At 37.2% G+C, this 138538-nt stretch overlaps 15 protein-coding genes and 3 long non-coding RNA genes across 27 annotated transcripts; 7 read left to right on the top strand and 11 right to left on the bottom strand.

Moving 5' to 3' along the window:
• Window positions 1–22658: 22658 nt before the first annotated feature.
• Window positions 22659–23481, bottom strand: LOC103446956 (citrate-binding protein-like). The gene is made up of 2 exons (XM_008386125.2): window positions 23197–23481; window positions 22659–23051 (listed from the first exon to the last, which is right to left on the bottom strand). Exons 1-2 carry the CDS (start codon window positions 23479–23481, stop codon window positions 22659–22661), a joined length of 678 nt encoding a protein of 225 aa, XP_008384347.1.
• A 1368-nt stretch (window positions 23482–24849) lies between these two features.
• On the bottom strand, window positions 24850–30894 carry LOC103446957 (probable cinnamyl alcohol dehydrogenase 9). The gene is made up of 5 exons (XM_029105849.2): window positions 30540–30894; window positions 27755–27868; window positions 26240–26759; window positions 25694–25847; window positions 24850–25298 (listed from the first exon to the last, which is right to left on the bottom strand). Exons 1-5 carry the CDS (start codon window positions 30635–30637, stop codon window positions 25102–25104), a joined length of 1083 nt encoding a protein of 360 aa, XP_028961682.1. The 5' UTR covers window positions 30638–30894; the 3' UTR covers window positions 24850–25101.
• A 10541-nt stretch (window positions 30895–41435) lies between these two features.
• Window positions 41436–45813, bottom strand: LOC103446936 (protein MAEA homolog). The gene is made up of 7 exons (XM_008386092.4): window positions 45311–45813; window positions 44796–44990; window positions 44013–44135; window positions 43221–43406; window positions 42507–42640; window positions 41850–42036; window positions 41436–41761 (listed from the first exon to the last, which is right to left on the bottom strand). Exons 1-7 carry the CDS (start codon window positions 45629–45631, stop codon window positions 41660–41662), a joined length of 1248 nt encoding a protein of 415 aa, XP_008384314.1. The 5' UTR covers window positions 45632–45813; the 3' UTR covers window positions 41436–41659.
• Window positions 45814–49509: 3696 nt separating this feature from the next.
• On the top strand, window positions 49510–54924 carry LOC103446937 (MAR-binding filament-like protein 1). 7 transcript variants are annotated; one of them, XM_070825257.1, is made up of 7 exons: window positions 49510–49910; window positions 50187–50239; window positions 50956–51039; window positions 51448–51775; window positions 51910–53800; window positions 53938–54144; window positions 54341–54924. In XM_070825257.1, the coding sequence occupies exons 4-7, from the start codon at window positions 51516–51518 to the stop codon at window positions 54653–54655; spliced, it is 2673 nt and encodes an 890-aa protein (XP_070681358.1). In that variant the 5' UTR covers window positions 49510–49910; window positions 50187–50239; window positions 50956–51039; window positions 51448–51515; the 3' UTR covers window positions 54656–54924. The 7 variants fall into 7 exon arrangements, with proteins under 7 accessions (XP_070681358.1, XP_070681356.1, XP_008384317.1 ...); XM_070825255.1 differs by having other exon boundaries at window positions 50187–50295; XM_070825256.1 differs by having other exon boundaries at window positions 49516–49788; window positions 50187–50295.
• Window positions 54925–55058: 134 nt separating this feature from the next.
• Window positions 55059–55583, bottom strand: LOC103446938 (embryo-specific protein ATS3A-like). Its single transcript, XM_008386096.4, has one exon. It carries the CDS (start codon window positions 55581–55583, stop codon window positions 55059–55061), a length of 525 nt encoding a protein of 174 aa, XP_008384318.1.
• Window positions 55584–56016: 433 nt separating this feature from the next.
• LOC103446940 (deaminated glutathione amidase, chloroplastic/cytosolic) lies at window positions 56017–58425 on the bottom strand. The gene is made up of 9 exons (XM_008386097.4): window positions 58107–58425; window positions 57849–57985; window positions 57630–57758; window positions 57476–57534; window positions 57229–57341; window positions 57050–57142; window positions 56835–56937; window positions 56617–56699; window positions 56017–56307 (listed from the first exon to the last, which is right to left on the bottom strand). The coding sequence occupies exons 1-9, from the start codon at window positions 58305–58307 to the stop codon at window positions 56266–56268; spliced, it is 960 nt and encodes a 319-aa protein (XP_008384319.1). The 5' UTR covers window positions 58308–58425; the 3' UTR covers window positions 56017–56265.
• Window positions 58426–60425: 2000 nt separating this feature from the next.
• Window positions 60426–64504, top strand: LOC103446941 (probable protein phosphatase 2C 38). Of its 2 annotated transcripts, none has more exons than XM_008386098.4 (5): window positions 60426–60941; window positions 61368–61784; window positions 62455–62837; window positions 63617–63853; window positions 64031–64504. In XM_008386098.4, exons 2-5 carry the CDS (start codon window positions 61463–61465, stop codon window positions 64253–64255), a joined length of 1167 nt encoding a protein of 388 aa, XP_008384320.3. In that variant the 5' UTR covers window positions 60426–60941; window positions 61368–61462; the 3' UTR covers window positions 64256–64504. The 2 variants fall into 2 exon arrangements, with proteins under 2 accessions (XP_008384320.3, XP_008384321.3); XM_008386099.4 differs by having other exon boundaries at window positions 60432–60941; window positions 62470–62837.
• A 650-nt stretch (window positions 64505–65154) lies between these two features.
• Window positions 65155–66142, top strand: LOC139197568 (uncharacterized). The gene is made up of 3 exons (XM_070825254.1): window positions 65155–65424; window positions 65604–65675; window positions 65995–66142. Exons 1-3 carry the CDS (start codon window positions 65183–65185, stop codon window positions 66017–66019), a joined length of 339 nt encoding a protein of 112 aa, XP_070681355.1. The 5' UTR covers window positions 65155–65182; the 3' UTR covers window positions 66020–66142.
• A 433-nt stretch (window positions 66143–66575) lies between these two features.
• On the top strand, window positions 66576–67610 carry LOC103446942 (uncharacterized). The gene is made up of 4 exons (XR_003774943.2): window positions 66576–66796; window positions 66918–67027; window positions 67098–67179; window positions 67417–67610. It is a non-coding gene; the product is annotated as an uncharacterized lncRNA (long non-coding RNA).
• A 1228-nt stretch (window positions 67611–68838) lies between these two features.
• On the bottom strand, window positions 68839–72275 carry LOC103446943 (CDP-diacylglycerol--glycerol-3-phosphate 3-phosphatidyltransferase 2-like). Its single transcript, XM_008386101.4, has 7 exons — window positions 71396–72275; window positions 70894–70991; window positions 70735–70785; window positions 70496–70609; window positions 69842–69898; window positions 69635–69720; window positions 68839–69512 (listed from the first exon to the last, which is right to left on the bottom strand). Exons 1-7 carry the CDS (start codon window positions 71991–71993, stop codon window positions 69392–69394), a joined length of 1125 nt encoding a protein of 374 aa, XP_008384323.3. The 5' UTR covers window positions 71994–72275; the 3' UTR covers window positions 68839–69391.
• A 5479-nt stretch (window positions 72276–77754) lies between these two features.
• On the top strand, window positions 77755–85690 carry LOC103446933 (uncharacterized). Its single transcript, XM_008386090.4, has 18 exons — window positions 77755–78079; window positions 78638–78707; window positions 79014–79634; window positions 79723–79908; window positions 80017–80130; window positions 80792–80850; window positions 81088–81154; window positions 81246–81297; window positions 81390–81482; window positions 81582–81665; window positions 81801–82219; window positions 82546–82607; window positions 83536–83605; window positions 84222–84302; window positions 84401–84502; window positions 84700–84821; window positions 85000–85111; window positions 85250–85690. The coding sequence occupies exons 1-18, from the start codon at window positions 78024–78026 to the stop codon at window positions 85367–85369; spliced, it is 2490 nt and encodes an 829-aa protein (XP_008384312.1). The 5' UTR covers window positions 77755–78023; the 3' UTR covers window positions 85370–85690.
• Window positions 85691–86024: 334 nt separating this feature from the next.
• Window positions 86025–89300, bottom strand: LOC103446934 (probable serine/threonine-protein kinase PBL7). Its single transcript, XM_029105845.2, has 5 exons — window positions 89099–89300; window positions 88338–88528; window positions 87678–87867; window positions 86930–87321; window positions 86025–86699 (listed from the first exon to the last, which is right to left on the bottom strand). Exons 1-5 carry the CDS (start codon window positions 89196–89198, stop codon window positions 86427–86429), a joined length of 1146 nt encoding a protein of 381 aa, XP_028961678.1. The 5' UTR covers window positions 89199–89300; the 3' UTR covers window positions 86025–86426.
• A 1457-nt stretch (window positions 89301–90757) lies between these two features.
• LOC103446935 (elongator complex protein 6) lies at window positions 90758–92962 on the top strand. Its single transcript, XM_008386091.4, has 5 exons — window positions 90758–91090; window positions 91294–91363; window positions 91761–91957; window positions 92054–92200; window positions 92632–92962. The coding sequence occupies exons 1-5, from the start codon at window positions 90875–90877 to the stop codon at window positions 92752–92754; spliced, it is 753 nt and encodes a 250-aa protein (XP_008384313.1). The 5' UTR covers window positions 90758–90874; the 3' UTR covers window positions 92755–92962.
• Window positions 92963–100535: 7573 nt separating this feature from the next.
• On the top strand, window positions 100536–101585 carry LOC139197567 (uncharacterized). Its single transcript, XR_011583052.1, has 2 exons — window positions 100536–100788; window positions 100897–101585. It is a non-coding gene; the product is annotated as an uncharacterized lncRNA (long non-coding RNA).
• A 1734-nt stretch (window positions 101586–103319) lies between these two features.
• On the bottom strand, window positions 103320–123172 carry LOC103446932 (two-component response regulator-like PRR37). The gene is made up of 9 exons (XM_008386088.4): window positions 122978–123172; window positions 122106–122485; window positions 121255–121416; window positions 121014–121147; window positions 120686–120856; window positions 105154–105250; window positions 104612–105068; window positions 103732–104518; window positions 103320–103628 (listed from the first exon to the last, which is right to left on the bottom strand). The coding sequence occupies exons 2-9, from the start codon at window positions 122410–122412 to the stop codon at window positions 103521–103523; spliced, it is 2223 nt and encodes a 740-aa protein (XP_008384310.2). The 5' UTR covers window positions 122413–122485; window positions 122978–123172; the 3' UTR covers window positions 103320–103520.
• On the bottom strand, window positions 113651–116500 carry LOC139197566 (uncharacterized). Its single transcript, XR_011583051.1, has 3 exons — window positions 116330–116500; window positions 115867–116239; window positions 113651–115770 (listed from the first exon to the last, which is right to left on the bottom strand). It is a non-coding gene; the product is annotated as an uncharacterized lncRNA (long non-coding RNA).
• Window positions 123173–124685: 1513 nt separating the features above from the next.
• Window positions 124686–127288, bottom strand: LOC103446931 (probable adenylate kinase 6, chloroplastic). 3 transcript variants are annotated; one of them, XR_530963.4, is made up of 5 exons: window positions 126814–127278; window positions 126589–126729; window positions 125938–126210; window positions 125291–125571; window positions 124686–124952 (listed from the first exon to the last, which is right to left on the bottom strand). XR_530963.4 is itself a non-coding variant. In XM_008386087.4 (4 exons), the coding sequence occupies exons 1-4, from the start codon at window positions 127120–127122 to the stop codon at window positions 125428–125430; spliced, it is 867 nt and encodes a 288-aa protein (XP_008384309.1). In that variant the 5' UTR covers window positions 127123–127288; the 3' UTR covers window positions 125055–125427. The 3 variants fall into 3 exon arrangements, 1 of the variants encoding a protein (XP_008384309.1); XR_530964.4 differs by having other exon boundaries at window positions 124686–124949; XM_008386087.4 differs by lacking the exon at window positions 124686–124952 and having other exon boundaries at window positions 125055–125571; window positions 126814–127288.
• A 3077-nt stretch (window positions 127289–130365) lies between these two features.
• On the bottom strand, window positions 130366–133172 carry LOC103446929 (protein TONNEAU 1a-like). The gene is made up of 8 exons (XM_008386085.4): window positions 132883–133172; window positions 132419–132551; window positions 132248–132336; window positions 132010–132132; window positions 131452–131585; window positions 131322–131347; window positions 131081–131237; window positions 130366–130605 (listed from the first exon to the last, which is right to left on the bottom strand). The coding sequence occupies exons 1-8, from the start codon at window positions 132967–132969 to the stop codon at window positions 130554–130556; spliced, it is 801 nt and encodes a 266-aa protein (XP_008384307.1). The 5' UTR covers window positions 132970–133172; the 3' UTR covers window positions 130366–130553.
• Window positions 133173–138538: the final 5366 nt, after the last annotated feature.

Raw genomic sequence — 138538 nt, 5'->3', positions numbered from 1 at the left:
TCAAAGATATCCACCTGATAATCCCCAAATATCAAGAAGTACCCATGTTCAACCATTTGGCCTACACTTAAGAGGTTTTCATCTAGTCATGGCACTAGCATGACCTCTTTTATGTATCTTTTTCCTTGTATGGTGTCAATAACTAATGTTCCCTTTCCAACAGCTTGAACTAGGTCACCAGTACCCATCTTAACTTTGGCTGTCACATTTCTGTTCACTTCAATAAAGAGGGATTCATTGACAGTCATATGATTGCTACATGCACTGTCCACATACAATACACTAGAATTTTTCACCACAGAGGCTGAGTGACAAGCGTAAAACATAGTTCCCTCTTCCTTTACTTCATTTGCATAATTTGCTGTAGGTACAATTTTGCTTCTGCAGTCCTTTGCCAAGTGACCAAATTTGTCACATTTATGGCACTTGGGTTTTCCCTTAAACCAACAGGTTCCGTAATGCAGTTTGTTGCAGTGAACACATGAAGTCTTTGTTCCTTCACCTTGATTCTCCTTCTTTGTGACATTTACAGGTTTTACATGCACTTTCTTGCCTTTATTCTTCCAGTTGTTCTTGAATTTTGAGCTACCCCCATATGAGGAACTTAGTCCTTCTCTGGGATTGATAATCAAGGATGAAAAAGCTTTCTCTGAACCATAGTCAGCATGCCTTTATAGTCTTTGTTCATATGACTTCAAGGAACCCACAACTTCTTGCACAGTATTTATATCTGTGTCTTTGGTTTCCTCTATAAGTTCTGCAATCGAAGTTGAGGGCAGCCATCACAAGCTCTCGATCCAAGTTCATCTCGACAATCGAGAGTTTGATGGCATAAAAAATGCCAAGAAATCTCCACTCATCACCAAAGTATGGCTCCATTCGAGTGACCTAGGTAGCCCATGTTACAGTGGTCGAAGGTCAGACACCTTGGGGTTTGGTCGATTCCCATTTCGACCAATCATACCCTTGGAACAAAGGTTTCAAGCAGTGAATCTTCAGCATTTTAGTGATGGCTTCTGGGATGTCATCCTTGAAAAGTGGGCCAAAGGTTTAGTGGGAAGCATTTGGCTCATCCTTGAATCGGATGGTTTTGATAGTATTCCGATCAGTGATGTTGCGACACTTATCGCACTCCTTGGTAAATTTGGAAATAAAAGTATTGGCAGCCATTGATGATGATGAAGGTTTTCTGGGTTTCAAAGTATGGCTTTTTTTCTGGGTTTAAGAGCAAATGGCAAGATATTTGAGAGCGTGAAAATCTGAATAAAGGAGAGCTGGGTATTTATAGGCATTTAGGAAGAAGATCAACAGTTTAATTTTAAAAGAATAAGGGATATATTCAACCACAATATTATGTAATCACGATGGATATTCAGAGAATCTAGATGAAGAGGCTGAAAAACTCACGAATTGAGGATGCATGATTACATGTGATGACGAGTTTTATGACGAAGGGACATTTCAGTGCTTGCACGACTCAGGGATGCAAAAAATGCTCGTGAATCAAGGCTGCACAATTGCATATGATGGCGAGTTTATGGCGAAACAACGTTTTAGTGTCTGCACGCCTTATGAGTCATTATTAGGGGACAAACATGCTAAGAAGATGCCATGTGGCAGGGAATCTAACATGACTGAGATCGTGCAATCATGCTCCATAAATGCGCTTGAGTGGTTGGGGGATTTGAGGTTTCTTGGCGTTCGTTAGGAATATGTTAAGGATTTGATTTCGCTTTTTCAAGGTCGAAGTTCGGCCAAGATTTGTTGGCTGAAGACTTCAGAAGCGAGGGGGCAATGTTTGGGCCCAAAATATTATTTTGGGCCGAGCTAGGAGTTGTTCTCGGCCCAGTAATCTTCTTCTAGAATTATCATAGGCCGTCTAGTCATTGTGAGTCATCCAGTCAGGATTGGCCGAATCCTATTGCAAGAAGGATTGGTTTAGATAAGGATAGAGTAGTCAAGACTTAGTGCAATGAGGAGTCTTAAGAGGCTAAGGATGTTGAGACTTAGGAGATGAATCTGGTTTGATGATTAGCTTGGTTCAAAGTTCTTTTGGAGTTAGGATTGGCCGAAACCTAATCAGATTAGGTTGTGAAGTTCTAATCCGAGTATGATTTTAACCCCACTATGAAGGGTTTCGCTACTATAAATAGAGGAGGGAGCATACATTCAAAGCCCCTTCAATTGAATACACAAACTGCCCTGCGTGAGAACATCGAGAAAAATGCTCTTCTCCCATCATAACTTATTTTAAGTTTGTCAAAAATTGTTGGATTAGGAATTTTTGACGGATTATCCCGTTCACTATTCCAAGCATCTAGCCCTCACTTAAACAATGCCGACCCCAAAGTTTCAAGAGCTAATGGAAGGCCTCCAGAATGATTAATGAAATACTTGGAAAGTTCCAAAAAATCTTCCTCAGGTTGGTCTTTTTGAAAGGCATGTTGGCTAAAGAGCTCAAGTCCTTCGACATCATTCAACCCCTGCACCTTATATGATGTTGCTATACCATGTTGGACTAGCAAACGCTGATTCCTAATTGTAATGATAATTCTACTCCCCATACCAACTAACCTTGATTTCTAGCCAATACTTGGAGTTGCTTTAATTCATCCACGTCATCAAGTACGAGAAGAACCTTTTTATTCTGCAAGAACTTCTCAGTGAGAATGTTTACATGCTCTTCATCCCAAATTTCTGCGATCCTGTAGAATTTTTTATGTGTATTTCATATCAAAACAATTACAAGATGAAACATTATATAGGAAAAGAAAGAGAACATAAGCCTAACTTGCCTAACTTGCCTAATTTCCTAACTTGCCTAACTTGCCTAATTTACACAAAGAAGGTTGACTAGCCTAACTTCACTAGTCATCCAACATGTTTATTTCATGCATGCATTTTAACAAAAGATATGACTTGCATGCATTCCAACACTCCCCCTCAAGCTGGATCGAGGGGATTCCTTGAGCCAAGCTTGGACAGAATGCGCATGAACTGAACCGTAGGAAGAGGTTTAGTAAAAATAACGCTTTGCTTCTTGCTGCGCCATGTTACCAAATTCCCACTTGAAATGGCTTCGTGCCGCAAACAAACAGTAATGGCTTCGTGCCGCAAACAAACAAACTTGAAATGGCTTCGTGCCGCAAACAAAGAATAATGGCTGGCTTCGTGCCGCAAACAAAGAATAATGGCTTCTTGCCACAAACTTGAACAACGTTAGGTAGAGCTAAAGCATCCATCGAGCTCTCAGCTTCATAATGTTCTCCAGCCATCTTGGCTTAGAGTAAATGTTCTCCAGCCATCTTGGCTTAGAGTAAATGTTCTCCAGCCATCTTGGCTTAGAGTAAAAGAAACTTAGCGGAAACGATCAACAGAGCCAGGAATTTCGAGTTCCTGCTCTGATACCATGTAGAATTTTTTATGTGTATTTCATATCAAAACAATTACAAGATGAAACATTATATAGGAAAAGAAAGAGAACATAAGCCTAACTTGCCTAACTTGCCTAACTTGCCTAATTTCCTAACTTGCCTAATTTACACAAAGAAGGTTGACTAGCCTAACTTCACTAGTCATCCAACATGTTTATTTCATGCATGCATTTTAACAAAAGATATGACTTGCATGCATTCCAACATATCCTTTCCTTCAAGAGCGGGAAAAGAAGTCTTTTTGCAAGATCAACTATACCATTTTTTTTGCTAAAACCTCTCTAACATTGGCAAGAAAACAATGAACTTCAAAATGATGGCAGATTTTACCATAAACCAGCTTAGCAAGGGTTGTCTTGCCTATTCCACCCATCCCTGTTATCCAAATAAAGCGAACATCATTGGCATCATGAGGTAATAGCAAACTTAGTTGCTCAAGTGCATAATCAATTCAGACTAACTTCCGAGAGGAATCAGATAGCGTGAATGTAGCTTGCACTTTCCTCCGCACGCATTTGACGATGTCATCAATCAATTCTCTTTCAGATCTACAAGGAAGAAAAGTAAAACACCCGATCAATGGAAGATAAACAAAGCATTCTCGTTTGATTCCATTAAGAGATATAGGAAATTAATTGTCCATGATGCTTACTTAAAAATTTTCAAATGCCACCCATAAATTTTAGATATATACTTTTTTCAAATCAGCTCTCCACTGGGTCACCTTTGTTTTGTCTTCAGTAGTGATGAACTTTTCTTCATGCTCCGCGAAGGCTTTAGCAAAACATCGCCGTTGGTTTCCAACGTTAGATGGATTTATCTCATAAAAGACTGGCAGAACTGAGTTCTTGCCTTCCATGGATTGTAGAATGGTCGTGAGTTAGTTCAACCACCATTTGGAAGAAGCATAATTTGGCGAGAGAACAATGATTGCAATATGCGATTCTTTGATCGCACTTGGAAGCTCAAGAGGAATACTTGTTCCTCCTTCAAGCTCTCGATCATCGAAGAAAGTCGTAATTCCTTGGCACTCCCATAATTCATGGTATAAATGGGATACAAAACCCTTGCGAGTGTATACACCTCTGAAACTCAAAAACACATCAAACTTCCATAGAGGAGCTGGTTCATTCGAAAGAAAAGATGCAGAGGCTCTTTGGGTGCTCAAAGTCAATGCCATTGGAAAACACAGTTGCTGTAAATCGGGAACGGCAATGAGTAACTGAATGAACAGGTAAAAAGATAGAAGATCAATGTTTTAAAATTTAGAAAAGAATTTGAAACTTTAAACCTTCTTTTGGTAATTACAAGATACAATTTTTATTCGTATCCACAGTAGGGATGGGCAAATACCCATTGGTTATGGGTAACCGTGGTTACCCGTCCATTTAAATTAAACGGTTACAGTTATGGGTAACCGTTTAGATAAATAAATGGTTATGGATATAACTGTTTACCCGTGAAATTTAAATGGGCGGTTATGGGTATTAACCGCGGTTATAAACGGGTAACCATTTACCCATTTACCCATTTATTTTATATATGTAAAACTAACACAAACCATGTTCTTGATCCAATAATACTTAGCACGCAATAAATTAGCAAGGAATTCATTGGTCATTCTCTCAATAACACTGCTACAGGAATGATGATTCTCATCATCAAGGAATTCGCCAAATTAATTTAAATTCTTTGCGTGTAACCGTGAAATTAACAGAAATGTCTTATAGACAATTTTTGTAACCCAATAATACTTAGCAAATATTATATTTATCTTCATTGGTAACAGTTAAAAATATCATCCGTAAACTATTATTTCAATTATTGGAATGGTATAAGAACTTAAAAAATTAAAATACGGAAATGTATAATGAATGTACCTATAACGGTGTTTAATAGTAAAAAAAAAAAAGAAAATTATGACAATTTTTTTTTTTAATTTTCAAGGTGTTAAAAAACATGTAGAGGGTGAAAATGGGGTAATGGTAAAAAAAAGAAAAGAAAACAAGATAAATGGGTTAAAAAAGGTAAATGGGTAAACGGGTATTAAACGGTTACGGTTAAATCGGTATGCAGTTATGGGTATGGTTAACCGTTTATAAACGGTTATAGGTACGGGTATAACCGTTTAGGCAATTATCCAATGGTTATGCGGGTATGACTATAAATGGTTATGGGTAAATAACCGTGATTATCCGCCCGCCATAACCATTGCTCATCCCTAATCCACAGGGACCCACTGTGGTCAGATAATTGGCTAAGTGCCAACATATATTTGACAAACCGATTTGATCCTACAATCTTTTATAACACAATTTAAGCCGTCAAATCATATTCAGTTACCGAAAAATGGGTTCTGTAAACAAAAACAGTAGTCAATGAACAAGTAAAACAAAAATGAGCAGAGAAAAGAAAATAGAAACTTTAAATTGTTTTGGTAATTGAAAATTTATATTAAGCAAAACAAAACACAAGATCAGCACAAACTTACACAGACAGAGAGAAGTGACAAATGGCTAGGAAAGAACAGAACAATCACACTGAAAATTCTCACAAAAAAGTTGTAGCAAGAGAGGAAATTGAGAGAGGAGGAAAGAATATAAATCGGAGAGAAATGGATAGCCGAGTACTTCTATTGATAGTGATGTTGGTGGGGACCCCACGATTTAGCGTCAATGATAGTGTCAAAACTTTTATTTGAAAGAAAAGTTAGTACAACTGTTTTATCGATTTTGCCGATGCTTATTGATGAAGGACATGGATCTCCTCCGGATCCATTGGTCCTAATCCATCAAATTCAGTAATCCGGATTATTTAAATTTGATCAAACGGTTACAAATATGGGTTCATTTTAAAAATTATAATAACTTTAACCGTTGGATCAAATTTCAATGGTCGGGATTACAAGATGTGATGGATTAAGACCAATGTATCTGAAAAGGATCCATGCCCATTAAGGAATTTAGGTTATCTCCAATCGAAGAGTCTAAAGGGCCAAAGGGCCGAAAATAGCTCGAAAACCATCTCTAACCGAGGGCAAGGCTAGAGGGCTGTGGAATCTGAGAAGGTTCTAGGGAATCGGAAAGTGCCAAAGGGCTAGAAGGCTGGCCACTTCCAGTCAGCCAGCCCCGGGCTGGCCATAATTTTTTTAAATGTGTCGGCTTTCTTGTCGGTTATAACCGACAAGAATACATTCTATTACTTAATATAAATATATTACTATCGGTTATAAATTCCTGTCAGTTTCTTAAGAAAAAATTCAAATGCAATTGCTACCTGACTAGCTGTTGCATTTGAATATTTTTTTTTTACAGTTTCATTATTATTTTTTATTTACAAAAAAATTCATATAACTTCTATTTTTTCCTATAACTTTTATTTTACAAAATTTGTTTCATATTTTTTTTTTAAATTCCGTTTTTTCCTATAACTTCTATTTCACAAAATTTGTTTCATTTTATTTTAAATTCTATTTTTTTCCTATAACTTCTATTTCACAAAATTTGTTTCATATTTTTTTTTAATTTATATTTTTTTCCTATAACTTTCTAAGCCATTATACAACATTAAATTAAATTAAGTAACATGAAACAACATTAAACAATATGAAACAACATTAAATAACATTAACCAACATACAAATTATACAACATTTAACAACATGAAACTTAAACACCATTTATTGTTGCGCCTTACTTGAATTTCTTCATCAGACTCCTCATCTTCTCGTCTCATTTGCACCCATTTTGCTTCTCTTTTGGAATTGAATGAGGACCCCCAGTTGGAATTTGAAGAGGATCCAAAGTTGGAATTCATTGCAAACTTGAATTGAAAGAGATTGAATTGAAATAGATTGAATTCAAAGTTACGTGAATTATATCCCAATATCCACCCAATTTATAGCAAAAAAAATAAAAAATAAAAAATAAAATCCAATGGCTAGCTGATGTCAGCATGATGTCAGCTACCAATGGCTAGCTGACGTCACTTAGCCGTTGGATTTGAATTTAAGATGTAGTTTTTAAATAATAAATTATGTTTGGCCTTATGGCCCTTTAGCCCTCGGTTGGAGACGGTTTTTTGTGACAGGGCTAATACGAGCCTTCTGGCCCTTTGGCTCTTGGTGGGAGATGGAGGCAAATATGGTCATGTATTATTTATTAAAATATTAATATCTTGAAGGATCTTGGAGGGCCAGAGGGCTAAAACGAGCCATCTGGCCAGCCATCGGTTGGAGATGGCCTTAGTGGATCATTCCAACTTAGCCGTTTATTTCCACTCAAACCAATTGATTGGCTGTTTTCATAGCTCTATGTGAGGCCACGTGATGGCTATGTTTTAGGCAGCAAGCAACCAATATTATAAATTTGCGTAAATTACATAAAACTACCTCAACTATTGGGTCATTAACAGTTTCACACCTTGTCTTTAAAAAGTTTCAATGTCATACCTTATCTTCGAATTTGTTGCAATGTCATACCTTTCGTCAGTTGTCTATCAATTCCTCTATTAAATGTTGACGTGGCATGAGGCAAGGCCCACTTTTTATTTAAAAAATTAACTAAAAATTAAAAAAATTAAAAAAAAAAGGAAAAACCAAACCCATATCCCATCACCCCACTCGCCCTCCGCCCCCTAAAACCTTCCTTCCAAACCCAGAACCCCACCGCCACCTCCCTTGCAACCCCTCATTTCTCCCTCCCGAGCCTCCTAACCACCACATTCTCCTCCACTATCTTCACCTCCCCTCCCATTCAAAACTTAAAATAAAAAAATAAAATAAAAACACCAGTTGAGGTGGTCTGACTTCGATGGGAAGGATGAGGTGGTCTAACTTTGACGGGAAGGAAGGGTACAATATGGGTTCTGAAATTTTTTTTTTTTAAGTTTTGAATAAGGTGAAGAGAGTGGAGGCTCGGGAGGTGGTTGGGAGGCTTGGGAGGCTCGGGAGGGAGAAAGGGGGGTCGCGGGGGAGGTGGGGGTGAAGGGGGACGGATGGGGAAGATGGGAAGGGGATCGAATCTGTTTCTGCTTTTATTTATTAATTTATTTTTATTTTTTTAAAAGTTTTGAACGAAATGAAAAGAGTGGAGGAGAGGGAGGGAGGGAGGGAGGGAGAAAAGGGGGTAGCAAGGGAGTTGGGGGTGGGGTTCTGGGTTTGGAAGTGGGGACGGATGGGAAAGATGGGAAGGGGATCGGTTTCGGTGCTGGGGGGGGGGGCGAGGAATGGGATCTAGGTTTGGGTTTCTTTTTTTATTTTATTTAATTTGTTTAATTTTTTTAATATTTAGTTAATATTTTTTAAATATTTTAATAAAAAGTGGGTCCTGCCTCATGGCACATTAGTATTTAACAGAGGAATTGACAGACAACTGACAGAAGATATGATATTGCAACAAATTCGAAGATAAAGTATGACATTAAAACTTTTTAAAGCCGAGGTATGAAACTGTTAATAACCTAATAGTTAAAGTAATTTTATGTAATTTACCCTATAAATTTATAAAGCATTTGATGTTTTTGTGCCCGATCCGTCTTTTGCGGATCCTGTCGGGAAGCAGGATTGTTTAATCTGGCCTTACATCATTTCAAATTCTTTATTCTTCTTTTTTTTTGTTTTTTAGTGAGAAGAATGATTTTTTTATTATTTTTCCAAGCTATCTTGTGATTGGTGTGAACTTCCCTTCCGTTCTTCCAGGGTTCGATGGCTCTTTCCAACCATCTTGTAACTCATCGAGTGATGCTTTGGTCCGCGCTCCGGAGGCTGGATTTTGAGCTTGGTGGTCCCGGATTTCTTCACGAGGTTCTGCTCCAGGACGAGAAGTGGTCGAAGAGCCCCTTTGGACCGGAGGAGAGTGCTGCTGGTTATGAGAGAGGTCTGCCGCTGGAACTGGTTGAAGCTCGGTAGAGTCAACTCGCCGGGATCTGGGATCAACCCCATGATCGTCGTAGGGGATAATTGTTATATTTTGATATTTAAGTTACCTATTAATAGAACTTTGTTTATCGATTAAAATTTCGTGAAATTACTATTTTAATTTTGTCATTAAAACCAAACAAATTAAGGGATATGACAATTTAGTAATTACATATCATGTTGTAAAATCGACGGTGTGTGCAATGGAATAAATAAACAAGATAAAAAATTTACGAGGTTCCTCTACAGTCAGTGTGACTGAAGTACATCATCGAGATAGCAGTGATGCTTTCATTATAATATAAAATAATAAGAGTATAAATATAACTTTTTTACTCTCCCCCTCTTCTTCCTCTCTTTTCTCTCTTCCTTTTCTTTCCTCTTTCTTCTATCACAATCTCTTCCGTGAACTTCTCACATATTTGGATTTGTGTGGGGTTTGTATTTATATAGAAAATATGTGTCGTATGAAGGAAGCTTCAGCTTACAGTGGAATGACCCATTATTTAATTCTTTGAGTGGACATCCACTGTTCTACAACACTCTCACTTGGATGGTCATAAGTCTTCGATTGACTCATTAAAATCTTGATCTGTTTTTTTATGTTCCCCCTAATAAGTATCTTCCCCTGATTTCAAATCATTTAGGCTGATCGTTGATCATTTTGCTTTAGTTTCTTAGTAAGAAGAGTTGCCGAAAAATGGTGCTTTATTTGTTAACTTTTCACATACTATTTCTTGAACTGGGATTGAGGGCTTTCTGCTAGACTTGCAGCAAAGGTCTGAATTTACTCATTTTATCTGGAGCGAAATTTGATTCAAGGGTGGTGGACACTTGATCTTGAATCGGACTTGTGATTTCTTCAAGGACCTTCGAGGCTTGATCTTAAATGAAATTGGACCATGAAGAGCTTCACGTGGCAAGTGATCTTCGGCATTGTCGGGGATGAATCAGCACGTGTTTGTTGCGCTTGTCTTCACATGCTTCAATGTATCATTTTCACTTGCCTTATTTGTTCCCCTTGCAGAAGTGGTATTTTCCTTGGTTTTTCCCCATGCATGTATGTCATCTTCTCTTCTAGGATTTGTCCACTAATGCAGGAGTGGAATGCAACCCTTGCATTTGAATGGTTCATCACTTCTTGGTGACTCGTCAATGTGTGGCAGCTTCAGTGTAAATAGCCAACATCATATCAACAGTTGAAGATGAGTACTCGAGAGCAATGCAAGGTAAGTAACCATGTAAAGGTTCCAAGCAGTCAGTTTTTTACCGGGAGTTTGAGTGGAGGTTCCGACATATTACTTTCTTTATCTTTGTCTTTGCAGGTAAGAACAAGGACAAAGGAAATAACAGGGAGAAAACATGATATGAGATACTTTTGCTTTCGATCCTGATGATATGAGATAATCTTGCTCTGGTGTGACTTGTTTTGAAGAGGTATTCTCGGAGAGGAAGAAAATTGAGTATTTCGAGATGCTTTGTTGAAGATGCATTCTTGAAGATGAGGAAGAGTTAGGTATTCTTGCAGGTTTGCCTTGTTATGGGGAACGAAGGTTGACATATATAGAGATTTCCCAATAGCAAGTAGTGATGTTGTGTCTTTACTCTTGTTAACAACTGTGGTGTAATTAGAACAGTAAGATTTACACGTTTTCAACTTTGTCAGAGATCTTTGACAAAGTTGCACGTGATTTCAAAAAAAGCTGAGATTACGTCTGAAAAATACCAACGAACTTTATTCAGAAAAATCATGCTTTTGAAATTCGGAGAGCAGTGCCTCTTCAATCTCTGAACGAGTGGTTCTGTTGCATTTTCTTTTATAGAGACATCAATTGTGTTCAAGAGTATGCTTAGAAAGTTGCTGCCTGTAGAAATTTTCCCCTCTTGCACTTCTCAAATTTTATTTGACCTCTTTTTTCCTTTATCATTTCTGAAAATAGCTTGCCCATCTAACATTTGCTTAGTTTTGAGTCTTAGAAGTGATATAGACGAGCAGCGTTAGGATAATATATGGCGCTCGTCCTTTTTATATTCTAATGGTCCTTTTACGGTTAGGGACTTTATGATGAAGAATAACATAACCACTACTGTGATAGCTAGGAGCCTTCTCACTCCAAAAGATAACAGAATCCTTTCAAAACGGTCTGATGAGTCGGCCGTTCAAAACTCTTTGGCTCTCAGTGTTCAGTGTGCTGGCTCTATTTCCAATATAGGCCAACGCCTACTTACTCAAACTCACCAAGTTGAATCATTGATAGCTGAGGTGGCAAGTATCAAACAAGATATCAGAGGGCTCAAGCACGAGAATAGAGTGTTACACGTGCTTGCAAATAATTACTCTACAAGCATGAAAATAAAGCTTGACTAGCTACAAGAATCCGAAAGTTAGATTCAAAGTGATCACAAGAGGTTCGTTGCTAGATTTCGAAAACAACTGATGTCTTCCCCTTCTGGTGTTTTGTCAAGTACTGGGGTGCCACATGATCAATCTCCAGTGCCTCCTCATTCTGGGGTACTTCCGATTACTGATGCTTCACATGAGCAGCCTTTGTGAAGGCTCCATCCTGTTTGTTTGTTTTAACTCATGTGTATGTATATATCTGTAATTTCTCGGAGATATTAATAGATAAGCTTTATTTCATTCAATATATTATGCTAAATACAATAAAACATATACTTCACTAAGATGTGGTGCTTCTGGACCAAATATTAATTTATCTTTACCCTCACAAAGATAAATGATCATTCTTAGTGTCGACATCATTTGAGTATTTAACTCATAATCTTCAATCCATATGGTTCTTTAATATCATAAACATCATGGATAAGATTCGTGTTGGCGTATTGTTCAATCTGCAGTTCAAGACAATATTTCTCTCAACACTTTATAATCTTTCTAGACTCTTCGGGAGTTTCAATTTAATATCATCAACTCTTCAAGAGTTTTAATTTAATATCATCAACTTCTTGCAAGAGATTTTAGTATGTTGTAACAATATCATAATGATAGTACTTACTAAGGTAATTTATACCATTCATTGGTATTGAGTACATAATTTATGCTTTATCTTTCGGGGGCTTACTTCAAGCAATTTGAATCCTTCAGGGATTTTCTAAACTTCATGACACGTTTTCCTTTGGAATTTATACATAGCAACTTACTCCCATGTATAATTGAGGGATTTACTTATGGAGATATGATGTGGAGGACTCACAACCCTTCGTATATAATTCTCCATTCATATGAACTTGTTTACAAGAGTATAATTTCAGGTTTCAATACCTTGTGTCATATCATGTGAGTGTATTTCACTGTATTACAAATGCTCAATGTAACCTCCTGGTTCAATATCTTTTGGCTATTTGTATTATATTCAAATATATAGGTCCATTTTCCACGTTCTTACAAAATTGTAATGGAATTGCCTTTTTCATTTTGGCCGATAATTCTTCTTGACGGAAAAAGAATGGGACTCAATATCAACACAGCTCATTGATGAATTTAGTAGCTACTTATAAAATAACCAAAATTACCATTGGTTATCATCAATCTATGATCCCATATTCTCATGTGCATGCGCATGCATAAAAACTTTTCATTTCTTTTTGGATATCCATTGTCTCTTCAAGGGCATTAAACTATCTCTTCTAGGATAATCATAATTTAGAGAATGCGGATCATAACCTCTTCTTGAGCGTTATAGAGCTTAGATTTTAATCTCCACTTCCGGGAGTTGAGTCATTGGAACCTATATGTCTATCATGCTTCATGCATGAGACATGAACATTCCCATGTCTGCGGATTGTCCTTTTTTGGACGTGTATCCATGCAGTGATTGTCATGGTTCTGGCATGCAACAGTTATGCTTCGGGAATGCAATAGTTCAGTAGTGTCATATTCTTCTTCTTTCGGAAGATTGAATCTTTTTTTAGTCTGAGGGTCTGCCACGCTTCAGGCGTGCAACAGATAAATCATTTGTTGCCTAATTATTTTTTTTTTTGTCCAACAAGGACATCAATTCTTGTAGGCACATTTGCAGCAAATATATGTGATTTCATAATGTTGATGCACAAAACCGGAGGTTTTGGAACAACATAAATCCGGCCGTGAATCTGCAATGAAATGTAAATAACACAAGATGTATCGTGGTTCACCCCCAAGGTTTGGGCTACGTCCACACTGAATATGTATTTATTTGAGAGAGAGAGAGAGAGAGAGAGAGAGAGAGAGAGAGATAGAGAGAAGAAGCTCTGTAATGTGAGAGCTTTGAGATGGGCTGAGAGGCTTAGGGTTTGTGAGGGTGAGGATGCCCTTTTATAAAATAAGGGCTCATCCTCTAATTACATATTTGCCCTTTCCTTTATTACATAATTACATTTAAGTCCCCCTACGAGGTCTAAATACGAGACCCTAAATATGGTATAAACAGTAGTCCCCCAAGTTTTCAGTAAAGAGAGTCTTTTGGATGGAAACTTGAAATTCAGTCCATGTGTGGGCCGAAGTAACTAGATGTTGTCTTGAACTGATACTCGATATGAGGCAATGCTCAATCTGAAATGACGCTTAACTAGAAGTAGCATACGCTGCGAGGTTGCTCGGCTCGTGGCTTATGTTGCCTTGGTTGGCTCGGCTTGTGGTGTTTGAAGGTGAGGGAGTCCCTTTTATAGAATAAGAGCTCGCTCCTCAATACATGGATGATGGGCTAGAGTCCCCCAAGTATTTTTCATGAGGCTCACTTGAAGCCCAATATATGGTACATAATGTAGTCCTCCAAGTCTTCGGTTAATAGAGTATGTTGGCTGGAGACTTCAAATTGAATCCATGTATGGGCCGAAGTGGCAGTTGTTCGGAGGCGGTATTTGTATACCCTGCACTGAAGCTTTGTAGGTAAAGTGTTGCAAGTGAAGCTTTGAAGTTTGAGCTCTAGAAATGAAGCTTTTGAAGCTAGAGCTTTTGTAAAGGAAGCTTTTGAAGCTGGAGTTCTATAAATGAAGCTTTTGAAGCTAAAGCTTTTGTAAGTGAAGCTTTTGAAGCTGATTGACATGATTGATGCCTATGAATGTTTATGTTGATTGACATGAGTGATGCTCATGGATGTTTATATGAGTGATGCTCATGACTGTTGACATGAGTGATGCTCATAAATGTTTATGTATGATTGATATGAGTGATGCTCATAAATGTTTATGTATGATTGACATGAGTAATGCTCACGTATGTTTATGTATGATTGACATGAGTAATGCTTATGTATAATTTGAAGTATTGGATGTACTTTTGATCATCTGGTTGGTGGCATGAATGGCTAGTTGCCAATTTAGAGTACGGGTCGTACATCTCATCACCTAGTTGGTGGCAATAGCGGCGGGTTGTCGAATAATTTTGGAGTACTGGGCGTACTTTTGGTCACCTGGTTGGTGGTAATAGCGGCGGGTTGCCAAATAATTGGGGAGTACTAGGTGTACTTTTGATGGCATAGTTGGTGCTATTTTGGGCTTATGGGCATTCGCTCTCCACAACATGCCAGCCCATTTATTTTGGGCTTTGCCGTTTTTTTTTAATTACCCTCTGATGGGGTTTATACAGATGTCTGCGAAAGATAAGTAAAATAAATTACATCATTCAAAATAAAAGGTTTCGATACAAAAGCTTCGACAGTTGCAGATTGTTGGTGCGTTGCTTTTGCTTTTAATTTTGTTTTCTGCTTTGCTTTTGCTTTCGTTTCTGCTTTGCTTTTGTCTCTCCCACTCCATTTCTTTGCCCACCCATGTTCCTTTCACTCTTCCCCAATACATAAAAGATTCCACATTGATAAAAAAATATTTGGAAAGCACTTTGGCATCAATTGAAAGCAGGACCGATGTGGATCATCATTGTTCCCTCATCTTTTAGAAAAAGTTTAGCTCGGTGAATATGGAAGAAGCTCGGATCCAAACCTGAAAACAGGCCATCTGACCTGAAACCCAAGAATGCCGGCGGTTCCCTGCAGTTGGAGGGTGGTGGGTTTGGCAGAGATATGAAGCTCAAGTTCCCTCACTAGCTTGTCATGCAGGATTTTTTGGTTGATGGGTATTTCAAAGATACCAACAGTGATGATCTAGTGCTTAAGCAGAAACTGGCTCGACTTTTGCGATACCGATGAATCTGCTGTGGACGACTTCATCTCCCAAGCCCAAGACTTTTGCGTTCTCGAGCAAGTTTTCGCCATCAGCTACTCCGACTTCATCGACTCTCTCCTCCCCACTGAACTTGAATCCCACTTCCGCAAACTCAAATCCTTCCTAGAGAGCTATGCATCCCGCTAGGCCGAGGCATCATCATAGTAACTCCATGGACGCGTCTTTGGATAGCATAAAGGCTAAAAAGGCCATGGATCCCGATAAGCTGGCTGAGTTCTGGACCGTCGATCCCAAACAAGCTAAGAGATAAATCTTTCAAGACTCATTTATGGCCTTTATGGATGCGGCAGCGAGCTTAACTGGTAGAATTGCCCTCCTCCATTAAGCCAGAAAACAACAGGCTTGGAGTGAGGGTCATCGGCAGCCTCGACAAACCAGTAGGAGAAAGCTTTCCCGGAATCTTCATTGACAAGGACGTACCCAGAAGGTTGAAGCTCTGCCCCAGGAGCTCGGCAACTCTGTCCAGGCTTTGCTGGGTGATTGTGTCGGCGGAATGAGCTGAAAAAACATTGCCAGCTCCGACGTCCAGGCTCACTCATTGCATAAAAGATCTGCCAGCGTCAGCGCCGTTTCGGGTACGGGTCATCTATTTTAACCTGGGTAGCTCATTTGGATCTGATTAGGGCGATTCTAAAAGAAAGTACGGGAGAAGCGGAGAAGCGATTTGGTGCCGGAGAGAGTGTACAGGTCGGTGGAGGTGCGGGAGAAAGTGTACAGGTCGATGGAGGTGCCGGAGGTTGCGGTCGGATTAGCTTCCATCGAGAGAGACAGAGAGACTATGAATCTACAAGGAGTCTGTTTTTTTTTTTTGCGAGTCGGTATTGGCGGTAGTGTTGACGATGTTGTTCTGGTGAGTCCTCAGATCTGTTTGGGCTTGATGCATTTTTAACTCCCAAAACCCAAAAAGCAACGATCTTTATCTTCCCTGTGGGCTTGTGTTTGAGATTTGGATCTTTTCTGGGTTTTTGAAAGTTTTACAGATTCACGACAGAGATGAAAAATTGAGAGAGAACCGACATAACGTTTCGTGTCTATTCCCACAGACGGCGCCAAATGTTGATGCACAAAACCGGAGGTCTTGGAACAACGTAAATCAGGCCGTGAATCTGCAATGAAATGTAAATAACACAAAATGTATCGTGGTTCACCCCAAGGTTTGGGCTATGTCCACACTAAATATGTATTTATCTGAGGGAGAGAGAGAGAGAGAGAGAGAGAGAGAGAGAGAGAATGAGCTCTGTAATGTGAGAGCTTTGAAAGGGGGTGAGAGGCTTAGAGTTTGTGAGGGTGAGGAGGCCCTTTTATAGAATAAAGGCCCCTCCCCTAATTACATATTTGCCCCTTCCTTTATTACATAATTACATTTAAGTCCCCCGAGTATTTATACGAGGTCTAAATACGAGGCCCTAAATATGGTATAAACACATCACTTTCTTACATCATTAAATGCATCTAGCATTTGATTGAAATATCATTACATCATTCAATTATTTTGTCTTCATTTTGTTGATTGCTTCGTGAATCAAAATAAGACAAATTCTCTTCGTTCTTCTGGAACGGTATTTTCTCATCATTCTTCTGGAATGATATTTCCTCATCATTCTTCTGGAATGATGTTATTTTCTCCCCCTAATAGCGGGAAAATTGTCTTATCAAAATGACAGTCCGCAAACCACGCGGTAAACATATCCCCAGTCAAGGGTTCCAAATATTGAATAATAAATGGTGTTCAACATCAATGCCTAATCCGCGATGATGCCTCATTTCAGTACGTTGTGACAGTGCAATAGGCACATAGATAGCACAACCAAAAACTCGTAAAAGTATAATGTTTGGTTGATTCTCAAACACGAGTTGTAGTGAAAAGTATTGATGGTTGGTAACATGTCTCAACCGAATTAATAATGCATCATGCAAAATAGCATGTACCCGTGTAAAAACTGGCAATTTTGTTTTCATGAGCAGAGCGCGGGTAATCAATTTCATCCACATAATAAATGCTTCTGCTAAACCATTTTGCCATTGAGAAAGTACTATTCTCTTTTTGTCATCAAGAAGTATGATTTTCTTTTTTTAATCACTCGATTTCGTTGAGTATTGAAGAAGTTATGAACGTTTAAAGTTTACCCAATTTACGGTGAGTTTTCTAGTTTTCCCACAGACCAGTCACATTTCAGGCTATTTTCCAGCCATCTCCGACATCCATTGGGCTTCTAAATAGATATAATCTTGTTCTACACTTTCTTATCTTCATTTTGATATATTATGTGTCAAATTTGGTTAAGAATCGATTGAGTTACGAAGCTTTTAAAATTTCCCAAATAGTTTTTAACGGAAAGACCAAAATCATGGATGGTGGACAATTGCAGGGACTAGTTCTATTGATTTTCAATCTCAGGGATCATTTTGGCTATTTAGCCAAAAAATATTAACAACACACAATATGTTATCTCAATTATATATCTGGTTGGTTGTAATTGGTGATGCAACAAAGAACAAGTCAAAGAGATTAACTTACTTAAACATCTAGCCATGTGCATGTTGCATGATTGGATCATCCCTATACTTGCAATCTTCCTCTTCATGATTGACCATGTGAAGTTCCCCAAGTGTTGAGCCTCTAAGAGTATCCACACTTATAAATGTAGCAACGGATAATGAAGTGATTGATTTAAATGTACTAGCAATATCTTTCACTTGGATCAATACAGAATGGACGACACAAGGTGTATTTGGCTTAGGTTTTTTCTTTCTTTTCTCTGAGGGCTAAAACTAGATACTCTTAGGGTTTGAAAGAAAACACAAGGAGTATTTATAGACGCATTGCCCCTTTCTACCACACCCCTCATAAGGTTTTGATGTCATGGGCTTGACCTTGATTATAGAAGTATACATGAACTAATCATGATACTCTCTCGAACCTTGATTGTAGCTAAAATGAAATTCAGTTCTTCTATCATTCATATCCTAATCAAGATTAATGTGATCTGAATATGTCAAATCACATGTAGTCATGTATGATCGTCATGGTGCATCTCATGTTGAAGCAATTCATACAAACATAGCTTGATCAACAAGTACTTTGGGCAAAGATTTCTGAGATAAATCTTCAAGTGGCTTTGAAGGATTTTCATTCTATTAAACAATTACCAGATGGTGGTAGATTCTTTATTGCGCATTCATATATCTTCATACTCATACATATAAGCCTGAGTATCACACCATCCAAGTTCACTTATGAACTTCTTTATCCAAAACAACCTCTTAAATGGCATTTGAAGCATAATCGTATTTTGTTTCTCATGTGGATAGTATTATGCACTTCAACATATTGTTTTTCCAACTCACAGCTCTTTCATTCAAAATAAAGACACATCTTTATGCTGACATACACTTTGTAAATTCTATGTATACTTACTACAAATGCACCTGCAACGATTGACATACCAAGAGTACATTGTAACATTGCCCTAGAAGGACAAGCCATCCCCAAATGAAGGTCGGCCGCACCTTCCACGTGGTCTGGTACATTAGCGGCTAGCCAATCATCTAGTCCTACCTTGATGTGTGGAAAACTCATTGGTTCAAAAGGATTCACAACCCCAAAAGAGGAAAATGGCACAAACTAATGAACCTAGGATGTATCCGACCATCACTTACTCATCTGTTCTAATGCATGAGGTTATTCTAGATTACGATGATGTCTTAAACAAAACAAACTGCCCTCCCGAGAATCACAAGATTTCAATCTGTTACATAATATTGGATGAGGTTTAGAATCGGAATGAGATGATCGTCAACGATGCATTTACGTACACAGTAGCTACCGACATCATGCTTAGCGAAGACATTGAACCACCTTCTGCTGATGAATGTTGACATAGAACTGACTGGTCAAACTGGAAACAAGCAATACAAGTCGAACTCGATTCGTTTGCGAAACATAAGATGTTTGGACCAGTAGCTTCTACTCCACCACATATGAAGCTCGTGGGCTACAAGTAGGTTTTTCGTAAGGAAGCGTAATGAGAAGAATGAAATAGTGCAATACAAAGCACGTCTTGTAGTGGAAGGCTTTTCTTAATGCTCTAGATTGATTACGAGGAGACATATTCCCTTGTAATGGACATCATAACGTTCTGCTACCTTATTAGTTTGGTAGCTTCCGAAAAATTGAATATGCAACATATGGACGTGGTAACTACTTATCTTTATGGAGATCTAGATATGGAAATCTATATGAAAGTTTCCGAATGACTTCCATTGACTAGTTCAAATAGTTTTAGACCATGGAACACCCTTTTGATTTGACTGAATAGATCACTATACGGATTGAAACAATATAGGCGGATGTGGTATATAACCGTCTGAGTGAATATTTAGCAAATCAGGGTTATGTGAACAATGATCTATGCCCATGTATGTTCATCAAGAAGTCACATTTCAGATTTTCAATTGTTGCAATTTATGTCGATGACATGAACCTCATCGGAACTCCCGAAGAGCTTGAGGAAACTGTCGCTTACTTGAAATTAGAATTTAAGATGAAGGATCTTAGGAAAACTCGATATTATCTCGGCCTAGAGATCGAGCACTGTTTGGATGGAATACTAGTACATCAATCGAACTACACCTAGAAAGTGTTGCAACATTTTAATGAGGATAAAGCAAAGCCTTCGAGTACTCCTATGGTCGTTCATACTCTAGATGTTAAATGAGATCCCTTTTGTCCCAAGAAGGATAAGGAAGAGATTTTGGAGCCTGAAGTTCCATACCTAAGTGTAATTGGTCATTTATTGTACTTAGCTCAATGCATTAGACCCAACATCTTCTTCGCTGTTAATCTTTTGGCAAGATACAACAATGCGTTACACGCAGACATTTGAATGGTATTAAAGATATTTTCCGCTACCTCAAGGGTAACACTAGTTGCGACTTCTTTGAACCATGCTGAGATTCTCGCCTTGCATGAATTCTTTTGGTTGAGAACAATCATGGAACACATTCGAAGCACTAGCGGTTTTTCTACCGTCGTTGACCTTCCTACGACGATATTTAAAGACAATGTAGCATGTATCGAGCAACTGAAGAAGGGATACATTAAGGGAGACAACACCAAACACATTGCATCGAAATTCTTTTACTATCATCAGCAACAACAGCATCAAAACATTGAAATCAAACAAATCCGTTCCCAAGCTAACCTGGCTGATCTCTTCACGAAATCATTGCCCAAGTCTTCTTTTCAGAAGCTCGTCCAAGGAATCAGTATGCGTAAAATATCAGAGTTAAATTACTTATAGTTCTCCTATTTGGAAGTTATGTCTAACTCAAGGGGAGTATCCCGTAGTATACTCACTTTATCTTAATGTACTCTTTTTCCTACAATTAGGAGCATTTTTTCCATAGGGTTTTTGCTACCTAACGAGGTTTTGATGAGGCACTCACCCTGGGATGATCATGCTCTTTAAGGTTCATTACTTTCGTCCTGTATGACGTTTGTTTTAGATATTTTGCATACTTCTCACTCTTCTCCTTAGTCTAACGGTTTTGTACCTGCCTTAGGTTTTACCATAGCAAGATTTTATGAGTTTTACTACCAATGCATACTTTCTTTAATTTGAGACTCGCATTCGCTCATTGTGTCGGCGACTTCATCAACTGATCTACTTCATTTGCTGAAGACCCGATGCATGTTTTGTTTGAGTATTTATGCACTCAATGGGGAGTGTTGCACTCATATTTAATATAGGAATGTGATTGTGTATATCCTAATGTATTTGGGATATCTTTAGAAGATTCTCTAAGGTTAGATACTATCTAATTAGAGTTGTAATCCTATTAGGGTAAGGAATTAACCTTCCCTACTATTATAAATAAAGGCATAATGAGATGGAATATAACACACCTCACAATTAAATCTCTTTACTCTTTCTCTCCTTACCGTCAGCCCCCTCTCCTTATTTCCCCTAGAATAGTATAGTAAAATAGGCTTACAGAAAAATATTATTAAAATAAAGGGTACAAATATTTTTTTAATAGGGACCGTAAAATTTTCCACAAAAAATAAATAATTGTAAGTGTCATATTATTATTTTTTTTCTTTGGTCCATGGAATAGTGAGGTTCACGGGCTTCTAATTTGAATAATACTTAGTTACTTAAAGATGAGTAGGAACTTCTACTCAAAACTTCTCAAAATTGTTCGTTGTCAATTAATAGAACTTCGTGTTCATAATCAGAACTGTTCATATTATAAATCATCCTATAAAGATCTCCTCTAAAAAAAATTCAATTAAAACTAAGGTTGTTTAGTCATCAAACTGTTTAAAACAAAATAAACGGTATTGGTAAAAACATATGAACCGTCTATGTATTTGCTATAATAGGTTGACTAAACGACCTTAGTTTTAATTTATTTTTTGCAGAGATAATCTTTACAATGTGATTTATAGTATGAACGGTTTTTATCATAATCTCAAAGCTTCGTGATTAAAACTCTAAGAATTTTGAGTAGGAGTTCCTACTCATCTTTGAATAGTCAAGTATTGTTCTTCTAATTTAACACGGTAATGATGACAATATCAAATATATTATCAATTGATACCATCATTTGTATTTGGCTTATTCGTTCCAACAATTTCAGGTTCCTCATATGTTTACAAGCAAATTTTGTTTACTAGTCTACATCATTTTTTTATTTTGTTTAAATAGTTTAGTGAATTCTTTTGTCTGCCCAATGTTGTTGTTCCAGCTTTCAACTTTCATTATTATGTTGTCGTTGAAGCTTACAACAAACAAATATTAAAGGAACTTTCTTTAAAAAAAAAATCAGAAAATAATTTTTTTTAGAAGAGATCAAATGACTATTGTGAGAGTATTCTGAAATTGAACGGTTTTGATAATAAAATTATGCAGTGAAGATGCATTATTTGATAAGGATGAGATATTTGCATTCTCTTATTGAGGATGATCTCATTTTTCCACTTGCAAATAACTCAACTTCAATTTATTTCTTTTATGCATGCATCAATCGTTTAAATATTTATTCATGCATGCATGAGTGATGACGAGCACAGAAGCTTTAACATTACTTCACATTAATTTCTATATATCATAGGAAATGGTTCAATGCCCGCACTTCCTTAAAACTTTAATGTGTTTCCAACGAGACTCCATATAACACGAGTCATTATTCTGGGCGTATACACCACATTTGAATGCATGAGACGTCCCTCCGCGACCATCTGCCTCTAATTTGAGGCGTCCATCGATGTAGACCTTCACTTTCGCAGCATCGACATCGTGAATCACATTGAGCTTGAACCATTTATCGTAGATGTCGGGTACCAGAACCGTTTCCCTGTAGTATGTGAGTGAGCCATTGTAAACCCTAAGCATTAGGGTTGTGGCATGAGGAGCAGTTGCTCCGAAAACTTGCATTATGCACACACCTGATGTCCCATAAGGCACATACCCATATGCTTCAAATTCCCACACACCAGAAGAGTAACCGTATCCCTGTGAATGCAATCCATACGCAAGAATATAAACATATATATACAGAAACTTAGATTGTACATGATCGTTATATAACAAGCGATTTAGATTATATATCGAGAGCGTTAACAGGCTAGTCGATTGTGATTTGGTATGCATGGCTTACTTGTATGGCAATCTCGGTACGAGGCAGGGTTTGGCTGGTAGTAGTGTGAGGTTTGTCCGTGGAGTAGACCCAACATTTATGAACTCCATTGATGAAGCTGTAGCGCTGATTTTCGGGAACATCGTAAGGCTTCTGAATGTGGTAGTATGATCGGTTAAAAGGGAGGGAAACAAACCCTTGTGTTGGAACATGAGATCCCCAAACCAAGGCTTGGAAGAGTAGAACATGAAGAAAGCTTATCAAACAGAAGAAACCGGCTAGACACTGAATAGAATAATATGCCATTTTTCTGTGAGTACAAGACTCCGTCACTAAAATGTTGCATTCGCATGGAATGGTGTAGATATATGGATGTCATATTTATAGTGAGATGGTGTGAACTGATTCGATTGGAAGAGATGCTTTAAATGGCTCCACAAAATTGTTAAGGAACTCCTCCTCAAAAAAATTTGTGGCTGATTCACATAATTATGATCAAAATCTTTTTATATTATAAAATATTTTGTAAAAATTAATCTGGAAAAACTCAATTAAACTTGGTTGTCTAGTATTTTTACATAGATAAAGGGTTCTTTTTCAGATTACAACCTTAAGTTTTTATACAGTTTGATATAAACAATCTTATATTTTATTAACCTTTCGTATTTATGATCTTTACAAAGTGATGTATACTATGAACAATTCTCATCTTAAGCAAAATGTTTTCTGAATCAGTCACGAACTATTTTTTTTGTAGGACTTCCTCCATAATTTTGTGGAACCAAGTGGCTCGTTAAATTGAACTTTAAATGGTAGGTCCACTCAAGTGTCTCTCATTGGATTGAGACAAGTAAATTTCGCCATTAGAGTAGAACTCCCATTTTCATCTTCCATAAATATAAAATGGGATGTAAATATAGCTCTTACATTTCAAATTTGCATCTCTCCAATGGAGATGCCCTAAGAGGTTTGTCCCGCCATTTAAAGAGATAAATAAACGGGATCTCAAAATTTAATCTTCCTTATTAGTGTATAAGTTATAATCATATTTACATATCTCGAAAATGTAAATGAGATATGAATGATATTGATAGTCTTTGGAAGGGATGATGGAATTAGAGCGTCCAATGCAAAACCCAATAAGTTTTGCTTTTTAGTTTCTTGATGTGTAACAATGGTCTCAACAGTGAACAAATGTATATCTGTGATGCTTGTTATGGCAAATTAAATATATGTACTCTGATGAGAAAAATGAGCAATTATTCTATAAATCTGTGGCAGTAACAATCAATTATAACAATCATTTGAAAAGAAAACAAGAAAGGTGACTGTTAAATTGTTAACCAATCTTAAGGATCTCCATAAACAGAAGCAAACAACAAGAGACCTAGAAATCTGCAGGGGGTACTAATATCTTTCCAAATATGGAACCACACTGTAGAAATAGCCGGCGTGTTGTAAAATCCGTTGGATTAGTAGTTTAGATTAACATCAATAGTATAAAATTAACAATCTCATAACATAACATGTTAGACTGTTTGACGATACTGACACTTTGTTTCAATAGAGATGTTAAAGTCACAGATTAACAAAAACTACAGGAGCTTTGGTTTGACCTAGAAAATAAGAAACAGAAAAAGAAAAACTAAGGCATATCAACAAAATCCAAGCAGGGAAGAGACAAGAAATATAATAGCAAAAGGAGCAGGCGAAAGTTTATACATATGCTATCGTCAGATTCAGAAACATCAAACAGAAAATGGCGGAAGATCAATATAACTAGACCGGCACAACCACCAAGTGTCCAGGACCACAAATTTTCTTATGTTATCTCCACCGAAAACTTCCATATCATTACCAAACATAGCTTATTTTTAATCACCAGCAACTCAAAACCATAGCCGTCTAGGCATCATAGACAGTCTACTAAGTCAGGGAGTTTGCCACATCGATCACAAACCGATACCTGACATCCGATTTGGCAAGTCGTTCCATTGCTGTATTAATGTAATCCATTCGAATCAGCTCGATGTCTGAGGTTATGTTGTGCTTGGCACAAAAGTCAAGCATCTCCTGCGTCTCTTTCATCCCTCCTATGTCACTTCCCCCTACAAGCTTCCGCCCTGAATGCCATGCCATGATTAATTAGAAAAATTACGGAAATTGAGTATTAGTTCATGTTTCTAGAACGCTCGGTGTTCACTATACCTGGATGGGTTTAACATGCACCAAAGTTCAAAACAAACCATCAGAGGGATAAAATTAAGCAGTTTGTTAATTACTATTTGTTTAGAATTCATGGATAAATCTTCAAGCAATTTAACATTTTATCTTTCTCCAGATATAAGTCTGGAAAGCAGGTTAAATTTGCACATCTATATCCTTTCCAATACACAACAACAACAACAAAGCCTCATCCCACTAAGTGGTATATCCTTTCCTATGTACGGAAAAAAAATGCAAATTCTATCAGAAGATAATTCATAAGAGAAACAGTCAAGTTGTTGTAGAACCACACCCAAAACTAAAGGGAAGATAGGCAATTCCAGGGGCTTGTCAGGCAAACCCACGGTGACCAGCTTCCCGTTCAGCTTCAGTAGACCGATTAATGGAGCCAGGGCATGAACTGCAGACACTGTGTCAATGATATAATCCATGCTACCCATTGCTTCCTGAGTAGTTAAGCAAAAATTTAGTACAAGTAATTAGGAAATGGACTAAACTTTCAATATTCTGAGAAGAGGAACCATAAGAACATTGTGGCATCCATCTGCAGAACATGCAGCACAATCAATTCTTTCTTTTCCTTATAGATTGTTTTTTTGAAATTCAAGAGAACAGTGCCTTTAGATTGTCGTATCAAAGAGCTTTGTTTCGTTCTCACATTCGCAGTAATCTTTGTTGTGATATAAATATTCACAGTTGTTCTCTGCATAGCATGACGTCCGTCCTTTAACTAAAGGTGAACGTCTATACACAAACACACACACGCATATGTACACATCCACATACACTGAAACACACATATTACATATATTTTCACTTTTTTATTGTTTATCATTACCTTCAATTTGGCAGGGTCACTTAAAAGAAGAAAAGAATCAGCCCCAAGTGTCTTAATTGCCTCATCCTCCTTTGCTGGGGAGGAACTGATGACAGTCACTTTCAAACCAAATGCCTTACCAATCTTCACAGTGATGTGACCAAGCCCGCCAAGTCCCGCCACACCCAAATGCTTTCCGGGCTCGGTCATTCCATAATATTTCATTGGACTGTACGCAGTGATCCCAGCACATAAAAGTGGTGCACCCGCATCAGGGGGTAAGTTATCAGGAAAGCGGAGCACATAGCGATGGTGAACAACAATCATATCAGAATAACCACCATAAGTTTTTGTTCGGTCATGGTCATGATGGTGTGAGTTATAGGTGTATATTACTTGAGGGCAATAATTCTCCAAGTCCTCTTGGCAAGTATCACATTTCATGCAGGAACCCACTATGACCCCAACTCCTACACGATCTCCTACTTTGAATTTCTCCACATTGTTCCCAGTATGGGTCACAACACCAACAATTTCATGCCTGCAAAATCAACTGAAAATCTCAAACGCATAAAGGAAAGAGTTTTTTCTTTTTTAAGAATAATAGAAGCGATTTGCTGAAAAAAGCATATAGAATCCACAAGCAATTCCGACGCGTCAATGCGACTTTTAAGATGATATTTGGTCAGAAAACACAACCATTTTTAGATGAAAAATATTAATTAACGGTAATATGCATGCTAAGCTGATATTCTGCAAGAGTGGCAATCACCTATTATCATTTCATATATACTGTTGTTCTCCAATCAGTCCAATATAATGAAATTCATTTATCAACGATTCTAAGTAGGTGAATTCTAAATGGACAGGTGATGTAAAACATAACAGAGCATGCGACGCTTCAATAAATTTTACTTTTGTTACACAAAACATCTTCAAAGACCTACAGACAATGAAGCATCAACATGTACACAAAATGAGCGTAGCGGAGAAGAGAATGCTTCGTTGGATGTGTGGGCACACAAGAAATGACACGATTAGGAACGAGGAATTCCGAGGTAAATTAAGAGTAGTCGAAATTGAAGATAAGATGATAGAAATCAGTTAAGGTGGTTTGGACATGTGAAACTAAGACCTACAGATACTCCGGTTAGAAGATATGACTATAAGACAAAGGCTCAAGGTCAAAGGGGTAGAGGAATACCTAGGAAAACCTGGAAAAAGACTCTAAGAAAAGACTTGGACTACTTGGATCTAACGGAAGACATGACACAAAATCGAGCGCAGTGGCGTTTTAGGATTCCTATAGCCGACCCCACTTAGTGGGATAAGGCTTTGTTATTGTTGTTGTTGTTGTAGACAAAAAAATCAAAGCCATGAGATATACAACAACAATAACAAAACCTTATCCCAGTAAGTGGAGTCAATTGTATGAATTCTAGAATACCATTGCGCTCGGTTTTGCGATTAATGAAACCACATTGCCATCAGATATAATTGGAGAAATTTACAGAGTGATCTGAGTTAACGAGATACCCCGGCACAACAGGGAAGTTGGTGAAACCCCATTCGTTCTTGGCAGAATGTAAGTCTGAATGGCAGACCCCACAGAAGAGGACCTTGATTGTTACATCATCATCAGCATTTTCCCTACAATAAACATAAACATCATCATCTCAGTTGTTATCACTATTTGTGTCGGTATGTTTTGGTAAAACAACATTTATCACTTGGGGAGTGATACCCTTCATCAAGCCCCAGCTTCTATCTTTAATATTAACTACATGAAAAGATTCAGAGTTTTGCATTTTACTTTTAGAAACAACCATATGTGGAAGACGCGGGGAAACCACATTGCCTAGAGCGAATGTCGTTCGCGTACACATCCGAGTTCAAATCTCTTTTGTAGGTCATATTAGCTTAAACTAGAATATGAATATTGTTTGTATCAAAATAAAATAAAAAAATCTTACCGGAGAGTAACATAAATGTAAGTTTAATTTGAAGGCAACAACAGAAAGAGGTTAATTTGTTAATTTTCTCACTTGTAAGTGTAAGAAATAAATTTGACTTAACAAACGAAGAAGATGAAGTCATAGTCGATTTCATTAGTAAACTTTTCCTCTCTTGTAGAAAAATATGCTTGACTTACAATTGGTCTAAGTCCAATAAAGAGCATGTTTTGCTATGAGAGTAGTGGCCACTATTTATATAGACAACAATCCATAAAGAAATACTATTCTTACATGCCATGAGAGCAGTGACCACTATTTATATAGACAAACAATCCATAAAAAAATGTTATTCTTACATGCTATGAGAGCAGTACCATCATTTGTATCACTCCCTAAGACCATCTCCAATGGTGACTTATAACCTAAATTTCCCCCTTTCCCCCCCCTAAATCCACTCCAACCCAAAACCTAAACCAAACCTAAAACCTAAAACTTAAAATGAAGGCAAATATAGGTCACAAATTTAGCCCACAAAAGCTGCTGGGACCCACATATGAGAGTGAAAAGTGGACCTTGTCCTGTAGCCAACGGCTACTTTTCTTCATCGGGTGGTGGTAGTAATTGGACCGTTGCTTAATCCAACGGTCCACATTCAATTTTTTTTTTGTTTTATATTTATATATTTATTGAATCCAACGGCTTAAATCGAATATAATCAAATCTAACGGTAAAAAAAAAGATCTAACGGTCCAAATGTAAATCCAATGGCTAGAATAATCTTAAAATTTATCGGAATTTAAATATTTTTTTCCAACGGCTAGAATAATTTTATTTTTTTTAAGTTTATGTGGTTTATCATGATTATTGATTTAGTGATTTTTCAAAATTTATCGGAATTTAAATATTTCTAGGTTAAAATGTTCATAAAATTAATTTAGGATAGTCTACATAATTTTTTTTTTTAAAGTTAATTTAAAAAAAATTAGCCTTAATTCATTTTTTGATAATCTGGGGCTAAAATTTTAGGTCAAAAGGGTTGGAATAGAAAAGTTGTTTCTGGGCTAAAACCTAAATTTTCTGAGCTAAATATTTTTAGGTTTTAGGTCAGGATTGGAGATGGTCTATTAGAGAGATATTATAAGTTGTTTCCCACTTATAATAGAGATGGGAGCAACATGTGTTTGTGGACTTCACCTCTATTAGAGAGATAGTACATATAATAGTACAAATAGATGGATGTGCTATGGTTACTCAACAATCCATATGATTCTCCTATTATAATTCACATAGAAGACCAAAATAATTTCCTTATCAAATTATAAGTGGTAAAAGGGAGTTTACATAATAGTCCAATTCCATGTAAATTCGAACAAAGTAATCATCTTTTGATAAGACTTTTCTGCACCAATTTGGATCAACCGGCAATAACAATCACTTTTATACTCATATTCTGACAATTAAGTTAAGAAAACACACGATAAAATTTGAAGTTGTTTTTTCAATTACATGCAATATTTTCTAGTTGAAAACAAAAAAGAAAATAGAATTCAATGCAGCCATTTTTAATGACTTAAAGGCTTTTAATTGAGTATAGCATTTCCAAAAGCAAAGCAAAGAGGGTAATGCTAGGCTCTTAGTCACTCGGTATTACAGTCTAGTCACTCAGTACTACGGTCTAGTAGTATTACTTTTTATTTGTAAGTGAGACGTTTTAGGTTCGATTCTCGCCAAAAGCGAATTTGAACCACATTATTGCTAGCCCATTATAAGACTTAGCACATTCCTTCATCCTTAAAAAATAAAAAAAATTAAAAAAATAAGAGGGAAATGTTAATGAGACCAAATTTTAAATTAAATGTTGTAAATGATGAAGTTGTTGATGATTGAATTATTACGTAAATGTTAATTAACTTGTTTATTTCTTATTGATGATAAATCATTTGATTTACAAATTTAATTTTAAAGTTTGGTCTTCAAACTTTTTTTTTTTGTCAAACAATAAATTATGTTAAATGACCAAGCAAAGATAACCACACCACACAACTTATAACAAATAAACGATAAAATAAATATTAGTAAAAAAAAACGCTGCATACCACTCCTGGTCAAATCTCAAACCGCATAGAATATTATTAAGCTACAAAATAAAAATAAAAACATTAAATTATGAGCCAAACAAAGATCTCAAATTTTTAATATAGTCTTCTAACCACATAGATCATTTTGCAGGATTGGTTTGGAACTTTGGATCAACCTTGTCCTTTTATATTAAAAAATGGTAACGTAATATTTATGAAAAAATAGAGAAGGTGAGAGATATACCTACATCTATATATAAGAGTAAAAAAAACAAAGGGAAAATATACCTTCTGGAGAAACGAAATGGTGAAAGTATTCCAGAAGAGTCTCTGGCAGCCCACCCAAAAGCCTTCTGTGGGTGTTCTTCTTCTGGTGATTTTGCCATTTTCTTCTTCCTCTCACTCTCCCTTCTCTCTCTCTCCCCCTCTCTCTGGTCTCTGCCACTGACAAGCAGTGCTACACCATGAAAATGCAGGGACGTGACCACTCACTCAATGTACCCGCTTAAATAGAGGACAAATGAAAAGTCTAGAATAAATGCTCTTCTTTTTCTGGGTATATTTTCCTGGATCATCTTGGATTTTTCCTAAAAGAAAAATTGTATTTCTTTCTTTATTGGTAATACAATTCTATTTGTGTTACATTTTGGAGATACAATTTTGAATTTTCTTATACATCCTATTTTTGTTAACTTGTGCAGATATTTTACTAAAGAAGGAAAGGAGATTTGGGCTACCACATAATGATCGAGAAATTTTTAATTGTGACAGAAATATCGATGGTACACCACGTGTTTTTATGTAAATAGTGAGAAATTTTATTTTTTAAGTTATTAATATTTTAACACTCATATCTCATCACTTATATAATGATATGTGCTGTACCATCCCGTATGACGGTTACATTGAAAAATCTCTCCATAATGGTCAGTCACTAAGTAAGTAGGTTGTTGAGGCTGAGAAAAGATAACTCAGAGTTGAAGGCTCCTGATTTTCGGCCCAATGGCGATTTCACAAGCCGAATAGTTTTCAGCCCACAATGATATAATTCAACCTGAGTCGTAAGAGTGTGGGTATTTTACCATATAATTTTACAATTGAAACTGTTCATTTTTTTAACCATCAAGTAGAGATCATCTTGCAAATACTCATTTAAATTTAGAGATTATGAGTCGCCTATATGTATTGCACAAATCAACGAATTTGGTAACAATTAACATCCTTTGTAATAAAATGTCAATTTATTTAAAAGAATATACATGACTTTTGTGAATATGAAAGGAAAGAGAATTATTCTAATATTTTACTTGTTCACGTTTACTAATACATAATGAATAAATAGGAGCGGGTGTTTAATTAACTTTTTTTTTTATTGATTTTATAAAAAAAAATTAAATTCCGATTTAATATTGTTTGTACCAAGTATTAAATGAACAACCCAAGCAATCGAGGTCATTGGATGAATGGTGTCATAGACTGTTGGATGTGAGAGTTGTTCTCATAATTATTCTAATGTGATTATTGAAGGATAATGTTGTGATTTTCAATCATAATCATTATCTTTTAATGTTGTATAAAATCATCTTAAACATTTTCAACAACAACATAATGATCATCCATGCCGTGCATTCCATTGATGGATAAAAATTGTAGAGGTTAAGAAGAACAATATTTGGCTACTCAAAGATGAGCGAGAACTCCAACTTAAAATTTCTCAAAATTGTTCGTTGTCAATTTATAGAATTTCGTGTTTATAATCAGAATCGTTCATATTATAAATCACTCTATAAAGATCACATTTGCAAAAAATCAATTAAAACTAAAGTCGTTTAGTCATCAAACTGTTTAAAAACAAATGAACAGTATTGATAAAAGCATTACGAAACGTTTATGTATTGCTACAATAGATTGACTAAACAACCTTAGTTTTAATTTATTTTTTGCAGAGATAATCTTTACAGTGTGATTCATAATATGAACGGTTTTGATTATAAGCACAAAACTCTGTAATTAAAACACTAAAAAATTTAATTTGGAGTTCCTAATCATCTTTGAGTAGCTAAGTATTGTTTTGTTAAGAATGGATGGGTTGATGATTAGCTTGTGTTAATGGTTTGGTGATAAGCACGCGTGCTATCTCCGAGAAGACTGCATGGAGATGGTGGGTAGCACATTTAAGTGGGTTTGAGATTTTTCTTTTGTGGATATGCATGCAACATATGAGGCAAAGAAAGAAGGAACTTTAACGAAAAGTTTTCGGTGTTGTTCACTTTAACGAAAAACTATAATTTAACACTAAAAAATCAATCATAGTACTATTTACTTTACCTTTTATTTTGTCCTTATCGTTAAAACTCAAAGTTTTCAAACCCTTTTCATTAGTTTTCTTAAGAAAGAATGAGCAGATGGACTTCTTTTTTCTTTTTGTTTTTGTTTTGTTTTGTTTTTTTTTTTTTAAAACATTAGCAGATGGATTTATCAAACCTAAAGTCTCATCCGAAAGGGGAAGTAAATCTCACCGGGCACGTAGCCCCAAATGTGATTTGTTTTGAAATATTATCTGAACTTTTTTTTTTCTATCTTTGGAAACTTCTATTATCTGAACTTGGGCATCAGATAATCAGACAGTAAAATGGGAAAAAGCTCTGGGAGCGTGCTGCAATTCGAATTAGCTTTGGAACTTAGAAAATTATTATTGGTACTTTAAAATTCTGATTATATATTCTAAACTTTTTATATTTGAAAAGGAAAATATACTTGTGGAGAGTGTAGATGAGAATTTTGAAGTATCAATAACATTTCCCATGACTTATCGCCAAATTATAGCCATTCTAGAAATAGAAGTGGCTCTGCAACGAGAAAATAAAAACCCTGTAATTCAACAAACAAACAAACGTTTTACACATGATCTCGCTCTACATGAACTTTTCTCACACCCTGAGAGATTACTAAATATCATGACCTTTCCGTTAACCCATCTTCAATTTGGATTAACAGCATTGTATCGACAATCGGCGACATCTTTAGTTTGGATTAACAACATTGCTTATGGTTATTTGGTTATCTATTCAAGTCTTAGCAGGTGAAGAGTTTCCAACTCTTTCTTATAAAGATGTCATCTCATTAGCTTCTCGACAAAGTGATGTGTCATGAGGTTACCCAATGTTCAGCACAGTGAAAACTCAAGGCCGAGATGTGTTCCTTCCTTTGTTGTGATTGCTCGAGAAGAGAAGTCAGCAGCGCATTCGACATCGCCACCACATCTATTCTACTCGCTCAACCGAGTTTGGTCGTGAGTTGGCATGCTCTCATTCACAAGAAAGATGCATTTAGCTTGTTTATTACTCGGTCTGCGCAGCATGTAGTCTTGGTATTTTTTGGGGCAACATTTTCTCACGCTCGGTGGGATCTACTGCTAATACTACAAAGCTTATATGATATTCCTATATTATGAATCCAGCTTTAGTCAGCCGATTGGACGACCTTCGAATTCAGCATGAGGCGAAACATAACGCACATGAAGAAAGGAAAAAATCTTTCTCCAAAATGATAAAAGTAAAAGCTTATAGCGCACTGTAAGAACAATGGTTAAAAGAAGATAAAGCCCATTTTAATGCATGGCTAGCTGAGGAAATTTTTTTTCCTTTTGTTTTTGCATACAAGTCAATTTCCTTCAAAGTTTGGTTGGATCGAAAAGCCGAGGTTCAATTTTCTGATCTTGCCACAATCAAGCTTCAACCTATGAAGATTGTCAATTTGGCCGAGGAAAGATTTAGGCGACTTGTTTTGTCATTTGAAAAGGAAAATATGGTTGGCCTGGAAGAAAATATTCAAGTTTCTATGCCAAATATAAAAATTGACTCAGAAGGTAATTCGTTGAATAAATGCTTAGATGACGACCAAAGCCAAAACATGACTTCAAACGAAGAAGCCATGTCAGTTTTGATATGGTTATTGGCGATACCCTCGATATGGAGCAATCTTGTTCGGCTAAGTTGTTCGAGATAAAATTCGAAATTTGCAAAGTAATTATGCTCGGGGCATAATAACTCAACGCGTTTGGCGGCCGAAAATTGAAAACATTTTGCCAAGTCAAGAATAATTAGAGATAATCCTTTATTCGACTTGAGCGAGGTCGAATTGAAAATTTTTTATACAAAAATATTTTAGCTCAGAGTAAAACATCATTGGCCTCCTCTTCATTATGGTTTGGCCACTTTTATTTTTGTTTTCTAATGAAAAATAATACTTGTCCTTAACCATTTGGCTGCATAAGCCGATGCTCAAGGGTTGTGCACCACTCCTGTTATACACGAGTTTGAAGCTGAAGGATCAACTATGAATGCATAGAAGTTCAAAGGGAGAAAGTGAAAGGGTGGTCAAGTGAATGGAAGACCAAAGCTCAATGATGGGAATCATACTCACAGGCACAACAAACTCTACCTAAGTCTAGAACGGCTAAATGACGAGAATGGATTCAACAAATTATTTTGTCTCATCAGTTTATATCATTCAAATGATGTACAAAAAGGTAATCCAATTGTTGAAAATTACTTACTAATTACCAAATGTATTAATAAGTTATAAAGATGCCTTATGGATTAATCTCAATAAGACTATCCATGGACTTAGCACTTTTAACAACCTTGAGATTTTTATTTTCTTTTTTCCCGCCAACACATCTTCAGTTTGGATAAACATCACTATGAAGCTAACCGGTGACATCTTCAGTTTGGATAAACAACACTGTTGCCTTAGAGTCAGCCGATTGTGGAGTACCTTTAGTTTGGATAAACAAAATTGCTTCAAAGTCGACTAATTACCTATACAAGTCTCAGTCAACAAGGATTTTCAAGTCCTTATTGGTAAAGCTCATCTCATCAGTCTTCTCAACGAAGTGAGGTGTTACCAGGTTACTATATTCGGCACATTGAAAGCCGAATCTGATATTGAACTTCGCAAAACTAGCAGCCTTGTCTTCAAGCTCTAGAACCCGAAGGCCGAGACGTGTTCCTTCCTCGGCCACAGTCGCAAGATCAAGAAGTCAGCAGCGCGCTCAACGCCACATCAATATATTTTACTCCTCGGTCAAGTTCGGCCGTTGAGTTGGCACGTCTCGCACATAACCGATTGATGTAGTTAGCTTATTAGTTACTCGGCTTGTGCGCCACATAGACTTAGTAATTTTTTAATATCAACAAAAATAAAAACATTTTTATTCAGATTTAAAATGTTAGGTAGCATTGAATTTCAAGATAGATTCAAAATTTTAAGAATGTTTTTGTTATACCGAACTACCTCAAACTCAAACTCGATTAGCTTTTAAAGCTTATCCGAATATATTTGTTTAGTGTGAACATATATCACATGCATCATTATTATGTCACAGTGCCAACTTCTTCAACTTTTTTTCAAACTTATCACAATAGCATGATATATATTAGTAGGCCCCACATGTTAATAATGAAATAAAAAGTTTTCTTATCTTTTTCTCTTTTTTTTTTCTTTAGTGTTCCACATTGACATGGACGACACAGTGCCCACTAACAAATTCACCTTTTTTTTTTTTTTTTTTTTGAACATGACTAGCAAATTCATTTTTGTTTGGTTTTCATCATGAAAGAGCAAGTTGTCATTTTCTTCCATGCTTTCATAAAGAGGGCAGCATCCCCCATTCTTCTCTACCGTACGTGTGGCTAGTGGGACCCATCCGTTCCTTTCTTTTGCTTTTTTCTTAGACTTGAACTTTAATCTTTAGGCTAAAACCCAAAATTTTTAATCTAAAAATAATTTTTCTGCTCCAACCATTTTGATTTAAATTTTTTAGCTTGAGATTATTAAAAAATAAATTTAGGCTAATTTTTTCTTTTAAAGTAATTTAAAAAAAAAATTATGTACACTATCATAATTTAATTTTATGAACATTTTAACCTAAAAATATTTAAATTCCGATAAATATTGAAAAATCACTAAATTTGGATGAATTTTCAGTTAAATAATTTTTTAAATTATTTTAGCTATTGGATTTAAATTTGGGCTGTTAGATATTTTTTTTACCGTTAGATTTGATTATATTCTATTTCAGTTGTTAGATTCAATAAATCTTGGAAGACATGTCCATGTGGGTGGGGTCCTGTTAGTGGTGCCCACACCATTTTGCGAGCTAAATCCTGAGGGGAATTTGGCTTTTGTTTGACTTTTAGCTTTTAGCCCACATATTTAGCATGGGTTGAGTTAGGTTTAGGGGGAGAACAAAATCTAAAAAAATAGCATTTAACCCAGAATTGGGTTTAATCTTAGTTGATTGATTCCATTTTTTTTTTTCCTTTTTGGCCTGCCATGCACTTGAAAAAGGACAACATGACCTTTAGCTATTTTCTTTCTTATGTTTATCCTCCTGCTGCAACTTTTGAGAAAGAGAAATGCTAAGCACTCTTCTAAATTAGAATTTTTATAAATTATTTTGTCACTTCATGTTTTTAGGGAATAGAATTCTCTTTGTAAATATCTAAATGATCAATTAATTGAGTTTGTAAAATCAATCCCAGGCTTTTGAGTGTACCCTTTGGCAACTAATCTTGCCTTGTGTTTTTTTATAGTGCCATCCAGATTAAGCTTGGTTTTGAAAATCCACTTTACTCCAACAATTGGTTTGTCACTTGGCCTATCAACCAATTTCCAAGTACCATTCTTCTCAATCATAAAGATCTCATCATTCATTGCTTTCTTCCAAGTTTCATCTTGAAAGGCTTCATTGTAGTTCTCAAGGTCAATGACACTGAGCAAATACTTCATTCAAGTTTCTCCACTTCTTTGGTGTATTGTCAAAAGTTTCTGTGAGTTTGATCTCACTCTCCACATTCACAGCATTAAAAACATTATTGTGTACACCAGTAATACACTCTTCATCTGTGGTTAAATCATTCGACTTAGAATAATCAATATTAGATTCCTCACATACACCATTTTCAATCTCAGTTATGCTTACACCTTCATTAGCTCCTGAATAGGGCAGAGGGATGTGCACTGTCTCCATATTCTCTCAATTGAGCACTGCATCTTCATAAAAAATGACATTTCTGGAAATAATGATCTTGTTGCTTTTCAGATCATACACTCTATAGCCCTTCTCTCTTGTCTCATATCCAATAAATACACCTTTATGTCCAGTTTCATCCAATTTCTGCCTTAACTAAATTGGCACATAAGTGTAGCACACAGAACCAAAAATTCTCAAGTGCTTTACTCCTGGTTTTCTACCACAAAACTCTTCAAATGGAGTCTTGTTTTCCAATGTTTTTGTAAGACGCCTATTAAGTAGGTAGACAGCAGTGTGAATTGCTTCACCCCAGAACTTGAGTGGTAGCTTCTTTTCATAGAGCATGGTTTTTGCCATCTCTACAATGGTACGATTCTTCCTCTCAGCAATGCCATTTTGCTGGGGAGAATAAGCAATAATGAGTTGCTTTTCTATACCAACATTTTCACAAAACTTCTCAAATTCCAGAAATGTATACTCTCCTCCCCTGTCAATTCTGAGCTTCTTCAACTTGTGACCAATTTGTAGTTCAACCATAACCTTGAACATTTTAAATTTTTTTAATACCTCAGACTTATACTTCAAGAAATAGACCCAACACGTCCTTGACTTGTCATCGATGAAGGTAAGAAAGTGTCTACTGCCCCCAAGAGTCTCACTTATAGGTCCACACACATCTGTGTGTACAAGTTCTAGTGGAAATGTTGCCCTCCATCTCTGTTCTTTGTTAAAGGCCTCTCTGTGAGCATTTCCAGTTACACACCCTTCACACACCTGATTGTGCTCTCGTAGGTGAGGCAAACCATACACCATGCACCTTTCTTACAGCATTCTTAAACTGTCATAGTTCAAATGCCCAAATCTTCTGTGTCATTTGCATGTATTTCCTTCAATAGTTGCTTTATTTGCTACAATGTGATCCACAAATTCAAATATTAGAGGGAAACATATATTTTACCTTCATTTGCACAGTAGCAACATGGTCTTGCAATTCCCTATCACCAAATGCTAGCCAATACCCATGTTCTACCATTTGGCCTACACTGAGAAGGTTCTCATCTAAACCAGGTACAATCATGACTTCTGGTATTGACCTAGTTCCTCTCTTAGTCTCCACTACCAGAGTCCATTTCCCAATTGAATCAACCAAGTCCCATGTGCTCATTTTCACCTTACACCTTATACTTTTGTTAATGTTGATAAGCAATGATTCAATACTAGTCATGTGGTTACTGCAACCACTGTCCAGATACCAAACACCACTATTTTCTTACACAGAGGCCTTATGGCAAGCATAGAACATCATTGCATTGTCCTGAACATGGTTCAAATAGTTAGCAGCATATGTTTTCTTAGGTTGATGACAAACCTTCACTCCATGTCCAAATCTGTTGCAATTATGGCATTTAGGTTTTCCCTTAAACCAACATTCTCCATAGTGAGCCTTATCACAGATTTTGCATTTTTGTTTAGCACCCTCAGTGATCCCACCCTGTCTCTCAGGCTGGTGAGTATTGTTTCCCATTTCTTAGGCTTAGACTTCCAATTCTTCTTTCCCTTACTGTGATTTCCCGGTGTAAATGGCCCATTTTGTGCTTTAGGTACAAGATTCATACTAGAGAAAGCATGCTCTGAGCTTGCAACATCATCCTCATGTCTACTCAACCTAAGCTCATAACTCTTAAAAGATCCTACCACTTCTTACACAATCACAGCATTGAAATCAGAAGTTCTTTCAATCACAACACAGATTGGATCATGTTTACTAGACAAACTAATTAAAACCTTTTGAACCTCTCTTTGGTGAGTGAGGATCTCACCATAAGATTTCATCTGATTAATTAGTTCAAATAATCTAGTAAGATAGGCAGATAGAGATTCATTTTCTTTCATCCTCATATATTCAAATTCACGATGCAAACTTTGGAGTTTGATAGATCTTGCGTGTTCATCGCCATGAAATTCCTCTTGGAGTAGATCCCACACACCCTTGGATGTCTCTTGGTTCACAATCCGAGGGAATATCTTCTTAGAGACTGCACTATGAATGATTCCCAATGCTTTAGCATCCATTAGTTGATACTCCATGAGTGCACTGAGCTTATCATCGTCTCCTTCAAAGCCATCCAACTCAGCTGAATCTTCCTTGCCATCCTCCTTCTTTGTTTTCCCCTTTTTTTCCTTCTTCTTCGATTCTGGAATAGTAATCCCCTTGTCTACCAGTTTCCAAATCTCACACGATTGGAAAATGGTGACCATTCTCACCTTCCAGAACTCGAACTATGTTCCATAAAAAACGAGAGCTCGTAAATCACTACTTCCAAACCTAGCCATTTCAGCTTGAATCGGAATGAAATTGAGAGTTTTCTCGTTGGATTCTCTCACACAATTTCACAGAAATCAACACCTAGTCCGAAATCGTACTTAGGCTCTTGATACCATGTTAGAATATGAACTATTTGATGGTGTATTTGCAGCAATTTAGCACAGAGAGAAAGACGATTTAGAGAGAAAGAGAATGAAGAGATAGAGAGAGAGTGCTCAGAATTTCAGAGAGAACTAGAATGCTCTTCTGCATGTGCTCATTTCATCACACCAGCATTTACATAATCGTTCGAGAGGGAGAGAATCTAAGATAGCCTATGAGCTCATCCAACCATTCATTACAAGACCCTATGAGATCTTGACACTTGCTCACATTTGAGCCTACTACAAATTGATCTAATCTCAGCCCTTGATCACTAACAACTCTAATTACTCAAACTAACAGCTTGCTACAAATAATGAAATGACATTTTAGACCTTAATCAACCAACAGACATGAGATTATGAATATCTTTTTCCACTTTGGAAGGATCCAGCGAAACAGCAAACCCGGAGGAACTACAAATCCTGCAACTTCCCCCTCATCCAACCGCGAGCTCTCCACAAGTAAAGTTATTTCAGCATTTGCTTCGGGGTTCTCCACAAGTAATTTATTAAATTTTTGTTATTAATCTTCTTCAATTTATTTGATCTAACGATCAAAAACGGAAAGAAGTGTGTGAGAAGTAAGAATGAGTGTGTAAATAACACTACCCAACTAAAACTATAGTGCTCACGTTTTATCAACACGTGATAAGATTTTTAACCCTTGTAAAATATGGATAAAAACACTTAAAAATACTTGTAAGAGTAAAAAGTAATTGTAGAATAAATTGAATGAATTATTTATCTTTAAAACCAAATCTTAATTAATTACTTAAAATAAAGTTTGGAAAAAGTTGATTTTGGAATTTAAAATAATAAAAACGAAAATAAAACAATTGAATTAAACTTTTAATGAAAATTGGCAATATAAAGAAAAGTAAATTGTTTTGGAAAAAAACAAAGGTAAAAGGTATTAGGATTTAACCGTCACCGCAAATAATCCCACCTAATTTTACCAATTACTTATGAATTACACATGCAATTTTCAAGGTTAGGTTTTCCTTTTGCAAATTCTACTTGTGGCATTCAAGCTAGAACGTATATCAAACATGCAATCTGCCTTTGGCATTCAAATCAAATGTAAACATGCATAACTCATTACGCTTTGTGAAAATCCTTTGAAAAACTATGCAACCATTAAGGCGTGGCATTTGCCCTAAGTGAACATAAAATTATTAATCACAAGAAGCATTCTTCAATTTTACGGTGACATTCCAACATAAATTGCATCCAATTACTTATCTAAACATCCTAATGGTCACGAAACATTAAGACACAAAGACAGTTTAAGCACAGTGATTAATAAAGCATTATTAAAACTATGATCATAATGCCTTGTTATTGTGATTTCCAAATATGTCTTGCGCTGACCACCAGGGTAATTCATCACTCGTGTAAAGTTTGCTGTTAAAACAACTTACTATTTGAACATCTCAACGTGATCACAAAATATGCGACTTATCATTCTAAATCTTGAAACAAGAATTCTACACTCATCACATTTTGTATAACATACTTGTACAACCTCTCTAATAAAAATGAGACCTACTTGTATTAGCTAATCCTATCTCTACTAGAGGTGATACAAAAATGGTAAATGTAAAATTCTGACTTGGTTTTCCAGATGAACGAATGCCAAATAATTTAATTCAGTGCTAAGAAATTTAACTTGAAAATAAAGGGCGAAACGTAATCTGGAGCATATATACATGTTTCAAGTGCCAAAGAGGAATACAGAGCAAGAGTAGAGGTTTGATCACAGGGAAAAGTTCTTATTACCGGAACGCAATATGGCAAGGGAGGATTTATGTACAGATAGCACAGGACGTTATAACAGTTACAAATCCCGGTATAAATTGATAATAAACTTGAACGACTGAACAGATCACGGTACGTAGATTTACGATATATATGCCTTCACTAGATCTGTGTAATTGCAGATAAAGCCTGTCCTTGGACAAGTAATCTTACCATCATTCTTCCTTGCCATTTCTTCAAGAGCCTGCCGCCAAAAAATAAACCAGGTTAAAGAAGAATATTTCAAGACTAAATAACCAAGAACATCAAGTACTCGCAAAATGCAAGCGAACCTTAGAGCTGTAGACATGGCCATTGGGCAAGACTTGTGGTGGGTTCTCCGTGTCCATTAGTTCCTTGGTTATGTAGCAAACAAGCTTCGAGTGATGCTGCTTAGAATAAGGTAAGGGCAGGGCTAGTTTCCGGAAACCCTCCTGAGATAGTGGATCCTCCTTGGTGCAATCATCATCGTAACAATATCTGAATCAGGTCAGGGCAAAACAACACATCTGAATGCAATTAGCAGCTATAAAGGATGCACTGAAGGTGATTGAGAATTGCTCAAAATTCATTAAAGGGAGCTACAGTGTTGGTTGGTAAACCACTGACCAACTAATGACTTACAACCCTCAAGTTAGCGAGACATGAAATAACGCAAGATCTTCACAATGGATTAAGTGCTTGTCAATATCCTTCATTCTCTGTATTCACAAGAAAGAAAATGGCTAGTGAAGTAGAGTATATTTTGGTCGCTATTCTAATCAAATAACCATGTGCACAATGCTATAGCTGTTTCACCCTCCCCTTTGGAGTTTTGTTCTGCATAAGAAGTTTTGGGAGTTAACTCCATATAAATTTAACCTGATTGTACCAAGCCTACTACAATCCTGACTAAGAGGTAAATGTGGCAAGACGGAACAATGTATCAAATAAAAAATGAAAAAGGATACGGGGTTTTAAGAGCAGAAAGGCCTGCTTGCAGATAAATATTGAGCAAAGGCTCAAGTGTCATGCCATATAACTTGCAGAATTCCTGTTTAAATTGATCAACCAGGTAGTCCCATTGCTTTGGCTCAAATAACACCTGGAAAACATAACCACCCAAAGAAAAAATGAAATCACATACCAGAGATTAACCTGTAATATACAGCTCCAAATATGTAATAAAAGCACCAAACCAAAACATTTCACTGAAATGTATATTTCAACGCATATATCTCCCAAGGAGATGGCACGGATATTGAGTCATTTATTCTTTAAAACCTAGTCCTATATATCAACTGTTCAAGAATTCATGACATCTTATAATTCCTTAATATGTATGCTGAAGGCAGGATAACCAACAGATACAAAATTTAATCAGTGGAAACTATATCCCAAAGGGTACTACCATCACAAAGAGAAGAAGCAGGTGGATACATGCTAACTTGTAGTCAATAAGACAACATATTTTCTATACAGTAACTTCAACTAAACATGGGTATGATTCAGCACATTTTTCTATTCCAGAGCCAAGTTAGTCTAACTAGTTCCCGCAAAATAATAAGGGAAAACTGAAAAGTGAAAACTGTATGTCTATTCCGACAAAATCCGTAGCACAATTAAATTCAGAGAAGTAGAAACTGCAAATGCTACTCGAACATTATCAGAGAGAAAAGGATCACCTTGTATGTAGCACATTCAGTAGTACTCTTATAAGCTACCGTTACAAAGACCCGCTGCAATTCTTTCATATGAGTAGTTCCCCAGGGTGCAAGATATTTCCGAGCATATGTGATAGCTATGAAGTTATTTTCAGCTCGTACCAACTCTATAAACTCTTGAAGTCTCAGCTGAAACTCAAATTTACTCTGCCATCAATAAAGCATTTAGCATTAGACAAACTAATAACAAATTTTCAATGTGGTGCACTAAGTGCAATTCAATTGGTATAACTGTCAATAAGAACCTTTTTGAGGAAGGAAGCAGTTCAAGCATTCAAGGTACCAACTACTACTAACTCAAATAAATGAATTTTAAGAACCATTTTATCAGCAATTCACAAGCAGTTAAAGAAATGTAGCAGAAACAACATACATGTGGGAGCAATATCTTTTACCACCGTAAAAGCAGCAAAATGACTTTGAAAATGACCTAGAATCTATGAAAGATAAGTCATCTCTTTTACTTTCATCTCCTACTATGTATTCCAAGTACGGCGAAGCATAAGATAGAAACTCTAACAAGAACTAATAGTCCCTTGCAATTAGGATACCTAAAAAAAAGTTGCAAAAAGATAATAATAAGTCAAGATTCAGATAAACAAAGGGTACCTAAACCCTTCACAACTTTCTTCTGAACACAAGCAACAGAACAGATCATTTTAGAGACGGAATAGTAGTATTAGCAAACTCGTCTAACCCACCAATTAAAAGCAAGAATCCCTACCCTCCCCCCAAACCAAAGGGAGTACAGACCTTGGATTTCTTTAACCTTGACTTGTTCTCGGCGCACCAGGCTAGGGCAGGACCCACGTCCTTATTCTGAAGGGCTTCAATAACCTTTTTCGCTTCTTGGAATACATCAATATCAACAAGATCCTGACACATACGAAACTAATCAAGTGGCCAACATGTACCAACAGAAAATATGGAAAACTTCTGCAAACTGCAGTAGCAATAAGAGAGAAGGGATTCTAACAAGCAATGAATCTGGGAGAATAAAAGCTGTTATCCCCTATTTATTCTACTTACCTTCTTCACTTCCTAACTTCTATACTAGACCATAAAAGATCCAACCTATCGATTATGAAAGAAACAAGCTGCTTTCTTTCATTCACTTTCAACCAAAAAAAAAATACACTATAGTTTCACTCTTTTTTTCTTTCTGTACAGAACTCCCTTGGTCAAGCTATGGTTTAGTCGAATAATTCCTTCACTAATCTCAGTACGATATTTTCTTTCCATCGTTAGAAAATGTGAAGATGAATCTCGTTCAAATTGTAAAGTAGTGTGAGCAATTGGATAATGAGCATGAAGATAATAACAAAACCGTTTGCCAGATATATAATATTAACATTATAGTCACCCTTTCCAAAATCTTCAATCCCATTAATGCATTCAAACTACAATAACTCATGATATTCAAACCTTCCACGAATTCATAAACTTTGGAAAGAACAACACTTATGACAGAGCACACTGCATAAAGAGCCACAAACATGTAATGTAAACAAATATAGGACAGGAAATCAAAACTACCTGAATATTTCTACTTTCCGCCAGCTTCACTGCGGTGTCATAGTAAGACATCCGCAACATGTAGTCCACCAAGATCCGATTCACACGTGTGTTATTCCATTCAGACAGACTTTCCACATCTGCCGATTCTAAATGATCAAGCCGAGCCCGGCACCTCTGCGCCTGCAAGTGCTCTGTCTTACTCCCCTCTTCCAACTTAATCACGAAAAACAAACACCAATCAGCATGAAAACTCCAATAGCCAAATCCAATCACTCAAAGCACAAATACAAACAAAAGATAATCTCTTCAATTCTTAAAACACAAATATCCAATCTTGATTAGCTCAATGTCGATTAAGATCAATGAATTTCAACAGTTTAATAGTCAATGTCTACTCGAGCTGACAAATCCCGAATTAACCTCTGTTTGGTTGCCTCGAATTCATCGGATACTCGTTCTTTTATATTCCCTCTCACTCCTCCCCCATCCAAACAGGACAAAACAATCCAATCTAGGGTTTACATATGCAGTACCTTTCGTTTTAGCCCCTGCAGCCTGGAAACGAGGGAGCTGAGATGATTAACGGCGTCGTCAGACGACATGTCGTTCTTGTCGGCGGCCTCGGAGACGCCGTTAATAACGGCGGATATCTCCTTCTCGACGACGCGGTGGTTGGCGCGGATCGTCTTCTTGTAGTACTCGAATGGGACTCTGAGGAACTGGTGCTCGAGCTTCAGGGAGTCGGCGAGGTGGCTCAGTTTCGAGGACGGAGGAGGGCCTGCGGCGGTGGGGGCCGGACCTAGGGTCGGCCCTGGCGACGCGGCGGTGCCGTTGGGGAGGGAATCCATTTCCATTGAAGAAGGAGAAAGAGACGGATAGAGAGAATGATTGGGGAGATTTGAGAGTGGGAGTTGATGAATGACAGAGAAAGAGTAGGGACAAAGGCATATAGGAGAGAGGAGAAGACCTTAAACGACGGCGTAATTATTTCGTGGTTATTTTTACCGAGGAGGATTCTTACCCTCCTAATCTACCCTTTCATCTATTTCTATTTGAACAGTCACGATTAAATTACGTTAATATTTCATATTAATTTTTTTATAAAGATAATAAGATAAAAAGAAGGGTAAATTACATAGTAGCCCCTCAGGTTTGAGGTCTATTACAACCTCATACAACAACTTTAAAAAATTTCACTTTCATACATCCAATATCATTTTATTTCAAAATAACACCTCCGTTAGATTTTTCATCCATTAGTCTGTTAAATGCTGACATGGCTACCACATTTGTGTTGATGTGGCTGCCACGTGGAAAAAATATTAATTTTTTATTTTTTTAAAAAAAAACCTAAATCTTCTAAATATTAAAATTAATAAAAAAATTAAAAAAAAACTGAAACCTTCCCTCATCCTCCTCTCTTCTCCCCGCAACCCCACATCCCACCCCCACCCCCTCACCTCTCTACAACCCACATGAAAACCCACACCCCATCTTCACCCCCTCACCTCCCCGCAACCCAGATCCCCTTCTTTGTACGACCTACCTGAAAACCCACACGACCTACTACCTCCCCCCCCGCGACAACCCACATCAGATCGAGGTCCCCATCCAAACAACAATCCCGACCCTAACCCTAAACTCAAATCGAGGTCCAAACCCTCCATACCCACATCGCAATTCAACTTAATAACCCCAAAACTACGATCCTCGTCGTCAATATCTTCATAAACCAAAAGAGATTGAGGATGAGGGGTTGGGTCGGAATGGGCTCAACGTTCTGGTCGTCTCCATGGCGGTGAATTTGGGTCCTGCACTGCATCGCGGTCTGTACCGCAGAGCTCTCTCTCTGATCCCTCTGCTCCTCATGGAGGTCCTTCGTCACCACCCGATCTCGCCGTCGACCGAGATTTCTCATCGTCACCCTGCTGCTCCTGCTCGTTGTCGTCTTCGACGATGAAGATGATGCGGGTGAGGATGACGTCCTTGCAGTTCGGGGGGGGGATATGGGTTTCGCGCTGGAAGGGTGGTAATGGGATCTGGGTTAGGTTTCGCGCCGGGGGGGCGTGGTAATGGGATCTGGGTTGTTCTCTGGTTTTTTTTTTTTTCCTTCAAAGGTGCAGGTATGGGGTGGGGGAAGATGGGAGTAGGGAAAAAGAAGGCTAGGGGGTTCACGGGGGTGGGGTTTTGTTCAGCTTCTGGGTTTTTATTTTTTTTTATTTTTTTAAAATTTAGAAGATTTAGGTTTTTTTTTTAAAAAATAAAAAATTATTATTTTGCCACGTGGCACACATTTGGCAGCCACATCAGCACAAATGTGGCAGCCACGTCAGCATTTAACAGATTAATGGACGGAAAATCTAACGGATGTATTATTTTGAAATAAAATGGTACATGATGTATGAAAGTGAAATTTTTTAAAGTTGTTGTATGAGGTTATAATAGATCTCAAACCTGAGGGGCTACTATGTAATTTACCCTAAAAAGAAAGGAGATGATGAGAATTAGATAGTAGAGAATCCTACTCCGATTTCTACAACGGTTCCAACTGTTTTTTCTTTTTTGGGTCAGAAAATGTTTCATCAGTGAAAGGCCCAATAAAAGCAAATATATGGTGAGGCCTGGCCCAAAATAACACCTCTACCAGTCCGAACAAAAATCCCAAAACTAGAGCCCAAATAAAACGTTTACATTGTTTGACAATATATCGGCCCATCATTGTCCATCTAGAAGTGATCAACATAACCATACAAACGTTCTTTTTATTTTTTTAACAATCGGTAACATTAGTGAATTAAATTGTTAATTGTTTGTGATTAACGTAACAATACAAATGTTGTTACCAAACCAACCAGTCATTTTCTCGATAATAAGTTAAAGCTTAGGAAAATTTTATTTGAACCAGTTGCCTAATCTCTACACTCATTTTTTTTTTAAATTTCATATTCCAATTATACCCTAAATAAATATGGGTGTAGTGATAAAATGTTGAATTACAAGCCAATTTGATTAACTTTTTTAATTTTTTGCAGTTTGTGACCTTTAAATGATTATTAAGCAAATAAACACTTATGATTTATGTACGATTAAAATATATCAATCACAATCGAATGAATAAAGAAATACGCTGATGTAGTGGACCAAAATATTTTTCTTATTCATGTGCAATATTGTTACGCTTATAAGAGAAAAAACTAATTGGTACGAATAAGAGCAGTCACACGATAAAACCTTCTTTTTATAAAAGTAATTATTCCACCATTTTTGTCACTTGAGCAAACCCTAAGTTCATGATCACTAAAGATACAATGTTGCAATGTGAAAAAAGCTAAACGACCTATAATTGCTATTCATCATGACTTATACTCAAGGACGGTACACGCCACATAATTTATAGGATAGATGAGGACCCATATATAAATCTCATAAGTCATAAGACCTATCAAAATTTAAATTTCAAATCGTGTCTTTTAGTTCCTATGGGTTTTTTTATATGTTATTTTCTTTGTAAATCCACTTTTTTTCCGATTAAACGCTCAGATTTTAACTATTTGATCAAATTCCTATGTATTGTCGTCAAGGGGGTCGCTAGGTCTCGTGACATTTTTTTAATACATGTCAATGGTAAAATGTATTTGCCATATGCAATTTTAAGAAATTGTAACTCATTTTTCAATATAACGAAATGTTTATACTAAGAGGCTGGGCTGAGGATTTGAACTAAAACAAACAATGAGCTGGCTAATTTCGTATTGAACTTGCTATCTACGTGAGTCAAACTCAAGACATCTCACTTATAAGTGTAAATGAATACTACTAGACTGCAATGCCAAGTAGTACCAAAACGCTTTTAACTTCAAACGAAACAAAGTAACATCATGTAACGGTAGATTCTCTACGTTGCCAGATAAAATGTGATAATATTATGTTGTCAGACAATTTGTCATTTTTTAGCATCACACTTTTAATATGTCCACACAAGCAAATAAAAATTGCACTTGATTTACATGAAATTTTTTGCAACCCGCCAAAATTCCAGCTAAATAGTAAATGGTGGATTGTCATGATAGATAAAACCTTCATCTTCAATGAACTGCGTCTCTAATTCAAACTCTCCCCTTATTATAGTTTAGCTTACAACATAATGTGTATCATTAGTATAATTTTTTATTTTTAAAGAAAAAGGAAGCACACCTCTAGACCACGAGTATTCAAGCTCACTTATACCTGTATACACCAGATTCCGGCTCTATCAGACACCCGCTCCTCCCCCGCTCTTTCCGCAGACGACGACAACTTTCAAAACTTTCGCTTTCTGACTAATTTACCCTCCCATATATCACCAGACCAAAATAACACCCAAAAAAAATTTAATTAATTAAAACTAGCATATGGGCGCACACAAAGTGTGTGAAATTTTGTTTTTGAAATAGAAGGAGAGATGAAGAGAGTTATAGAGAATGTGGAAGTTTGAAGTTTTTTTTATTTTTTTAATTAGAGATATGTTATTATTACATATAGATGAGACTTTGAAAAAAAAAAACAAAATTTGAATGTGTAAAATTACATTTCTACCTATATTTCTTATTCATGTTTTGCTTTAATTAAAAAGTTAAATCAGTAATTTTATAGGATTTTGATATTGTTTTATTAATTAGTAGGAATTAAAAACCAAAAAAGCCTTCTAATTGGACCGGGCCATATAATAATCGATTGACTCACTCTCACTCCCGCTCTCACTCTCTATTTTCTTCCCGTCATCATTAAAAGAGCAGCCGCGCACCCAAAACTCGCCGTTTGGAGCTTAACGGTCGAAACGCCGGCCCCTAACGCCGTTTAAGCAGCAAGACTCTATTTCCTCCTCTACGGCTCTACCTCTCCCGCCCGTTTAAATATCCGTTTCCCCTAAAATTCGGGTTTCTGAGTTGGAACCCATTTTACCCAATTTATTCAATTTTTTTGAAATTTGAATAGCAAAATTGCGTATCCAAAATCGGACCAGCATTTTTAAGTAAGTGAGTAACTCCTCAAGATTTACAGAATTTAATTTCCAAATTTCTTCATATTTTTTTGAATTTTCGGTATTTGAATCGCTGCTGGATTTGCTGCTTGCTGACCGTTTGCAAAAGCAGAGTAAGGAATTTTCTTGACTCTTTTTCCTTTATTTTTCTCTTGTTTTCTTTTTTTCGTTTTCGTTTTGCTGTTTGGTTGCCGAGAAAGTTGAGGAAACTGATCCTTGGAAGGGGAATTTTTGTTCGAGAGAGGTTTATCTTCTCCGATTTTCACTTTTTCCCGTGAAAGAAAAATTTGCGAGACGTAGATGATGAGTTTCTTTGATTCTTGGTGATGAAATTGTTGGTAGTGTGAGTAACTCAATCGTTTGTGTTTTTCTTTTCTTGCGTTTCTCAGCAGCCAAACAGGAAATAAGTTGATTGTTCGTAGAAGATTCTCGAACTGAAGAAGTAATCGTTTGTTACTTTTTCTTTCGCCTTCTTTCATTTTCTTAGTTGCCAAACAGGTACTAAGTTGATTACAGAAATTGTCAGCAGTCATATAGTTACTATTTTTTTCCTTCATTTTCTCGGTAACCAAACACTCGTCGTCTATTACTTGTATTTCATTGTAGATATCTGGATCTGGTTTTCTGTACAATCTTTTGTTTTCGATTTTGTTTAACTGCAGAATTGATTTGTTTAGGATTAGGATCGTGATGAAATGCCTCGGTTTCGTCGCGAAAAGTGTTTAATAATTTGATCCTTTTGGCGTCAGAGTGCACAGATAAAATGTCAGTTGTTTAATCTTCGGCTCCAAATTACCCTCCCTGTGTGGAGAAGATTAGGGTTTAAGGATGATGAAAATGATGAGGCTATTACTGTCTTTTCACTACATCTCTGGCTCAGCTGATAAAGCCCAGATTGAGATCGAATCGGACCTACTGACACATATGTTTTGTTAATTACTTTGTTTATTACTTTATGTTTTCATGATTTTCAACGTGACCTCCTAATTTAAAATGCTATTATTTGTTTATTTAGTTTTTAATTTTACTTGTGTTCCATTTTTTAACTGTGTGTGATGCATGAAGCTAGTGCTATTGGTAGTATCAGGATGTTGATGCATTAGGCTCAAAAGTCCTCTGTAGTTAACTGAACTAATCTTCTTCTGTTTCCGGTTGCAGGTACGGGTTTAGCAATTTCATATATTGGTGGATCGGTACTTCAAAGACTGTAGTTACTTAAGATTCTGGTTTTTGAGAAAAAGGGTATGAATTCCATAAAGATTGAATTACAGTGTGTTTAGGCAAGCAATAGTGATAATCAACTACGGTTTTGGTAAATTTTTCGGTAGTAGAAACTTGAATGATTTTGGCCTTTGGGTCCTGGCATACTTTTTTAATCAATATCCTTCACTTTCTCAGTTTTCTGTACTTATTTCAGCCAATTTTATTACTTTCCATTCATGTTTGTCTCATGATTATTTTGCCCATTGCTACATAATTTCTTGGTTTCTTTTCTTCTGATGGGCATCTTATATCTTATTACTTGTATGCTGAGCATTTTGTAAGGTTGGCATTTCTGAATTGATTATCTGTACAATGATTCATATGCTTTTCTGCCATCCCCACCAATTTTAATGGCAGTCTTATGTTGTTTGTTCTAAATTATTTTAGGTTCAGAGAGATCCTTTTGGACAGAATTTAATGTGCCGCGATTAGCATTTTCTGCCGAAGATTCAAACATGAAGAAGCTCTTCTTTTTCAGATCTTCTGCTTCTAGTAATAACAACAATGTTCCTCCACCAACTGATAAGCAGATATCTGATGCCGAGAACTCCAATAAAAGTCCGGGTCTTAGAAGGAGCCGGTCATTGTCATCAGCAGCCTTTCTTGGAAGTGAGCCAACACAAACAGATTTTTCTTCTTCGAAATATCAAAGCAGATCTCCTTGTAGTAGTAGTGCAAGGAGCTTTCCTCATCAGCAATGTGACCAACCATCTTGGTGAGGCTTTTGTATCAGTTTATTTGTTAATGTCATGAACTTGTTTACTAGAGCTCAAGTACAACATTTAGACTCCTGTTTAGTTAAAGCTTTCTTCATGAAGCTAATTTTTCTGGTTTTCTGATATGTACCAGTTGTCGAACTCTTACTCCTGAGAGGCTTAGGACTAAACATTTTGAAGTTCCGTCTGTCCAAAACGCACATGGATTGGAGAGGCCTGGTTCTGCTGGTTCTTCTAGAATGCGCCATGATTCGTCAGGGAGCTCTTCCACGTGCTCTAGTAATGTCTCAGCCAAAGTCTTGGACCGTTACATTGATGGAGAGCAGGAGGAACTGAGCAGACAAAAGAACAGTTCTTCCCAGAGACACTTGACTGGGAATGGTGGTGGTGGATGGCGTCCTCCGCGAACTCAGTTTACAGCACCCATTTCACCTAGGGCTCATTCATTTAGAGAGGCAAAAAGTTCTCGTCTTCGTTCATCATCCAAAGATGGGGCAGAAAATGGATTTGGGCATGAATCTCCCCGGAGGCTTGCAAAGAATGTCGTTGAGAGGCTCTCACAGTCTCATGTTATTCAACCAACACGTGAGAAGGAGTTTGACCATGATATTCCACTCACCATTGAGGATATTTATGGTAGACCAGATCTGATTGCCCAGAAAAATTATCCTGGAGATGACTACTCAAGCCTGCAGAAGTTGTTCTATAGTGAAAACTGTGGTGGTATAAACACCGATGAGACTGAAGAGGACATGGATGTAGAATTACAAAGAAGATTGAGGGAAGCAGAGGAGAAGGTCATGCTACTTTCTGACGAACTTGAACAGGAAAGCTTTCTTAGAGATAGTGGGTACAATGTTCCATCACTGATTCAGACAATTAGAAACCTAACTGAGCAGAGAGTAAGCATGGCACTTGAGGTTTCAAACCTCTTACAGTTGCGAATTGCTGAGAGGGCTTTTGCCAAGAAAGAACTCAGACTGGCAAACGGAGAACTGGAGTCGCGAACGAAAAAATTAGAGAAGGAGAAGAATGAGTTGCAGTCAGCATTGGAGAGGGAACTAGACAGAAGGTCGACTGACTGGTCAATGAAGCTTGAGAAGTATCAGTCAGAGGAGCAGAGGCTTCGCGAGCGAGTTAGAGAGCTTGCAGAGCAAAATGTCTCACTTCAAAGAGAAGTCTCTTCCTTTAATGTGAGGGAAACTGAGTATAGAAGTGTGGAAACAAAATCAGAGCAACAGCTTAACAGCCTTGCTACAAGGGTGGGGGAAATGAGAGAGGAGAATCAAGAACTGAAAAATAATCTCTCAGACTTGCAAGAGAAGTATAGAGCAGCAGAGGAAGACCGTGTTTGCATCCATAAAAATTTTGAAGAGAAGGATAAGGAGTGCAAGGATCTGCATAAGTCCATTACAAGATTACTGAGAACCTGCAAAGAACAAGAGAAGACAATAGATGGCTTGCGTGAAAGTTTTAGCGAGGAATTTAGGAAGAACCAATCCGTGGAGAGGTTTGATAAGCACGTCTCCAAATTGCAGATGGAGCAAATGAGGTTGACAGGAGTAGAATTGGCCTTGAGAAGAGAGTTGGAATCTCATAAGCTTGAAGTTGATTCTCTTCGGCATGAGAATATACACTTGTTAGACCGGTTGAGAGGAAGTGGGAAAGAAAATGGTGCTTTAACTTTCAAGCTAGATAAGGAAATGTGGGCACGAATCTCCTGCATGAAGAATCAAGGGCTATCGATTCTAAACGAGAGCTCCCAGTTATGTTCAAATTTACTGGAATTTGTTAAAGGGAAAGCAGGCCAACTTCCAGAAGCTAACCATGGCTTGGATGGGCAATTTTTTGTTGAATCTGAAATGAAAGTTCAGGGCATAAAGCGTGGAACTGAAAGCTTTGCAAGAAGTTTGCAGACAATGTCCGCTTTGCTGCATGAAAAATCCAGTCTGTCCAATTCGAAATTAGCATCCAAGTGCACGAATGCTGATGGACCAGTACATCCAGATGATCAGGCTCCAGAGGTTAGTTGCTGCTGGGTTCTTTGGTATTGTTAGAAGATGCACCATATATGAATTTTTCAGTTTCTTATTATGTTAAATAAGTTATTTTGTTTCCATTCTAAAAACGAACTGTTACTGATGCTGTCACTCTTACGTAGGACGACATGAGATATGAGCTCAAAGCAGAAACTTTACTAACAAGTCTACTGAGAGAAAAGTTGTATTCAAAAGAGCTGGAGGTTGAGCAGTTGCAAGCTGAACTTGCAGCAGCTGTAAGAGGAAATGACATTCTCCAATGTGAAGTGCAAAATGCAATGGACAACCTTTCATGTCTCACCCACAAGTTGAAGGACCTTGAAATGCAGGTAACCATTAGTATCACATATAAAATTCAATGTTAGTGATCATAATATATTTGGATCTGATGCGTTATTTGTTATATGACGTACATGATGAAATTCTGAGAATGATCTTTCAGTATTGTTGAATGATGAAGTATATATTACAAAGATTAAGGCATGTAACTAATAACTATTTCCCTGCTTATTCCGTAATAAACAGATGCTTAAGAAGGACGAGAACATAAACCAGCTTCAGAGTGACCTCCAGGCATCTACGAAAGAATTAACAGTTGCTCGGGGGATACTGCCTAAAATTTCAGAGGAGAGAGATATGATGTGGGAGGAGGTGAAGAAATACAACGAGAAGAACATGTTGCTGAACTCAGAGGTTAGCATGTTGAAGAAGAAGATCGAAACCCTTGACGAGGACATACTTCTAAAGGAAGGTCAGATCACAATTCTGAAAGATACCATAGGGAACAAGCCTTTCGACCTTCTGTCCAGTCCCGATAGGCGAGAATTTTTGCTTCATTGATTGTCAAATGGCAGGGGTTTCTTATAGGGTTGAGTAAATCACATTGTTCATAGTCCTATACTCCCAAAGTTCAATAGCTTTTCTTTCTCAGTTTCCATTTGTACACTTTTCCCTCCTTTTCGTCGGTAGATAAAGAAGCCAGAAACATATAATTATTTGGTTGTAACCGGGCTTTATAGTTGTTGATAGTTGGTTTGGTTTCGCTTGTCGGCGTGATCAAGATATTCTCTATATCTTGACAAGCAAGTTAATGAATTTGTTTCACTCTAGAGATTTTCTGTGTGTTCTGTTTTCTGGTATGGTCGAATCCGCTGAGGTTTTCAAAATTCATTAAACTGTTTGCCTTCGTTAAACCAAATCGAAAGACAGCAAAAACCCGAAAAAAGAAAGAAAGAGAAGAAGGCTACTCATTAGAACTAACAACATGGGGCACAAAACCACCACCTTTGGAATGACAATAATCAAACCCATACCAAACGTTTTCTGGAACAAACGTTCTAAAATAGAACATGTAAGAAACCGGCACTACCACCCGGCCGCCATCCTGTCGATGAAGCACCCTCACCCAGCCAGGCCGCCAGTCGTCCGACCCAACCTTCTTCAGGTACAGATAGCACACCCTCCGGCTCATGCATTGTCCACTGGCCTCAAACATGTCTATGGCACATCGTCCAAACCCGCCATACCCCCCACGTCTCACACCACCTTTTGCAGCATACAATGGCTTAGGGTTGTTCAGATGCTTCACTATGATCAAATTGCCCTCGGAGTCCCCGAACCTGACGCTGACATGGTCCGAGGTTGCGGCTGATTGTGCACACGTTGTCTCAATCTCGACGGAGTAGGAGCAGTTTGTGCTGGATCCTTGTACTGGCAGAGAAGTGATGAAGGCTATTGCAACGACGGTTAAGATGCGTAGTCTCTTCATTTTTGGTTGAGAGATGGTGAGTGAAAGTATGGAAAATCTAACTCCTATATAATGCAAGAGGTTTCTCTCTTTTGTCAAATTCTGTGAGTACTAATCAAGTAAAGGTAATACAAATGGATTTACTTTGAGAAAGGAGATTCCCATTTCCCACTAGTTGCACAGAGATTCTTGCATCAGACAGTCGGAGCAGGTGAACTGTCTGACGACTCCCAAATGAGTGGGACTCCTACAGCGAAGTGTTTCCTAACTAAAGTGACTTCCGCACACCCTTTTCTTTGCAAGTCAGACAGTCCATCTGGTGACGATGACTCGCAAACTTGTTATCCATGTGGACACATCGGTATTGACATTTTCCATGTCATATGATGCAGATTTCAATCAGCTTTATCAACAGTAATTAAAGAAACGAATGCTTTAATTTTAATACAAAGCCTGAAGCGATAAATCTTTAAACAGGCTTTATTAAGTCTAATGAGATTGAAGTTTGAATAAGAAAACTATAAAACAAAGTGTACACAGAATCAACTACAAAATAAGAAATAATCCCTTGATTTGAGCTGCATCGATGCACGCCATTCCTATCGTAACATCCTAAAGATCGACAAGTACATCAGAAGTTCCGAATGGCTCTTGTTCTTCAAGGCAATAGGGCTTACAGAGTTACAGGGAACCGTCTCAATAATCAAAGGGATGCAGATTTCCAGAACTCAACAGGCTTCCGGTGCTGAAGTAGGAAACGAGTTAAAAGGACTTAGTTGGTTACAAGATAATCATAATCATCCAGATGCAGAATTCGTACCCAAGTCAAGCCCGTCAATGATCCAACAAAATTCATCAACAGAACAAATATACACAACAGAGCAACGGTAAATCAAATATACACACGACCCTAAGAATTAACACGATCAAACAACAAATGCTGATTAACCACAAGGGCCATTTATCCCATCATTTCAAAGTAAAATAAGTTTCAAGCGACTTTCTGGTTTACATATTTCTTTGTCCAAACTAGACAAGACAGAATGTAACATACCTTGGCAATTGGCATTTTTTCTCTCACTGAGTCAATCAATGAGAAATCAATATCGGCTATAGCAATCCCTGTTGACAGTCGATCTGAGAAAGAGAGCAAAAAGTTCAAATTATGTTGCAGCAGTGGCTAGTATAACTACCATGGGCATGAGTTTAAACAATTAGCCATGATTTAAAGCCACTCAAGCAGCTAGATGTGTAAGGTAATTAAGTCCTCACCAGGCAGTCGGCCAACAACTGTTCCCCACGGATCAATAATTAAAGTTTCTCCGTGGCTTTCTCTTTTATCATTATGATGTCCAGCTTGTGCAGAAGCTATGACCTAATAATACATAAGTAACATAATCATCCCAACGTGACATTGCAAGAAAAATCGTTCCCTAGAAACAAATATGAAAAGGTTATGTTGATGAAGAAGAAAATGGAATTCATACATAGCATTGAGTCTCAATTGCACGAGCACGTAGAAGAATCTCCCAGTGCGCCTGCCCAGTTACTTTGGTGAAGGCTGAAGGTGCCAATAGAATCTGCAGATTGTAATGCAAGATGTCGGTGCGAGATGCTAAATTACCCTGTATAACTTTAAACCTGCAAAAAGAAAATGTAGTTTTACCTGTGCATCATGTTGGAACCTGAGCAGCTGGTAAATCTCCGGGAATCTCAGATCATAGCATACCGTCAAACCCAAACGGCCAATAGGGCTATCAACTGCCACAACATTCTTTCCTGAAAATGTGAACAAACCAAGTCTCTGACTATCTCACACCAAAAAGATAATCAACACCAACAATAGTAACAACATTTTGATTCATTAGCGCAAGCCCGTATTTTGAACATTTCACATACGGGCAAGAACTTACCAGGTTCGGTAAAGCTGCCTTCCTTGTACACCCTTCCACCAGGAATATCCACATCAAACCTTCCACAAACAACAACATTTTTCTAATCACATTTTTCACGAAATTTCGGGGTAGCGAAAACTGCATTGCATTGAACTTAAAACAGCCTACTTACAATTGAATCTTTCTGTAAGTACTTCTGATGTTCCCAGCATCATCAACAACAACATGGGTGTTGAACAAATGTTCATCATCCGACCCCTTTTCTTGGAACCCTCCAAGTGACAACCAAATCCCAGATTCTCTACAATCCATTTACTCAAATGGGTCACTTCAATTTCCCCAAAAAATCAAATTTATGACACAAAGTTTCAATTTTTATTCTAATTTTTACCTTGCCAGGGAGCAGTACTTCTGCAAAATTGGACCCTCTAGAGGTTCTGCTATTTTCAGACTGTCACCATCTTTGGCACCAATAAATGAAAAGCTTTCCGGAAAGCAAATCAATTTTGCTCCGGCAGCAGCTGCTTCCTTCACATGATTTATAAATTAATTATTAATTAATTACATAATTAAAATGATAATTACATAAAGTTTGGAAAGGGGAAAAAGAGAAGAAAAAGAGAAGAAAAAGAGGTGAAACGATGGGTACTTTGACGAGGCGGGAGCAGGTGGCAAAATTGGTGGCGAGGTCGTTGATGGAGGTCATTTGGGCGGCGGCGACTCGGAGTGAATTGGCGGCCATGTTGGACTCTCCAGCGATGATGACGCGGGCGGACTGGGAACGGATCGGAGCGCCGTCTCGGAGGAGTGGGCTGACACGATAATTAGGTAGGGAAAGACAAAACGGCATCCTCGGTCTCTGTCATCGAATGGTCCGCCGGAAATGTTTAGGCAATGGCCACGTCGGACAGTTTGTATTTTTCTGTTATGACCACTTTACAAATATCATTTTATACTTTTATTCGAGAAACAAGTGCGATAACATATACTTCAAAAAGGCAATCTCAAGTTAATAAGGTTCTCAATTTTGTAAGGATTAGGGAGAGAATATCTATCGTACACAGTCTTACTTTTACTTTATAAAGAAATTTTCGTGACCCGAATCTGTTATTTTTCAATCGCAAATGAGCAATATTTTCATTGCGTCAAGGCTCGTCCTCTGCCGTACAAGGCATTGCTAAATATTTCAACATTTATTTTCATTTGGCTTGACAAGTGTGCATTTCCGAATTACACGACAAGAATTTCAATTCTCATAATAAATACCAAAGGTGTCAAATAAGAAACAGAATCTTGTTTTTTGAATCACAAATATAATATTTATTCCAACACAATAGACTAATATAAATAATAAGAGTGTCCAAGCGTTAAGTTAGTAACTTAATACGATGCTAATCATTCGTCGTACGTGCTCAACAAAGTAATGTATTGATCTCAACAGTTCACTGTTTAAAGCATAACAATTGATTAACGTCGTATTAAGTTACTAACTGATAAATGTTTAGGCGTTTTTGCATAAGTTGTTCACTTTGGACCAATAAGAAAACGAGTAAAGATCAACAATACACTTATTCAAACACATCAAAATCTTATGTTGCTAAAGCAAAAGACAAGCTTCGATTTTCACCAAGTACAACTAGAAGATAAAAGTCTCATGTTCTTGGATGGAAGTGCTTGCCGTTACAAGTGACTGCCGAAATGCCGAATTCTTTTGTTTAGTAAAATGGGTGCATATCGATATAAACTATGTGTCTAATGTCTAAGAAAAATCATGAACGAGAATCATGTACCAAGTTGTTTGTTGGCATTAACAATTCTAATTGATAGTTCACTTTGACCAACAAAAAATTAACACACAAAAAGACGTTCGATTTTCGCCAAGTGATAGAAAACAAAAAACTCCCTTTGTACTTGGAGCATGGAAGGAATGATCCGAGTATATTTGCCCACCGTTCTTAATTGATGATGAATATCATCATCATATTAGTTGTTAGTAAATGAGTTTAAGGTTCAAGACATCTGTCATATTTTTTGAAGCATAATTTTAGTGTACTTGAAACATCATCACATGATGTTACTATTTTACTGAATTTATATCAATCATGTCGTCCAGTCTTTATAACATGTTAAATGATAAACCACGTGACTTGTATTCTTAGTACCCATAAAAATTTATCCAAGATGCTTAGCGTGGTGGTGATGGACCACCACTACTTAAAGTATTGAGAAAGAAAAAAATGCACTTAGGAGTGATAGAAGTACTATTTTTTTTTTTTATATACATCGATAAGATAATTACATTAAGGTATTTTTAGCCAAAATGGTCTTTGAAATTAGCATAACTCATCAATTTGGTCTAGATTTGAAATTGATAGAAGTGGTCCATGAGTTTGTCCACCATTAATCATTTTGGTCATTATGTGGAAAAATCTATTGTAAATATGGACTAAAATGACAAAATACCCTCAATTTAATAAGCAATGGGCCAAAATAATTTCACAAAAATTGAGAGTATTTTTGACATTTTATCCCTTATTTAATAAATATTTTTCACAGAATAATCAAAATGATTGATGATGGACAAACTCGAGACCAGTTCTATCGATTTTAAATCTCAGATATCATTTTAGCTAAAAAGCCTTGCATTAAATTTGTCTAAACTATTGAACTGAGGTTCAAACTTAAATACAATTATGTATCACATTGCTGTAACCAACTTGACCAATTATAAATTTAGATAACAAAATACGTTTTGATTAAGACTGATGCAACATGATACAATTATTAATTAATTATTATTTGGTAATAGTTAGGGGCAACAAGTTGACAACTATATTCCCAAGAAATTCCCAAACACAACACAAAATAATTGGCAAAGTGGGGAAAAATTCTTTTCTTTTGATGATTATTCTTCTTTAGAACAATTTAATAGAAGGGAGTTGTTATGTTGCTAAATAAAGGTTGGGGAAGGGGAAGATGAGCAAAAGTTGCCTAAAATGGTGGTTTGTTGGAGGTCAAAGTCAAAACCCCAACCCATAAATTAGAATACCAAAACTGAAAATCCAACCCAAAAGGCCTCAGCTCTCTCCCTAAACATGGTTTTTCAAACCGAGGGCGAGGGGTTGGTTTCTTGTAATTGTATTCTTCCACCTCCATGCTTATTCATCTCTTTCCCTGCGAGAAACAAAGATTAAAACTTTTTTTTTAAATAATAAAGAGAACCAATTTATTGCTCCCAATCCCCCACCCCCTCTCTCTCTCTCCTCTCTTCTTTCTCTCTCTTCATTCTTTCGATCTAACCCTTTCCACGCTTCTGACAACCTTTTTTCTGTCAGAACATTCCAAATCTGTTTCATTGGTTCTCTGTCTAATCCAAATAAAAATGTTCTTCTGAGCTCTCGGATGGTTATTGAATTGTGGTAGTCTTATAGACAAAGGGCCAAAAGAATCCCTCTCCAAGGCTCCAACATATATTGAATACAAGGTAGGTTGCAGATTTTGTTTTTTCAATCTCAAAGACATGAACTTTTGTTGTTTGAGTTGTGATTCGATGTTGTTTTTTCATACCCCAGATGTTTGTTTGGTCTTAAGTTTATGTTGGACGGTTGGATTTATGGTTTTGATGTTTTTTCATGACAAAGTTCATGTCTTTTCTGAAATACCTATTAGTTTTTAGTTTGCATTTTAATTATCTGGGAATATTGTGCTGTTTCTGGACATGAACAGTTTATTTATTTGTGCCCCTTTTCAATTAATTACCTGCAAGTTAATTATCTCCTAAACTCATATTATCTGGTTTTGCACCCCTTTCAATTTGACTTTGGCTCTGTCTGCAATTTAAATTTTACTGTTAGTTTTGTATGCAGAGTTTTTGATATGTGGATCTGTTATTTGGATTTTGTAATTGTAGGGAAGCTAGAGGCGGAGCCAGGATTAGCTCTTGTTCACAACAATGACTCGTTGAATAACTTAATCCCGGGTCATTTGGTTGAGAATATGTAAGGGATGGTATCAGCTAAGTTAATGAAGCTTGTGTCACCTTGCTGGAAACCTTCTGTCGAGGGTGAAAATTCTAGTAGGGGGGACGTGATTGGACGAATTGATGGTTTGTTGTGGCATAAAGATTCAGGACATCATGTTAATGGAGATTTCTCAATGGCAGTAATTCAAGCAAACAACTTGTTGGAAGACCATAGCCAACTAGAATCAGGGCCTTTGAGCTCACTCGAATCGGGTCCTCATGGAACATTTGTTGGAATTTATGATGGACACGGAGGTCCAGAAACAGCCCGGTTTTTAAATGAACGTCTGTTCAATAACATCAAGAGTGCGTTGTTCTTTCCTCTAAATTCATCTTCTTCTTCTTTTTTATACCTATATCTGTTGAGAAGTTTGGTAATTGCGATAACTAAACTAATGCTGCTATTATCAATAAAAAAACTGAGAAACTAGTATTTTCTTATGTCTTGCACCATATATAGTCGCTTTGGTGCGGTTTGCATGTTGCTACATATATAATTATCAAGAGCTATTTCATATGTAGCTCAAATGTTTTATCGGAAAATTTACGGAAGACAGGAAACTCTTCTTTTTTCTTTTCTTTTTCTTTTTGAATCGTCTGGGAGCTTTATTGTCTAGGAATATATTTGTGGTGACAGTTTATTCATTTTGCAATGCTCGGCCGATGATGTTTGAGTCAAATTCATGATCAGTGGGGATAAGAATGGCGTTATTAATTAAATGGAAATTGTGAGGTTCCAGAGTGAGGTGTAAAACGCGTGGTTTGGACAGGATTTCTTATCTGCTTTTACTAACAACCGCCTTGATCATGAATTATATATCATAATACTAATTATGAAAATTTACAAACAATTGAGGTTCTGGTCACGTAATAATCCCTATTAATATCAGTTTTTATGATATGATTGATTTCGTATTCATGCAGGTACCGCTTCCAGTTTTTAGATAGCTAATGCTTATATTTACTGACTTGACAGCTTTCCGTGGTGCAGAGTTCACATCAGAGAATCAGGGCATGTCAGCTGATGTTATAACGAAAGCATTTTTGGCGACTGAAGAGGAGTTCCTCTCTCTAGTAAAGAAGCAGTGGACAATCAAGCCACTGCTTGCGTCTGTTGGTGCATGTTGTTTGGTAGGCATAGTATGTAGTGGGCTACTATACATAGCAAATGCAGGGGATTCTCGTGTGGTGCTAGGAAAACTGGAAAAGACTGTTAAACAGGTAAAAGCGGTTCAGTTATCAATTGAGCACAATGCAAGTTATGAATCTGTGAGAGAGGAGTTGCGCTCGTTGCATCCCGATGATCCACAGATTGTGTTATTAAAGCACAAGGTGTGGCGCGTGAAGGGTTTGATACAGGTGATTATTTTTCTGATCTGTTCTTAATTTTGTGTATTATCTTCGGAGTCATTTTCTGTTACCCTATACACACTTACATAGTGATCGCTTTCCCCTTTGACTTGTGTGTGACTGAGTAATTTTCATCTTAAGACTTTAGTTTTCACAAATTTTCCATTTATAGGGAACTTTAACAAAAAGCTCATTGTACTGTTCACTTTAACGAAAAACCACATTTTTACACTAAAAAGTCAATCCTGGTACTATTCACTTTACCCTTTATTTTGTCCTTATCATTAAAACTCAAAGTTTTCAAGCCCTTTTCATTAGTTTTCCGAGCGTGGTGCCATTATTATCAAATGGATTTTGGAACTAAATAATTGAGGTTTATGTGTATTTGACTTTCAGTTCTAAGCCCGGAGTTTCGAACAATTTTGCTAATTTGCAGGAGGAATGTTTTTGTGAATTTTAACAAATGATTTGAGATCTTTTGAACATTAATATTGATGAAAAGAAATGTGAATAGTCATGCAGTGAAAGTACATGCGATCAAAGTGGTCTTCTTCTCTCTTAACGGTTTTCTTTTACTTAAATTAGAACAGAGTTTCTTTAAGATAAACTATGAGACCTAGTTAGGTTCGTTCAATTTTGCGTTTAAGTTTTGGCGTTTAAGTTTTAGGTAATTCTCATTCATTGAAATCTCTTTGCTCGTGACCAAATTTGCATGCCCCCTTCACAAAGTTGGCATGGCATGCACAATAGAACAGCACTCATGTTAGAGATGCTTGCTTGTCTTGCAGATTTCAAGATCCATCGGTGATGCCTACCTAAAGAGGCAAGAATTTAACAAAGAACCTCTATTGCCAAAGTTCAGATTATCACAACCCTTCAACAAGCCGATCCTTAAAGCTGAGCCAACAGTATTAGTCCAAAAACTCTACCCCGAAGATCAGTTTCTTATATTTGCATCAGACGGCCTATGGGAGCAGTTAAGCAATCAGGAGGCAGTTGACATTGTCCAGAGCTATCCACGCAATGTACGGTCCCTATGTCAAGTTTTGACTTTCTTTTGTATTTAATCAATCATGTTTTGCATCGTGGTTGATCGGTCTTGTTTTGCCCATATGATATCATAAGCTCAGTAGCTCAGTTTGGAATTGTCTTTTATTGAAGTTGCTATTACACCTGCGATAATGTTCCCCATATTTGTGCAGGGTAGCGCAAGGAAACTTGTCAAAGCTGCACTTCGCGAAGCAGCGAAGAAGAGAGAAATGAGATATTCGGACTTAAAAAAGATAGACCGAGGGGTGAGGAGACATTTTCACGACGACATCACAGTGGTAGTTCTGTTCCTAGATTCGCATCTGGTCAGTCGTAGCTACTGTGACGGGCCTCTGCTATCGGTTAAGGCAGCTGGTGGTGTCCCTGCCAGCACCTAGATTTAGGAGGTTCAAATGCATCTATCTCTCAAACCCCCTGGTTTTCTTCACTTGTACTAAGAAACAAACGAAAGCTTTTGTTTTCTTTACGAAGAAGAGAGTTAAAGGCAGATTTTGGGTCTTTTTTTTCCTTCTTTTTTTTTTTCGTTTTTCTTCTCTCTTCTGCTGATGTATAGCTGTGCTCTATGGATTTTATTTTATTTTTTATATTTTTAACTTTTACATTTAATGCCACATGAAATTTGAGTATATAGATAGCTAGAGAACTGAGAGTGCCTCAGAAAAAATTTCTGCAGAAAGTTCCTAGCCTTTGGATCATGACATGATGATAATTGTTATTTTTATTATTTTCCGGAGCTACTATTTGCATGAATTGTATGTTTGCCTTGAAATATAAACTTGGAAGCGTTGTGTCAATCGAAATTTCCAATTCAACTTGCACCTCGACTCTGTACCAAGCAATACTTCATGCCTTTTCCTACTTCAAAAATGAAATGCTTAGGGGTAGGCACTCAATAGACGTAGGGGTAGGCACGTTCCCATAACGCTAAAGATAAATTTAAAGTCGCATATCGCTTAACGTTATTAACTTTTGTTCTAACCAATGATTTAAATCCAAAAGTTATTGTATAAGAACATCTCCACCCGTTGGTGAAGACAAAGGCAAATGCAACAATGTTGTCCTTAATCCCAAAAAACCACCTCCAGTCCAATAAAGCAAGGTCAAGTGGTGGATCAATCACCGACTGCCAAAAACTCGAGCAGGAGAAGGCCAGCAATGTGCCAGCGGCCAATTTGATGTCGTGCTGACACCAACGCATATTTTATTTTATTTTATTGTCAGGTGCGTGTAAAGAGAGTGGCCAAAAAAAAAAACTGCAGCGGAGTACCCCGCAGAATCTGTTAAGCATAAATACATAACGAACAATGAAAACCAACTCAAACCGCAGAATGGCAACTTTGAAAGTGAGTTTGAGCGGCACTGCTGCTCCTACTTCTTCACCATCACCATCTCTGAAATCTTGGCCACACATCTCAGATTCTCCCCCCAAGATTTCAGTGGTAGCCAGATTTCCAAACGCCACCGTATTAACTCCTCCCAAGCTCCGTCTTCAGGCTTCTCTGGGGAAGAAAACCAGAGCTTCAGTCTCTGCAGCTATGGAAACCGGGTATGTTACAGTAAATGGGGAATGTAGTACAGTAAAAACCAAAGTTTTTACCTTTCTTCTCTGTTTTTTAGGAACCCAATTGCTAGAATTGTACAAGTCTTCATATTTGACTTCCAGATTGGCTGAGCAATCTTACTTTTCGTATTTGTGTTTTGGTTGTCCTGTTCTTATGTGGGAAGTGGGCAAGAAGTTCTTCCACCAGCTCTTACTTCTACGTCGGACCCACCTCCAATCTTCAATGGAAATACAAGGTTGGTATACTTTGCTAGATTTTGCACTACTTCATTGCATATTGTTTTTAGTCCGGCTATAAGACGGCTATATCATTGATACTATGTAGATGTCATTGTTGCCAACAGAACGTACTGATATGTTATCGATACCTTTTCAACAATAAACAAGTTCTGTTAAGTTTTCGGGTTAGGAGTTTTTAGTTTACGTGTTCTTGTGATTCCAATCCATGTGTTTGTTTCACTGCACATTACAACGTTTACATTTTTAGATTTGTGATTTTGTTAATCTGAGTCAGACTATAAGAAACGTGGGGTTTTCTTTTTGTGTTGTTTGAAGGCTGTATATAGACCAAGCCCCTTAATCGTCGATGATTGTTATGAAGAGGGTTGGAGGAAAAGATACAATTGGTTTCTATTGATCTGCAAGACAGGCCTGCTTGGTACAAGGAGAAAGTCTACCTTGCTAACAAGGTGAGCTTTTGTGACTAGAGCATATGCTACAAGGCTGGTTTCATTTATCTTGTGCTGCATTAGAACGAAATGCTCTCGTATCATAAGGCATCTAAAATACCGCCCTGTGGTGGAGTAATTAGATGAAGAAGAGAAGACAATGGCATATTTCCAGGCCATTATGTCTGCACAAAGTTTCTTTGTGATCCGTATGCTTAATTAACCGTTTTATTTTCTCTACGAGGTGTGTCTGGTATGAAATTTGAACGCCGGTGCCATCACTCGAACACAATAACGAAGTGAGAGGATACATTGGCAGTCACTTTGAAGGGCCTTCACTGTTCCCTGATGTGAGCTTTCGAGAATACTTGGTTAATGAATATTGGCTTCTGTATGTTATACAAATGCTTATACTCTGCAAATTTAGGATCCCGCGAAGAAAGAGTTTGGGGAAGAGTTGCTGTCCTACACAGACTCCTTCAATAGATCTGTGTTTTCGTCAGTAAAACAAGATGAAATCGAGTCAGCTGGTGAAACGATCACTTGCTCCTTTCAATGTTACTATTTAAGTTGCAATTAAGCTAATGTAACCATAGTCGCGAGTGTAAGCAGATTGGACATTTGACTATATCGAAACTGCTCTTTCCAAATTGGAAGACGGACCTCTCTTTCTCGGCAAGTTTAGTCTGGTAATATGGCTGCCATATCCGCTCTGTCAACTAGTATTTCATATGAAGCTTTCGCCATCCATGTGTGCAAATTTCATACGAAGCTTTCGCCATCATTTTGAAGATTGTTCTTAATTTTCAGGTGGATATAGCGCTTACGCTCCCTCCCTCGGAAGGTTTCAGCTTTACTTGATGGACTTGAAGAAGTATGACATCGCTGCAGGGAGACCTAAACTGGCAGCATGGATTGAGGTACAAAACGATTGGATTCCGAATTTGATAGAAAAGGTTACTCATGTGAATACATATCACTTGTTTGTAGGAGATGAACAAAAAATGTAGCTTACAAACAAACCCGATGTGACCCCAAAGAGCTTGTCGAACTTTATAGGAGACGCTTTTCGGTAATAATCTTCTTGCAGCATGTTAGCAAGTCAATTATCGTTGTTGCCAAATGCTAATCTCTTATGCCTCGTTTACTAATCCGTATTCAGATTGAGAGGAGAATTGAATTAACGAGGGATTGAATTGAGGAGAAATTGGTTTACTAATTCTTCTTTCTTCTTCTTGTTCTAAATAACTAATTAATTATTTCTCTCTTATGTCTGCTGCTGCACTGGGTTTTGATGTGAAACCGGAAGGCGCTGGGTGTTTTGAACGGCACCGTATGGAAGAGAGGAGATACGGGTATTTTGGGTAGAAAAAACTGATTTCGGATGAAGGTTTTCTCCCGGAATTGAAATACCACTTATCTGATTCCGGGAAAATCAGGAATCTGATTCCTTATTTTAGGTGGGTCGCACGTATAATTGCATTCCCCAATGTTGGTAAACGCTTGAAGCACTTGGAATAAGTGCAATTCTCATTCCTCTCACTCCATTCCCCTTACGTAGAGATTGTTGGATAATGGCCAAATTAGTGGTCAAGTGGACAACAAGCCAAATCACATTTCGGCTATTAAACAAACCAAAAGAATGAAGGACATAATGATGTGGGAACATCATTAGGAGGTTTTCCTTTATGATGTGGCCACATGAGTGGCAATTATGATGTTTGTTCTTTTTGTTTATATTAAGGCATTTGGTTATGCCTTTGGTTTTGGGGGTTGGGAACGGCAGATTAGACAGAAGAAGAGGTGGGTTGCTGTTTTCTATCCTCCATTTGTGCCATCATTCATTATAAGATATTGTGCTACATTTTTTGGCTTTTGGGAGAGAAGAATTTGATATGTGTTTCTTCTTCTCCATTTGTTCTTTGTATGAGCAAGAGCTATTGGGTGTATATGGGATATTGGGTTTGAGAGTTCAACTCTATTTGTAATTTCCATTTTGATATTAGTGGAATTTCCTCGCCATCTCTGAACTGGACGTAAGCTTACGCCGAACCAGTATAAATTCTTGTGTCATTTGGATTATTTGTCTTATCATATTTTGTTGTATTAGTTTATTGGTTTCATATTTGACGCTTCCGCACAACAGAGACACCCTTAATGCATTGGCACTGCAGATGTTCCGAATTTTGCTCGTATGCATTTCCATGCACTGATGGTTCAGACTTCAGAGATCCTCGAGAACCAATCATAATTCTCCCAGAAACTGGTAATTGTTGAAGCGAAACTTCATTTCTGGTATAAGAAGTCAACTGAATTGGTACTTGCCAGTCTTTTTACAAGAAAAATAACCTTTGCACTTCAATTGCTGGGGGGCATGTCTAAAAACTATCTCGGCCTTGTTTGGAATTTGGTTCTGGAAGGGCTAAAAGTGCTTCAAGTCAGTCATAGAAGTGCTTTCTAGAGAAGCACCTATTAGATGGTTTTTCAAGAAGCACTTTAAAGTGGCTTTACATGAAGCACTTATATTTTTTAACAAAACACTTCGAACAATAGCAATTAAGAACATAAACACTTTATAGAGAAACAATCCCATACAGTCTCGTCAGATGTTATTCTCGGAAAATGTTCGTATGAGCACTAGTTGGCTGCTTAAATGTTCTTAGAAAATCCTGCAAAAATCTAAAAAATTTCTGCTAGAAAGCAAAAGCCATAAGCAGTTGGAATAGCTAGCTAAGGGGAATTAAGGAAGCTGCTTTATTTAACCCTGGATACTTTTTGTTTACACTTTCTAAAATCAACAAACATATAAATCTTCTCCAACACCAAAACTGCAGAAGCAACTTATTAACGCTACATCATTCCATCCTAACCTCGCTTCAATGAACCAGAATCTTCCCGAATCAGTGAACAGATAAAAATATTGAAAAACCGCCTTAAATACGATATGTAATGAGGAAATTTTGTTTCAACATCTCTATCTAGGTATTATCCCAAAAAATTAGATCAACCTGACAAGACATCGGTGAGAATATAAAGTCGCCGAGGGCAGTAACTCGCCAAAATTATACTACCCACCCAAAATATTAAAGCAAATTTTACTCAATACTGCAGGATTTTAGCAATAATGTGTTATCCCCTCCATCGATTATCAGCGTCATGCTCTGTGCGAGATTGATCATTTCTGGGTTCATGTATAGAGCACTGACAATTACCTCTTTGCATTTGAAATGGTCACTTGATCGAGAAGTACGTATATGAGTGAATGCAGAGCAGTTGCACGCACACTACCTCAGCAGTACTTTCCATATCTTGCTCATATACATGATCAAAGACCACACGGCAAGCCCCGCTGAAACATAAAGCAAAAAAACACCAGAAGCTACGATAACATCTGGTCTTCCAAAACTGCACAAGTTGAACGAATTGGGGTCAGAAACTAAATTAATAAACTCTTTCACCTGTATTGGCTTAATCTGTATTGGCTGAAGAAGAATAGCTGAAAAATCCAAGAAAAAAAGATGATGCACCTGTTGTCTCGGGTTGCCAAGAGGATAGTCAGTGCTATCATCTGTGTGGCTGTTTTCCACTTTCCCAAGTTATTTACAGCTACAGCCTGAGAGTATTTATCATTTGAATGAAAACTTATTTTACGATCAAGTTACAGCTGATATCTTCTGTCGGTTCTGAATTGAGAAGGCAGTTGTTTAGAGGTATCATGGGGAAGGAAAACAAACCTCTAAAAGTTTAGTGTTCTGAGAAGCAGCCCATTCTCTAACTGCTGACATGGTTATCTAAAAATACAACGCAAAAGTGATTAGTGAGACAGTGCTATCAACACGAGGGATCCATAAAAGTACAGGATAAAATAATTGCATAACAAAAACGTTGGGTGGGGGAAGAGAGAGCAGTTGATAAGACAATTACTCATTTGAGCAAATATAGGTTAAAAGGATTTGTTCATTGAGCCCAAAACAGTAGAAGTTGGGAACTCACAACGCAGAATATGCACATCCATGCACAAAAAACGAATAAAAGGGCACACTCAACCTAACATGGATGAAAAAATCATGCCAAAGTATTTGCAAATTGTAATTCAGCTGCTGTCCATATACATGATATATGAACCCCAACATCTTTAGGAAGAGACCTTGTGCTTTCTACATGCAAGATCATGCCCAAACATTTTCATGTTAAATACAGTCACACTTCATTTTTCTACTAACTATAACTTCCTAGCAAAAATACAATCAAATTTAATTTTGACAATTACTAATACACTAGTGAAATATTTTATTGGCCCACCAATACAAGACATACAAGAAAGCAAGCCCTAAATCATTTAATTAATAACTAAGGAAATAGAGAAGACAGATAGAACAATATAATACCTCTCTACCAATTATGGCAATTGAAGGAACGACAAACAGCCATGGAACTTGCCCAAACATGGCAACGTCCAAAGGCCTAGAACACAATAAAACCAGTGTGGCTGCAACCATGAGCTGCATTCAGCAGGAATGACAGTTTTAGAGAAGAATTATAATAACCAAAGCACTCCTTTTTATTTCAAGAAGCTGAAAGTGACAATAGAAGTATTTAATTTTAACTTTAGTGTGGAAGACAATACCTTATCAGCCACCGGATCCAAAAATGCGCCAAAAGCAGATCCTAATTTCATCTGAAACACAAATAAACTTTTATAAAGTCAATAAATTTAACGCAGATGAACAACCTCAAGCATTAAAATTCCCAAAATCAATTGAAAAGATACAGAAAATAAGTTAACCTTCCGAGCAATATACCCATCGAGCCAATCAGTAATTGCTGCAGCAATGAAAATACTTGTTGTGGCAGTTGTTCCCCACCAACTATCGATGTAGAAAGCTAGGACAATGGAAAGGAAAAAACCAATGTTAGCCTAATCAAATGCAAAGGCATATGCTTCCAAAAACAAAATCTGCAGAAACCGAAAATGCATACAAAACCAGATGTTTAAACATCTCAATTGCCAAAATATGACCACTCCAATTGTATTGGAGCTCCAACAGTGACATCAATGTCAAAAAGCAAACAAAACCCACATGGATAATTCAAAAAAATTGGCAAAATACAACATACAAATCAACATCATTGCCAAAATATGAGTACTCCAATCGCATTGGAACTCCCAATAGAGACACCAATGCCAAAAAAAAAAAAACCATCTAGGCAACCTAAATTTAGCTAGATAATACAATTGCAATTTATACAATTCGCAACGAAAACGAAAAATCAATCGAAAGTCATACTGCTAATGAGAACCGGCACGGCGGCGACGCGGCCGAGAGTCAGAATGGTGGGCAAGGTGAGGAATTTGGAGGAGGATTCGGATTGCTGCTGCTGTTGTTTTTGTTGATGTGTCAGAGGAGAAAGCAATTCGTCTTGGTTCGGGTACAATTGGCTGTCGTACCAATCGGTGCCCTTATGATTCTCCGAACCCATGTCGGCCATAAGACCACCAACACCACCGGTGCCGGACTCGGAGCCGGACCCACCAGAGGACTCTCCGCGATCTTCGAAGGAACCGCCACTAGCGTTGCTGCGGCTGCGGGAGGAGGAGGAGGCGGAGAAGCATTTAGGGAATCTGGGGGCTAGGTTTAGGGGAAGAGGGAGAATTGGGGGCGGGAGGGGTGCGCAGGGGGTTATCCTGCACCCGGAGTATTTACGCGTGTGCGTTAATGCCTCGATGAAGTTTTTACCAAATGGGGGTGAAGAGGGAGAGAAGGAGGAGGGGGTGGAGGTGGAGGTGGAGGTGGAGGAGAAGATGGAATTGAAGAGAATTTGGTAGGGCTTTTTGGGGTATATACAGGAGGCTGCTGTGGTCATTTTGAGCACCAGGGGTGACATGGCTGCCAACCAAAGTACCAAACCGACTTCTACAAAAAGTGCTTTTTAAGTTTCAGCAGGACTCTCTCTCTCTCTTTCTCAGGGGAAACAGTTATAAAAACCAACGCAACTAAAAGCCGATGAGGTCTGCGTTTGCTTATTTTAGCAGCTCTATTTCTTCTTCTGCTTCTGCTGATGATTTTATTCCGTTTGGGAGGACGGAAGTTCGGTCGCTTTGGTTTTGGATGGACATTTCCACAACGAATTTTCCCATGATTCCATTCCACTTGTTAGTCCTCCATTGTTTTCTAATAAAATAATAATAAAATAAAAAAGAGAGAGCCATGTTGGAATACCTTCCTACTTTTTTTTTTTGGTAAAAAAAAGTTTTTCGCTTATTTCCTTTGGACTTTCAATTTCGAATTTGTCTACATGTATTTAATATAATTGTCATTTTAATAGTTAAATGATCATGCTATTATAATTTATATACATATATTCCACATGGATCATATCTGAGGGATTTCTTTTTTTTTTTTTAAATATCATATAAACTTAAACACATTTTCAATTTGTCATATGAACTAAAGTTTTAAGCGATTTGTCATATTAACTTTCTTAAATTATTAATTAGTCATCTCACCCTAACTCTGTTATTTTTCATTCAAAACAAGTCACATGATTTGGGCTTAGGATTATTTTAGACATTTAAATGTAAAGAATATCATCCAACTTTACCATACATTGGAGGGTTCCCAATGACTATATTTTTTTAGTCATCGTCACTTCGAAACACATCGAATCGAGTGTGTGTCGTTCCTCTCTTTCGAACGACAAATCCTCGTATACATTATACTAGATCAACCATTTTTTTGTATCTTTTGAGAAACCCTAGAATTATTTTTGGGGAGTAAAATGTTGAAATGTTTGGAATAACCTTGAACATAAGTCATGACTTATTTTGTATGCAAAACTTTACGTAGCTAGGGTCAAATGACAAATTAATGACTTCGAAAAGTTGGTATGACAATTTGCTTGAAGTTTTAGTTCATATGACAAATTGAAAAAGTGTATAAGTTCATATGACATAAACTTTGTGCTTCACTCCATTGTTTTATAGATATAATTATTCCTTAATTACAACTAGTGGATAGTCACGGTGATTAACGCATTCATCTTCAAACTATTGCATTCCGGTTAAAAACATCCCCATACTCTTGGTTTAGATTTGTAATAAAAAAAATACTCCTTAATAAAAGTTGATCCTGTTTTAATGTTTTTAGCTATTTTTCTTAAAAATGAAGGTATATTATATATATCTAAAAATATATTTCAACTGAATTTTCTTTTTAAAACAGAAACGTTCGGTTCTCATTGGGCCCCCCAAATCACACTCATCTTGATTTTTAAAGCCCAATAGTTGTTAATTTTCCAAAAAGGAACAAATTTAAATGATTAATTGCTCGTTTGAATGTGCTTTTAAAATGACTAAATGTGATTTTAGAGAAAATATTTGTGCGTTTCAAAAGTATTTAAAGTGCTTTCTACAAGAAGCACCAGTTATGTGCTTCTTGCAGGAAGCACTTTAAGTGATTTTCTAGGATTTACTTGTATCTTTACTAATGATTTGTTCTAAAAACATTTTTACTAAAAACGTTTTCAGTCATTTCAAAAGCACATCCAAACGAGCTCTAATTTTAAGGAGATGCTACCGGTATATTCTTTTTTACTTTATACACACATCTTTTAATTTTTACAGTCAATTAGAGGATAAAAATTAATAAGGGCATGGAAGATAAAAAGAGGTGTATAGATAGCACCGTCGCAATTTAATTATCTTAAAAATATAATATTCTTCCACTCTCATTTTAATCAAAAACGAGAAAATCTGATTCTATTCATCTGAAGGCTATGTTTGGTTTGGGGGACAGTGTTGCCTTTCTTTTTTCATGGGAAAATAGGAGGAAATGGAAGCCTCTATGCTTATTACACTTTATATACCACATTTGTTTCGTATCTCTAATAAATATAGTGTTATTGTTTATTAGTAAGACGAGATTGTGACCAGTAACCGCTAAGGATGGGCAAATACCCATTGGTTATGGAAAACCGCGGTTACCCACCCATTTAAATTAAACGGTTACGGTTATGGGTAACCGTTTAGATAAATAAACGGTTATGGGTATAACCGTTTACTCGGGAAATTTAAATCGACGGTTATGGGTATTAACCTTAGTTATAAACGGGTAACCGTTTATCTATTTATTTTATATATGTAAAATTAACACAAACCATGTTCTTGATCCAATAATACTTAGCACTCAATAAATTAGTAAGGAATTCATTGGTCATTCTCTCAATAACACTGCTACATGAATGATGATTCTCATCATCAAGGAATTGGCCAAATTAATTTAAATTCCTTGCGGGTAACCGTGAAATTGACAGAAATGCTTTGACAGAAATGTCTTCTAAACAATTTTTGTAACCCAATAATACTTAGCAAATATTATATTTACCTTCATTGGTAACAGTTAAAAATATTGTTAGTAAACTATTATTTCAATTATTGGAATGGTATAAGGACTTAAAAAATTAAAATATGGAAATGTATGATGAATGTACCTATAATGTTGTTTAATTGTCAAATTGACAATTTTTTTTTAATTTATAAGTTGTTAAAAAACATGTAAACGGGTGAAAAAAAGGTAATGGTAAAAATAAAAAAAAAGATAAACAAGTTAAAAAGGATAAATGGGTAAACGAGTATTAAACGGTTACGGTTAAATGGGTATGCGGTTATGAGTATGGTTAATCGTTTATAAACGGTTATGGGTATGAATATTACCGTTTAGGCAATTACCCAACGGGTAAATGGTTATGCGGGTATGAGTATAAACGGTTAAGGGTAAATAATCGCAGTTATCCGGCCGTTATAACCATTGCCCATCCCTAGCAACCGTTATTTATAGCATGGACAATGGAAGGTCGTCACAGTAGTTAAAATTCTATAATTAAAGAAAGGTGATATATATACAGTACGCAAAACGTAGTAAGAGTTTGACACATATTTCTCCCGATACAGTTCGACACAGTTGCTTATCTTAAGCTTTAAACACAGTTCATGTTCCGGGAGATGGATTGTTTGCCCTCCCCTCTCCATACCTTCCCCATACTCTCTTATTTTGTACGGTCACGGTTAAACCACGTCAACATTTGTTTTTTGTCTTATTATTTTTATAAAAAAAAAAATTAATATAAAATGTTGACGTGGCTTAACCGTGATCGCACAAAACAAAATGTCATGAAAAAGGTATGAAAAAGGAAGAACAGACAATCTATCTCCCATGTTTCGGTTAAAGGTCGATGTATGTCACCTCCATCATAAAAGAATTTGATTAAGTTAGCTTCATTTGAAAGCAGAATAAATATTTAATTTCGTCTGGACTTTAAGCTTTATTAGAAAATAAATAAACAGATTTCGGCTGTTTTTTGGTTGAAAACGGAACTCAAACAAAATCAAGCAACTATCAGTCGGACATGTCAAGGCTCAAGGCTGATCTTCACAAACAAAACTATTCCAACAAAATTGGGAACTACTCCTACATGCGCTTAGTACCAATTTATATTTGACCGTAATACTTATTCCTGCTTAGTTGATTGACGGAAAACTTTTTAATCAAATTTTAACGGTCAAATTTGTGTTGATACTATATAGTTGTTAGTACTCAAAACAACCAATAGGATCCTTTTCGGATCCTTTTGGTGAGGATATTGGGAATCTATGAATATCTACACAATTCACAATGAACAGACACGATTCACCATGAACGAACACGATTTATGAATCTTCGGAATTCTCATAAAGAGGATCCGATGAGGATCCAGATTCCTCCAAGAAGTTATGAAAACTGGTTACTTTAAGATGATTGGAGTAGTTGCAAAAATATTACTACAACAAATATCTACATAAGAACAAAAATGTTTCAAATTTCAGAGGTCCATGCATAAAGGGAACTCAATTTGTTGTCTTGCACCGACACAAACTCTGTTGATCAAATCAAAATATGGGAAGTTTGGCATTTACGAGAAAAGGTCCGTTAGACAGAAAGCTCACCTGCCGACAGGAGAAGCTCACAGGCTTGCCAGTTAACTGAGTTAAAAATTTAAATCAAATTAATTACAAAAATCAAATAATTACACCCACTTTGCTAAATTGTGAGCGAGGTAAATAAATTAAGCCCTCAGATCCCTCAGATCCCTTTTTTGTAAAGGCAAAAAAGGGTAAATTTTGTTTTTGAGGAACAAAGGTAAAACTTTTAGTTGAGATGCGTATGATATTGGCGCCTTGGTGGTTTACTCATATTGTGCGCACCAATAATTGTTTTTTTTTTTTACTTATTTTTTCATCTGACCCAAACAAAAAGGAATTAATAGTTTTTGTTTGAGAAGAAATTATTTAAGTTTTCACCACTCCAAATTATATGTGATGATGGTGGCTGCTACGATGGTGATGGAGGTGATGACAGTGGCGTGGTGGAAAGGTGGAGGTGAAGTGGCGGAGTAGGGTAGATGATGTTATTTTAAAAAACTAGTATGGTTATATTGCGAATTGAAAAATTATTAAAAACCTTGCTAAAGTAAATCAGTTTTTCAGTGAAAAAAAACACAATTAAATGGAATGAGTCTAAAGCTACAAGTCAACTCATTTGATGAACCAATAAGGTAACAAAATAATTTTCCATTTTCTAAAACATGAACTTTTGGAAACGAGGGAAACACATGGAATAATAAGGTAAGGGCTATCTCTAATGGAAATATGCAAAATTGAGAGGTAAAAGTCACTTTTAGGTTTCCTCATTTACTTTTTCAAGATGTGTATATTTTAGTTTAGTTTTACGGTAATGAGATAGATGCAAATTTGTAATCTCATTTATCTTTTTCTCTTTAATTGGTGGGGTTTACAACCAAAAAATGTAGAATCAATAAGTAAATGTGCATTTTTATTTACGTTTTGCATCCAAAAATGTAAAATGCTCAGTTAAGGCATTTTGCATGGTCAATTCGAGATGCTCTAAACAATCAAATTTCTTTACTATTTCCTAGCATAACATCTTGCTTAATTTCTGGGATTAAATGAAAAAACAAGAAAATTAGGTAAACAATTCAACACCATTTTCAAAACTATTTTTAAACATTGATGTACATTAAAGAAGTGAATCCAATCATCCAAAATCCTTAATAAATTTCTTCCTCTTTTTATCAAAGTCTTTAACCATGATGCTCCCACATTTACTTCAAGGTTTCAATAAATATTCATTATTTTTTGAGTAATTTTTTTATATGATCGACATGTCAAATAACGTTATTGATCCACTCACGTTCTAACATGTGTATTTACATATGTATTATCTCAAATGGTGAAAAACTTTTACTATACCACATGATCATGACATTATCAACCATGTTGTCCACACAATTTAACACATGGATTACTATACTAATGCAATGGTGTTGACGACGTTTGTGACAAAAAACAATTATATTTATGCATCCTGGTATGTGTTTAATCTTCACCAATTCTTTTTTCTATCATAACTAACTATTTAAATTTTTTGAACAAATAACTAACCATTTAATTCACTATTATAAAAATGCGATGGTGCCAACACACAAAAAAAGATTTATCAAATTTTTATTTCTCAATAAAAAATCAAACCATTTCAATTAAAAATCCAACAAAAAAACCAACCATTTAGTAAAATAAAAATTGAATTTTCTATTTTACTCTTGCTTCTGCAGAAAATAAGTTCGTCTCCCTCTTCTCGAAGGCCGTGTTAGAGACATGGCGCACATATAATAAATGTGACGGCAATCTCGCCCATCATTGCATGTGCCCCTCCCTCTCTCTCCTCCCCACCTCTCTTTCTCTCTCTCTCTCTCTCTCTCCCACGCACGCACAGACGCTGAGTTGAAAATTCAGTTGCAGAAAATCCAGGGCCAGCCGCGGAGCCGAAACCCGATCTCTCCGCGCCCTCGGACCCGATCCAAATGAAATCCGCCACCAAAGTCTCGCTCAACCCGTTCGTCGCCTACGAGCACAAGAGGTAACGCTTCTTCTTCCGTGCTACCCCCTCTCCTTTCCCGCCACGCGTCCGCCCTAGGTTTTTGGTAATCTTCATCATTTGCTTCCTTCGCGCTGAATTCGCAGAAATGAGTTGATTGTGATTTAAGATCCTAACCGTTGGATGTTGATTAGTGTGTGATTTGGTAGGATTTGTATGATTATTTGACCGTGAACGTGCATTGAGGGGGGTTAATTTTCGATTGTTTAGTGTGAAATGTGGTGTGATTTGTAGTATAATTTATTGAGATTGAGCTGAGGCAATGCCGAGTGCTCCGGGAACTAGAATTGTCGAGCCTGAGTCCGGGATCAAGACTCGAGGCGTGGCACAATCGTGCTCGGATTTTCATGTGTTTAATGGTTTGGATTGGAATGGTATTCATAATTGGGCTGATTGCATTGCCATATGATTGTGAAGTGATTATTATGATTTTGTTATGGAGGTGTTGTAATGTTTAAGGTTAGATAATTTTGTTGTTTGTAAAAGAAGATTTCTATATCAGTAGAGATTTCGAATGAACGGGCATTGGTGTTTGGACAGGGATGCTTATGGATTTGCTGTGAGGCCTCAGCATGTACAACGATACCGAGAATATGCCAGTATCTACAAGGTTTTGTTCTTCTTTCGTTTTCTTCTATCTTAACATGTTTCGTTTTGGTTTCAATAAAGATTGATGGTCATGGAAAAGAGAACGAAAATCATATTTTATGATTTTGTTCTCTTAGTTTCTTGAACTCTTAAATGTTTAGTGAATGAAGTAAAAAGCATATGTTAGGCATTGCCCGTAAATGCGTATTTCAACAAAAATCACGAAAAAAAAATCAGTGTAGATGTAGATTCTAGCGTGTTCTAGAACATCATGAAAAATTATTTGTCCAAATGATGTTGTACTCTATGTAATATACTTGCGTTTCAGGAAGAAGAGGAGGAAAGATCAGAAAGGTGGAAGTCTTTCCTGGAACTACAAGCAGAGTCTACTGAATTGCCTGTTGATGGATTATCAAAGGGACAAGATAACCAGACCTTGCTCGTTCAAGCCTCAGAGAAAGAACTAGGCTCCAAATCGGAGAAGGGTGGTGATGACTACGATTTAAGTGCCCAGAAGACAGGTTCTGGTTCTCCAACCAAAAATGATAATGACAAGGAGGAACTGGCAGATAACGACAAAAAAGCTCATGGGATTCAAATATGGAATGAGATTAGACCTTCCCTTCATGCCATTGAGAGTTTGATGAGTATTCGTGTAAAGAAGAAGAAGAGTTTATCAAAGCATGAGCAGGACACAGGAACTGGGAAGCCACTTACTTCTATTGAAGAGGCTAGATCCCCAAAAGGAGCATCTGAGGAGGACTCTGAGGATGTGTTTTATGACGTGGAAAGGTCAGACCCAGTTCAAGATGTCACTTCGAGTGACAGTCAGAGTGCGTCTGCAACTGGTGTTGCTTCTGACACGGTTGATTCAGAATCTTTATTTCCTTGGAAAGAAGAATTGGAGGTTCTTGTTCGTGGTGGAGTGCCAATGGCTCTCAGGGGAGAGGTGCATATCTATTTCTTTTTTTACTTTCTAATTTCATGAATTTCATTATAACGAGTAAACTTGATGATTGCTTACTTCCAACTTTCAGCTTTGGCAAGCCTTTGTGGGTGTGAAGGCACGGCGCGTGGATAACTATTACCAGGATCTGCTAGCTTCTGAAACTAATGCTGGTAGTGATGTGGAAAAACATAGCTCGGAATTAGACAGTAATAGCAAATTGTCAACAACAGATCCTGCATCTGTACCTGAAAAATGGAGAGGGCAAATTGAGAAGGTTGTCCACTACATTTAAAAAGCTTCTGTCTTCAGTATGGCTACTTTTTTATTTAAAAAGAATAATCAACTAAAGTTGTTAACTTATTGGCAATGATCTGATTTGCAGGATCTACCTCGAACATTTCCAGGTCACCCTGCTCTTGATGTAGATGGTAGAAATGCTTTGAGGCGTTTGCTTACCGCATATGCACGACACAATCCCACTGTTGGGTACTGTCAGGTAATTGGTTCGGGAACATGTTCTATGCTCAGGTAACTGCTAAGTTGTAAAGATACCATTACTGTAATTGGCTGTGAGATTTGAGGATGAAAATAGTAATTTTTTTCCCAACACTGACACTTTTTGTGATTATTGATACAATTATAAAGAGAATGTAATGCTCGTGAGTTTGATTTATGTATCTAGGAATAACATCTTACATATGTTTTTTTTTATAAGTTTACAAGTTTATTGCGAAGGGAGTAGTTTTGATGAATACATGATCTGGCCAATGTAGGCCTTATAGGCTATAGTATTAATTTGTGATCCACATAGAACTTTAGCCATATATTGACTTCTAAATGTCTAGATTATTAGTCACATTAAGTCTGCATATTACTGAGGGTTATGGATGTGACTTAGATGGAGCTGTAACTGAACCCCCTTCAATAATTCTGAGTGATTGTAATGCGTCAAATTAGCTTCTTGTGCTGCTCCTCTATAAACAATTTCAAATTTGTGTTTATTATTTTTTTTTTAAATTTAACCAATGTTATCAATTAGCCAACCCCACTTAGTGGGAAAAGACTTTGTTGTTGTTGTTGTAACCAATGTTATCAATTATTTTCTTTGTTTCACTTCTGACTGAATTTAATGCTTGTTGGACTTAATTTACATGCAGGCCATGAATTTTTTTGCCGGCTTATTACTACTTCTCATGCCTGAAGAAAATGCCTTTTGGTAAGATCTGAAACTTGATTCGCTGCTTATTAACTTCCACATAAGGATAATCACCTTTATTTGTCACTACTTGACTTAATTTTGGAGGCTTAGCAAGAAGAAAACAGAGATCAGAGTTTTCTTTTGAAAGGAATAACAATTTTCCTTGAAATTTAGAAGTTTCTGTTGCATATGATTACATTTGAAGTGATAAAGTTGTTTGGCTTTGTGTAATTACAAAATTGGAAAAACTTTCAGGGCTTTGATGGGACTCTTAGATGATTATTTTGATGGCTATTACTCAGAGGAAATGATAGAATCTCAGGTACATTAACGAAACTGAGAAACTATGTTGTTAATGTATAGCTGCAGATGGTTGGCATTTAAACATATTCTGATGATCTGTATTTTATCAGGTGGATCAACTTGTTTTTGAGGAGTTGGTGCATGAGAGATTTCCTAAATTGGGTTTGTATATTATTATGTACACAGTAAATGCTTCTCTTTGTATGATATATTTGTTGGACGATCACTTAATGTCACCTTTAATCACATTGCAGTCAACCATCTAGATTACCTGGGAGTGCAGGTGGCTTGGGTTACTGGACCATGGTTCCTTACCATTTTCATGAACATGCTTCCATGGGAAAGTGGTCAGGTTTTATATGTGTCTTTGTAATTAAAAGTAACATTTCTTTTATGGGTACTTCTTATAGCCTACCTCTAATATGATTGTTTTCTATTGACTTCAGTTCTTCGAGTCTGGGACGTTCTTCTTTTTGAGGGGAACCGTGTGATGCTATTCAGGACAGCACTTGCTTTGATGGAGTTATATGGTACTGGGTAAAACGAATTTATTTTTCCTTTTTTTATTTTTTATTTTTTTTCTAAACATGAATGTAGTACTATGTACTATGTGGCATGTAGGCTTCTCTGGTTTATGAAACTTAATTTGGCTCAGTTACGTGTAGGCCCTGCGCTAGTTACTACCAAGGATGCTGGAGATGCAGTTACTCTTCTGCAATCGCTGGCTGGCTCTACATTTGATAGCAGTCAACTGGTATTGACAGCTTGCATGGGTTACCAAAATGTAAATGAAACTAGATTACAAGAGTTGAGAAATAAACATCGGCCAGCTGTAATTGTCGCTATTGAGGAAAGATCCAAGGGACTTCGGGCTTGGAAAGATTCTCAGGGTCTAGCATCAAAGCTATATAATTTTAAGCAAGATCCTAAATCATTGATAATAGAGACAAAGAAAGCAGAACGAAATACACAGACAAATGGTGATTTATCTCGTTCAGAGTCTGGGTCCTCTAATGCAGATGAAATTCTAATTAGCCTGACTGGAAATGGGGAAGTAGATTCTGTTCCAGATCTTCATGAGCAGGTTGCTATTTTTTTTCAACCCCACCACACCCTCTTTACAATCTTCTTTTGTTTGGCAAAGTAGTGGAGTGATGCATTTTGTTCTGCCATTTTTCCAGCTTAATTGTTTGACCTTTGTGCTGCTGATATATACATCTTATGTCCATTGTATAGACCTGTGTACGGGTTGTCACTTAATCTGCATTAAATACAAAAGAGAAGAAGACATTCCTGCATAATTGTTGTGTTACTTTTGTATTTCGTATTTGGTCAAACTTCTTTTGGCTGTTTATTGAAATATTTTCCTCATAATCAAACTTTGAGATTTAAATTAGGTTCTTCCCGCAGGTCGTATGGTTGAAGGTTGAATTATGTAAGTTGCTGGAGGATAAAAGATCTGCTGAACTCAGGTTGATATTCCCTCGATGTTGTTAGTGGTTTTTGTTTGTAAAATCTACATTCACTAAACAGAATATTCCTTTTTGATATGTTGGATGCCAATATAACTCTCAATGTCCTCGATGCATTGGTTACATACTTTAAAAAATAGATCATTTTAATAGGTTGGAAGGAAAAATGCAATCCAAGAAATTTCAATAATAATTCAGCTTAATAATTATTTCATGGTAGGTATTAATCTTTACAATTCAAGGCCAACTAGGATTTGGGGGTCAAATACGACCATTCATTATAGTATGCGAGGCCAACCATGGTATGATAGTTCCTACAAACACCACTATGACCGTTCATTGTAGCCTTCTAGAGACCATCTGGGTAGAGTTGCGAGTTGAGCTATGTTGCCCTGCATTGTGAACAACAGGAGCCTATGGAGTTTTTTTTGAGTGAAAATGTCCTTAGTTGACATTGCCACTTTACCAGAAACTTCTTGGGAACATACTTGATTGCTTAGACATTTAAGTTTTCTTCTATGAACCTCCAGTTAATGTTAATTCTATTTACAGATCATTCCCAACATTATCCTGACCGCTGTTAAACGGAACAACTATTTGTGATTCCAAGGAATCCTGAAATATCACGAAGGAAACTAGCTTTCTAAGCTAGCGATAATCTTCTTAATTTGAAATATTTTCATTTCGTTAGATTTATTCCAAAATCTCTATGTTAATTACGCACCAACTGGCATCCACATTCACAAGAGTAAGAATTTTTAAACAGTTTGAACAACCATTACTAATGTTTCTAGGCCACTGTTTCTAATCTTCACACTATACTCTAGTAGCAACTATTAAATATAGTAAGAAATATGATTGTTCTTGAGCCAGTTATTATTATTCTGAAGAGACGTTGATATTCTGTGTCTTTCCAAACTTTTTCCAGAGCTGAGGAGTTGGAGACAGCATTGATGGAGATGGTCAAGCAAGATAATCGTCGGCAATTGAGTGCCAAGGTACATCCAGGAAACTTGTATACACATGTCAGCTTTGTTCAGTGAAAGAGATATGGTTTTGTATTTATGTTCTTTTGGGAATCTAGCTCATTCACTGTGGATCTTCATTTCTTGAAAGTGCACCTTTTTCTGTTTAGCTTTTCAATTTTCATTCCGTGATTGTTAGTTTGTAGTATCTTTACTTCCTGCTTGTACTATGCATGCTCGCTTTCCTTTTATCACTTTCATTTATCTCTATTCTGGTAGTTTTGAATTTTGATGCATGTGTGTAGATGTACTCTTGCAGTTTGTGTGTGGATGTTAATAGAACATGCTCGGACCCACTTTCCTTGGTGAATAATTTTAGATATGTTACTGCAACACTTGTTTATTACTTGGTACATCTAATATTAAGGCAACAAAGCATTTTAATTTTTCTTTTTTTTTTTTGTCGAACAAAGCATTTTAATTATGAGGATGAATTTGAGTGGCTAATATGATCTGAAACCAGGTCTTTTGCTTACTTATAGCATCAACTACACATCTCTGTTATTAGTGTGGAATTCCCATTTATTTGTCCTTGTACTTGAAAAGTTACTAGTAAAGATACTTCACACATTCTCTCTTGCTATGTCAGGTTGAGCAATTAGAGCAAGAGGTTGCTGAGCTTCGCCGAGCCCTTTCTGATAAGCAGGAACAGGAGGGTGTCATGCTCCAGGTCTTTTCTCGTCATCCTTTGTCCTTCAGAGTTCTTTTTTTTTCCATTCTGGTTCTGGGTTTGTGAGTATAATTGAAAGATCACTTGCTATCTTGCAGGTCTTAATGCGAGTAGAACAAGAGCAGAGACTAACAGAAGATGCCCGCAGATTTTCTGAGCAAGATGCAGAAGCACAGAGATATGCTGCTCAAGTACTTCAGGTTGCATAGATAAACCATATATGACTCGTTCTCTAATGTAATAATGAAAAACTATTATGTTAGAACCACATGTATGATTTTAGTTTACTAATTTAATGCATTTTGTTTTACCAAACTTTTCTCCGACTGCAGAGTGAAAAAATATCTGGTCAATATTTTTTGTTCCTATTTTATATGTTGTAAACACATTCTTGCAGGAGAAGTATGAAGAGGCTGCTGCTGCGCTTGCGGAAATGGAGAAGAGAGCTGTTATGGCAGAATCTATGTTGGAGGCTACTTTGCAATACCAATCTGGTCAAATTAAAACACAATCTCCACGGTAACAGTCTTTGCAGTCTTATTTATTCATTGTTGAAAGTTACTCAATCACCTTTTTTTATTCTTGGTTTCGTTCACGTCCACCTTGATTTAGTCCTTCCTTTATTTGCGGCGGAGATAATAAGAAAGTTTTTTTAACTTTCAGTAGTTGGAAATTGAAGTAAAAGATTGTTTTGCAGATCTGTATCTTCACCAGTACAAAGCAATCAAGATCTGACACAAGAAATTCCTGCTAGAAGGATTAGTTTGCTAGGTCGACCATTTGGCCTTGGCTGGCGCGACAGGAACAAGGTTAGTTCTTCTTGTACCCTTGAAACTAACTTTTGTGTGACAAAAACAGTAGGAGAAGACGATTGATAGGTCTTTGACTAAGATCACTGGTATCTTTCCATATTATGCGCGGTTAATATCACCTATTGAATGCACCAGGGAAAACCTGCTAACAGTGAGGAGCCAAATGATGGCAAGTCTACCGGTGAAGGACAGAGCCCCACTGCAGAAGCACAAGTAAAAGAGACGAATGGCATTAAAGCGGAAGATAAAGAATAGAGGTCAGAGCATAATCTGTACTGATATATCCGTATAGATATTCGCTGCCCGATAGTAATACTCAAATGTGCAAAGCCTTGGTAGTATGCTATTCTGTGTCCGTCGGTCCAGGGAGCTATAGTTTTGGTTTCCTTTTTCGTCTGTAATTTTTTGATAGACAACCAATTTTATCGATTCATTGTTTGATTGTTCTTTAAGTAGTGGTAATAATAATGTATGGAGAAGGAAGAAAATGTAAAAAAAAATATGGATATATGGTTTAGTGTATAATTTTTGTGTCGACGGCATCCTTGTATTGTATCTATGAATTTTCGATTTTAATCTCTCTCAATATGTTATTTAAACCCAACAATTTTATCTTCCGACCCAACGTTTTTTGGGTACGCTAACACCACACCAAGTCGAGTGATTTATCTCTTTGCTTTTGAGTTTGTTGAGTGGTTTTTTGATTGCCCGTAGAAACACTTCCACTCAAGGCTCAAAGCTTAGATGAGTGAAGGGAAAGTGATTTCCGCACTCTCCTTTTCGCCCGTGCACTTCTTTGTTTAGCCCTTGGATTTGATAAATAAATAAAAATCGAGGCATAGGAACAAAGCGAGGAGTACAGAAAGAGAGAACCGAAGCGAAAATCACTACCCGCGAAACTCACAAAATCTGTAAAACTTCCATCAAATAATTTGGATATATTTCTATGATTCTATAGGGAGGCCAGTTTATATATAGGCTCAAAAATCTCATTGCTCAATTGTACATCAAAGAATCTTGTATAAGTCGACTGAAAGAAAGGGGCGGAGGAGGAAGCAACGAAAAAAGGGAAAGGCGGGAGCGACCGCTGCACCTGCTACCGGAGTGAGCAAAATTCCGATAAACAGGCACCATTACATTTACAGCCAACAAATTACTGAGCTCCAAACAACTGACTTTTGAATCAAAACTAAAACCCCATTATGGAAAGGGAAAAAAAAACCCGAAAGCAACGTGATGCCTATAGTCGTGACAACAATCTCGCTCTCATCACAAGCTTCCGAAGATGAAACTGTATCAAATAAGTCTTCCCTTATGAAGTTAAAACTTCCCTCCTAGACCTAGGAGTGGACGATGCGGTGCTAGAGCTGTGTGATTGCCGTGCTTCAGGATCATACTTTTGGGAAGCAAGGTAATTAAGGGCTGTGACCACATCTGCTATGACAGGTCGCATATTAGGGTGTTCCTGGACACACATTGCAGCAACGGCAAGAGCCTGATACATTCCCCTCACCGGATACTGACCTTGGAGCATTGGATCAGCAATCTGCCAAAATTTCCTCCGATCTCTAAACAAGGGGCGGGCCTGCGACAAAGATTTTATGAGCAGAAAGTTCACTAGAGTCGAGACTGCCATTTAGCAAGAAATAGCTTGTCCTTCCTATTGTTGATTTCACTCGTAAAATAGGGCAGTTGTTACTTGCAAGTATTACCTCATACCAAACTCATTTGAGTGTTTCGAGCAATCCTCGTACATTTCTATATAAGCAGAGAATAAAATGTACCAAGGCAAAGAAGAAGACACAACTCTCTTACCCATGTGACCAAATTGTGTTCCCCGGCAGCCCTGGAATTGTCAATTGCCTTTCTTCCGGTAATGATTTCCAGAAGAACAACCCCGAAGCTGTATACATCTGATTTCAATGTGAGCTGACCAGTCATTGCATATTCAGGGGCACAATATCCATAGGTTCCCATCACCCTAGTGGAAACATGAGTATTATCTCCCACAGGACCCAACTTTGCCAAGCCAAAATCTGATAGCTTAGGATGGTACCCTTCGCCAAGTAAAATGTTTGAGCATTTAAGATCACGATAAATAACAGGAGGGTTTGCTTTGTCGTGCAAATGCTCCAAGCCTTTTGCAGCACCAGCAGCTATTGTCATTCTCGTGTTCCAGTCAAGATGTTTTCCATCTGGCGGTAGATCTGGCATATGGCGATGGATAAAAGTGATCAACAACGTTAAAAGATACCGAATAGAAGGTAGACAGAAAAAGAAAATTGGTGCTTAAGCACCGCACAATATGCTCTCTGATACATTGAACATGCCACGACATGGTAATAACTTGTGAGCCTGCAAGATTTCTATTTCTTAAATAGACCTAAAAATGTCAAATTGTACTGATTTCTATAGCATTGTATTGTGTCTATTGCAACATCCAGTTATGTCATGTCCTCATCCATTTATCAATAAGTACAGAAAGAGAAAGACCTCAAGACTTAAAATTATGAACTTCGGGCAAAGAAATAATGGCATCTAATGCTGCTACTGTTGTATATACCGTGCAGATGGTCTTCCAAAGATCCCAATGGCATGTACTCATATACCAAAAGCCTCTGATCCCCATCAGCACAATAGCCTACTAAGTTCACAAGATTGGGATGGTGAAGTAGGCTCAACATTAATACTTCGACGAGGAATTCCCTGTTCCCTTGAAGCCCATTGGAATCAAGTTGCTTTATGGCCACTACCTACACCAAAAGCAACGAGGTTCAGCTCTTACCACAAGCCAAGTATGTGAAATCAAAGATACAACAACAAACGAACTTTTAAGACACACAGAAAAAATCACAATGACAGTAGATACAAGTACACCCCTGCAATGATAGAAGTGAATTGAATCTTATTAAATTGGAGACCACCCCAGATTTAGGCTTAGCACCACACGTAAAATTTTCCGGTTTTACATTAAATGATAATCTTTCACCAAACAATATAGATTCAGTCATCTTTTGCAACATTCTATTTTATCAAAGCATAAATATGGAAGTACATAGATGGAATAAGTTTTAATTTCTAAGACTTAAAATTTACAATACAAGAAAGAAATACAGTTTAGGTGAGGTTGAGAATGGGAAACGAAAGGCATAAAGAATTTTGAAAAGGAAAAACAGGTAGTTCAATTTTTCATGGAGTTGATGGTCAAAGCTTTGGAAAGAACCTGATTCGTGCTCTCCAAGCGCCCCTTATATACTTGACCAAAACCTCCTTCACCTAAAATACAATCTGCTCGAAAGTTCTTTGTTGCCACTGCCAATTCTCGAAATGTAAATGTATGTGCTGCAATGTGACCAGAGCCTCCATCCTTAGAACCCTCCTTTACTGACAGTCCTGAATTTGCCTTCAGTTGTTCTAAGTAAAAGAACAAATGGGAAAGCTATATAAACAACGATACATAGACAGTTTACTGTGTAATAAAATTCGAACGAAACTTCGATTGCATAATAATCCAAAAACTTCGATTTGATTAAACAAAATGGTTTGGCGCAAAAACAAGCGCAATGGCGTTTTAGGACTCATACAGCATAAGGCTTTGTTGTTCTTCTTGTTGTTGATTAAACAAAATGATTACCAACAGTAGAAAACCCAGTGCAGTAAAGAACACAACTTTGGAATAAAAAATTGAAACTAACTCTTACCCAATAACAGTGAACGCTAAATACAAAAGTAAATCAAACCCAGAATGCCAAATACCACATGACAACAAACCTACATTGTTCCCAACAATGTCAACATTCAAAAGGGATCGCATACATTAAGATTCAACCAATTACAAACATGGGATTCCTGCATTCATCAACAGTAAATCAATGCGGTAAAAAAAATGCACACAATTGGTTCACAAAGCTCAAATCTTCAAACATCTAAACAGTAAAAAATTCTTAAAAAATGGTATCTTCAAAATGTTTCCAGAAATGTTACCTGAAATTGATGAGATCTGATCTTCTGGCTTGTTCTTCTTGATCTTCTTCTTATTTGCAGCTTTTCTGCTTAACTCGCCGGAACACAGGAACCAACTCATGGCTTCTCTTCTACCTCTTAGTGATTTTTTACCTTTGTGTTGCTTGAGAGGCAGAGTTGGTTAAATTCTGACAGACCCTGTTCATTCCCACTATATACTTTTCATTCTTGAAAACCCTTTTTTTGCAATGGTGTCCTTATAGTCTTTTGAAATTTGTATGGTGTCCCACAGAGTCTCTGTATTTCCATTGTTTTACTTTGACTCAGCTCAAGTGATCACTTTGCTCCAAAACTTGATGACACTTGACAACCATGAAAGATTACAATTATAATTCTAATGCGATCCACTGGCAAACTAAATTAGTGATTTATATATTTTTTTAAATGATGAAATATAATTAAATTTATTTGAAATGTGGAGGGATTTGGATTTGGGTGTATAATTACGTATACGCCTGCAATTAAATTAACAATTTAAACGGTTGTCTTAAAAAAAATGGCTTCACAATCTTATATACAACAATACATTTATGGTGTTCTGGAATAAGTTAGTATTGAATTCGTCATTTACGATATTTGAACTTAAAATTTAGAACTCACAAGTGAAAAAAAATACCATTAAATCTTAATACTTAGTAGTTAACACCTCATGATTAAATATAAAAAAAAACCCAATAATTGGCTTTCACTTGAGAGGAAAAAAAAATAGAAGTACAAAGGACAGCTAGATATGAATGGTAATATACTATTAAATAAAAAATACGGCCAATTTTTTAAAACAAAATTAGAAAAAATGCATAATAATTTCAGTTTCAAAAACATCATTTTCAACATGACTTTAGCGGCAGGACCAATGCTTTGGAAGAGCAATTTTTAAGTTCAAACATGTCGTAATTTGAAATGAATAATACTTAATCAAATTTACCTGTTAATTATAATTTGTATATATGTATTTTTATAAAAATTAGTAAGAAAAGGTGAAAATTATCGTCTTATGTTTTGTACAAGGGTAATGTTAGGGAGACAATCAATTTGAACTATATTTGTAAATCATATGACGCAAGTAGTGATAATTAAATTATTACTTAAGTGTTAATTAACTTGTTTATTTTTTATTGGTTATATATTGTCAGTTGCTCTTTGGACCATAAGATGGTGTTGGCTATCTAGGCAGCCGGTGAGCCCAACTATTTACCCACTTTTTTCATCATGATTCATAATTTGAATAATATAAAATTTGATATGTTAAGGATCGATGCTATTTGTAGATGTAAATTAAATTAGTTGGTTACTGAATTAGAGTATAAAGTTATTATTTAATTAGAATTTAGATTCCTATAACGTAAATTTGAGTAATTTTTCTTGAATCAGTGTAAAAAGATGAATAAATTATAAATTTGTAATTGAAGTAGTAACGTAAGCAAAGAAAAATTGAGATAAGTTAAGCAAACAATTGTGACACGCAATTTTTAGCTACTCTTGAAAATGAATGTTCATACGTGGCCTTGAATATAATCACATTGGCTAAATAAGATATTTTTCGGATTAACTTTTTATTTTTATATTTATTTACTATTTCTCTTTCATAAATGATAGGTTTATTTATTTTTTGCTAAAAAAAGCGCGGGTGAAATGGCTGGTCACTGTTTGAGAAGGCCCAAAACCGTTTAAATCACAAATTCAGAAACCCTAAACCCTAAAAGCTCAGTGCTTTAAAAGAAGAGGAAGAAGACGAAGATGGAGCAAGGAGGAGGCTTATTGGACGAAGCGCTAGGAAATCTCAGTCGCCGCGTTGTGCTCCTCGAAGACTGCGTCGACACCAGCGCCGCTTTCGTCCTCCACCACATTCTCAAGCGCTCTCTCTCTCAGCCTCACCACTCCACCTCCAACGCCGTCGTTTTTGTCGCCTTCGCCCACCCCTTCTCTCACTACGATCGCATCCTCCGAAGACTCGTAACTCTCTCTCTCTCTCTCTGCATAAAGAATTAAGCTTAATTTTTATTTTTAATTAGTAGTTCATAGTATCATGTTTAGCTGCTAATATCTGTGTTCATTTACTCTCTTTTTTGGTTAAGATTGATTAGTAATTGTTAAATTATTTTCCATTACATAATAAAAATGGGGTTTGTGAATTTCGGATGTGTTTTTTGATACAGGGTTGCAATTTGGCTGCACAGAGGGACAATGATAGATTCTTTTTTCTTGACATGCTTATGGACTGCCCAGGTGAGAAAATCAGGTATAAAATGGTTTTTCTAAGTTTGCCGGCTCAGCCCGGCTTACTCTTAATTACTAATTAATTTTCCACCCAATGCAATCCCCGACATGTTCTTATCGATCTACATGTCCTGAGTAGCTAAAATTTAGTTAAATGATCCTCGTCTAAGAGACCTGCGGGTACATAAAAATCTTCTTTAGGTTGCTGTATCAATTTAGTTTGAAACAATGTAGGATTTAATGCAGGACTGATGTTAACCATGGTTCCATTTTCGGTTAATAAAGGTTTTGTTAAGAGAAAAGTGTAAGAATGTTAGTATTGGTTATCAGAAATTGCTGAATTATCAGGTTTCCTTGTATCATTGAATTCATGACGAGAAAATCATTTCATTCGATTGTGATGCAGACGAAGGAAAAAACAGTGATTGTGGACTAATTGCTTTGTATGGGAAAATCCAAAAGATTATAAGTGCCTTAGCTCAAGAGAACATCTGTGTCACTATTATGATTGACGATATTTCCCTCATGGAGGTGGCTGCTAAGGGATCTACAAATCTTGTGCTAGACTTTCTGCATTACTGCCACACTTTAATATCAGAATTCGTAAGGCATTGGCTGCAACCGTCTCAGTTTCTTAGCTTTTCATGCTTCCACTCCTTTTGTTCCGTTATTTATGTTATTTCCCTTTTCTTGTCTCAGGGATGTTCCTTAGTCATGCTCAATCACAAGGATATCTATTCAAGCACGGCAAAGCCTACCCTTATTTTACAGATGGAGTATCTAGCAGACATTCTGATAACGGCAGAACCGTTGGCCACTGGTTTAGCCTCAGATGTGCACGGGCAGGTATTTGCTAGAACAAATATTAAGTCGCTCTTCATAGGGAGTTCTAGGAATTATATCCTGTCACATCATTCTTGTATGGTCCCCTCTTCTCATTTGTGGTTGCTTGCTTGGGTCTTTGGTTGTTCTAAAAACAGATAATTTGCTTAGTTTTTGTTAACCATGTTGTGCTCATATATATGATAGTTGCTTGTGTCATGGTCCTTTTTGTTGAGATCCTTGTTCTCTGATCTTCACAAACCGGTGTTAACAATTGAAAAATTGTGAGAACTATTTCCGTTTGTATTGCTTGCTACCTTGCTGCTTGTGATTTGCTAGTTATGGCTGTAGTCTTCTATTACTTCACAAAAGGTTCATCCTAATAGTTATAGATAATACCTACACTGCTGCACGGATACAGGAGTTATGACCTTGATTGTTGTACTTGGTTGCAGTTGACAGTTCAGAACAGGGGGATTTATGATGGGTATGAGGGATCGAGAAACAAAGTGTCGAATTTCCAATTCAAAGCAAAGGAAAATAGTGTCGAATATTTCTATCCCGGTAGCAGGACTTGAGGACCGTATATGCTTTGAGGAATTTCAAATTAGGGGTGGGTGAATATAGCAATTGGGGTTGTACTACTGTGGAGACTCTTGTAGGGACATGAATGCTGTATTTCTAATTTCAGAATGGAAATGCTAGATTTCTTCTAAATTTTTGTTTGCATCTTAACTTGTACTGAAACCGAAATAAAAAGGTAGTGAATGTGACTCTTATCGTTAATTAGCACATGCTTAGATACTGTCTCTACCCAACTTCTTTGAGGATTTGCACATTGTTTTGCTTTGCATTGTTGGTGAATGATAGTGAGGCTGTTTGACTGACAATGTCAATAGTCAGTAGTGCGTGCCACCATCAGAGCCATCCAATGTGTTTCTCTGGGCATGTTTGGAAGTGCTTTTGGAATAGTAAAGAAGTGCTTTTCTAGAATCTCAAGAATCAAATGAATCTGCTTCTCTCTTATCAGGAACCAATTGTAACTGAAGGACAGTCGGATTCCGTATGCAATAAGGTTTTCTTTCCCAACATTCCTCTTTTTCATAAACAAATATAATTGCTATGTGATTTGAATTTACCTTCTAATTTTCTATGTGATTTGAATTTACCTTCTAATTTTGTGGAGATATCAGACGTGTTTGTCCCTCCCTATATCACGTATTAAAAGGAGACGTGATTAAAAGAGAAACGTGCCCATTTCTTGCTGAAATATCCCGAACTATTATAATTTGTTTTAAAATCTTTTAAAATTCTAGTTTGACTACCCACCTAGTTCACTATTTTGAGAAATGAGGATAATTGTAAATGAAATTCTGTTGCATTTTTTATTTGTGAGGTTTCTTGATTCTCATATAAGAATTCAAAGTTAATGTTTTTCGTTTGCAAATTTGGATTTTGCATGTAAATTTTCTGCATAATCTTCCTCTTCTCTCATGCTTACTTGGATCAGGGATGGAAGGGAGAAGGATTAAGGATATTTTGGATAGAAAAAGCGGAATCCCATATCGAAATTTTCTTGCAAAATCCAAATATTAGGGAGATTATATTCACACCCCAAATTACTTTTCTCACACATTTTTAATTTTTTAATATTTTTATTTTTCTATCAAGTCTTAGTGGTGTGTAGTGTGGGAGAAATAATTTGAGGTGTATGAATATAATCTCTTATTATCTATTATTTAGTAATATGATTTCGGAAAAATCATGAGTATTATTCTCTATTTTAGGTGGGTCCACGTGTATTTTTAATTCCCAAAGGTTGGTAAACACATTTGGAATGATCGTAATTTTCATTCGTTATTTTACTCATTTTACCTTTAAGTAAACATGCCATAAAAGACAAAAGACACGTTAACCTTTGTATGGTTGACGGTGGAGATTAACGGCGATGGGTGAGCTTGAAGTCGAACTCATCAAGTGCTCGACAACCAACAAACTCGAGTCAAATGGGGAAGAAACATGAAATAAATGTATGGAGGGAAATGGAAACCTATGTCATTTTCATGATGAATTTTGCGGAACTATTCAAACGAATTCTTCCAACGAACAATTTTAGTTCACTCTAATATCTCAAATCACAATGTAGTCGGTGATGGATTGATAAATTCATATTCTCAGGCATTTTTACTGTGATTATACTACAAACTATCAAATTTATATATGCTTTTCATTCCGTTGAAGTAAAACCATGAAAAATGCATGAAGCTGCAAATTCATATATTTCTACTTTCTTACCACAAAATCATGAGCATTGTGTTTTGGACTCGAATGATTAGTTTGATCGCGATTTTAAATTTTTAATGAATTAGAGTTCGTTATGCGTTAATTATTAATTGTTTATTTATTTCCACTGCATAAGCAAAAATGGGATTTATGAATTTTAGATGTGTTTTCGAAACAGGTTTGCAATTTGGCTTCGAATATATGTTCAACACCGCAGGATTCATTTGGAAGTATTTTTTAAAATCTGAAAATGTTTTAAAAACCAATCATTGATAAAAATCCAAGTGAATCATGGAAAAACATTTTATGTGCTTCATATAACAAACACATATTTGGTGTTTCTTCAAAAAAAAAAAAAAAAAACTATTTTTAGCCCAAAATTAATTTCACCAAAAGTTGTTTTAGTCATTAAAAGAACATTTTCAAACGAGTGTAATTCTTGACATGCTTCTTCCTTCCTTGCATATTTAGGTTGACAATGTTGAACATGTATACGTACAAGGGTCCTATAACAACTCAAGATAACTATTACAAGTCACATACATCACGTGAGATAATTACAAGAACAAATACAAGTTATCAACCGAAGAAAGCTGAGAAATAAATAATAATAATAATAATAATAATAATAATCTCTATATATAAAACCAACAGTGGAGTGAACACTATTTTTTTTGGGATCACAGGCTTTACAAAAAAATAAGTGGACATAAATGCCGCCCTCCAAACAAAAAAACAATCTCTATATATAAAGCCAGCAATTAAGTGAACAATGTTTTTTTTCATCACAGGCTTCACCAAAAAATAAGTGGAAAGAAATACCCCCAAACAAAAAAAAATTCAAAAGCAGCCCAAAATAATGCATCAAATGTGATAGGGGTATTTTTGTCATATAAACAGTGTTTTTAATATTTCACTATTCAGTGTACAATGATTAGGGCTGGTTCGGTATGGTATCCCGTCTTGAAAATGGGATTCCGAATCTCAAACCGATCTTTTTTGGGATGAAAATCCGAATCCCGATCCCAAACTGATCCTTAGGTAATATCGAATTTCGGGATTCCCGAAATAAATTCGGGATTTCGGTATGGTTTTGGGATTTCAGTAGGGTAGAAATTTGGCTTCTTGTTAATGGAACAAGCTGATAAATTCAATTTAAACTTGCAGATCAAGCATGCAAAGCAGAAAAGAAATTGAAAGAAAAGAAATCGAACATGCAAAGCAAAATCGACCATGGAAATCCATAAATCCAAATCAACCAAATCCACATAAAATTAATCTAGAAATCCCCAGAAAATTAATCAAGAAATCCAAATGCAAATCGAAACAATCAAAAACTCTAAATCGTAAATCCGTAATTTGTAAATCCACATTCGAACCCTAATTCAGAGAAAGCTTTAGAGAGGATAGGGAAGGAGATGGGTCGATACTAGAGACGAGAAAGCTTTGAAGATTTGAGAGAGCTTTTGGCAGTAGTAGCTCCTTCCTCTCTTTGCTTCTCAACACGAAGAGTGCTGCTCCATCATCTTTCTGCTCCTTCCTCCTTTTGTTAGTGGGAGCCAAAAGGCTTCTTCTTTTGAGTTGGGAAGTGGGAACCGAAAGCCAATTGAATTTTGTGCCTTTACTTTTCTTTCTTTTTTTAGTATTATTTTGTGCCTTTTGTTAGTGGGAGCCAAAAGGCTTCTTCTTTTGAGTTGGGAAGTGGGAACCGAAAGCCAATTGAATTTTGTGCCTTTACTTTTCTTTCTTTTTTTAGTATTATTTTGTGCCTTCTGTTAGTGGGAGCCAAAAGGCTCTGCTTTTTGAGTTGGGAAGTGGGAACCGAAACCCAAAAGTCAATAGCAAACCGAATACTTCGGTATTTTTAGGGATTACCGAACAAATGGAATTTGGAAACCAATCCCATACCGAAAATTTCGGTATTTTTCAGGATGGTTTTGGTTTGGGATTTTTCTGTTTGGGTTCGAGACTTTTTCGGTTTGGTTTGGGATTTTCGAAATTTTTTTCCAGCCCTACCAGTGATAAACAATGTTTTTAATATTTTACTATTCAATGTACAATGACGAACAATGTTTCTAATATTTAAATTTTTCCTATACAGTTGTTTTTATTTTTTATTTTTTTAATTTTAAATTAGTACCTTACAATGGGCTAGCAATAATGTGATTCAATCGGTTGTTTATTAAATATTATTTTCTCGATTTTTAAACACATTCAAAACATTTTAACAGACGCGCAGTGCCGGTTATAAAAAAATGTCTTTCGCACGTGCATAATAATGTGATTCAATTAGTTGTCAAATGATTGTTTTTTTTTTTGAACAAATAATATTATCTACGCTAAGGGGGAGGGGTGAGCTTGGCCTTACAATGAGCTAGCAATAATGTGATTCAATCAGTTGGGCTAGCAATAATATGATTCAATCAGTTGTTTATTAAATATTATTTTCTCTATTTTTAAATACGTTCAAAACATCTTAAGAGACGCGTAGTGCCAGTTATAAAAAAAGTCTTTGCACACGCATAATAATGTAATTCAATTAGTTGTCAAATGATTTTTTTTTCTTTCAAACAAACGATATTATCTACATTAAGGGGGAGGGGTGGGCTTAGCCTCACAATGAGCTATCAATAATGTGATTCATTTAATTGTTTATTAAATATTATTTTCTCTATTTTTAAACACGTTCAAAACATCTTAAAAGCTGCGTAGTGCCATTTATAAAAATAAAAAAAAATAAAAAAGCCTTTCGCACGAGCATAATAATATGATTCAATTAGTTAGCAAATGATTGTTTTTTTTCCCCCGAACAAACGATAACACTAAGAGGGAGAGAGTGGGCTTAGCCTTACATTGGGTTAGCAATAACGTGATTCAATCAGTTGTTCATTAAATATTATTTTCTCTATTTTTAAACACGTTCAAAATATCTTAAGAGCTGCGTATTGCTTATGATAAAAAAAATCTTTCACATATGCATAATAATTCAAAAAATATATGTTGCACGAAGGCTAATAATAACAAACTAGAATATAACAAATCAAAACCTAAAAGTGAGTGGTGCAATAGAACTCAAACCATGAAACACTAATCTCATAGAGCTCTAATTTAGACGTTTATTTTTACCATATAATAAAATATTGGGACACTTTGGATGTGGTCCCTAACTACCAGTATTCTTTGATTGAAACCTTTGTGGTTTTTAGTTTTTGATCGAAGTCCTTGACATTAATGTAATAATGTATTTCTATGTAGGTGTTTGGGCCCAAAATAATAGTTTGGGCCGAGTATAGAATCATTCTCGGCCCGGAAGGCCTTGCGACAAGAATGCCATGGATCGTTCATCACATGGGCCTCCAAACCTAGGTCGACTAGGTCATAACACAAGACAAGTCGAGTCTTAGTGCAATAGGGAGTCTCGGTAGGATTAATAACCCGGAAGCGAATCCGGCTTGGTTAAGGACTAGGTTCACAATCCTAGTGAAAATAGGACTGGTCGAGTTGGTGCTGATCAGGAGAAGAAGACCTAGTATGAGTAGGGTTTTAACTCGACCTTGGGGGGAGCCGTTGCTATAAATAGAAGAGGCTGTGCATCATTCAAAGCCCTACAATTCAACACAAAACTGCCTTGCGTAAGCTTTCTCAACAACTTTGAGATTTTTTCTTTTCTTTTCTCGCTGACACATCTTCCGTTGGCATCAACAGCACTGTGGAAGCAACCGGTGATATCTTAAATCGGCATAGATAGCTCTGTCATCGTAGAATCAGTCGGTCTCGCAGTATCTTCCGTTGGCATCAACAACATTGCGGCGAGGACGGTTGGTTACCTATCCAAGTCTCGGTTGAGAAGGATTTTCGGATCCTGATTGATTGAGGTCATCTCATTAGCCTCCTCGGCGAAGTGAGGTGTTACAATATATCGAGCTCGGCGCATTGCACGCCGAGTTATTTTATGATTGGATATTCCCAAGTGGGATTTAGAGTTCGGCATTCGGACGGCCGAACCACGTTCACCATTAAAACTTATATTCGCTTTGAGTATTTGTGCCCTTACACTTTGGTGTCGATTCGGCGTGAGTTTACTCTGACGAATAACATCACTGTGACTGAATCCGACGACGACGACTCGTGAACTTCGTAAGAATAGTAACCTTGTCTTCAGGTTCGAGAACCCAAGAGGCCGAGATGCGTTCCTTCCTCAGTCGCAATCGCAAGACGCAGGAGTCAGACGCGCACCCAACGCAACATCAACAAATTTACTCCTCGGCCGACGAGTTGGCACGCCCGCATTCACCGAAGGACGTAGTTAGCTTATAGATTACTCGGCCTGTGCACCACGTAGGCTTGGTAGTTTCTAGGGTCAACAGTAGGTTTTTATATTTTTAAATTAAAAATGAAATTTGTAATTATTTATATTAATGAGATTTTAAATAAAACCCATAATTATGAGATTAAAAAGATTAAAGATGAATTATACGTTCCAATATATTTTGTACATACACACGCACAAGGGTACGTTCATCAAAACTAACCAAAAAATTATTGTATCAAAACATGGGTACATTTTTCAAAAACACAAAAAAAAAGAAAAAGATATTAGGCTTAATAACATTATTAAATTTCTTCTATTAAACTTGACATAGATACATTCTTGAATCAATGAAATAAAATGTACCCATATAAGTTTAAAAAATGGAATTTTAATGAAACGCCCCTGGTACTGTTCACTTTTAACGAAAATGACATTTTTACTCTAAAAAGTCACTCCTGATACTATTCACTTACAATACCTTTTTGTCATTTTGATTAAAATTCAAAGTTTTCAAGCCATTTTCATTAGTTTTCCTTTTAAAAAATGGATTAGAGAAAATATTGAATGAAATTTTATATAGAAAATGGGTACATTTTATATTAAAAAGGTACATTTTTAACAAATTGGTATATTTAAGAATGGATACATATAAGATTAAAAAATAAAAATAAATTTATAAAAAATTTATGGGTACAAACTTATTCTAATTTTATTTTTTATATTTGGGAAATGTTTGAATTGAAAATTAATTAGGAGTGATTAAGGGTGTGAGTATAAAAACTCTAAATCAATTACTAATTTTTTTTTATAAAAACTATGTAACTTACATATAATTCATTAATATATTAATGTTAGGGACTTTGATCAAAATCTAAAAACTGATAAGGTCTTAGTCAATAAACATTAGAAACTAGGGACTGGATACTAATTTTGCACCATGATTTTATGGTAAAAAAGTTAACAATGTTGAATATATATAAGTTGCAACATAAAAAGAATTGTAATTACTGATTAGTCTCTAATATAATGTGACTTGTAATAGTGATCGGATAATTCAAGAGGTTAAGAGTACTCAATTTTTGAGGTTCACATTTACAAAGAATAACTTCCATTAGAGGGGGATAATGTGGTCCAAATTCACCTTTGGCGATAATTGAATGTAAGACATCTCATTTACAAGTGGAGAGGAATATCACTAAATCATAGTACTAAATGGTAGGGCTATCCATTTAGTTAAGTTTTTGTTTTTTTTAATAAACAATATATTTATACTAAGGGAAGAGTGTGGGCTTAGCCCTCACAAAGGACTAGCAATAATGTGGTTCAAATTCGCATTTGGCGAGAATCGAACCTAAGACCTTTAACTTACAAATAAAAAGAAATACCACTAGACTGTAGTAAATAGTTTGTTTCGGCTTGTTTAACTAAATATGAAGTCTTGAAATTTGGAAAGACGATAACAATGCAGCTGCAGACACAATACTTGTTCACCAAGTCATATAGAAGTTAGGCCGTAGGTGGCCAACGAGCCATATTTTGTGCTTCATATCAGATTCTTTGGTCCGGATGGGCCACAACCAAGATTTGATAGGGTATGGGAACCACCGGACGAGTGAACGAGACTACAATATGCAAGGCAAGTCGTCCATGGTATTTTTGTGAGTGAATCATAAAGGTGAAATGATCCAAGGGTTACGTGAGGGGAGGCTACGCTATTTAACGGTCAAGACATACAACATATCTCTCTTATAAAGCGGGTATTATTTTGTTATTATTTTTTTAAATTTTTTTACAGATGGTACCGTAAGAGAGATTGTCGTCAGGAAGTTAAACTTAGACCTGATATAGTGAAGAGAATGATCATTACCAACTAAACCAATCACCTCATTTTTTCTTCTGCCCAACGATAATTTACGAGGGTAAACGCAGCTGACACAGTTTTAATGAGTCAGTCTTTCAATTGCTTGACGGAATGGAAGTTAGTCCGCCGAACCATTTCTCTCCCTCAAATTCAAGTGTTCGTTACCTCTCTCCCCTTTCTCTTTCATTTGTGATTTATTTTTGCATTAAAATAGATTCTAATTAACTTTGTACATGCAATTAATCTTGTCTTCTGTGTGATCAGTGGTTAACGTTATTGATGATTTGACCGGTCATTTCGCCACCACCTTCCCCTCCGTCAATAAGATAGAAGAGTAGCCCAACACCGACGGCGCCAGGGATGTGTGCGTACTGTGCGGGTGCTGAGTCTGCTGATAGAGAGGGTGGCCGGAGTGGGAGTAGGGTGGTTGTGAGACTGGAGTAAGGTATTATTATTATTTTTTAAACTATTTTAATCAAATATAACAGTATTGAAGTTGTAGAGGTGGCACATTTTAGGATACATAAGGTTTGTAGCCCGATCCCTCCTTCCCGGCCTCTACCAACCTCCCCTCCCGTCCCCTTACTTCTCTCCCACCATTTTAGGTGCAGTCCTTCATGGATCTATGCCCCATATCTTGACCCGGGCCTGTTAAAATTAAAGTGGTTTTCCTAGAATGACTTCTCACATACCCAACAACTTATATTAATTCCTTAATTGTGGCTGTCTTGGGAATCCGCATGTTTTCATGGTGCAGTGGCACTCCTTTATGTTTTGGTGTTCCTTCTAGACAATAGTGTTCAATTGCATTGATAACTAGCTGCTGCTTATCCTTTTGAGTTAGTTTTTCATCTTTCCTTTAGATTGTATTGTTCCTGCTCTTGGTGAGAGTGTTGTAACTTGTAAGCTTATTTCCTTGTTAGTGAAAGTTGATTCATCTTCGTTGAGTTCCATTCTTTCTCTTTACTGTTGGTTTAAGTCTTGGGCTAGTGTGGAGTTTGCACTAACTGAGAACCAATACTCTGGAGTTTGGAATATTGTCTTTCTCTACAGGGCCATGCCCTTTCAAGATTTTCTTTGATTTGGCGCTTGTATTCTTGGTATGGGTTTTAGCTCTGTGCTGCAGGTGGGTTGGATCCCGTTCGCCAACTCGGTTCCATGGTGGTGTCACCTTCCCCGATGGCTTCGGTGGATGCACTAACTGTGCTCCTGGCAGCTGCTCTTGTGGTCTTCGGTGTGTGGAAGCCGCATTCCCACTGGCAGGAGGTGTCGGATTGTGGTTCCCTTCTTGGTTCTTTCCTTTTGTTCGCTTCGGGCGAGTTTTATTTAATTTAGTTTATTTTAGTTTTCTTAGGGGTGGTTTGGGAGTGAGGTGCTTAAAAAAAAACACCCATGAAAAAAAGCTGTAAGGGTTTTAGGTGTTTGGTAAACTAAAAAAAAGGGCTTATATTGGAAGCTGCTATGAGAATAAGCTGAAATAAAAGGAAAAAGCTGAAGCAGCTATTTGTAGCTTTGGAAAACTGGTTTTTTTTCAAAGCACATGGAGCTACAATGCTCCTTTAATGAAAAGACCTACTATCAGACTGCTTTTTTTTTCCCAAAAGCACTTTTACAAAAAAGTTTACCAAACACTCTACTGATTTATTTCACAGCCGCTTATTCTCACAGCACAGCTGCTTATTCTCACAGCAGTTTTTTTTTTCAAAGCACAGCAATACCAAACCAGCCCTTAGTTTAGTCCTGGTCTTTCAGGAAAATTGCTCTCTAGGGTTCCTAGGTCTTCTTAGGTTTCACTAGGAGAGAGTCTGCACAATGTTCGTATATATACGGCGATTTGCGTCGAGTTACCTTGATCTTGTGTTCATAGTTCTACGGGCATAGGTAAGTGGCTGTTTGGTCCAACTAATCCACTTTGTTGGAGACATTTTCAGCTGATGGTTCAGGCTGGTTTCGCAGCGTGTGGAAGTCATGGTCGCATGCTTTGCCACACGGTTGACGCTCACTGCACAACAATGGTTGAATGCTAACAAGTTTGTGGGCGGAAGATCCCCTGATTTGCTTAGGGATATTTTGTAATTTGTTTATGTATTGACATTTGAGAATAGGTCATTTCATCTTGCGGGACACTCTTTTTCCTTCGACCGAGTTGAAAGCTCTAGCAAGGTTTTATTGAGGCCCACTGTGCACACCATCCTCAGTTTGTTCTCAAATTGTACTTGTTATGTGTTGTTTGAAATGAATATCGAATATCGTCTTTCTCTAAAAAATAGTGAGGCTGGAATCCGGATCCTTTTGTGAGGATTAGAGGATCCGTCAATCTTGTCCGTTTATTGTATATTGTGCAGTAAAAAATTATTTTAAATATTTTTATTTATAATTAATCACAAACAGTACTTGACAAAAACTGACCGTATGATATACGATTGACAGTCACGATTACAGATCTTCAATATCCTCACCAAAAGGATCCGGAGAAGATCCTGTTGGGTGAGGCTGACCTGATGATGTTAGGGCACCCAATTTGCTTTTTCATAATTCATATTGTAGAGCGGCTCTCTAGGCTTGCCGCTGGACCATATGAATTACGAGTGCAAAGTGCAATCTCTGTTCTGTTTGAATGTATGAGGTTTTCATCGTTTGATTCGATGACCATATATAAATCCATTCAGTAATAATCGCAAAAGAAATTGTTCGAGTCAAAATCAATAAACATAAATCCATGCGTGTTTTGTTGTCCCCGCGCAGTAAATCTAGTCTTTAAATATATCAGTTCTATATACTTTTGAATACCGAATGTTGTATGCCCATATCCTGCATCAAAGAAACAGATGCTCCATCCGGTATGCATAGCTATAGTGCTGTTCTCATGTACAAAACCACTAGTCAGCTTAGCTATCTGTGTCGTTGCCTTTGTTTTCTTTTACCACCTGTCGAACAAACTGTCCACGAACACGCGGCCTTTGTTCCGCCAGTTTTTTCCTGCTCTGGTATCTCACCTGAAAAGGGTGAAGATTTTCTGCTAAATACTCAACTGAATTAACCATACAGGTAAGAATTACATATGACAAAACTGAAAACTCAAAACACAACTAGAGTTACCTTCTTCTCGAAACATCTATCTTTCCTCTTCTGGCGGAATTTATGCAAAGCAGCCTCTCTTTGTGCACGACGGTTTTGATCAACTCCACTTTTGCTCCCATTTTCAGTTGCACTGATGGTTCCTTCTTCTCCAGCTATGTCCTTACCAGATTCCGTGTAAGTGCCCCTAGAATTTATGGCAAAGCTACCCCCACTCTGCCCGTTGCTACTGTTGTTTCTTTCTAAGGCACACCCGTGCAAACTGTTACTGCCAACATTCCCTTCCATTGGTACACACTGCACATCGGATGACCCGCACAGTGGAGCTGCTGCTGCCAGATTTTTCAGTGACAAATCATCATTATTTAGTATCTGCTGGTGCTGACGCACGTTATACATATGGTGCTGCTGCTGCACTTGCACATGCTGATTCATGTTCCATCCTTGTGACAAAGTTGTGTTATGGACTGCAGCATCGGCATGACCATGTTCTATTGGCTGGTTATACGCCATAGACCTGTTATGGTCTGGTTGGAAGACAGAGGATTCGTGGAGACATTTCATTGTTGATCCCGGCTCTGCCTTGTCTTCGGATGCCTCTTCATTGATAAAGAACTTATTTGTGGCTGAGTCAGTGTCATTGTTATTGCTAGAGCCATTGGAACGCTGGTAGAGAGGAGTGCCATACGAATTATATTGAAAATTTTGAAATGATTTTGCTTTCGCTGCCCCTAAGCTATTATCGAGAGAAGAATAGCTACCAACATTCCCAGATGGGGCCTGCTTAGAATTTGTAGGAAAGTTGTACCTGCGCAGTACAAAAAAATATTTTCAGAGTAGAAAAAGTTGACTTAAACATCGTTAGAGATGAGTGTGATTCAATTTCTGAGTATCTGCATACCTTAAAAAGGCTGAATTGTCTGAATGTCTCAGAACATTTCGATCATGACCACTGAACCCAGTATTTCGAACATCTCTCTGCGTCATTAAAGTGAGCTCAAGAGAAGGAGTTTCTTTACTGTCATGGATGGTCTTAGCTTTTATCTCTGGAACCTTGGATACACCATTTGGGCTGTCAAACATAACACATTGCATCTGAGGATCGGTGGTACCGTTGCCGATGCAACCCATTAGATCAGCAGCCTGGTTTCTCAATTCCCGATTTGGTTTTTCATTGTTGAGCTCTGGTTGTCCTTTCTCTATTTGTTCACCTCCGATCATTGAGTCAGTTTCTGAAAGTTTGTTTTTATTAGCACTGGCCGTGTTGGTTAACCCTTTTTCTTTTGGTTCATCAAGCTGCAAAACTGAAGTTCTGGGAAGTCCTACAGCCAAGTCTTCTTTACCCACGACAATATCATCTGAAGATAAAAAGATAGCAACCTTTTAACTAGCAAAAAGACGGAGAAAAGGAAACCAATAGATAATTAGAACCAAGATGCCTACCAAGCTCTTCATCCTGGCCTTCGCACTCGCTAGTTTTAAATGCAGGCACCCCGTCATTGCCAAATGTGTCAGCCCTTGAAGGATTAGCCTGAATGATCTGAAAAAATAAATCCAAGCTAATGCTTGGAAATTGATCAGTACCTCTCCTACTCTCCTATCTCGCATATAACTTTATGCATAAATGTATGAATTACGTAAACAGATCCAACATAAAGGAAGATATCCAGCTACCAAGCTCTTCTTTTAACTGTATTCATGCCATTGGTTTCGATATTTCTCAATTGTGTGCACTGCCTGGTCAGCTCCAGGTTCACAGCTGCTGCGAAGTAAGCTAACACCAGTCTAGATAATTAATATTATAAGCCTCTGTCCGGCAATATGTTAGAAAAGTACACACAGAATTCATCTTACATTATCTTGCTGGATTTTCCTGTCTTAAAAACCATCATATAGTTTTCGTGATATCCCATACTTATGTTCCTCCAATTGTCCCTATCTCAGATGCTTAATCTTGTCCTAAGTAGAGGATTGCTACAAGGGGTGGATAGAGCAAATGCGATTCGAAAAGTAGAGGATTGCTATATTATGTCATTCGGATGGAAGAGCTTCAATGAGATCCATGCAAGTTATATTTGACGTCTCACTTATATTATATTCAATTCGTTTAAAGCATCTTCTTTTTCTCATACAATGGTGAAACATGATATAGTAGTTTCAGTGCTTTGCAACTCCAATCTGCATATAACGATTCCTTTGATGAAGCTTCTCCAGAAAGATCTTTTGGGAGATCACTTTTCGTTCTGGGTGGCACAGAACATTGCAGCCAAACAACCTTAACATGTAAAGGTATTTTTTACTGCAAATTATCATTTTGCTTTCCGGTTTATATTACGTTTAATTTTACTCAAGTTCGTGATTAAATGTTAGGCGTACATATATGCAAATCGAGTGCAATGAAAAAGAATTCAAACGCTAGTTTACTCTTTTATATGATAGTAAAGTGAAAGGCAATTAGTAAGCTGACTGATACTTACCAATCAACTGTAAGAATATTTTAATATTCTTAAGTGGTCCATATGACACAGTCCATATGATATGTAGGGTTTAACGGATATTATTATTTGTAAATAATTCTATTGGTCAAATTATGAGAAATGTTTCCTATCAAATTACTGTGATGGGTGGTAATTGATTATGGGCTTTAAATGAAAACGGGTCCTCTCTCTGCCTCACTTATATATATTGCATATACCCATCTAATATGCACTTGATAGAAAAAACACGATTAGGGTTTTCACGTGCAAAAAGAGGCAAGAGAGAGAACACCTATTTCCTCCGCCGCTGACAGAATCCGTTTGGGATCTCATAGCGTTCATTGTGATGGATCAAGGTACGCTTGGTTGTTTAATGTATTTCCGCATTTTATTTGTATGTGAAAATCATGAAATTCGATGATCTTGGCTTAATTGTTTTAAGATTTACATATGGTATCAGAGCCTGGTTGAGAGCTCTCATGATTTTCCATTTACGATTATGAACTTTAACTGAATCGACTTGATTAGAGTTTTGTTTCGAAATAAATTATGATCCACTGTGCTATTTTGAAATAACCTAATCGCTGTTTTGAATTGTGAATGTTCTTTATATATTGTAAATTGCACTCGGCAAGAATATTTTAATTATGATGCTGCTGCTTACTGTCAGCATAATTTTTAAATTTGCAAGAACAAAATCGGTGGTTAATTAGGGTGCAATGTCCGCTGTTTTGAGGCAGACATGATTATATTTTATTTGCATGTATCGATTATGCATGTTGGGATTAAGAAATTGTAATCTTAGTTTTATTACAATTTTTGCCGAATTGCATATTTGGGTATGGAAATTATGATGCAATTTGGGTGATTCTTTTAGTTGGAATTAGTTAAAGTAATTTGAATACCTATGACTGATCATTACGATTATAAACGTCATTCATTTAATTTGTAATTCGTCTTACGAAATTATTTGTTAGTCACCAAAGTGGCCAAACTAGAAAGATCACATGGATTCAAATTAAATGATGATTAATCAACTACTCATGGTAGGATGATGCGTATGAACGAACAAAACCTTATTATGTTTTAAAGGTTTGTACATGAGTAATATGTTTTTCATTTGTCATAAGTTCTTAAGGGTCACCCAAAGGTAGACTAATTGCTCATATGATTGATGATATGAATGTGTTGAGAATTGTATATTTCATTTTTATTTGTTCGGATATCCAAAGATAACGAAGCCTGTCTTATTAGAGATGTACAATTATCAATAAGGTATTATGCATCGATGATTGTTTGTATTGTTGTAGTATCTACCCAAAGGAGAATATGATAGTACACTTATTGTTATTACATGTGTTTTTTATTACTCAAAGCATTAATGTTGTGAGCACTTTTGAATTGCAGTGTCAGTGCCTGTTTCTCTTCATTCACTTGATCCATCTATTCCCTCACTTAATGGAACAAATTTCTCAGATTGGAGTGAGCAAGTTCAGTTTCACCTTGGTGTCCTGGATCTTGATTTAGCACTCCAAACTGACAAACCTGCTGCTCTTACGAATACAAGCAGCACTGAGGAAAAATCTCTCTATAATGCCTGGGAGAGATCAAATAGATTGAGCATGATGTTTATGCGAATGACTATAGCGAGCCACATAAAGACTGGCCTTCCTCAAGCTGAAACTGCTAAGGAATACTTGGAAAAATATTGAGACTCGTTTCAAGACCGTTGACAAGTCTCTTGCTGGGACATTAATGGCTGAGCTTACCTCCAAGAAATTTGATGGTATGCGAAGCATGCATGAGCATGTCCTTGAAATGACTAATATAGCAGCAAAGCTAAAGACACTTGGAATGAATGTGGATGACTCCTTTCTTGTTCAATTTATTTTGAACTCCTTGCCTCCTCAGTATGGGCCATTTCAAATCAACTATAATGCTATTAAGGACAAATAGAATGTTGATGAATTGGCCACTAAACTCGTTCAAGAGGAGGGAAGGCTTAAGCAGCAAGGAGAACATTCCGTTCATTTAGCAAGTCAAGGAGATGAAAGAAAATTTGGAAGAAAGCCTAGAAAGGGAAAGAAAAGAGGACCACCCAAGGTGAATGGACCTGCTAATGCTACTCGGCTCATGATAAGGAACATAAAAATGATTTATGTCGCTTCTGTAGGAAGCCTGGGCATTATCAAAAGAATTGCCAGAAATTCAAAGAATAGTTCGAAAAGAAAGGTGAGCCTTTGGCTTATGTAAGTTTCAAATCATATTTAACCGAAGTTCCTTATAATACTTGGTGGGTTAACTCTGGTGCTACGGCTCATATTTCTAATTCAATGCAGGGATTCCTTATGACCAATGTTTTAAAAGGTTCGCCTCAGGGCACGCCTAGGCACCCTGTGAGGCTGGGCTTGAGTGTTGCCGCCTCTGTTTTGAGAGAGTGGGCAGAAGGCGCCGTCGGAGCCTCCTAGGCGCGCCTCAAGGGATTTTGGGTAGGGTTTTAACTACCTCATACATACCTCTTCCTTGCACTATCATCTCTCTGCCTTGTTTTCTAATTTTTATTTTTTATACAATGGATGTGTGTGCCTTCTACGTGCATTGTTATATGTGTACTCATTGTGCTTTTCATCCTCTATTTTATATATATATATATATATATAATATGTATATATATGTGTGTATGTATTTATAATATATGTGTGCTCAGGGTGATTATTGATTAATGATATTTTTTTAATATAATATATGTGTATGTTCAGTGTATATATTAAAAAATTTAGGTCCCGTGAGACTTTGCCTCACGCCTAGGCTGGGCTATCCCTTAGATGGCTCACCCACGCCTTACGCTTTTAATACATTGCTTACGACCCACACTTTAAATCCAAATGAAAATGAAATTTTCATGGGGAATCGAGTCAAAGCTCCAGTTGAAGCTGTTGGAACCTTTCGTTTAATTTTGGATATTGGATATTGTTTGGATTTATTTCAGACACTTTATGTTCCTAGTTGTTCCAGAAATTTGGTTTCAGTTTCGAAGCTTGACCGCAATGGATTTTTTATAAAGATTGGTAATGAATGTTTCAGTTTATATAAGAAGACCTCTTTTGTTGGTTCTGGTATTCTAATAGGTGAGCTGTATAATTTAAAGCTCAATAATCGTTTTGCTGAAACATTTTTTACCTTGCATCATAATGTTGGAACTAAGCGTAGCCTAAACAATGAAAATTCTTCATTCTTGTGGCATAAACGACTGGGTCATATATCCAGAGAAGGGTTAGAAAGATTAGTAAAGAATGAGATTCTTCCGAACCTAGATTTTACTGATCTCGGTGTGTGTGTGGATTGTATTAAGGGCAAACAAACCAAATACACCAAGAAAGGAGCCACAAGAAGTTCAAAGCTTCTTAAAATAATTCATACAAACATATGTGGACCTTTTGATGCTCCATCTTTTGGTGGAGAAAAATATTTTATAACCTTTATAGACGATTTTTCACGTTACAGCTATATTTATCTATTGAAAGAAACATCTGAAGCAGTGAATGCCCTTCAGGTGTTTATTACTGAAGTTGAGAGACAATTAGATAAAAAGGTGAAGATTGTCAGGTCGGATAGAGGTGGTGAATTTTATGGAAAATATGATGAATCAGGACAATGTCCTGGTTTATTTGCAAAACTCCTTGAAAAGCATGGCATATGTGCCCAATACACTATGCCAGGTACGCCACAGCAAAATGGTGTTGCTGAAATGCGTAATCGTACTCTTATGGACATGGTTAGGAGTATGTTAAGTAATGCATCTTTGCCTATATCATTGTGATTGTATGCTCTTAGGACTGCTGTATATTTGTTAAACCGGATTCCTAGTAAGGCAGTTCCCAAAACACCATTTGAACTGTGGACAGGAAGGAAACCCAGTTTAAGGCACCTGCATGTTTGGGGTTGCCCAGCAGAAATAAGAATTTATAATCCGCATGAAAAGAAGTTAGATTTTAGAACGATTAGTGGTTACTTTATTAACTCCGCCTGTGTAAGTTTATCTTACATTGCCGGTCCCAAGCCCGGATAAAGGAGGAGGGGGAGGGCATTAGGTAGTCGACAGTCGGCACTCCTATTTTACGTCGAATCCTTATGAAAATGAATCCAGAACAAAATCGCGCTAAAGCTAGGGTGTCACCCGTAAGTGGCACGCTGTGTGGCCCGAGCACAGTGATAAGTGAGCAAGGGTCGCTGTATCTCCATCGGCACCCGGATGCAGTGTTAAATGAGCAAGGGGACCATATAAACTTCTTTTCGAACGACTCCACTCAAAGTTGTTTGGGAGCATATGCTCCTATCAACTTTACACAGGACACACAAAAGAAATACTTTGATCCTATTAGACGGGGGAGGTTGAAGAAGCTAGAACAAAAGGGTAGAGTTCAAGAGAGTAGAATGCGTTTAGGAACGTGGAATATATGAACCCTAACGGGAAAATCTATGGAAGTAGTGGAAGTTATGGTGAGGAGAAGAATAAATATTATGTGCCTACAAGAAACTAAGTGGGTTGGTCTTAAGGCAAAGGATCTAGAAAACTCTGGGTTTAAACTCTGGTATTCGGGCACAAATAGAAAGAGAAACGGTGTTGGCATCATCGTGGACAAGACCTTGACACAAGATGTTGTAGATGTCAAGAGGGTAGGAGATAGAATCATGGCAATCAAGATTGTAATAGGACAAGAACTCATCAATGTGATTAGTGCGTACGCACCTCAAGTAGGGTTGGATACGAGTTCGAAGGAGAAATTTTGGGAAGACCTTGGAGACTTGGTGCAAGGAATTGCTTAGACGGAGAAGTTATTTATAGGAGGAGATTTAAATGGACACGTGGGCAAGGAGACAGGCAACTATGGAGGTTTTCATGGTGGCCATGGTTTTGGGAGAGAAACAAGGATGGGGAAGCTATCTTGGATTTTGCAATGACATATGATCTCTTCTTAGCCAACACCTTCTTTAAGAAGAGAGAAGAACATGTGATCACCTACAAGAGTGGGTCGTCAAAAACACAAATAGATTTTCTTCTAATGAGGAAAGGGGATCATATAACTTGTAAGGATTGCAAAGTTATACCGGGAGAGAGCTTGGCTAATCAACATCGCATGTTGGTGATGGATGTACATATCAAAAGAGTGAGAAAAAAGAACAAGACTTGGAATTGCCCAAGGACTAGATGGTGGAATCTAAAAGGAGAAAAACAAGCCATTTTCAAAGAGAAAGTAATCACACAGTGTGTGTGGGATAGAGAGGGGGAAGCTAGCCAAAGGTGGGATTCCATGGCTAGTTGTATCCGAAAAGTAGCAAAAGAGGTATTAGGAGAGTCCAAGGGCTTTGCTCCACACCAAAAGGAATCTTGGTGGTGGAATGAGGAGGTACAAACAAAGGTGAAGGCTAAGAAGGAATGTTGTAAAGCCTTATACAAGGATAGGGCCGATGAAAATGGTGAAAGGTATAGAAGAGCGAAGCAAGATGCGAAGAAAGCTGTGAAAGAAGCTAAGTTAGTGGCTTATAACGATATGTATAAGCGACTAGATACCAAATAATGAGAGTTGGATATCTATAAACTAACTAGAGCAAGGGAAAAGAAGACAAGGGACCTAAACCAAGTGAGGTGCATCAAGGATGAGGATGGAAAGGTTCTTGCTACAGAGAACGTGGTCAAAGACAGATGGAGAGGTTATTTTCATAATCTTTTCAATGATGGACATGAAAAGAGTACTTCTTTAGGGGAGTTGAGTAACTCAGAAGAGTGTAGAAACTACTCCTTTTATCGTCGAATCAGGAATGAAGAAGTAGTTGTAGCTTTGAAGAAGATGAAGCATATAAAAGCAGTGGGCCCAGATGATATACCGATCGAAGTGTGGAAAGTCTTAGGAGAGACAGGTATAGCATGGCTCACTGACCTTTTCAATAGGATTTTGAAAACGAAGAAGATGCCAAATAAGTGGCGAAAGAGCACTTTGGTGCCTAATTACAAGAATAAAGGCGACGTACAAAATTGCATAAACTATAGGGGTATTAAGCTAATGAGTCATACAATGAAGCTCTGGAGAGAGTCATTGAGCATAGATTGAGGCAAGAGACACGGGTTTCGGACAACCAATTCGGGTTTATGCCAGGACGCTCAACCATGAAGGCAATCTATCTCTTACGAAGATTGATGGAAAGATATAGAGAGGGGAAAAAGGATTTACACATGGTCTTTATAGATTTGGAAAAAGCGTATGATAGGATCCCAAGAGACATTCTTTGGAGGATTTTGGAGAAGAAAGGAGTACGAGTAGCATATATCCAAGCTATAAAGGATATGTATGAAGGAGCAAAGACTGCCGTAAGAACTTATGAAGGACAAACCGAAAGTTTCCCCATAACTGTAGGATTACATCAAGGCTTATCCTTAAGTTCTTACCTTTTTGCGTTGGTAATAGATGAGTTAACAGGACATATTCAAGATGATATTCCTTGGTGTATGCTTTTCGCAGACGATATAGTGTTGATAGATGAAACTCAGGAAGGGGTAAATGTGAAGCTTAACCTTTGGAGAGAAGTGTTGGAATCTAAAGGTCTTCGCCTAAGCCGATCAAAGACAGAACATATGGACTGCAAGTTCAGTGCAAATGGAGGTCAAAATGAGTTAGGAGTGAGGATCGGAGATCAGGAAATACCAAAGAGCGACTGCTTTCGCTACCTAGGATCTATCTTGCAAAAGAACGGAGAATTAGATGGAGATCTCAACCATAGAATACAAGCTGGATGGATGAAGTGGAAGAGTGCATCTGGCATGTTGTGTGACCGCCGTATGCCACTGAAGCTCAAGGGAAAATTTTATAGGACGGCAATAAGGCCGGCGATGCTGTATGGCACAGAATGTTAGGCGATGAAGCATAAACACGTACACAAAATGGGTGTAGCGGAGATGAGGATGCTTCGTTGGATGTGTGGGCACACGAGAAATGATAAGATTAGGAATGAAGATGTCCGAGGTAAAGTAGGAGTAGCCGAAATTGTAGGAAAGCTAAGAGAAAATCGGTTACGGTGGTTTGGACATATGCAAAGAAGGCCTACTGACGTTCCGGTTAGAAGATGCGATTACGGGATAGAGGTTCAGGGTTGCAGGGGTAGAGGAAGACCTAGGAAAACTTTGGAAGAGACTATAAGAAAAGACTTAAGAGTACTTGGATCTAACGGAGGACATGACACAGGACCGAGCACAATGGCGTTCTAAGATTCATATAGCTGACCCTACTCAGTGACTTGAATTTTTCAAGTCTCTAATAGAGAAGTTTTCCTCACTCGAGAAATTAAGGGAACACTACCTCAACCTACATGCTTCACTCACAAAGCTTCAACATACAAGCTTCAACAAAAGAAAAATTCAAAGAACTTAGTGAAGAAGGTTTTGATGTATTTAACACAATACGTTGAAATGAAGCAAAGCTTATTTATTGATATCTCCGATAAGTTACAAATATGTACATATATATGAGTCAAAATAAACAAACAAGAGGGGGCCTTCACAAAGGTTGCTTAGGAGAAGTCTCAGCAGTCGGTAGAGCCCCAGAAAGAGAAGGCACCGGAGGATGATCACTCGGAGTCTCAGTACTAGACAGAACCCTAAAAGGAAGAGGCATCGTAGGCTGATCATTTGGAGCTTCATTACGCGGCACAGCCCCAGAAGACGAAGACAATAAATGCCTTTGGAACAAACCCACAAACCTCTGATGATCAAATAAAATCTTACCATCAGATTCCTTCACCTGGTCAAGCTTCCTCTTCATGAATGTAGCATAGTCATGTGCGAGCCTGTACAATTGTTTATTCTCATGCTTGAGCCCTCTAATTTCCTGCTTGAGACTCATCACTTCAGCCGTCAATGATTCAACTTGACGGGTTCGAGCAAATAGGCGTTAGGCCATATTCGACACAGAACCTGCACATTGAACACTGAGAGCCAGAGAATCCTTAACAGCCTACTCATCAGACCGTTTGGAAAGAAGTCTGTTATCTTTGGGAGTGAGAATGTTCCTGGCCACCACCGCAGCGGTCATATCATTATTCATCACGGAATCCCCAACGGTAAGAGGACCAGTAGGGGATAAGAAGGATGGGCGCCATATGTTGTCTGGAGATTGCGCGGCTGCCTCTTCACCAAGGTTCAAGTCAAAACGACGGTCAGAATGGCCAGACATTTTCAAATGTGTTGAAGAAAGAAGAGGTCGGACAAATCAAGATCTTAGAAGTGCAAGAAGGGAGCTTCTACTGGTGGAGATTCAAGTGTGCTTTAGAACTTAATGCCAGCCTCTATAAAAATCTGCACTCGACGGAGCTTCAGAAATCGAAGAGGCGCCTGCTCAGAAATCGAAGAGGCGTTTGCTTTCTCAAAAGCTGGGCTGCTCAGAGACCACGAGGGCCGATCTCAGAAATCGAAGAGGCACCTGCTTTCTTTGCCTTGTCAGCACCTGTCACATGCACACTCAGCTTTGCGGAAATTACGAGCAATCTGTCGAAGATTTCTGGTGAAGTAGAAAGCACGTGAATCTTACTGTTCAATCATCCACTTTCCACACGCAACATCAGCTCATGGGTACCACAAATAACTTTGCCAAAGATCTCTGACAAAGTTTAGACACGTGAAGCTTACAGCTCCCACTACATCGCTATGACCAAGAAGGGTAAAAGAATAGCAAAGAAACAACACTAACAAAGTTTAGACACATAAATTTTGAAGGTTTAGCTACCATATTATTACCCATAAGGGTAAAGGAACAGCACCACTGCTAGATAATTGGAAAGTCCCTGTGTGTCAACCTCTGTGCTCCGTGGTAAGGTAGACTAGCAAAAATTCCCAACCTTTACTCACATTGGAGAAAACACTCCCAACAAGATTGTTTGCTCCAAATTCGAAGAGGCACCGCCTTCCGAATCTCGAGAGACAGACTCCCAACAAGATTACTTTCTCAAAAATCGAAAAGACACCGCTCTCCGAATTTCAAGAGCCAGACTCCCAGCAGGATTGCTTTCTCAAAAATCAAAGAGGCACCGTTCTCCGAATCTCGAGAGCTAGATCCTCGACAAGATCGCTTGTTCGAAAACCGAAGAGGCATCACTTTCTCAACTTCGAGAGCCAGATCTCCTTGGATAAAGCTTGTCTGTCATCTTCACACGCAACATCAGCTTTCCAGATACCACATACCATTTTTTCAAAGTGCTCTGACAGAATTAAAACACGTGAAGCGGGCAGCTCCCACTATAGTGCTATGACCAAGAAGGGTAAAGGAATAGCATTACTACTTGTTAGGGAGACTCCTATATATGTCGACATCCATCCTCAACAGACAGGCAGACCTGCAAAAATGCTCAACCCTTCCTCATATCTGAGAGGGCACTCCCAACGAAGCCTTTTGAAATACTCAGTTTTCTTTCCCCCCGATAATACATCTGCAAACAAACTACACCAGAGCAAGAATATCTCATATCATTAGGGTTAAAAGCAAGAGTATCCCATATCATGCTTTTTCCCTGTCTTTTCCTTTGGCCTTGTTCTTACCTGCAAGACAAGGAGAAAGAGAGCAATCAGTCAGCACTTGGAATCAAGCTTCCAGTCAGGAACTGACTGCCTGGAACCCCTTATCTGATTACTTACCTGGCATTGCTCTCGAGTACTCATCTTCAACATCTTATGCTTTCAGAGCAGATACCACATCTGCCTGAGGAACAGATAGGGCCAATGAGAAGGATACAAGGAAGCATGTGGAGACAAGGGTAACAGAACACGTGTCGATACTTTCACTACTTTGTCAACAACAAAAGTATCCCATATTAGCAGGGTCGAACGTACTCCAGATTTGATGGACTTGTTTTGACCCTCAAATTCTTTAGTCAGCCTTATACTCTGGAGGTAACCAGAAAACCCTCCAGCCCAGTTCAAGAATAAGCCTGTGGAAAGTTACTTCTTCAAAAGCAAAAGTATCTCATATCATCTCTTTTCATTTTCTTCTCTTTATCCTTCATGCTGCCTGCAAGATAAGGAGAATGAAAACAATCAGCCGGAACTCAAAATCAAACTTCTGATCTGGAACTGATTGCTTGGAGCTCTAATTGCTTACCTTGTCTGTCACATCTTTCAGCAGATTCCCTAACTCGGCGACTTGGGGAACTCCTATTACATGGTTTGTATCGCGCTTGACCACGCCTGAAACTACAAGTAAGCTTCAAGTGAAATTGATACATTACATTGTGCATATCCACCAGTTAAAGATATCACCCCTGGACGGAGGAAGAGTACTTCCAGAGAAGATGCCACATCTACCTATGAGACAGATAAGACAAGTGAAGACGATACCACACTCCGGTACTTAGAAGTTTCGTGATTACTCAGCGGCTTGGATCTTGCAAGTCCCCAACCGAGGAGCTTCCCCTCCAACCAGGAGGCCAATCATAGAGCGACACGTGTCGACATCAAAAGCCAATCATAGCGCGACACGTGTCAACATCGAAAGCCAATCACAACACGACACGTGTCAATGTCAAAACAAGGCTAGAAACTCTCTTCTATAAAATGAGATCATTCTCCCAAAATATTTCCTAATGCTATTTGTACTAAATCATTCACTTGTACCCACTAAATGAGAGCTGGAACCTATGTACTTGTGTAAACCCTTCACAATTAATGAGAACTCCTCTACTTCGTGGACGTAGCCAATCTAGGTGAACCACGTACATCTTGTGTTTGCTCTCCTGTCTCTATCCTTTTACATACTTATCCACACTAATGACCGGAGCAATCTAGAGAAGGTCACAAACTTAATACTTTCTGTTGTACCAAAGTCTTCACTGATTTTGTGCATCAACAATCCTTAAGTCCTTACCTTTTTGCATTGGTAATTGATGAGTTAACAGAACATATTCAAGATGTTATTCCTCGGTGTATGCTTTACGCAGACGATATAAGGTTGATAGATGAAACTCAAGAAGGGGTAAATGCGAAGCTTAACCTTTGGAGAGAAGCGTTGGAATCTAAAAGTCTTCGCTTAAGCCGATCAAAGACAGAGTAGATGGAATACAAGCGGGATGGATGAAGTGGAAGAGTACATCCGGCGTGTTGTGTGACCGTCGGATGCCACTGAAGCTCAAGGAAAAATTTTATAGGATGGCAATAAGGTCGGCGATGCTATATGGCATAGAATGTTAGGCGGTGAAGCATCAACATGTACACAAATTGGGTGTAGCGGAGATGAGGATGCTTCGTTGGAGGTGTGGGCTCACGAGAAAGGATAAGATTAGGAATGAGTGGGTTGGACATGTGCAAAGAAGGCCTGCTGACGCTCCAGTTCGAAGATGTGACTACGGGACAGAGGTTCAGGGTCGAAGAGGTAGAGGAATACCTAGGAAAACTTTGGAAGAGACCCTAAGAAAAGACTTAGAGTACTTGGATCTAACGGAGGACATGACACAAAACCGAGCGCAATGGCATTCTAGGATTCACATAGCCGACCCCACTTAGTGGGAAAATGCTTTGTTGTTGTTGTTGTAGTTGTTACTTTATTGGTTACCCAGAAAAATCCAAAGGATATAGGTTTTACTGTCCTAATCATAGTATGAGAATTGTTGAAACCGGCAATGCCAGATTCATTGAAAGTGGTGAAATCAATGGGAGCAAAAAAACCTAAAGAATTGGTCATTAATGAAGTTAGGGTGCAGATCCCTACACCTATAATTACTAAGCAAGTTGTTGTTCCTGCACATGTTGAACCGTTAGACAATGTTGAACAACAAATTAATGACCATCTGCTTCAGAATGAGATTATCACAAATGAAAATGTAGTGGAAGAACCACAAGAAATAGCATTAAGGAGATCTCAAGGAGAACGGAAACGCGCTATTTCGGATGATTATGTGGTATATCTACAAGAGTCTGACGTTGATATAGGAATAAATAAAGATCCGGTTTCGTTTTCACAAGCCGTTAACTGTATTGGTTCTAGTAAATGGATTGATGCCATGAATGATGAGTTAAAATCAATGGACAAAAATGAAGTCTGGGATCTCATTGAATTGACTAAAGGTTGTAAGAGAGTTAGGTGTAAGTAGGTTTTTAAGACCAAACGCGATTTTAATGGCAATATAGAACGATATAAAGCCAGATTGGTGGCCAAAGGTTTTACTCAGAAAGAAGGCGTTGATTACAAAGAGACTTTCTCACCAGTTTCAAAGAAAGACTCTTTTAGAATCATTATGGCATTAGTAGCTCATTATGATTTAGAGTTACATCAAATGGATGTGAAAACAGCATTCTTGAATGGGAGTTTGGAAGAAGAAGCCTACATGGATCAACCTGAAGGCTTCACATTAAAGGGAAAGGAATACATGGTCTGTAAACTAAAGAAGTCAATATACGGATTTAAACAAGCTTCAGGACAATGGTTTCTTAAGTTTGATAATATCATTGTATCCTTCGGTTTTAAAGCAAACATCGCTGATCGATGTACATATCTGAAGGTCAGTGAGAGCAAGTTTATCTTTCTAATTCTGTATGTTGATGACATTTTGCTTGCTAGTAGTGATCTTGGTCTATTACATGAGACCAAGCAGTTTCTCTCGGAGAACTTTGAAATGAAAGATATGGGTGAGGCGGCCTATGTGATAGGAATTGAAATATTCCGAGATAGATCACGTGGAGTGTTGGGCCTATCTCAGAAAGCATATATTGAGAGAGTTCTAGAGAGATCCGGTATGGAAAAATGTTCATCCAGTGTTGCTCCAATTCAGAAAGGGGATAAGTTTAGCCTTATGCAATGCCCACAAAATGAATTGGAGTGTGCACAAATGGAAAGTATTCCTTATGCATCTGTTGTAGGAAGTCTGATGTATGCACAAACTTGTACCAGACCAGACATCAGTTTTGCAGTTGGGATGTTAGGCAGATACCAAAGCAACCCAGGAATGGATCACTAGAAAGCTGTAAAGAAAGTGATGCAGTATTTGCAAGGAACGAAAGACTATATGCTCACGTATAGAAAATCTAATAACCTAGAAATTATTGGTTATTCAGATTCAGATTTTGCTGGATGTATTGATAGTAGAAGATCAATTCTTGGTTACTTGTTTCTCTTAGCTGGAGGAGCAATTTCCTGGAAGAGTACAAAGCAAGATGCTGTTGCTATATCCACCATGGAAGCTAAATTTATAGCATGCTTTGAGGCTACAAATCATGGATTATGGTTACAGAATTTTATCTCAAGGCTTGGCATTATTGATTCCATTGCTAAGCCGTTGAGAATTTTCTATGACAATGCTGCCGCTGTCTTCTTCTCCAAGAATGACAAGTATTCTAATGGTGCTAAACACATGGATATAAAATACTTGACTCTTAAGGAGGAGGTTCTGAAACAAAGAGTGTCTATTGAGCACATAAGCACAATGCTTATGATCGCAGATCCCTTGACAAAGGGAATGGGGCCGAAGGCATTTAATGATCATGTTGAAAGAATGGGTCTTGGTCGTAGTCCATGATGATTGTCATTTTTATTTTGTTTATGAGAATTTGTTTAATGACAATATTGTGCTTGACACTCTAAGCTCGATAATTGAACATGTTTCTGGTATTTCCTATTTTCCATTATATGTATACATTTATGAGATTGGATGAATGATAACAGGAATGTCTCTGACAAAGACATTATCGAACCTATATATGTATTTCTCACTAACACTGTTTTAGGTAATTGCTAGTGTTGTGGTACATGGAAGGGACTATGTCACTCATTGATGTACAACCGCCATGACTCGCACTAGTGAATTGCTTAAGATGAGTATTTATGTTGACCAATTGATAGTAAGGATTATTTCGAACTTTACTGCGCACTTAATGTTTATTTGTTAAACTTGAAAAGGAACATGTGTCACTATGGACCAAGTGGGAGAATGTAAGAATATTTTAATATTCTAAAGTGGTCCATATGACACGGTCCATATGATATGTAGTGTTTAACGGATATTATTATTTGTAAATAATCCTATTGGTCAAATTATGAGAAATGTTTCCTATCGAATTACTGTGATGGGTGGTAATTGATTATGGGCTTTAAATGGAAACGGGTCCTCTCTCTGCCTCACTTATATATATTGCATATACCCATCTAATATGCACTTGATAGAAAAAACACGATTAGGGCAAATAGAAGCAAGAGAGAGAACACCTATTTCCTCCGCCGCTGACAGAATCCGTTTGGGATCTCATAGCGTTCGTTGTAATGGATCAAGGTACACTTGGTTGTTTAATGTATTTCCGCATTTTATTTGTATGTGAAAATCATGAAGTTCGATGATCTTGGCTTAATTGTTTTAAGATTTACATCAACACCTAACATACTTGATAAATGAAAATAGAATAAACCAGCCAAGAGAGGATAAACGATTAAAAACGTAGAACCAGAAAGATCCTAGACCGGACGAATTCATACCTCAGTGCCACTTCCATTGTCACCTTCATCCCTATCAGTCAGACCAATGTTTCCAAGGCCGATGTTATCATCACAATTACTGCCAGTGTTCTTGTCTGACTCCTCAAAACTTGACGACTCTGTAGATTTTTGAGTTCGGATATCACTTGCACTCCCACTACCACTAGATTGCTGAAAGGATGAGTAATGAACGAAAAAATAGATATCAAAATTCTGCACGTGCTCTGGTGATGCACTGATGCTTGAATGTATAAACGAAATCCAAACTGAAAACAATAGTTCCACGACATAGTATCATACATAAAATGTAATAACTAGAGCTACTTACCCTGTGGCATTTCCTCCAAATATGCCGCCAGAGGTTTTTAAGTTCATTCTTTCGAATAGGCTTCAATAGAAAGTCAACTGCGCCCATCGATAAACACCTGATAACTGTACTCATAGAATCTTGACTCGACATCACTGCACAAAACACACCAGGTTCAGTAGCTAAAGTATCGACCTTCTAAAAGTACTATAGGTAAATCAGTATTATGTTCGCCTGAGTAAAAATGTAAAAGTATACTTACTAATTACAGGAATATTCTTGCGAGTTTTGTGGTCCATTATCTTGGTCAGGAGATCCATGCCTGACAAACTGGGCATGACAACCTCACTCAAAATAAGATCAACATGAGTCGTAAGATCTTCTAAGATTTCCCAAGCTCGTATACCATTATCTGCCTCTATTACTGCAAAGATCAAATCCACTGTTAATTTTACCAAAAAAAAAAAAGCAATTACAGGAAATGGAAATTGGCCTTATTTTCCCAAATTATTTAGGATAATTGGAAGTGAACTATTGAGTCTATTACTCTTGCAAAGTGAACTTTCTCAAAGAACCCTCAACTCTAAAGCATATGAAAATTAGAATCACAAAATCCATTTTTACGATTGCAAAAATGTTTTTGGTCACAAATTTAACATCATAAGGAAAGCTTTTGACTTGAAGACTACATAATTTGTATTATTGTCTGAGATCGTAGATGCCTCGGTTACTGACAACCTTAGTGGATTAAGCACCGGAGTCTGAAATCGTCGGCAGCGCACAAGGATGAAATTAAATGCCTTAAGTCTTAGTGGATTAAGTTTTTTTTTATCCTTTGTTAACAAAAAAAAACCTAAATTCCACAATACAAGGGTGAGTGTGTTACAAAATAAACATTCTTGTTTAGTATTAGAAAAATACTAAATACTAATTGCAGCCTTTTAACTTTTACAACTAAAATACTTTTACTGAAATCTACCCGTATATTGATCGATCATACAACTGAAAGCAACCTATAAACTTGAAATATCATGTCATACAAAGATCTACACCAGTACACTTCAACTAATCCTAGTCCTACACATAGGATCTCATGTGTTGCATTATACTAACCTTTGTAGCCACAATTTTGCAGTAAAGCACGAAGAATATTGCGAGTTCCATCATCATTTTCCACTAGAAGAACCTTCAGAGACCTGACAGATAAGAACTCCTCCCACCCTTGGAGCTGTTGTTCTGCCCGCCCATCATGTGCGCCTTGCAAGTCCTCATTAACCCGAAAATCATCTTTTTTTGGGAGCCCTCGCCCCTCTCCCACAACCCCATCCTTAGTTTCCTTGTTCTCATCTTGAATGTGGCAATTTACTTCCGCACGCTCTTTGGTAAGAGGACTATTGCTACTCATCCCAACTTCCCCCATCAACCAGATTCAAAGAGACAACGGGATCACGCTGCACATCCCGTTGTCTTCAAGATGCAAGCATTAACAAGACCTAAAATGGAGTAAAGCTCAACAAAAACCATCAGATTCAAAATAATTGTAAACTACATGCTCTATGAAATCGATTCGAGAGTAAGCAAACACCTTCCATCCCCACTGATTTACCTAACCAGAGCTAATATTGCTTCAAGTTCAAACAATCTTCCCGATATTCTCTTCACCACGAAAATTGATACAGCAACATATATTTCTCACTCAATTTTCAAATTTAGCAACCAAACATACCAAAAATTCAACAAATTTGCTCCTTTAACAGATATATAAAAAATAATAAAATAAAAACAGTAGGAAATTGAAGTGAAATTAACAATATAATGCACTAAAATCAATTAAACCAAGTACAATAAACTGAATAAAACGTCAAAAGATCAAAAATTGAATAAACTGAGAAACTAATTTGATTACTTCGATTTTAGACCTCTAAATCCAGAAAATATAGCTAAAAATACCAAAAATTTAGACATTTTCTGAGCTCGATCCCCACCTTTGAATTCAGATATTTTTACTATTAAAGTCTGAAGCTTCCGAGCTGAGAGCGCGTTAGGGCTTTTCTCTTCTGAAGAACAAAAGAAAAAAGAGAAAAATAAGCATCGGAGGAAAAAAAAAAAACGGCTTCGGTGGTAGCGAGACGGCGGAGCAGAAGAGGCAGGGGAAAGGCGGAAGTCTTCAAAATTGAGATAAAGATATTATACGTAGGGCCATCCATTGACGTGGACGTAGTGGTGGTCGGGAACTCCACCGATAACATATGCCACGTGGGATAACTGGGGTAGTAGGACATGCTGGATTCGCGCATGACACGTGTCGAGTTTTGAGGAGAGTAAAAGGTTATGGGACGCTTGGATTTGTCGACGTAATAGGAGGCGGATTTGGCGGGTTCCAACACTAACGACGTAATAGACTGTTTGTGGGAGGACCAAAATGCCCTCCCGATTTCACCGAATGGTCCACGTCATCGTAAAAATATCTGCCTGAATCCCACGTCATCAATTTTCCGTTTTAAATGTTTAGGTAATTTAGCACCGTTTTAAATGTTTAGGTCATTTAGCATAAATAACTATTATGTATTTAAATAGTACGGTCACTTAATATTACGGTCTAGTAATATTCTTCTTTAATATCACAGTACATTATCCATCTTTTTAAGAATTATCCTGTGGTGTTATCGATTGCAGGAGAAAACTTCTCGTCTATAAGATTGAAATGATCACTTCTAATAAAATTCAAACTCTATAATATAGGACTTAATGAATTGATATTTTGGCTTTATGATGTAATTTTCTTAGATATAAATATCACCTGAACTTTTAGCTTTTGTGCATTTTGGATTGAAACATTTTACAATTAATCATCCAAACTTTTAATTATTTGATTATTTGATACCTACATCCCTTTTCACCTAATTTCAATTAAATAATGTCACTTACTGGGTGCTTAGGCCCTTTTTAAGGGCATTCTCAGCATTATTGAGGTATTTACAAGGGCTCGTTTACCTAACCACAATCAAAATTAAAGGAATTTGATTGAGTATCAAAATTTTGATTTCCATAAAAGTCGTTTATTAAAATTTTGTAGAATCGAAATAGAAATGATACTGATTTCATAAAACTGTTTTCTCGATATGTTTTCAAATTAGGATTGACATTTCATTTACATATCTTCAAGAAATATCATAAAAGTTTTTTAATACTGATTAGAATGTTCTTAAAAACACCCACATACTTAACAATTTGCCATTATTTGCCACATACTTGAATGAAAGTGGACGCAGTGCCAAATTGTCACACGACTTGAGATTTGGGTAGTTGATTGTACAAATTTTAGTTCACATGGATGTTTGCACAAAAGTGTAAAGTTCCAAGGAGTTTTGTGAAATTTTTCCTCGTTAATCAATTGGCTTGACAAACAGTGTTCTAGGGTATAACTTCATCAAACTTTGACATCATTGGGTAATTTCTTGCACATATGGGGCAAGCCCAAGTCGACAAGACCCTCGAATTGTGAGGGTCGAGAGAATAACATTTATCGTACGTAACCTTATTTTTGCTTTACAAAGAAGTTGTTTCTATGAATCGAACTCGTGACCTGCTGATCACAAAACAACAACCTTTCCTTTGTGCTAAGGCTCGCCCTTAGTGTAATATTTTGCACACGTTTGGAGAAATTTTTTTGTAAAAACACACAAACAGATATTTTCAAGGTGCAAAGTTGTAAAGGTGTAACATTAATATACCTCAGATGGTTTACAAGTCGATCAATCTATCTTCTATTGACAAATACAGAAACAAAACTTTAAGTATCAGCATCAACCACCACGCGATTGGATTCCGAACGACGCGAACCCTCGTCCGATCCAACATTTTATTCTTTACATGGTTAGAACCCACATAATGCAACATGTCCATTCCCTTTCGTCCCTCGTTCGAGGGGGGAGAGGGAACTCTAACTTTAAACCTCTTCTGACCATGAAGAACAACGATATCAGTAAACCCAGTCTTTGACAGTTTAGAAGAATGTTCTCAACAAGAACCCAAGAGCAGATGCATGAAAAGGAAAAAAGATGACAAGAAAACAAACGGTAACTTTTTCATGTTTTTCTCCTCCTATTGTTTGTGTACATAATTCCATATTTACATTTGGTTAAACGATACAATTTCATTAAAACATGGCAAACTTGTGGTGCAATGAAAAATTTACTTCCCACGAAAGATAATCACTACGATCTAAAGCATCAGTCACACAAAGAACATGACTGAATATTACAAATGCTCAACTTTGCAAACGAATAATACCATACCTGCTTTTTATTGCACACCAAAGTTTTCCCCTTCAATTGCAAATTATATGCAGCTGCTTCCATGACATTGCAAAGAATGATATAGCTTACCTAATGAAAACTAACTTGTCTAGTGTATATAGTACAGGATTTACGAATCATGCTGCTGCAGACCATTTGTCTTCAGGGTCTTCCAGATTCAAAGCCCGAAGTAGCTTTGGCCAGGATTCAGGAATCCCTCCAGGAAGATCAAACTCTAACAATTTTCCCCGACTTCGGTAGAACTCCTCCACAGGTTGACTCTGCAAGAAGAAGATGATATGTGATCCACAGATTACCAACTGAACCAAACTGAATACTATTGTTGCTATATCTAAAATTAAATGACTAATGACAAAAACAATTCTTGACTGGACAATGTCCAAATGCGAACTTTTGACAATGGCAATGAGAAGAAGGTCCACGGTCCACCTATTTTCGGATGCTGGACACTCGGCCTGTAGAATAGTTTCTGAAGTAGATATGTAGGAAGGTGGAATGCCTTATAAACTATGGGTGGCAGTGTTTCAGTCATGGTAATACATTTTTAATCTTAAACACTGATAAGTTTAATGCTTGAATACTTGACAAGAATATAAAAGAGCATTCCCAAGATGCTGAAACAATACCATATCGTTGTATATACGAAGTCGCTCCTTAACAACTTCTTCAGTGTCATCGGATCTCGTGATAAGCTTTGATGCACATTGTGGAGGGGGAAGAAGTGGAGCCATGTACATGCCAGGGTTCCCATCCTCGGCCTTAATGTCAATGGAGGCAACATTATAATTTCCTCCACAGTCACTACAAATCCTCCTTCCAAGACACTTCGCAAGCAAAGCCTCTTCACGAAGCTTTAGGTTGACAACCAAGTCAATGTCTGTCACTCCCTCCAAAATTTCCTGCAAAATAATCAAAACTTAGAAGGCAAGTTATAACACAAAAGACAACCTTGTTTAAGACTTGAACCAACCAGCTGAATTCAGATTTCGCTCGAGACAAACATTAAATTCGTAAAAAGCAATAACTTTTGACACGAACAGAAGCAAGATGGAAATAGTAATATCGCTATGCCGGAATTTGGATGGCAGTATAAACAAGCAATCATTTTTCAGACACCACAAATTTACTTTCACATTTCAACTCTACTAATCTGAACTAAATCTTCAATTCTGACTACTACATTTTGTTATCTACACCTACGAGATCAATATGTCCACATTTCAAGCAAATTCATGCTTCCCTTTTCAAAATTTTGATAAAAAGGAAGATGGTATTACCGCCTGTCGAATCGTCCTCGGAAAACCGTCAAGAATGAAGCCAGTTTCACCCTTAGCTGCACTAGCCTCAAGACGCTTGGACAACAAGTTTATTATAATCTCATCCGAAACCAATTTCCCCTGATTCACAACCTCCGCAAGCTGCAATTTCGCATAATTTTGTTAGGTTTTGAACGAATTAAATTTACAGAAATTGCAAAAACCCTAAGGGCGAATGGAAGGGACCTGAAGAGCGAAGGGGCCGGAGGCAGCCAGCTCGTCGCGGACGAGATCGCCGGTGGCGATGTGAGGGACGCCGAGGAGGTGGCAGAGGCGGGAGGCGTAGGTTCCCTTTCCGACGCCGGGGCAGCCGAGGAAGACCCACCGGACATTCCTGTCCTTGACGTCGCGATGCAGGGGAAGGGGCTTTGGGATGACGGAGGCAGACGCTTTGAGGTCAGTTTCGGAATTTAGAAAAGACGAGGAGCGGAAGCTCCGGAGCGAGAAGAAGCTTCCCGGTCGTCGTGATCTCAAAACGCGGTTCAGAACCGCCATGGGAGGGACCAAAAAGTCTTTTGAATTGCAGAGAGAGAGAGAGAGAGAGAGAGGGAGGGAGAGAGGGAGGAGAGAGAGGTTTACTGGTTTAGGTGGTTTGGGGAGAGGGAGCGTGGATTAATTACGTTGTGATTTTTACCTACTTTTGGCGGTTTTTGTCGCTTAGAAATGCGCCACGACACATGCAAAAAAATCTAGTGTGTGCTCCACGATTGCGAATGTCAAAAAAGTACGCATATGTAACATGTTCTGTTTTCTGTTGGAATTTGTCGGCAATTTTTTTTAAATAAATTATATTGAGAAACGTTTTAATAGAGATGTCAAAATCATAAATGAAATAACCTGTGCATACGTACAAATGGACCAAGTATTTCCCTTAATCAACATCTAAATGTCCTTTGGGTTCTGATTTCAACTGAAATATCTTTAAATCAATTACACTTGGGAATCGACTACAATATTACGACATATATAGTGGTACGTATGTTATGCAGGATTTAACTGTTACAAAGTTCATTAGATCCCCATGTACAAGATTTAAACCAATGATTTTATGGAACACTTTGGTATATACCATGGAAGAAAATTTGTTATACTTGTGCACATTTCTCTTAAATACAATTTCAAAATCTCTACAAGATGTTTTCTCATACTTTTCACATTTAATTATAGCAAAGAAAAGGTGAAAAAGCATCGACAAAGCTACACCAGCAAGCTTCTCCGTTGCCCTTTAAACTCTACTTTCTATTTTCTCTTTTTGATGTATCATGTAACTAGGTAAGCATAACTTGAGATTCGACATCATGATAAAATGCTACACTCATGATTAGACCAAATTCCTGAGATTTTATATCATTCAATGTCGTGGTGAAGGACATAACTTACGATCATCAGCAAAGCGAAAATGAACATAGGATCATCATCATGGCCCTTTTCCTGTTTCTTTTGTTTGTGATGTTTGAAAATTAAAATTTCACGATCCATCCAAAAAAAAAAAAAACAGATCAAACCCAGAGTGTGTAAAACATAGTTAGCCATTGCCCTTAGCCCTTTCTTTAAGTATTTGGAGATGACTTTTTTCGTTTAAATAATTATGATATGTCATCAAAGTATTAATAAAAAATTACAAAATTATTTCCAATTAATATCACTTGGGTGATATTCACTCCTTATTCACCTGTACGCAAGGTCTAAAATATCGACGATATCGAAAATATCGGTAATTTAAAAACACGAAAATTTCAATGGAAATATTGGGATATTATCGATATCGATAAAAATTGAATAAAAACCACGGAAATTGTAAGAAAAACTTGGAAATTTTTATTAAAACTTTGCAGAATGTTTATTTAGTCAATTATCTATTAGTTTATCACAAAAAATTAAAAGGAAATGCATTGCATGATGGATTTAACTGATTTAAGTTGATTATATAGCGAGCTGGCAAACATTGTGAGTGTAGAAAATGTGTAGTAATTAATGAAAGAAGTTTAAACACACCATAATCATTTATATATAATGAATTAGTACAATATTTTACACTTTATACATTGCATGGTAAGATACATGAGTAACTTAGTACCACATAGAGTTCCTATCAAGGTCTAAAATATCGATGATATCGGAAATATTGGTAGTCCAAAAACACGGAAATTTCGACGAAAATATCGAGATAATATCGATATTTTAGACATTGCATGTACGTGAGAAATGATTTCATAAGTCATGGAAAAATAATGGGATGGAGAATCCCTCCACCCCTTTGGTATCCAAAAATATGATATTTCTATTGTTGCCATTGTACCACGGTGTTGGTTTGAACTCCGTCGACTCCCTAATCTAACATCTAATCTGACAAATTTATCGTTTGACAAAAAAAATAAATTGAGAGAATAGGGTAGTTGCGACACAAGGAGAAAAGAGAAGAGAATTGGGGAATTTCTGTGGTGTAATCCTCATCACTTTGTGCCTTTATTTATTGAAAATATAACAGACTTCTTTGTCCTATAAGGAATATAAAGTCCAACAAGAAAGATTTAGAACATAATATTAAATACAATCTACTAAGATTTAAACAATCACACTTCTAATTAAATTAAAACTGCAGTAATTTCCTACTATTTTCCCATTGTTACTAAACATGAGAAAGAACTTTTGCATTTGCTTTCCCTAGAAAAAAGACATGAAAAATAATTTCTCATGAATTCCTTTTAGCGTACCAAACACAAACACAACCATAGTAAAATACATTGTTGTAAGAAAAAAAAATTACTCAATTATTTGGACCCCAACTTTCAAGATAACAGCTTTGATTACTAAAGAGAGATATATAAGAGTATTCCCAGTGAGGGGCTCTATATGGAGCTGAAAAAACGGTGAATATAGCCTATTTTAGAGCTCCGAAGAATCTTTAGAGTTTTATAAAAAAATCTCTCCGAATGATGAGCTATTTCTTTTAGACTCTATATGAAGCTATATATTGTAGTCATTTGTTTATGCATATTATTTTTTTGTGTTAACTTTTGTTAAGTTGATTTTTATACGTGTTATCTTAAATTTCTTTTTACGAACTTTTCAACCTAAAAATGTTCAAATTATGATAAAGTTAGATTTCATTACTTATGAATCATTTGTTAGATTAGATTATCTTATCTCAATCTCATCCGTTGAAAAATACAACCCCCCACTCCGCCCTCTGAATAATTTGATTTTCAAGTACAACACATCAATTTACCTAGCACCAATTGGTAAATTTGTATCATATAATTTTGAAAAAAAAATTTATTTGAAAATTTCACCCACAAATGCCTATGAACGTTAAATCAATTTGAAATTTTAATTCTTATGGAATTTAAAACAATCATTAATTAGCCAAATTGTAAGAAAAATAAGTAAGAAAAAAGAATTAAAAAATAATAAAAAGAGAGTATAAATGTATTTGCAAGTGAAGAGAGAACGATAGAATTTTGCTCACATGGTTGCTACTTATCTCGTGAGACCCACTATTTTTTGGGGCTAGATGTAGCCCGATTTTATGCTACCCAAGAAAGGAAGTTGCTAGCTCCAGTGATGGATCGAGCCTCATTTTCCGGCTCATTGGGGATGAAATTTTTTACTAAGGCTAGAAATGTGGTAGCCTCATGGAGGATAAAACCCCCTTCATTGAGTTTGGCTCCAGCTGATCACAGAATAAGCCCCTCAATGGCTCAACCTTATGAATTGCATGAAATTTCATACCCTTCATTATAATGAAAACTGCAAACACGAAGCAGTTACTAATTTATATTTCAAGAAATCAATCAAAAAGCACTCGAACAAAGCACTAAATCAAATCAGAATAGGGTATAATCTTACATAACATGCCTATCATTTGCGGGTGAAATACACAAAATCAAATACCGTGCAGTTATACAAAGGTTGTCATCGTGCAGCTACATCTGGTCAGCCCTGCCGTCATCCTCACTAATTCCATCTCCTGCGTGCCTGTAGCCAGATCAAGCAAACGAAGCTAAGAGAACAATGCACAAGAAGTGTGATTCCTAACTCTTTTGAATACAAATGCTACTCGATGATGACTTAAAACGAACCTTAAATCACAAGGTTTCAAAATTTCACATCCTTCATTTATACATGACACCGGGAAGGAGGGAGGGGGGGAGGGTGGGTCAGCATGTCATTCACTGGTAAATTCTGTGCATTTACTGGCTGGTCAAAACAATATGATCTCATGGAAAATGCAACCATTTATACTTACATTTGGATTAAACCACCTAAGAAACAGAACACATGGCAAATAGCCCTATTTTGATTTTCAACACCATTGAAAATCCATCTCTCTACCATTTCTCATCACTCTTCAGCTTCTTTGGAAAGAAAGCTTTATACTAGTCTTGTTTTTTGTTATGGTCAACTAGTCTTAGTTTAACGTGGATATAACAAAAAGGGGCTGAGAACATACCGCCAAGATGTTGTTAGATTGCGAGCTTTTCTATCCAACTGGAGGTTTTCCATCGCACTTGAAGCTCGAATGACATCCTCTGGACTTTCATCACTGTCGTATCTATAGCTGTAGTCATCTTTCCTGTAGCCAGACATGGAGGACCCACCTCTTCGATCTGAACATGCTACAATGTATCAGATAAAGAGAAACAAAAGGAATCATGTAAAGGGAAGACACAAGAAATAGCCTTGTCACTCACCAGATGACTGGGAAGATGCACCAGGCCTAGCATAAGCACACCAACAAACTAATATCAATTAAGAGCTGAAGGACAAAATAAAAGGGGAAAATCAAACACGTAATATTGGGGCAGTAAGGTAGATCAGCACCTTCCTAGTGGAGGTAGCCCACCAGCAACAGATGATGAAGAAGGTCTTCTCATATTGCGAGAATCTAAATTGGACAGGGATTCTGTTTCTGAAGTCGTTAGCCTCCTTCCGGTACCCCTTGATTGAGATAGATTCTGTAGTAAAACAATCTAGTGGTAAGCAATCCACCAAAGGAATAATTACAAACAAAACAAAAGCTAAAGAAATTTGTATTTTTCCTTCATTATCAATTCAGCATCCCCTTTCTCTTATAGCCAGGGAACTTTTTCCCTAGGTCAGTTGAACCTCTAAATTGTATATTAATCCCATCCTATAACTGACCAATAGGTTTAAAGAAAAAGAGGAAAAGTGCCCACACGTAACCAGAGAACAAATCATGCAATCTTAATCAATCTGTACTACGTCCAGAAAACTAAGCCTTAATTACATGATAAGACATAACAATTGGTGTAAATGTACCTTGAAGCCAATAAAATATTGCCATGAAAAAAAAGTCCTAATGCAGATTCTGAAATGAACTTGAAAATTTTGTGTTTTAACTCGAAAATAATACCAAACCTCAAATTTCAAAAATCCTTCAAGCACATCCAAAAGCAAAGGACCACTATCTCCATTTCGGTTAAGATCATATCCATTCTTGCTACTAAAGTCCTTCAACTCAGCTTTCCAAGAATCCTTTTGCTGCAATTCAGCAAAACATAAATGCAACATCCATTAGCATAAGATGGCCAACACATTAGTTCAAAACTTACTGAAAACACCCGACACTTTCTGCACTAAAAGTTTACATGATTACCAAATTACACTCAGGCTGATAAACTTTTAGCGTGTGGTTTAGTTGCGCCCAGTCTAAGTACTCGCATATCAGTGCCGTAAGCAACCTTCCTATAACAAGCATGTCAAAGTGAAATTTAACTGATGAGCAAAAGGTTTTAAACAAGCATAAGCATTGAGTTAGTAGACGAACCCGAAGGAGAAGCGTGGAGCTGTTTAGCGCGATCGTTGCAGCTACCAAGCAATGCTGGAGGCAAGCCTTCGTCTTTCTCGATGACCTTGTCCTCCTCCTCAATTGCCTCAAACACACTTGCTCTCAACTCAGCCTACCAAAACAAAACTGTTGAATTAATCATAAAAACAACCCAAAAACCCGAATAACAAGTTCGATTATTCACAAATCACTGCCTAATTATGCATCGCATTTCTCAAAATCCGAGGCTTCGAATTACAGATAAGCAAATAAAAAGCAGACAAGCTTTGAAATTGCAAAACCCTAGCCGAAGTCAACAAAGCTGGGGGAAATTTACGCAATGAACCCGAGAAAAAAACCTCGTTTTTGGGGTAAAATCAGCTGCGGAATCACAGAAAGGAGATCTAGATGACGAACATTAAGATAAAGGGGGGAATGGGCAAAAAGGGAATTTGAAATTGTACCCGGATCTTGGCGAGTACGCCCTTCTTCTCGAGGGTGCGAGTGACGAGAGTCTTGAGGTCCATCATCTCCCTCGTGTAGTCGTCCATCTTGTTCTTCTGCTTTTTTAGGGTTTCAGAGCGAAAGGGTTTTGATTGGGAGAGAAGGGGGGGGGGGGGGAGAGAGAAAGCTCGCTTTCTCTGCGTTTGAATTTCTCAGCTTCCTTCGATGCCTTGCTTCATGGAGAGAGAGAGAGAGAGAGAGGGGAAAGTTGCTCTCGGAATGATGGGTGGGGGTGAAGGCGGGCTCCACTGCAGGCCTGCAGTTACCCGGTAATATTATCTGGGTTGGCTCTGTGAAGTTGGATCGTGAAGTTTTGGGCCGTTAAATAATTAAGCCTGGGAGTTCTTTTGTGTAATCGTATATGTTTTGCTTATTGTGTGTTTGGTTGCAATTAGGCATGTTGACTTAATGTTTGTTTGGATGTGTTCTCAAAATAACTGAAAGCGTTTTTAGTTGAAATGTTTTTTGAATCAATTTTTAGTAAAAATGCAAGTTTGCTAGAAAAAGCACATAACTAGTGCTTCTTACAGAAAACAATTTAAATGATTTTGGAACAAAAAAATATTTTCTCTAAAAACGCTTTTAGCCATTTTAAAAACACATCCAAATGAGCTCTTACTAATGTGATTATATAAGGTATGAGTATCATTCTTAATCCTGAGCATGCAGACCTTATTTGTTTCATCACATACTGTATGCGTTGATGCAATTTGTACCATACGATCTAAGTGCATTCTTGGCTGATGAGTAATTCTTTTCCCTAATCATTAATATACAATGGTGGGAAGAAATTTGCTGATACGCATACCATTGTTTCTTTCGCAGTTTACTTAATTAAATCATTGTATCTTACTACACAATTACACGTGTAACAATAAACGCTTTGAGTGATTATTTAGAGCAACTCCGCCCTACCAAGGTAATTATTGCTAGACTATTGAGCAAAGACAATTATTGTCTTAGTGAATAGTAACTTTCGAGTGTATCTCCCCTCCTAAATAGCTTGGACAATAATTACATTTGCTCAATAGCCTGAGCAATAATTACCTTAGAGGGTAGAGTTGCTCTTAAAACCTGTCACATGTGGATGAGGTCTATGCACTCCAATTCTTCCTACAATCCACGAATATTGTAACTATCAAGAGAATTTCCAAAGATTATACTCAAATTATTGGAAAAAAAAAGAAAAAGTTATATGAAACATAGATGTTATCTATTAATAATAAAAAAAAAGAACTCAACTTGATACTTGATACTCTTTTCGAAAAGGTTTTACAAAACTTAATTTTTTAGGCCCACTCATCCTTGTTTTTCGCCACTCCAGGATTTTAGTGGCAGAGGTTTCATGACAACGAGGATTGCTAGTAAAAGTTGTCATGTAGGAGACTTTTCCTTTCGGTATAAATGTCCTTACTCTTTTTTTACTGCAATCTATGCTCTAACATCACTTGTGTGACATGAGTTCAATTCCGCTTACATGTGCACTCTAGATTAGTCATTTTTAGATTTTAATTTATTCACATTTTCCACATCACTGCACTTTAAGGCTTCGTTATATTCCAGGTGTCGCCCAACACATCACGATTCGGGTGTCTAAGTGGACATTCCGGGTCAGGGTGTGTCAGAAAGTGGTGGTGTAATGAAGAGAGTTAGAATGACGGTGAATTGAAGAATCAAATGAAAAGAGCTGAGAAGAATGCGAAAACAATGAAACAAAGTATGTAGTTGTTATCCAATAAAAGAAAGCAGGATGTCATAATTATGTTATTTAAATTAAGTAGAAGCCTTGGTAAACATTGTCCAAAATGAACATGAAAACACTTGGGAAACTTATACAGCCCGGAACAATCATAACGTTAGTATATGACATATAAATCAATAATCCAACTCTTGCATAAACTGATTCATGCCTTAGTTAGAGGATCCTAAACCTCAAAATTAACGTTTATCCAATAAAAGAGCTTGTTTTTCTCTATGAGAGCGTCTTAGGATTTTTGCCATAGTGGAATGAAGGAAAAAAATTATTTAATGGTTAGGGTTTCATTATTGGGTATGAGTTTATAAATAAATCTGATTTTTCTTGTTAATTTTATTTTGCACTTGATGATAATTATGTAATAAGTTAATAAAGATAGTAAAAAGAGGTTAGATGGATAATAAAAAATTTCAATTAAATATCCCTAAATTTATTAAAAAAATTAAAATCTCTAAGAATCTCAATCAAATAAGAGATGTGCTATCTACCTACCCATTTTTACTTCTCACACGCCTCTTATTCATTTCTATTCATTGATTTTCTTCAATTCATCCGATCTGATGGCCGAAAACTAAAAAGATGTGGAAGAAGTAAAAAGGATGTGTGAATATCACACCCATTAAATAAATAGAACTTTAACAAAAAGCTTCCGATACTGTTCACTTTAATGAAAAACCACATTTTTACACTAAAAAGTCAATCATGGTACGATTCACTTTATCCTTTATCGTTAAAACTCAAAGTTTTCAAATCATTTTCATTAATTTACCTTTAAATAAATCTCCCTAAAATAATGGAAAAACCACAAACGTTTAGCGTATATATACCCGCGCCTGATTCTGCCACCAAAAAGTTCAAGGTAAAGGAAAAAAAAAATCAGAAAATTGAAGAAAATGTTATAAATAGGCAAAATTTATAGAGAGATAACCTTTACTCGGTGAAGGAACGAAGCAGTTGCAGAGTAATATACCGACACAAGCTGTTGCAAAGGAAGTAATGTATATTATTGCTATTAGATATATTTTTCTTTTCTTTCTTCTTCTCATTCACTAATCTTTGCACAATTGAAGTGCTCTATTTATAGAGCTACTTCTATAGAAAATTACAAAACATTACTATTTAGCTTATGAGTATATAGTATACACATGTGATACTTCACTATACACATTACTATACACATGTGGGCAAACATACCCATTATTTACAACACTCCCCCTTGGATGCCCACATATCAACATCAGTTGCCTCATTAAAACCTTGCTTGGAAAAACCCTGTGGGAAAAAACCATAGCGAAGGAAAAAGAGTACAACTTTACCCGGATGGTGTTGAGCATGCTTAGGTTGCCTCGTTAAAACCTTGATAGGAAAAACCCAGTGGGAAAAATCCTACGCGAAGGAAAAAGAGTACAACATGCATGTATCATGGATGCTCCCCCTGAATTGTATCTCCCCCTGATTCCGCATTCTTCAAATCTGTAAGCCGACGTAATCCGATTCCCTGTACCAACTTCTGAAATGTGCACTTTGGTAGAGATTTGGTGAACAAGTCTGCTAAATTTTCATTAGAACGGATTTGTCTGACTTCAATAACTTTAGCCTTCTGAAGCTCATGTGCGCTGAAAAATCTTGGAGATATGTGTTTAGTCTTATCACCTTTGATAAATCCTTCCTTCATCTGAGCGACACAGGCTGCATTATCTTCATGGATGACAGTTGGAGTGTCTGTCTTTGAAGGTAGACCACATGAATTCCGGATGTGATGGATCATTAATCTTAACCAAGAACATTCACGACTTGCTTCATGTAAAGCAATTATTTCCGAATGATTGGAAGATGTTGCAACTAGCGTTTGCTTTGTTGATCGCCATGAAATTGCAGTATCTCCATTAGTGAACACATATCCATTTTGTGAGCGGGCTTTATGCGGATCGGAGAGAAAACCAGCATCTGCGTATCCAACAAGGATTTGTTCATTTGTGGGCTTGTCTGAGTAGAAGAGACCCATATCTGTTGTCCCACGAAGGTATCGTAGAACATCTTTGACTCCTTTCCAATGACGAATTGTTGGAGCAGAGCTATACCTGGCTAACAAGTTAACTGAAAAAGCTATATCTGGTCTAGTACATTGTGCTAAATACAATAAAGCACCTATTGCGCTCAAATATGGTACTTCTGGACCAAGGACCAGTTCATCATCTTCTTTTGGACGAAATGGATCTTTCTTAATGTCCAAAGAACGAACGACCATTGGGGTGCTAAGTGGATAAGCCTTGTCCATGCCAAATCGCTTCAGTATTTTTTCAATGTAAGCTGATTGATGGACCAAAATTCCACTAACACAATGCTCGATCTGCAGGCCTAGACAATATTTGGTTTTCCCAAGGTCTTTCATTTCAAATTCGCTTTTCAGATATTCAGCAGTTTTGTTGAGCTCTTCAAGGGTTCCAACTAGGTTCATATCATCGACATATACTGCCACTATAGCAAATCCAGTATTTGATTTCTTAATGAACACACAAGGGCAGATGACATTGTTGGCATATCCTTCTTTAATCAAATACTCACTGAGACGATTATACCACATTCGCCCAGATTGTTTTAGCCCATATAGTGATCGCCTTAATTTGATTGAGAACATACCCCGTGGTTTGTTAGTTGCTTCAGGCAACTTAAGTCCTTCTGGGACTTTCATATATATGTCAGTATCTAATTCTCCATATAGATACGCGGTGATGACATCCATAAGTCGCATGTCAAGTTTTTCTGAAATCACCAAACTTATTAAATAACGGAACGTAATTGTGTCCATTACAGGAGAGTATGTCTCTTCATAATCAACTCCAGGTCTTTGTGAAAAACCTTGTGCAACGAGTCGTGCTTTATATCTTGCAATCTCGTTTTTCTCGTTGCGTTTCCTTGTGAACACCCATTTGTAACCTACGGGGTTTACATCAGTTGGGGTTTGGACTACTGGTCCAAAAACACTTCGCCTTTCCAAGGAATTTAATTCTGCCTGGATTGCATCTTTCCACTTAGGCCAATCTTGTCTCTGTTTGCATTCATCAATAGAGCGGGGCTCAATATCATCACTTAATATAATTTCAGTGGCTATTGCAAATGCAAACATGTCATCGATGATTATTTCATTTCGATCCCACAATTCATTAGTACATGCATAATTTATGGATATTTCTTTGCTTTCATGTACTTCTGTCTCTTCAGGGACATGTGTCTCATCAAGGACATTTTCTTTTTCTGGAAGTACAGAGTCACGAATTGTGGATTTATCATTCAATTCCTTTTCTTGAATGATATCATTTGGGTTCAATTGGGCCCTCATCTTTCTCTTTCGAGGGGCTGAATCTTTTGAACCTGGGGGTCTACCACGCTTCAGGCGTGCACTGGATGAATCATTCGCTGCCACTTTATTTTGTCCAACAGGGACATCAATTCTTGCAGGTGCGTTTGCAGCCGGTATATATGACTGTGTCACTTTCGAAGCATCATTAAATGCATCTGGCATTTGATTAGCAATACCTTGAAGATGAACGATCCTTTTCACTTCATTTTCACATTGAGTGCTTCTTGGATCAAAATGAGATAAGGTGGGAACAACCCATGTTAGCTCTTGTCGTTCTTCTGGAACGGTCTTTTCTCCTCCTAACGACGGGAAAACTATCTCATCAAAATGACAATCAGCAAAACGAGCTGTAAACACATCACCAGTCAAAGGTTCCAAATATCTAATGATAGATGGTGAATCAAAACCCACATAAATTCCCAATCTGCGCTGAGGTCCCATTTTGGTTCGTTGTGGTGGTGCAATAGGCACATAAACAGCACAACCAAAAACTCGTAAA

This window comes from Malus domestica, chromosome 07 (assembly GCF_042453785.1).
Source record: "Malus domestica chromosome 07, GDT2T_hap1".
In the NCBI taxonomy this organism is placed as follows: Eukaryota; Viridiplantae; Streptophyta; class Magnoliopsida; order Rosales; family Rosaceae; genus Malus; species Malus domestica.
The sequence above is the reverse complement of the archived record's forward strand: the minus strand, read 5'-3'. Positions and strand labels throughout refer to the sequence as shown.

What these genes read in the sequence shown, in the direction of transcription:
- LOC103446956 (XM_008386125.2), bottom strand. Translation starts at nt 23,481, where the DNA reads ATGGCATATTATTCTATTCAGTGTCTAGCCGGTTTCTTCTGTTTGATA. An exon ending in GTACCGAGATTGCCATACAA is followed by an intron (nt 23,052 to 23,196) that starts GTAAGCCATGCA and finishes TTGCATTCACAG; the next exon opens with GGATACGGTTACTCTTCTGG.
- LOC103446957 (XM_029105849.2), bottom strand. Translation starts at nt 30,637, where the DNA reads ATGGCAAAATCACCAGAAGAAGAACACCCACAGAAGGCTTTTGGGTGG. An exon ending in CCATTTCGTTTCTCCAGAAG is followed by an intron (nt 27,869 to 30,539) that starts GTATATTTTCCC and finishes TGTTTATTGTAG; the next exon opens with GGAAAATGCTGATGATGATG. An exon ending in AACTTCCCTGTTGTGCCGGG is followed by an intron (nt 26,760 to 27,754) that starts GTATCTCGTTAA and finishes TTGATTTTGCAG; the next exon opens with GCATGAAATTGTTGGTGTTG.
- LOC103446936 (XM_008386092.4), bottom strand. Translation starts at nt 45,631, where the DNA reads ATGGAAATGGATTCCCTCCCCAACGGCACCGCCGCGTCGCCAGGGCCG. An exon ending in TGCAGGGGCTAAAACGAAAG is followed by an intron (nt 44,991 to 45,310) that starts GTACTGCATATG and finishes TTCGTGATTAAG; the next exon opens with TTGGAAGAGGGGAGTAAGAC. An exon ending in CAAGGTTAAAGAAATCCAAG is followed by an intron (nt 43,407 to 44,012) that starts GTCTGTACTCCC and finishes TATTGATGGCAG; the next exon opens with AGTAAATTTGAGTTTCAGCT.
- LOC103446937 (XM_008386095.4), top strand. Translation starts at nt 51,516, where the DNA reads ATGAAGAAGCTCTTCTTTTTCAGATCTTCTGCTTCTAGTAATAACAAC. An exon ending in CAGATGATCAGGCTCCAGAG is followed by an intron (nt 53,801 to 53,937) that starts GTTAGTTGCTGC and finishes ACTCTTACGTAG; the next exon opens with GACGACATGAGATATGAGCT. An exon ending in TGAAGGACCTTGAAATGCAG is followed by an intron (nt 54,145 to 54,340) that starts GTAACCATTAGT and finishes CGTAATAAACAG; the next exon opens with ATGCTTAAGAAGGACGAGAA.
- LOC103446938 (XM_008386096.4), bottom strand. Translation starts at nt 55,583, where the DNA reads ATGAAGAGACTACGCATCTTAACCGTCGTTGCAATAGCCTTCATCACT.
- LOC103446940 (XM_008386097.4), bottom strand. Translation starts at nt 58,307, where the DNA reads ATGCCGTTTTGTCTTTCCCTACCTAATTATCGTGTCAGCCCACTCCTC. An exon ending in AAGTACTGCTCCCTGGCAAG is followed by an intron (nt 57,759 to 57,848) that starts GTAAAAATTAGA and finishes AATGGATTGTAG; the next exon opens with AGAATCTGGGATTTGGTTGT. An exon ending in GGTTCCAACATGATGCACAG is followed by an intron (nt 57,143 to 57,228) that starts GTAAAACTACAT and finishes TACAATCTGCAG; the next exon opens with ATTCTATTGGCACCTTCAGC.
- LOC103446941 (XM_008386098.4), top strand. Translation starts at nt 61,463, where the DNA reads ATGGTATCAGCTAAGTTAATGAAGCTTGTGTCACCTTGCTGGAAACCT. An exon ending in TCTGTTCAATAACATCAAGA is followed by an intron (nt 61,785 to 62,454) that starts GTGCGTTGTTCT and finishes CTGACTTGACAG; the next exon opens with CTTTCCGTGGTGCAGAGTTC. An exon ending in GCGTGAAGGGTTTGATACAG is followed by an intron (nt 62,838 to 63,616) that starts GTGATTATTTTT and finishes CTTGTCTTGCAG; the next exon opens with ATTTCAAGATCCATCGGTGA.
- LOC139197568 (XM_070825254.1), top strand. Translation starts at nt 65,183, where the DNA reads ATGAAAACCAACTCAAACCGCAGAATGGCAACTTTGAAAGTGAGTTTG. An exon ending in TCTGCAGCTATGGAAACCGG is followed by an intron (nt 65,425 to 65,603) that starts GTATGTTACAGT and finishes TTATGTGGGAAG; the next exon opens with TGGGCAAGAAGTTCTTCCAC. An exon ending in ATCTTCAATGGAAATACAAG is followed by an intron (nt 65,676 to 65,994) that starts GTTGGTATACTT and finishes TGTTGTTTGAAG; the next exon opens with GCTGTATATAGACCAAGCCC.
- LOC103446943 (XM_008386101.4), bottom strand. Translation starts at nt 71,993, where the DNA reads ATGTCACCCCTGGTGCTCAAAATGACCACAGCAGCCTCCTGTATATAC. An exon ending in ATGGGTATATTGCTCGGAAG is followed by an intron (nt 70,786 to 70,893) that starts GTTAACTTATTT and finishes TTTGTGTTTCAG; the next exon opens with ATGAAATTAGGATCTGCTTT. An exon ending in TGGATCCGGTGGCTGATAAG is followed by an intron (nt 70,610 to 70,734) that starts GTATTGTCTTCC and finishes TGCTGAATGCAG; the next exon opens with CTCATGGTTGCAGCCACACT.
- LOC103446933 (XM_008386090.4), top strand. Translation starts at nt 78,024, where the DNA reads ATGAAATCCGCCACCAAAGTCTCGCTCAACCCGTTCGTCGCCTACGAG. An exon ending in TGAGAGATTTCCTAAATTGG is followed by an intron (nt 81,298 to 81,389) that starts GTTTGTATATTA and finishes ATCACATTGCAG; the next exon opens with TCAACCATCTAGATTACCTG. An exon ending in TGCTTTGATGGAGTTATATG is followed by an intron (nt 81,666 to 81,800) that starts GTACTGGGTAAA and finishes AGTTACGTGTAG; the next exon opens with GCCCTGCGCTAGTTACTACC.
- LOC103446934 (XM_029105845.2), bottom strand. Translation starts at nt 89,198, where the DNA reads ATGAGTTGGTTCCTGTGTTCCGGCGAGTTAAGCAGAAAAGCTGCAAAT. An exon ending in TTTGGAAGACCATCTGCACG is followed by an intron (nt 87,322 to 87,677) that starts GTATATACAACA and finishes GCCATATGCCAG; the next exon opens with ATCTACCGCCAGATGGAAAA. An exon ending in AACACAATTTGGTCACATGG is followed by an intron (nt 86,700 to 86,929) that starts GTAAGAGAGTTG and finishes TCTTTGTCGCAG; the next exon opens with GCCCGCCCCTTGTTTAGAGA.
- LOC103446935 (XM_008386091.4), top strand. Translation starts at nt 90,875, where the DNA reads ATGGAGCAAGGAGGAGGCTTATTGGACGAAGCGCTAGGAAATCTCAGT. An exon ending in CATGCTTATGGACTGCCCAG is followed by an intron (nt 91,364 to 91,760) that starts GTGAGAAAATCA and finishes ATTGTGATGCAG; the next exon opens with ACGAAGGAAAAAACAGTGAT. An exon ending in ACACTTTAATATCAGAATTC is followed by an intron (nt 91,958 to 92,053) that starts GTAAGGCATTGG and finishes TTCTTGTCTCAG; the next exon opens with GGATGTTCCTTAGTCATGCT.
- LOC103446932 (XM_008386088.4), bottom strand. Translation starts at nt 122,412, where the DNA reads ATGGGGGAAGTTGGGATGAGTAGCAATAGTCCTCTTACCAAAGAGCGT. An exon ending in GACAATTCAGCCTTTTTAAG is followed by an intron (nt 104,519 to 104,611) that starts GTATGCAGATAC and finishes TGTACTGCGCAG; the next exon opens with GTACAACTTTCCTACAAATT. An exon ending in ATAGATGTTTCGAGAAGAAG is followed by an intron (nt 103,629 to 103,731) that starts GTAACTCTAGTT and finishes CACCCTTTTCAG; the next exon opens with GTGAGATACCAGAGCAGGAA.
- LOC103446931 (XM_008386087.4), bottom strand. Translation starts at nt 127,122, where the DNA reads ATGGCGGTTCTGAACCGCGTTTTGAGATCACGACGACCGGGAAGCTTC. An exon ending in CCGGCCCCTTCGCTCTTCAG is followed by an intron (nt 126,730 to 126,813) that starts GTCCCTTCCATT and finishes GCGAAATTGCAG; the next exon opens with CTTGCGGAGGTTGTGAATCA. An exon ending in TTCGTATATACAACGATATG is followed by an intron (nt 125,572 to 125,937) that starts GTATTGTTTCAG and finishes TTCTTCTTGCAG; the next exon opens with AGTCAACCTGTGGAGGAGTT.
- LOC103446929 (XM_008386085.4), bottom strand. Translation starts at nt 132,969, where the DNA reads ATGGACGACTACACGAGGGAGATGATGGACCTCAAGACTCTCGTCACT. An exon ending in GCTCCACGCTTCTCCTTCGG is followed by an intron (nt 132,337 to 132,418) that starts GTTCGTCTACTA and finishes TGCTTGTTATAG; the next exon opens with GAAGGTTGCTTACGGCACTG. An exon ending in AATCTAACAACATCTTGGCG is followed by an intron (nt 130,606 to 131,080) that starts GTATGTTCTCAG and finishes ATCTGGCTACAG; the next exon opens with GCACGCAGGAGATGGAATTA.